A 144,179-nucleotide genomic window follows, 5' to 3' on the forward strand; every position below is an offset into this window, starting at 1 on the left:
GCTGTCGGATTTTTAGTCTTCTCTGAGTTTTTTTGTTTTTTTCAATTTAAGCAATTAGTATTTTAAAGAACATGTAAAGGTCCATCAATACTTGACATAACAAACTTTTATGTAAAATGTGCCAAAACAAGGCCTTAAAGACGCATTTTGGAGAGGAGAAAATGATGTTGTCAAAAACTACACAAGAATGTTTTTTGTGCACTTTATTGTAGTCTTTAAAAACTTTGAGACTTTGATCGTAGAAAAAAGAATTTCGACCCAAGAAAATCATCAAAAATCAGAAACACACACAAACAAAATAATAACTTTCTCAAAACTAGATGGTGATTCGTTTAGAATTTGTATTCAGATGATTCGTCGTTTAGTTAAAAAAAATCATTTAAAACAAAAACAAAAATGTCAAATTCTCATAAGGAACAAGTAAACTAATATATTTCTTAACTAAACGAAGAGTCATTTGAAAACAAATTCTAAACGAATCATCATATACTTTTGAGAAGTTATTATTGTATTTGCAACTACTACTACCATTTTTACGGTTTTTTTTTTAAATATTAAATCATTGGGTTCTACTGCATCAAAAAGTAGTCAAACTTGTCAGAATTGGTAAAAACGCAGGTCATTACTTTGTCGATACGGTAACGTTTTTATTGTTTCACAATCAAACGCACATCAATGCAAATTTGACATTGATTTGCCGATTTTATGCAAATTTGCAGAATGGCTGCATTGTCTCTATTGTATGAACAATAGAAAATATACACACTCTTATGCTAAAATGTGCAATCCGGGCGTAAAATGTAACCGTTATTATTTCATGTATAATCTTGGACAATTTAAATCGCTCCTTTCATCAGAGCGCATTTAAAATTGTCTACAAAAAATGATGTACTCGGTCGTACTCGGTAAATGCCATTATATTTCAAAATAAAAGCATCAATTGTGAGTAAAATGAGTGGTTCGGTTTTTGTGAATGTAATGAATTGGTCAGTATTCATTGTAAAGTCAGCGAAATCCAAACAATAAGCTTATAAAGTGCATTGTTCAATTGTGAAAACCGAAAAGGGGGTAGAATGAAAATATTCGCGTCAATTGTGTGGCATTCCAAAATGTTGTGTTGTTTGTTCGAATTTATTCAAGATTTATTCAAATTAAATGTTTGCATTTCTGAAAAGAAAAATGACTAAATTCTAAAATAAACAAATCCCATCTCATTATCATCCCCATCGTGGAAAATTCTTAACGCACTCCTTTTCATCAAGAGTTTAATTAAATTAAGATATTACAATTGCAAAAAGAGTTTGAAGTGGCTGAGTTTGGTGTGTGTGTGTGTGTCTAAAACAACCCCCAAAATCCGAATATTACCCGTGTTCTCTCGTTGTGCCTTTCAAATGGCACAATCGCAGTAGTCTGCACCTTTGCGTATTCAATGATGATACTGTTCACTTGTATTCAGACGTACAACTAATGTCGCACACATACACATACATAGCTAAACTCTCACACCTCTTTCATTCTTTATACATACACGCAAAGGTGCAGACTTCTGCGTCCGTGCCATTTCAAAGGCACATAGAGAAAACACGGGTATGTGCTGTTGTAAATGAATGATTCTTAAGTTTGGCGAGTGCCGAATTATGAAGTGATTAGCATGAAGCATTGAGCATAAAATACACAAATCATTGAATAGATTTATTTATTCATTGCATTGTGAATTGTAGCAGAGTGGCTGCTATTTTGTCTGGTTACGTGTGGTGTGCATAGTTTAGGTCGTTGCACAACGAATCGTTTTAATGCCATTATAGATTTTTGCACAAAAACAAACGGAACAATTTCACACAGTGTTTTGTTCAGATAACGGCACCAATTCCCGTCGTTCCATTTGAATAAGGAGTTATTGTTATAATAATAATAATGATATGGTGGTGTTGGCTTGGCTGTATGAATATAAGTGAAAAACATTAGTGCGGTGCAAACAAATACGCATACACACTCCTCTCTCACACACACAAATATACCAAAAAATACCGAAAAAGATTAATAATATCATTATTATTATAATACAAACGATAATGCCAAATAATGTTTTTTTGCCCATACGCTAAGGTGACTGTGCATCGTCATCATCATCACCATCAAATCACAGTGAAATAGGCGGCACATTCAATTGTCACTAGTATCAGTCAGCCGGTGGAGGTATGAGCCTCTTTTTGTTACCCACCACCATATTATCCAATTGATTTGAAACGGGCCTGCTGTACAATGATGTGCTCCACTCTCCGAATTGTCTAAAATGATGCACGAGTAACGATGTGATGATACTGTGTGCAATGTTCATTCGACGTAATATATTACAACCTAAGTAGTTTTTATTGCCTATTTTGTGGTTTCAATGCTTGTGTTTTCAATAAATGGAACCTATTTGTGACAATACAAATATTCTAATTTGCCGCTTTCGTTCTTTCACACACCCGATACTCCACAAAATGTTCATTATACACACCACCGAATGACATTGCTTGATACGACCGACACTGAAAGTCTGGTGTCATTCCAACAGATATGAAGTTGAAAATAAGCTACAATGATTTAGATACAACTGACGCCAGTGTAAAAGTCTCTTTCTATCTCTCGGTATAGAGATATATATCTCGCCTCATTCACTGTACCCTCTTGCCATTTTAACAAATAACATATAGCTCCAATTTCCGGAGCGCGCATAACATTTGCATTAAACTCAATTTATGACATAAGACTTGGCATTGAGGTCGCACGACAACATTTTAATGCGCTATTCACTCATATATATACACACACAAATAATATCTGTGCAAAATGGATATTACATTGGCCGCATTGCACTGCCCATAGTTTCTTTCATGTTTTCATTTGCGTTTGAATTCATTGTAGCGCACAACGATTATTTCCCGAACACTTTTGAAATGTTTAAACATTTACAACACACAATTTCAACAAAGGATGTCGTACTTTTGGCCAATTTACGGATATTGGATTCTTATATTGTAATCATGATTGCAATAAAAATGTCAAACCACAAATTACAATAACATAAAATGAAAATACAATTTAATTCGGAGATATTTTAATTAGCTTTTATAGGAGAGCAATCAACAAAGGATAAGAAAAACAAGCTCACAAATGAATCATTTTTCGCTTTTTCGATTTACGACTACCGACAAATATATGCAAGAGACTGAAGGAATTTCAAGAAATAAAATTTATAATTGCCTTGTTCTTCACCAAGATGTCCAATAGATGTACTGAAGGTGGTGGTGTTATTGAATATATATTGAAAATGTTTCTAATGTTTTAAGTGCAGCGTTTTATGGATAATAGAGTCGTAAATGCACAAACTATCATAAAGTTTGTGTTTAAAGTTCATAAAACTCTATAGGTTATACTCTTATATCAATTTGACGCACAAGGATAACACCGGTATGTATCCGTCCAGATGTGCAACCGCATCCGTGGATCTACAGAATGTACTATGAGAACTGTAATTACCACCATCAAAATTAAACATTTTCAATTCTTTCATTTTTTTATGCCTTCAACAAATTCTTTACTATTTCTAAGCAATTTATTATTTTTGTTAATCAATTTTATCGAATCTTCAAGCATATTTTTCGAATAAAGTGTCCTGTTACCAACAAAAAAATCTGCTCCCAAAAGTTATATGAATACGCGAATAGCATAACTTATTATATTGCTAGAATGCAATAAGAATTCAAAACAAGTAATTGTACGTAATTCATTCAAGAAATTCTTTATTATACAACTCCCAATAAAATGAATTTCACTTTTTTTCAACTTGCAGAATTTGCATTGTCTGTAAGATAGATTATCAGCACTTTAGATAAAATGTAAACCCACTAGAAAATGTCGTTGAATTCTCAATTAAAAGTATGAAATGAAGATTTTTTTATTAAAATATTTTTTATACATATCAACAAAAATCGTCATTTTTCCAAGCAAAAATAGTGTCATAGTTTTTTTTTACATTTCAGACATAAAAATTAAATATACAACGGGTCTTTCTCGAATTTGGCAATTTGCATTTCATGTTTTTGTCGCCTTTTGTACTTGGATGCAATAAACTAGCCGAGAGGATTGCTCTCACGACCTTGGCGTTCTTAGCACGACGCTACTACCACTAAGCTTATCGGCCCACGAATTAATATCAGACAAATGATGAAAACATGCATTTGCACAGAACTATAGTCATATATCATGATATACTGCATACGGCAGTCGGTTCTATATCAAACAATTTTATAAATTACAAGTAAAATAATAAAATAAAATTCAAACAGAACAAGATTTTAATTCTTTAAACAAAACACGAAAATCTGATGCAATATATATGCAATTTCATACTTTTGAGCAGTATAAAACTACTCTAAACACCATGTGAGCTTTCGATGGAGACTCCCAGAATTTTTTTTCAAGTTGTTCACCAAAGTCTTCTGAGCATAAGATATGATGGTAAATAGCTTGAGAAATATTGAACAAATTAAAAATAATAATATATATATGAAACTATATCGTGTGCATAATAAATGGAAGTGAGTTTCAACCAAATTTGGAAAGTGTATAAATCATTTCATAATAGTAATCTACTCTCCTTAACTAATACTTCAAACATCAAAATGTTAAATTAATGAATTTATGATAATGTTCGATGTTTTTTCCACGATTGATTGTCACCTTGGCAAGAATGAAAACGGTTGGAGTTCGTGATAATTATTTCCAAAAGAAGTGGCGCCTAATCAAGATCAGTTAATTAATAGTCACAATTTGATATCTTATGAGTGCTGATCACTCGATGCGTGCTATCATTGCGTGGGTGGCGATAGCACCATATCAAACAAAAAAAAAAACCAAATGTATCACAAACAGTGTCGAACAGCGCATCATCTTCATATATAAAAACATTTAAAATGGATTTAATCGAAACCACCTTGTGATATTCATATATCATTATCCAGACATCCGGTGCACCGACGCTTTAACGAACGAATAACTTAACATGGTATAAGCTTTCGAATCGAATGATTAGTACAGCCAAGCGATTCGTTCGACCACAAAAATTGTTGAGTTTAGTTAAATTAAATACATACATTTGCCCAAGCAGTGACACATTCGCCCGTAATTGCTTAAATGTATTCGTCTTAAGTGAACCGACGCCAAAAAATTGTGCTGTGTTTTTCTGTCTTTGAAGGCATGGAAGTTTTTTTTTTATTTGATTATTATTTTGGTACGTATTCAAGAATTGACACACTGGAATTTAATTTAATTAGTTTTCCGCTTCGTGAGTATATCAAAAAAGAGTTTCGAATGATGTGGCATTAATCAAACAGACATTTTCAACAACAAAACCACCTCCGTGTCGAACATAAAATGGCAAAGAAGAGGCAATAATTTGATATTTGGATACGTTTTCTTCTACGTTGAACAGAACCGAAAACATTAGTATTTGTTCTTGTCGTTTGGCACCTTTACAATTTTAAATTCGGTGGTTGCCCATGAATCATTCAGAACAACGAGATTTTTTCATTCAGACACACGAAAATGATGAACAAAACATCGCAGGTAAATGTGCGGTTGGATAAAATTACACCACACTAATGGTTCAATACGAATGATTACCATTTGACTGATTATAGTCAGCGAAAGAAATTCACAAATTATACCTTCATAATTTCTTCTAATTTGCGTGAGCTTGCAACAAACCCACACATACACATGGAATAAAACACACAACAAATTCGACGAAAAAAGAAACATAATTCTTTTTTTTATTAAAAGTATGAAATCAGCGTTACAGACCAAGTCCTCATGTAATTGACGAACATTTTATTCGACAGAAGAAAAAAATACGCACGCACACGATACATTTTGGAATCGGGCGAAGAATAGAGAGGAGACAAATCAAATCAAATTATCTAAATAAAACCAAATAATTTACTCACACTGAGAAATTTCTCTTATGATGTTTTTTTTTCACAAAAATATTTTGAAGCCCTTTTTTCGTACAACATTTTTGTACAGCGAAAGATAGACAGAAAATATTTTTGCTACCAACAATTTGTAGGATTTGAACCAAAAGCGAATTTTATTTTGAGAATTTTGTAGAATTTACAAAAATGTTTTACATTTGTTAAATTTTTAAATAACTTAATTTAAGTAAAAAAGATTTTAAACTGGGAATACAGTAGGATCTTCCGGAATCGTCTCTGAGTAAAAAAAAATGGCTCAAAATATGTTAGATATGATAATATTTGTATTGTAGTATCATAGGTGCGCAGACTTCGATGTCTTATCGAAGAGAGATGTATTGATCAGCAAAAAATCCTAGCCAAAAAAAAGTTCGCCAAAAAATCATAGCAAGTAAAAAAAAGTTCACATATACGCAAATTTGAAACCCTCATCCTCTCTATAATTACGAGTAATGTTACGAATGAACAAATACGATTTTTATTTTTATTTTTAATCTGGATGAGCTAACCAACACTACTGCAACGATTAAATTTTCAAATCAACATATACAACCGAAGTAATGCTAGCGTATCGTCAATTATCATTTCGGAATTCAAATTATCAATATTTAAAAAAAAAAACACAAAAGAAACAACAAGCAAGTTTTTTCTTAAAATTGCTCAACATTCTGGAAAGAGCCAAGATGGTTAAATTTTTTATCCACTCATGTAATGTATTTAGGGCTCGAATTTGTTTTATTATTTTGTATCAAGGTCGTTTCTTCGCCAAAGGTGGTTTATTGATTAAACTAAATAAATAAATAAAGTTTTAAATTATAAATACGAAAAAAGACGAAATTAATGATAGCACAAAATTGATAAAAAAGCTACATTTATCGACCAACGTTCTTTATCATTTAAATCTATATTTCGTTGTAATTTCTATTTGAATCTATTTATGTAAAGCAAAATGTATTTAATCAAAATATGTCAAATCTCTATTTGTTGTATAATACATTTTTCTGGATTGCTTGCTTTGTGTAGCGACGAAGTTGCCAAATTGTATGGAAAGTCATATAACAAAACAAGCAAAACGAAAAACACTTCTAATAAATCTCAAAGCAAATGTTGTAAATCATTGCCATAATTTGTCATCTGCAACATAATCGTCAAAAGTTTTAATTTGTTTCTCTCACTTTCGTCATTTTTCTTGCGGGCTGCCTCCGATTAACTAATAAAAATTATAAAAAAATAAAATACACTCATCTCGAAATCCAAATAAGTATTCCATTTTTCTGCTCGAGATTTTTCACGTGTTATTTATCAGCGTTGAGCGTCGTTTCAAGTGCAGAAAGTATGAAATCGGTCGCAATGATTTCATATGGATGGCAGATCATTCACCGAAAAATGAGCAACGCAATCCAAATTATCTCTCTATTTATTTCTGTCTGTCGTTCGGATGAAATCGAAATTCGAGAAATCGACAAAAATTTGCTTTCCATTTAATTATCATTTCATAATATAAAAATATAAATGCAATATGACGTTAAAACGCATCAGATTCCAATCTAACTGATTACTTGTGATTATTTCAAATTTCACTTTTTCCATCAATTTATTACGCATTTATCACTGAAGCAATTCACATAAATCACATGTTCCATTCGAAATTCGTTCAATTCGAATTTTTGTACGATTTCAAGGTAGGTTCAATCGATTGTGGCAGTCATCATTCGAAAGAGTGAAATAGTGAAACATCCTCAAACGTTCTACTTCAATACGTATCAAAGTAATTTCGAAGCATACAAGCCTATCAACACCTACGATCGTTCTTAGAACATTTTCGACTCTTTTTTTTCGTTCAACGAAAGAAAAACTTCGGCATAAACGAATTGTTATGCATTCAGTTAACGTTAAATTAATTGCAAAATAATCAACTTGTTCAACAACAATAGTATTTGCTCATTACCAATTTCAATCTCGCAAAGAAAAAGTGTTTCGACAACATTTCACGCATTAAACACACAACGAAAATCGCTTTTGTCTCTCTTATAATTTGACAAACTAATTTTCGGGCTCAAGAATCTGAACATGAGTGAATCGAAGAGTGTGTGTGTGTGTGTGTACAACAAAATGTGCGCCACACTTGGTTGCCTTTTGATAGATCTTCAACCGTGCGTCGATGGTATGTATGTGTGTCAGCATATTTCTCTTCTTCTTCTTCTTTTTCTCTTCATTTTGAGCAGAAAATTGCTTAAATTTTGCTGTTACGATTTACGACTGGCCGAACACATCAACCTCGCTCACGAATTTATGGTTCAAAATTGTTCTAACGATCATAAAATGTGCATAGCAGTGAGATATGAGTTAAACTATTTCTGGATGAAAATTGTACGGTTTGTTTTAATTGCTTCGTTAAGCGTAAGTGGCCGACTAAGATTGATTTTGTTTTAGTTAAATGAGTGGTGACACAATACTCATTTTCATATTAGAATCAATTACTTAGAATTCAGTATGAATTTGAAATGAATAGATTTTTATGTGGTTAAATCAATGCTTTCAATCTCTACTCTTCTCTAAATTGAGGTATTTTTTTTCATTATAAGTCTAAAGTTCACCCAAATGAAATCGTCAATGAAATTTTTACATTTTCACCAAATGGAAAATATTTAGATTGAATTGCGTAGTGATTTTGTTCGAGACATTAAGAAAAAACGACTTCACGAATAACATTTGTTATGAAAATGAATGACATAATTTTACTTATTTTCCATTAAAACGAGTGATTATTATTACAAAAATATCATAATTTTGTATGTATTCTCTCTCTTTATCCCTCCCGCATTTTCTTTTTAAATATTGAGCTAAAAAGCAGTTGAAAAGAGTCTTTTCAGCTTAAAGTACATGTCGTTGTGTGTACTCTGTGCGCTCCGACTGAAAACAAGAAGATATATATTCATAATGAATTTTTCATGCATCGATGCATATTTAACGAAGCCGTACCTTTCAAATGCCGAAAAATATTCGTTGTTCATCAAAGTCAGCGGGACGATCATTATAAATCTTAACATTTGATGTTTTACTCTTTGATTTCATTTTACACTGTTGGCATTGATGCGTATGAATTGTGGGTGTGCGAGTTGCAGCTATTGAAATAATCATGTGCCATTTCCATTTTGATAAAAAAAAAAATGAAAATTCAGTAATTCTGAATAAATGCGAAAACGAACGGTGCAGAAATCATCTGATTTTAAAAGGGTTCGCACAAAAGAAACAAACTTTTCCAAATATGCATCGAAATGTTGACTGTTCTTTTTGCTGTTACTTGGACAGTTTACTATAGATGAGTTACTGCAATCATTAATGCATGACCCAGCAATTATAATAAAGGTCAAGGATCTTTTCTAGTTGTTTCCTTTGCTTTCTCTCTTCCTCTCTTTCTCTCTCTCTCTCTACATCTATCTCTGTCGATCCTCACTAATTTATACTCTTTGGAAATATACACGATGAGGATCATGAACATCGAAATGAACTTGCATTTTAAAATTCATAAATCGTGAACAAAAAAGTGCGTTGGACGCTTCTTGGTTTCTCCAATTTGAATTTTATGATTGTTAACTATATACGCTATAGCGGCACATTTAACGACACGTAAAATTTCATGAGTGAGAAAAGCGACTAAGAAGAGTGTTTATATGTTTACAAGCAATCGCAAGAATCGTCCGTCACATTCGGATCGCGGTCGGAGCACCAAAGTAAAGAAGAAAATCGCTTGAGCGGAACCGTTAAAAGGAAACGAATTACATGTATGTATAATTCACTTGAGTCATTTAGCCAATGTTCTTACTTGCATATCAACTATTTTCGTGCTTTTCTTCTTTTTTTCCTCGCTCATTCACATCGACATTGTTGTTGCTTCTTTCCCTTTCATTTTTTTCTGTTACTCTTTCTATCTGCTGCTTTTTTTGACAAGTTTTCAATTTTTCGAACACATTTCATATTCAAAGTGCGTACGATCAACAAAATGTAGCTAAAAAAAAAACCATTAATGAAATGAATTAATCATAGTATATTGCTATTAGCAACGAAACTTGGTCGAGATTGGGAGGAAAAAAACGATAACTCAGAATATTTCGGAGACAATATTATAATTATAATTAATTAATATCAAGTTTTTAGTATAAAAACAGCGAAAATATCTCAAGTTTTCGAGAATATCTTTTAGTTCGACATCTTAAATCATTTTAACAGTTGGAGCAGTAATTAAATTTGGACACAAAAAAATGAGAAAAATAAAATAAAAATTGAGATCATCGAAAATTAGTTCAAAACGAATAATTCAACGACGGGGAGCAATTTCGATCCATGGAGAGAGCGAAAGAGAGAGAGAGAGAGAGAGAGAGAGAGAGAGAGAGAGAAAGATGGAGACAGCGCAAGAGAGAAGATAACAGTGTTCCAAAACTAGCCACTATAATGTAAATGATGAGCATTTCGGTATGCGGTTCACCTTTCCATCGATCGTGGGTGTTTGTGGCGAATGTAATTTATTAAAAATTAAAAACGAAACAAAAACAGAAAAAGACTTTTAATTATTATGATTTTTTGTTCTCTGTTTCATTCGCGTTCGTTCGGCAAGTGTTTTTTGACTTCTTCTTCTTCATCACCATCGTACTTCTTTTACATTCGGTATCATTTGCCATGTAAAACAGTGGAAAGGCATAAATATGAACATCAGCCACCGCTCGTTGTATAGCAATAAGGCAATGGCACAACACATAAATAAACAAAGCGAATCTAAATGCCAAACGTATAGAAGGCACTTTTGCCTCACATCCGGTTCACACGCACTAAATATTTATTTGTTGTTGTACATTAACGTTGTTGCTATTTTAGTGAGCAAAAGAGCGAGCAAGAGTTAGGGAGAGGGAGAGAGAGAGTGATAGAAGAAGAAGATGTGTTATACTATTGCGCGATTGTACAACGCACATATGTATACATGCATGTTTTAACTATTACCTTGCCGATGTATTTCTTTTGCTGCTGCTGTTGCCACTACTACTACTTTTTTATTATTATTTTTTTTTTCATCGGTAACCTCAAGCCGATGGATTGAAAAAAAAAACACCAACCTGAAAAAATAACAACACATAGAATTAACGTTTCTTGGATTTAATTTACACACGGTTCATATTTTATGCCAACGATACCAACAGATTGGCGCACTCTACTCAATGAGAGAGTGCAACTACGATTTTTATTCTAATTTTTGCTATGTGCAATCATACTTTTGCACACTTTTTCATCTTTCTTTTGTCAGCTTTTCGCTTTATTTTTCGTTTGCAGATATGTGCGGTTTCTATTGCACATTTTGTCATTAATTCCATCGCCGTCGATGGCATGTCTTCATACAATTCAATCATATTAATTACACTTTACAACAACGTATAGATAAATCGTTGCGGTTTTTAACGCTTTTTATAGGTTTTTTATTCATCAACAAATCTGACGAGAGTACTTTTCATCATCATCACCACAATACTAGTCGTTTTAAAGCCATAAATACGGTTAAACTCTTCTGGGGCCATCATTTAAACAGCTCTTTCTTTAAATTCAAATTAGATGAATCCAATTTAAATGAGCTTTTTATTCAAAAAAAGAAATCCATGAGTTCAGTTTTATCTTCTTCAAAGATTAGTCTTTGTTTAATTTGGACAGCAATAAATATAAATTTGCTAATCAATTCAAAATTATGTCTTTTACAGCAGAATGAAAAGGTTTTAAATTATATACAATAAAACAAATAACACTCAACTAAATCAAAAATCGCATTTTAACGAAAAAAAATGTCCCGATGTAAGTACTTTTTCAAATTATAGATACTTTGTATAAAATATTCTGATATTCTAAACGTTTCGGCTTTTAAAAAAAAGTGGGCTCATTAGAAAAAAAGCAGATAATTATAGATTTACATTTTTAAAATTTTACAGTTTTAGCTAAAGCCGACTGAGATTGAAGTTGTTTTAAGTTGATTTGGCTGATTTTTCATTCAATCCTAGTATAAAAAAATATAACTTCATTCAACTTCAATCGCAGTTGACTGTGTAGACGACTTCAGTTAACAAAATTCGATTTCAGTCGATTTCAGCTAAACAGTCAGTCACTTTTTTTTCACACGGGATTCTGGTTTGATCAATGCATCCCATAGAAAATTAGTGATTGAAGAAGTATGAAAAGCAATAAATATGCTTATAGCCATTTATTTTATTGACTATTACTCAGACATTATATTGGGATATTTTCAGACAGCTGATTCGGCTCAGAGAGCTTATGTCAGGCGCTGAAATGGAATATAAGCAATAGAAGTGACTGTTATAGTGATGAACGCAATGTAATGCAATTTTTATAACAATCACATAAACTGTTTTCACTCCATTTCAGCCTAACGATTTTTTACCCCTTTCGTTCGAATCAAAAGGTGCCTTGTCGGATTTTATTTCTCTTTGGTATTTTTTTTGTCCAATGCCATAAGTCGAACATTTCGGTGCCATTTTTTAGTTATACTGCCGCAACACTGTTACTATGATTTGGAAATAATGTATGTGCCTACAATGTGTTTGTCTAATCCACAAAAATATCCAATTATACTCAGAGAAAAATTATCGGTTGTTTTGAATCGGTTAAAATCCCAGCGGAATGATTTTTTGGTTTAAATTAACCTAAAAATCGGATGAGACTTTGAGAATTTTAATGAGATTTGAATCTGTATTTCAAATCTGTAATCGATGAAGGAGTGCGAAAATGTCCTTATTTTCGCGATATTTCCATCGGAAATGCGAGAAAAATTGATCCGAAGATTTCACTCAGTTGTAACACGCATTCATGTTGATCACATCGTCGCGTGAAAAAAAGAGACTTCATTTTGCTATCACCGAATACAGACTTGAAATAGAGATCTCATTAAAATTCTCAAATTTTAAGTCTCATCCGATTTTTTGGTTAATTTAAGCCTAAAAACCATTTCGCTGGGATTTTAATCGATTCAAAACAACCGATCATTTTTTGGTGAGTAGCAAATTTGTAATAAGTAATGGAAAAAAAAATCCAGAGAGAAACAAAATCTGACGATCCTACGAAATTCAAATGTACCTAAAGGAAATGTGATTAATTTATGCAATGCATATATCTAAAGTTTCTTATTTTAACACTAAAGGTGGAACTCAAAAATGGAGCGAAAGAGAACCTTTTCAAATATTAAAAAAAAAGGTATCTTAATAATTCCATATGAAATTTTGAATAACTTGTGGATATTCTAACATGATAAAAATGTGTGAATAATAGAAAATGCAAAAGTTTCGGACGGTCAAGATATAGGAAATAACGAACTTCAGATTTTCCTCAAATGATTCATTCGAAATTGCGGTTAAAATATGTTGGTTGGCTGGCATTCGAGTGCGCGAGCCTGAATTAAAAGGTGTGGTGTGACTAGTGGCTGCTTTCGACGGCATTCTGCTGTCACTGTACATATTCATGTAGATCTGTGATTCGATGTTATTCACATTAACATTGAGTTATTTAAGCCGTTGTTGCTGCTGTTGCTCACAGTTAGTGTTTGATTCTCCCTCTCTTGTATCGGTTGTGTGCGCTCGCCTGAGCCACTCTCACCACATTTTTTTATTTGCACAACTACGACGACAATGTCGGCTTTGTGTATTCGTATTGGCGATGAATCAATCGAATTGAAACAAGAAACGAAATAAAAATAAAAAAAAGAAGAGCAAGAACGCTTATCGATGATGAAAACAGCTTCGAATGTCCATTTAAAGTCGCAAAATAACACCGATGCGCCTGTTTGTGGAAAAGAGATACACACACGAGACAAATATAGTGAAATCGCACAATTATACAAATACTGTCTCACATTTGAACCGATTTAATTTGTTGTTGTATTTGTATTTACATTTTGCGATCGTGTGATCATCTGCTTTGTGTGTATGACTGTTATCTCTCCCTCCTTTTCATCGGTCTTCCCTTATAGATAAAAAACATGCTGAGGTGCTGGTATATATGCACAAAAAACGCGATATTTAATTGAATAGTGACGATTTTGCGCATACACCTGTGTACAATATCAATTTTTATTAGAATGGGATGCAAATCATGAAAACAATCCGAATCTATCATGTGCTCGTACAGTTGAGTCATACTATCATCGGATGCTATCAAAAACAAATTTGTTTTCTATTTACACCTTTATTTCAGTGTTTCAAATCGGAATTTCATCATATTGTTTATGAAACTGTTCGCGTTCCTTGTGCTATAAGCTCAATTGCTGCAAACTATTTATAGTTGTTTGTATTTTTTGCGTTTTGTTTTTTGTCGCGCACTTCACAGCACTCAATATGGGAATAATTGAAAGAGTTATTGTACCTTCTGATCAACAGATCACACGAAGAGTGCTCAAGACACTGAGAGCACTGTCATCTGTACAGTGTACAATGTACATAATAACTCACACAAACTTCCACCGTTTGTGCACAGCCACACGCACACACACAGACACACACACATACAAATACAATTAAATGAATTTGGTTTGAGCAGTGGCAGCGCAGCGTGCATATCGCGTTGTCGCGCTCTTTAACTATGTACCCGTGTGTGTTGCACATGTAATCGAGCGAAACAGACAAGAAAACACACAAACGGTGAAGAGTGAATACGATACGATGAATGACGAGGTGTATGCGCGTGTGAACGCGCCAAAACGAGACACAATAATATCCAACAATGTGAACTAGCGTAAAGAGTACCAAACGAATGTGACTCTTGCTTCTCTTGTACACACTCACCGTGTCGAGTGAGTGAGAATTTCAGGCGCGTTTCACCTTACGAACATTTTTGAACCGTTTCTTCAGTCACTTAATGATAATCAGTTAAGTTAAACGTATTTTCCATTCCCCGTTTAGTGTTTTCTGGTTATTTGCCGTTTTATCTATTTTCATACAGTTTTCATTTAAATAAATAAATTCGTTTGGCCGTTTCGTGATCAACTGTTGTTTTTTTTTCGTACTCTTTACATTTTTTTGCAAAAGTTTTTCCTTTTTCGCGGCAGTCTATTTATTTTGGATATAAAAAGTGCCAAATTTCTATGCCCATAGGAGAGGAAATTAAGGGCTTGCAAAATTTCCACGATAACCAAGAGACAGAGATCCTGCATGGAAATTTCATGCTAATGTGTTGGATTTGATTTTTGAAAACATAAAACAAAAAGTGCGCTGCATTTAATAAAGAAACTAAACAATTATCGCAAAATTTTTAAACTTTTTTTGTCCACCATCCGTTCCACATAGCGAAAATATAGAGAACAGGCTGCTCGCATAATAACGCGAATAACTCATATTATAAAGGTGATTGATCAAGAAAGTAACAAGAAAAAAAAATCGAAAAGTGTTTACTTCCCGTGTGATCATGTGTCCGCGCTGGTGCAAAGCAACGCATGAATATGATTCGATATAATTGTTGAATTGATATTTTCAAATTAAGCGATCATTTTTTTTTTTCATCATTCCATTGGAGTTCGATTCGTAGCCATACATATCGGCCGGCACGTTTTTGTTTCATGTGCCCTGCGTACTTTATTTTTGCTCTATCTCTCTTATTGTCAGCGATCACAGCAGTGAACAGAACAGAGCAATCAACAAACGTTATCAACAGAAAACGCTAGTTTACTTGAACATCTTCAACTATGATAGACCTAAACAGACAGCCAAAAACATCATGTGATTAAGATTATAACTGTAATATCAATCGTATGTTCAGATCTCTCGATTTCGATTAAGCACTGACTCGCGTTTGGTGGTGATTCGTTTATATTATTCATTCGAAATTGATGTTTTTATTTTTTTATTTTATCGAAACGAATTTGTGAAAACTTAACAAAAGAAATGTGAATGTGGATAAGATTAAGAATTTTCACATTTTATGAACTTATTTATAAAGTAAATTAAAAAAATTACATCACACGGGGGGCAACAAAAGACAAAAGGGTGACTTAACTATTGTGTACCTACAATTTTGTGCATCAAAAACACGAACAATTTAACATTTGATCAACACTTGTGAATTCATTTAGAAGAAAAAAAAAAAAACACTTTTTTGTTTATACATTAGTGCGTGGTGAAAAGCAACAATTAAATTTGGTACCATGGATTCGGATACTGAGAAACACGACGGTTACAATGCATACAGGTTGGTGTTTATTAACATTCAATTTTTTTTAATCCATACTTTGTTTGTCGCTCACACACATATGAGGGTTGCATCTCCTTTTTATTGGTGAAATACACAACACAATAAATGGAAGTACGGTTTTATTCTTCTTTCTTTCTGTTTCAATCCTAAGCATGTGTATGTCGTGTGTGAAGTTACAAATGATAGTATAAAATGTTCCGTTTTTTTTTTCGCATTCACACGATCAACGATACTGATGATATAAGGAAAGAAAAGAAAATAGATGGAAACTCACTGAAGCATATCGACCACCAATTTCAGAGGAAGTGCATGGGATTGTGTCGATATACCTGTTGCACGGAGCGTTCAAGGGTTCACTGTCCATTTGTTACATTTATGTAAAATACCCATTTTTAGAAATGAAGAAGGTGTTTTTCGCCTGCGGGCTTCATATAAAAAACTCTCCGCAGTTTTTAAGACGGGTTTTCTTTAGATTTGAATGAACCACGGAACTACATTATTTTGAATTAGATTAATTCCATATCTTTCTTGCAAAACTGAAAAAAAAAATTATGGGATAAAAAAATAAATAAAGATAAACATATTCCAAGCAAAACTCTCTTCATAAGAAAGATTAAAAAAGTTGGGAAAAAACAAACTCTTTTCACTCCAAATCCTTGTTCACTCGGCAAAGCAACAGGTGGAGTCAATTCAATACTCGACATGATCAGTGCGCATGTACCGACGGCATTTACAACGCAATAAAAGATCCGGAATAACTAAAGTAGATTCAAGAAGTTTTTTCATTTGGAAAAAATACATTTCATCGAAAATTCAACAATAGAAAACATTTCAATGATCATTTTATGGTTCAATTTCATGGTTTTATGGTTCAATCGCATTCATTTGTGTAAATTGTATAATCAACCAGATTGCTTAGTCAAAAATATAGAAAATGTCAATAAATATTGGAGTATTCAAAGCATTTATATAGGTGAAACACATGATATTTGAAAACGGCAAGCTCAATTTTCAAAAGAATGTTTATTATCAACTTTATATGTGATGTGTCAACCAAATTTTAAGTCATTTTAATATCAAACAAGCTACAAAAATATCTCAAAATATGCGAATATTTGTTCAATATTGATCGATGTATCGGTTAAAATATAGGCGAATATAGGAGATGGCTTGAAAACATCTGATGTCTTCTAGCCACTATAAGAGATCTGGTCACTTTTTCTCTAGAAATATAAAATAGGCGAATCGGTTGTAAAATTAAACTGAATAAATGTAACTCATGGTGCGCAACACATATTGTGAGATGAGACAGACACACAAACACAGCAAAAAGAAGAGTGCAAAATAACAATTCGATTCGATTTCTCGGTAGCGAATTCGTTTGTTTATCGATTGATCAATATGCATGCGATAAATACGTTTTAAATGCATAAATATATAAACTTATATGTATTCCATCGTGGTCGCAATTCTGAGGTAGAAACAAGCGTAGCAAAGAAAAAAAAATCGAACAAACTTTTTAAATTCAATAAATCAACGTGAAATGTGACACATATCCTTCACATAACATCAGTCGTTGTGTTGCTTTTTTGTGAGTGCTGCTTATTCACGGTATTCTTGCCAACCTTTTTTTTCATTCGCAAAATTTATTCTTGTGGATTTTATTAGGCTTTTTTTGTTGTTAGTTTTTTTTTTTGTGATCCAAATATCGATGCGAACGATCGATTTGACTCCTTTTTTCCCGTGCCCGTACAAAATTGCATCAATCAAATGGTCAATTCGTTTTTTTCTCGATTCGTTTGTTATTTGATATGGTTTTTTTTCTCTCTCGTTTATTTGGCCAGACCGAAAAATTGATTTTTCTGGGAATACACAAGATTTATGTGCCGTGCATTTTGGCAAGAAAAAACTGCAATCAAAGAAAAAAAGTGGACACACACAACAAACAATCTAGATCAAAATCGTATGATGCGTTTAAATGTGTCATATATTAGAATGCATATTGGAATTAACATTCTTAGCGTTCATTTTTTTACTCGATTTTATTCATAAATCTCGTCCTAAGAAATGTAAACTTGGTTAAATGTAAACTTGTAAACTCTATATTTGTTTTAGACAGTAAATGATGGATAGAACATTTTTGTAATTTATCAAATTCTGTTTGTTTTGCTACCGATGATTTATTGAAGTGCGCTTTTACGTAGAGATTTTGAACACACACATAAAAAAAGGTCAACGTTGAGTCAACTACACAAACGACGTTAAATGGCTTGTGAAAAAGAGCCCTTTTAAAAGACACCGTTCAATTATTTTTCAGTTCGCAAATGAAATCGTTTGATTTCAATATTATTTGATATGACGATATTTTTACGATACGTTTTATTATGAGAATAAATTATATATTTTTTTAAATCAAAACTAATGCAATTTCTTATTATTTTTGAACGTTTAATATCCAAATTCGATAAAATAAAAGCCGAAGAATTCCCGGTGGAGAAATCCCATGGAAGTGTTAAACACACTGTGACAATAAAATAGTTTTAAAAAAATTATTTTCTTCTTCTCTTTTTGTTGTTGTTTATATGATATTCGGATATATTGAGCATGGCGCACACTCATGTTGTGCCAAGTACATAATCAAAGTTCATGTTTAATATTCTGATTTAGCAATTCAAATTAACCGAAAAGTATGAGGCGCGCGCAGCGACTGCGAGTTGTGTGTGTTGAGTTTTTTTTTCGTCCATCCGTTCGTTCTACTGCTCGTTCGATTCAGATTGAAATCTTTGCTATGATGTTTTTCCTTAATAAGTAAAATTAAATGAAAATTTCTTTAAAACAAATGTTATGAATCTTCAAAAAGGAAACCAACATCAAAAATATACATGTTTATTTGTATCATAAAAAATCACAAATGTTTTGTAAAGAAAAATCATGTTCACATTCGTGACCATCAAAGAAAGGTGACTCGGTTCAACAGATAGTTCACAAAGTGCTAATTAGATTTGGCAAAATGATTCAAGTGTGTTGACACAAACGATGCGAGCGCGACACTTACGAAATTTGACGATGAAGTTCATAATATTATTCAAACTACACACGAACACAAAAAAAAAATACATTTCCGATCGCTATAAATGTTTCCGTTTCAATGAAACAAACAAACAAACGAAAATAACAAATACTCAATATTAACACCACAGAGCCGAGTAAAGTGAACGTAGAATAGAAAAAGAAGAAGAATAAGAAAAATGAATATACAATAAAAATGTGCATACGTCCAGTACAATATGGAAGTTGTCAGAATTGTTGTGGTGCGCTTCAATTGAAAACAGCGTGGCGTTTTGTGCATAATATGCAAATACATGATCAGACGAACCGAACCGATCACGATCTTCGATATAGTTGGATGACGTGCAGTTATTTTGATGGTCAAAAAGTGCTAAATACATAATAAATATATAGATAATTAAACATCCAACTGACAGAAATTGACTGCGGTAAATCGTAAAAGAGAGTGTGTGACAGAGGAGAAACGGAACGCCTTAAGTTGTTGTTTTCTTTTTCACAGTGGCAAATAGCCAAAAATGATTAATTCATCATTTTCCCATAAAGTGGTAAGACCGCCCGCCAGTTCAAATCTGTCAATATTTCACGGTCCACATAAATGACTTGTGTGATTTAACTCTTCTCATGTCGATAATTGATCCAACAACAACAGCAAAAAACAATGCGCCCATTTCCTCTTACCACAACTCTTCTTAACTAATTCAACCTTTCTTTTCTCTCCTCATATTGACTATTTTATTTTTATTGTCGGTTTGTTTGTGTTTATTTTCGTTCGATCAATGAAATGAAATTATGCTGAAAATAACAAGAAGAAATAATATAAAATTCGTATAGAAAAGTGATTGAACCTTTGTAATGCGTTTATTTTTCGGTTGTGTGTATGTGAATTTTATTTTTATCCGTTTTCTGTTTTGGCGTTTATTTTTGGTTTTTGGTTGCGAAGCGAAAAAAAACCCGAAAAGAATTATGTGTGTGCGTTTAACCCTAAATATTGGCCTAAGACTCAACAGCACACCGTATAATTTTATATTCATTCGTTGTCTTTGACGTTTAAGTGTCGAATTCGCGGTTCAATATTTTTTTTTTTTGTATGAGTCTCTTGTTTTGATTACACACTCACCAAAAACAGAGACGACTTTAATAATAATTTTATGTTTTCTTCAGTTGTCTTTTCTTTATATTTTGCTTTTGGTTAACTGTAAATAAATTTATGCGTAATTCGTTTCACATCTATACATACATGCTCGATGAGAAACCCAACCCAAAATTCAAAATCGTTCGATGATCATGTCTTTTTCTGGACGAATTTAGTTTTTTTTTCTTTAAATTATAATTATGACACACTGATGTATAAGATCGTGGATCACCCACAAAATAAAAGATTCAATTCAAATGTGATAACTCAATTTTTATTCACTTCGTTGGAAGCAGACAAATGAATCGATTCAATTCCAAGGTGAAAAATGAATCGTTTAAAACAAAATTACAATTTATTTATTCGCAAATTTGTGCAAAATTAATACATCAAGTAAAAAAGAGAAAAAAGTGTCTAGAAAACTCTGGGAATAACTTCAATCGAAAATAATCTAAAACCTATTTAAAAAAAAAAAACAATTTTTCAAGCAAAAAACTAACTTCACCGAAAATTGAATTTTTAATCTGAAAAGGGAGATGTGCGTTTATGAAGAACCAATTAAACTTACCGATTTTGGTTGCACTAAACGATAAATAGTTTGAGATCTAAATTAAAGTTCGATTCAAAAAGTGCTCATGCTTCTGTATGACAGAAATAAAATGATTGTGTTTCCTTGGTTTTGTTCACTCTGTGCTCATTGAGATGATACAAACTGATTGAGTGATTTTCAATTTTATATTTAATCTGGATGTGTGTTATAAAAAAAAATCAAAAGAGAAATAGGTGCAGCTCGTATTTCGTGTAACATCATTTGCTTGTATTGAATACATCCCATTTGCATCTGTTGCTTCATCAGAACGCAATAGCGAGAGAGCATCTTTTCGTACAATTGATTGAACAAATTGAATCAGAATGACAAATGAGCGATTTGTCAACATCAATCGATGAAAATAAAAAAAGAAGAGGCAACAATAATTATGTATGTTGTTGGATCGGCCATAGTTGACAATCAAATCTATGTATATTTACATCCAGCTGACGGCAACCAATTAAATCGACACCGAAAAATTTCCATTATGATGTAAATATGTCCACATATCCGTATGTATCGGTGTGTACGTTAACCTATTGACACATTAATTGCAATCTATTTCTTGTTGTTCGCTTTTTTTGTTTATTCCTTTGTTTGTCGTTCTTGTTGTGTGTGTTTTTTTCTCTGTCGCATTGTCCTCCATGTACACAATGACATCAAATCCAAACCAACTTCGATTTGGCGAGCATTTGTATTGGTTCAACGCGGATGTCAATTGTATCCAGACGGAACAGGTTCAGCGAATTCGATTCAAATGATTCAGAACAATTGACAATATATATGCCAAAACAAACATTACACGCGAATCTCGTATTCAACGGATGAAAAATAGCACAAAATTGTGTTACGAAGAACAATGCGTAGGATTTTCTCATTAAATAGATCACAAATTTGTTGCATCCAAAATAGGAATGAATTTGATGGAAATGTATTCAGAAAGAGAGAGAAAGAGAACACAGTATGACAATCGATTAAGGAAATGCATTTTTTTTATTCGATAATATACCCTTTTCACTTCTGTGGGGCTGTATAGTTCTTTGTGTTTAATTGAGAAATCGATTGTCACGTGGCCATGTGCTTCCGACACCAATACGAGAATATTCTAATAATTATTTATTGAAATTATTCTGTGGAATATTAAACGCAACTGATTGGCTCTATAATCATTGCAATATTGGCAAATGACAAATATCATACACGAACAGACGAAGAAAAAAAAAACTAACAGCGCACAAGACAGAAAAAAAGCAGGCAGAAACACGCAAAACAGCACACATGAAAGAAAAGAAATCGTCATCGCGACACGACTTAATTGCGGTACAATATGCAATCTGTTACGACACATTCCTACTATCACATTGGCGAAAATTAAATTTATTAAATTAATTTAAATGGTTGTCGCTAGTTGTGTTGCTGGCGTGCGCATTTTCATTCAATATGCAAATTTGTGGCACTGTGAAACGGTTGGTGTCGCAAATCGGTGCTTTTCGGTTGGTGTTCTTATTTTTTTCACACATCATTTGTCAGTGCGTGCAAATATGCATCCATATATGAAAGTTTGCAACAGTTGCGAAACAAAAAATCGGAAAAAAAACACAACTGCTGATTAAAGATAGTTTCAAAGATACAAATTATAAAACCATCGATTAGAATCAGTTGAAAGTGGTGGCGATAATGAGAGAGGGAGAGTTTATCTCGAAGCGAACCAATGTAAATGTCTCACAGTAAAAATATCAACATAAAGCGCGTAATTTTTTTTCTTTCTACATCTAATGTGATGCAATGACAATAAACACGATATAATTAGTTTATTTGGAGAGTGAAACAGTACGATTGCAAACAACGTGCTCACTCACAATGCGCACACACATCAACGTAATTGCATTGCGCCTGACAACCGAATGACAATGAAAACATAATTAAATTCGATGCATGTGACACGAAATGGCATTCGTTTGTTTATATTCCAATGCGAATGAAAAAAAAAACGATTAAACAGCATACATGAACTGAACTAAGGTAAAAAAATATATATGATCGATTCCCTACGACAAAACATCGATCAACTTCTGCACCAAGAGAAAGATGTAGTGGGAGAAAGATTGGCGCGCGATCATTATAAAAAACACTCAACCGCAACTATATGTTAGAAATTCTTACTGATCTCACATTTTCAAATCAAATAATGACCATTTAACATGGCTGATGCTTTTGCACCAGCGCTTAGCACACAACTTACAACTCACAATAGCAATTAGTGTCGTATTTGCACGCGAACGCAAAAAAACGCTGAGAAAACAACTGAATCAAGAAGTAAATGATTCAAATGTGTTTTGTTTCGATTGGATGGAGGGGAGGAAATTTCTCATCGAGCACAAGCTAAAATGTCGTCTTTAAGTCAACACATTAGTCGTTTAACCGTTTTCAATGCTAATCGTTGCACTGATGAATTAGTCGAAGCACCCACGACGAAAACGAACAAAAATAAATAAATTCAAATGCGAAGTAACGAGACAACAAAACAAATAAATAAGCATTAGCAAATCTTTTCATTCACAATAGAGAGAAGAGCATGCAACCGAAGAGCAACAACAAAAAAATTACAACAAGCTCATAGCAATGTTAAAATGATCCAGAGAATGTACGGTAGTGAGTCCGTAATATTGAGTTGTAATGATTGTTTCACAGGGAAATGAACTGAGTAACAATCAAGCACTCTTTCACATACACACACGCACACACTACAGTCATACTCACATAAGGAAAATATTGAGTAATACTGAAGCATGGAGAGTGCACAAACGAACCACATCAACGATGAAACCAAAAAGCAGAAAAAATATATAAAATCAAATAATTTATTCGGCTATTAACACCTACGCCGATTTTTCCGACACAGACAAATTCTTATTTATGATCAAGCAAAACAGCAACAACTGTATGCGAACATACACCGTTCGTTCTACCAAGGACTATATCAAAAGTGGCAAAATTAAAAAAAAAAAAAGATTAACAAAGAAAAAGAACTCATCAATTTTGTCGTGTTTTCTTCTTCTTTCACCTTTTAATCCAACACTTCTCTTCTTCATCTGCAACACACACACACACACTCGATTATAAATTCAACGTATTATGTATAATTTCAAATGTTGACTTCTTTCTTCTTTACCTTTAATCGTCGATTCAATCGTTCGGGCGAAGATTCTTGAAGTCGCATTTTCTGTACATTTTCAATTCAAAGTAATTAGAATTCGTCATAGACAGTGATTTTGTCAGTTGCATTCACTTCCTTTTGGAAACGAATTCCGGTGGAAGAATCACAAGCGACGAAACCCACTGATTCTGCTTGCATGGCTGCTGTTACTGTCCGAACAAAATGAAAATAATTACCGATTTATTATTCAATCATATCAGTATTCAATTGCATTTTGAGACGGCGATCATGTAGCAACATCATAATTGCCAGACACTTGAATGATGGAAGGACACCGTAGCATCGAAAAACGATGTTGATTCGCATTTGATATATAGGCGATTTCATTATTACTCATCGTTAGACTTTCTCATCAGATTTACAGTGTCTATCACTTTTAGCGGCACACCATTTTGCACAAAGGGGCTAAACGATCGTAAATCAAACGAAACTGTACGGCGTCAATTACAGAATAAACAACGACAACAGCAACACAATGTACATACCAAAGCTTGAATCAGCGAACGACAGACAGAGACGACGAAAGCTTATAACAAATCGTTTGAATCTGATACGAGGTCGATGTGATGAAATGTAATTTTTACATACAGTTTGACTTTTTACTATACGAATCGAATAGTCGTTTGCATTTGGATTTACGAATATAGTAAACAACTGGACAGACACTCGAGGTAGAAATACACAGACACTAACACACTTCATATGAAGAATAATTACAGTGGCAATCACAAATGAACCAACCGACATTCCAAATTTAGAAAATTGTCACACTTATCGAAATATCATGTAACACCAATTTCAAACTGCATTTGACAACTAAAATTGAACACTACATTAATGAGAGAAACAAATCACATGTCATTTTGCGTGATTTTTTCGGAGGATGAATTATGTACGGTGTTGTGCTGGAGATTTTCATATATACTTTTTTTTCTTCAAATTCACTATTGCCGACGTTTTTCTTTTTTTCTTAACATTCTCCTTTACATTTTGAAAGTTTTAAGTTAGTAGCAGTTTTTCATCATTTACTAAGTGTCTTTTCATACGGATTCGTTTTTCTTTTGGAGAAGCTTCTTTCAGTTGTCGAAATATGAAAGCAAAAAAAAAATCCCAAAAGATCCATGATTACGGTTTAAAAAATTCAGGTCATTGGTGGAAATGACGTACAAAATATCTATAGTTTTGTCATTTTCCTCCATATTCACGTCGAACACTAGCAGATTTTTTTTTGAATTTTATAGCATTTTCATTAAAGCAAAAAAAAAATCGTTTCTCTTTGTTTGTTTCAATATTTCGAAAACGCATATATTTTTTGCAACTTTTCACGACCTTTCAAAGTCCATAAAATTGTTTATAACAAAAGTGTTAATTTTCCCATATATGTATATCATTTTATGACGATTTGATGTTGTGTGTGATAATCGCAGAAAATTTTATAGATTTCGGACGGTTGAAAATCTCTAGCATTGGAAAAACTGGTTAAAGATCAGTGATATTCTCATTTTATGATTGAAACTGGCATTTATTTGTTCATTCAACATTTTTGATATCAAGCTGAAAATTTTTCGGTTCTTTTATAATTTGATTGAACAAACAACAAAAAAAAAATGTTTTGCGGAAAAAGATCGAGTAGTTTCTTGTCATTCCATGTCAATATTTCGCAAACGCTTGTAAAACATGCGTTATTCGGCACACTGTTTCATCTTTAATTTTCTTGTGTGTAAACTTGATCGGCTCGAGAGTGGACAAATTGAGTAAAACGTAACAACGTCGGGAATGTCTTATAATGATACGGTTTGAATGTGACAGATGCCCCGAGAGACCATCATGACAACAAAATAAAATTGAGTGTGTTAACACGAAAACTTCAAAAGCGATCTTTCGAAAGATCAAATCGAATCGTCAAAAACTATATATAATGAAAAAGAAAAACGGCACAAACGGCATGATTCAAATTCTGATAGAACGTTAACAGCAGATAAAAGACCCATCCAGATCACGTTGTCATATAGCTGCAGATGACATTCCAGCGTGACATAATTTTTATGAGTTGTCCCGTCGGTTTTTGTACCATTTTACGATTGAAAATGAACAAATCCAGAAAAAAATACGCCACGTACTCACGGTAAAAACATATAAAATTACTCACGCATACGCAGACTGTGTGGTATGATAGGATAGCACAGGGTAGTTTGATGGCAGATATTGAGTTGGCGCAAACATGACAATGACATTCTCAATGGAAATAACGATGGTCTTCATCAGGAACCTTCCGTGTGTTCAAAGACTTCATACATATTCAAAACGGCACATGGGATGAAGTAATTTTTCAAAGTTCATTATTGCAGTATTCATTATTTTTTCATCTTTTTGGCGAACGAGAGATGGAAAGAGGAAGATAGAGGAGAGAGAGAGAGAATAGAATCATCGGCAACAAAGTCGCACTTTGGTCAACCGGTGTCGTGCAACAGAGTCCGTTTTCCATTTAATAAAAGGCCATCAACAAGATCATAATGCACTGCTAATTGTGTGCGCACACAAGATTCATAGATTAAGAATGCTTATGTACGCGCCGATCTTTTTCTCCATAATTTGAAATGAAAAACGGTGTGAGCACGGCGCTCTGGCTTAATTGCCGACGAAAGTTCAGATATCAATACACTAATACACGCATATACGGAAACACAACGCCACAATGAGCAATATACTGCCAGCTTTTTGGTCATTAGGCTTAATGTGAAACGAGCACTACTACGAAAAACAAACAAGTTGTATTTTTATCTCATTTGACGCTCAAACGGCCAGTGTGGAAGTACCCTTGTCCAATTGGCCAATTTATACCGTTTCATAGAGATCATTCAAAGCTATCATCTGTGTGAATCACTTTTTTCTACCTCCGAAAAACGCGACTTCAGAAATCGACAATTTTCTACTCCTAAAAAGTGCCTTTTTGGGATAGTGAATGGCAGAGAATTTATGAAGAAAATTAAATAAAACGTCTCAAGTGTTTGTCAAGCCCTATCGAATGTTGAAAACCTCGGGACAGACATCTTTCCACCAATGTTTAATGAAATCAGCTACGTTTCACATTAAGCAAGGTAATCGTTGCGCTATTGCCGATGTGCACGATGGTCTTAAGATCTCAGCACATGTTTTGAGTTAAATACATTTCTTTTTTCTTCTGCTGTGTATTTTATTCTCTATATGTTATCGCTTATTTCGGTTGTGCTCGTGCATGAAAGACAGAACAGATTTGCTCCCGTTCTGTGTACGTGCGCGATTAACCTTTTATTTTGTCACGAAAAAAAATGAAACGATTTCAAGAGAAAACATTTCGAAGAAATAAACGTAAATCAGTACTGAACCACTTCAGGCAAATCCAGAAGCACAACGAATGCGTGCAGCCAACAATAAAAAAAAAAAAAAAATCCCGAAACAGCAACTAAAAACGGTAAATTCGTCAAATTATTTTAAATTGAAATTTAGTTTTGCTTGGAGAGCGCGCGCTCAGAAGCAACAAAAGAAATATGATAAAGTTCATGAAGATGGCAAGTAGAACATCGCATGGAATGCGCTATACAAATTGCTATTGGATGCCATTTTCACATGGGTTTATTGGTTGATATAGTTCTTTTTTTGCATTTTTCAATGAAACGATTGGAGAAAGGCAAAGGGTTTAATGGCAGCAAGTGAATGTTGGCTGATTAATCTTGAGCCTTTTATTTCAAAATTCATGAACAAAAGGCTCAAATCTAATCGCACACGATACACGTAACACGATGAAGTAACCAATGAAGATAAAACCGTAAAAAATGTACAAATGCGAGTGAAGAAGAAGAAGAAAAATAGCTCTAAAGCAAATTAATTGAAATGAACGATGGTCGGAATAAATGCAAAATTTGCTGTTGAAATTTGTATATTGCCGCTCAGTTCTCTCTCTCTCTCCATCTTTGCTTCTGAATTTTTTTTCGCCTTCATGTGCTCCCTTTTTTCACGTTTTCCGTTTACCTTCAACATTCAATCTATCTTGAAATGCAATTGCTCTATTGTTGTTCTCTTCGTTTATCTCTCTCTCTCGCTCTCTTTCATTCATTTCTTGCGCTTCTTTTATGGCTACAATCGAGCTAATCGCTTTTAAACTTTGACTTTAACTCTCGTTCGCCTTATCTGTCATCATCAATCATTTCTCTTACGAAATAATTCTGTTTCGCTTCGATAGTTCGCATGCTACTGGCAAAGCGCACAAATAAAAGAAGAAGAAAAAACACACGAATAAATGTATAAGTATGTATGAAACAACTTGCACTCATCTCATTGCACGGATCACAGAACCGACCGGTAAATGCCGAATAAAAAGCCTATTAAGTAGCAACGGCATGAAGCAATGAATCGCGCATGCAAACCTCCGCTGAAATAAATCAATGAAATGCGAAAAAAAAACTCACAGAGCTACAACAACCCGTGAAGAGAGATGGGGAGAGAGAGAGGGAGAGATAGAAGAACATTGGCGCGTAGACACTTCGATTCTCTTTCTCTTGCTCTCTTACTCTCGAACACCAACACTTGGCCCGCTTTTATTGCTCTTCCCTCTGTTCCGGCTGTCTTACCGCTTCACATTGAAACATATGTAAATTGACTTCTCGATATGAGATGGACTTGAATGATATTTACGGCTTAAATATGAAAACAGGAAACATCATGTTGATGGCTTTCGCGGACAACCGAACAATTCACGCGGCTCTCTGTCAATCTACAAAACCACATCACATACACACATTACACCAAATACATTTAAGACTCTTGCATATCGAAGCAACCGATCTTCTCTCTCTGTGTCTCTCTGAACTGTTTATTTTCATTTTTCTTTCTGAATCCGTTATGGCCTTGTGCGTGATCTAGTGCAAAAACGTCCCAAAATATATTGCTCAAAACGACTGGCGCTTCTTACTTTAAACATTGGACACATGAATTATCATTTCAATCTAAATCATGTGCTACGCACACAAAAATGGTAAAAATCATCAGTATCATTTGCCGGAGAAAGTACACTGCTCCTCAATAAATTGGCAACCGTAAATAAATTTCATTGAAATTGAATATTTTCGACTATTTACTTTCACAGCTGTGCTAGCACTTCGAAACCCATACATATTTTTTAAATAAAAGTTTGCCATTATAGCCGAAGCAATAACATATCCCTTGCTGATTTGCAGATAAAACAAGAATCATATGATTATCGAAGCATTTGTTCGGGTACATTCAAACATGTTTCACATTTCCTGAAAGTAAATGCTTTTGCACAAAAACTTTTCCACTTTCAATGCAATATTGTTGAATTTTCCAAAAATTAAAATCCATTTTATGTAAAATTCTGATATAAAAAGTAGCGTGATCGAGTGTGTTTCAAGGTTACACTGCATGAGTAGCAAAATGTGAAGATTTCGTTGAATGTTGAAATGATCGTGCATTGAATGCGATGAAAACGAGACGTCGCAACAATGAATTGTCGTAATATTCTAAGTATAGAACGTGGTTATGTGTGCTAAAGAAAAGAAAATTATTTTCGCATTTGAACGCATGTTTGTTGCATCAAATGTAGACAATGTATACTGAATGCATATGGATTGTATAACAATAAGCAGAGTTCAAAGCCATTTTTCACAAATGCAACGTGGAACAACAAGTGGCTTACTTCTACACTTCCAGTGATGCTATTTTCATCTATTCTAGCGATGTATGCCTCTCCTTTTCGCTCTGCATATTGCCGTTTTAGCTGTAGTTGTATCTTGTGTTGATTTTTGTTTATTTTCAAGTTATGTTCGACTGTCGATAGCTTGTCTGTTCGTTAAATACATTGTGATAAATAAACAAAGTCATTATGTACTTGCAAACGGTATATATATATGGATGGTTTGGTCCGATTTTTCCTTTAGTTGTTACCGTCCATATGTCTCGCTCTTGCACACATCGCGTCATCTTTCGCCATTGTATGTGCTCGTGCGCGCAATTGTTCGAAACCAAAAAAAACGCCGGCAATATAACATACGTTCAAAAACGAGAGAGAGAAAGAGAGAGAGAGACTGTTAAAATGACAACAAACCAAACTGAACAATAAAATTAACTTATTGTTAACCTTGAATTCAAAAGCACACATGCACACTCGATTCGCCTTTGTTCTTGAATTGTGCTCAAATCGAATTACAAGTGATAGAGAGTGAGAGATAGAAAGATAAATTGTATATAAAAACGAATAAAACACCATCGATGCCGAAAGTGATGTGTTTGATTGTTTTGTATTTGTTTCGTTTCTTGCGTTATGATCAATGTCATTCGAATATTTTGCATATGGAAATGATCAATTTACCGATTTTATTTGCATTCTATGTCATTTCGTCGTGTGTCTCGCAGTGTATATAATATTTTAGATGCGAAATACACTGCAATTAGGAAAATAGTTTGTCTGTCTGACAGACATTACGCATTACCTAACATTATATACGTTGTTGTCGATTGTTTTCGAAGATCAATACGAATAAAAAAAAACTATATATATGCCTCTAATTTGCATTTTTCGGTCGTCTACTTCTACATTATTTCACACTGTGAAATGGTTGGATGCAATGAATAAGATTTACATTTCCCAAATCGCAACATCATTTTCGCACACAATGAACGAAAAATGATGTAAACCAAAAAATTGTTTAATCTAAATAATTGTTCAATTTTAAAGTGGTTTGCCGCTTTTACTTTTTTTTCCAGATTCATTATGATGAGTGTTTTAACAAAATCTCTCTTTCTTCAACATGTGCATTTATGTAATTTAATGTAATTTTCTATTGGATTTGTCATATATCAAATTGCTCCGAATGAAAACAGAAAAAATGGCAATTAGGTGCAATAAATGTTGTTTGCTTTTCGAAATATTGAAAATAAAATAGAAAAATGTCGTTTGCATGCTGTTTAAGTGTGATTTTTCGTGGTTGGTTGACATAATTTTTTTTTTATCTTTCACTTTCTTAACGCTTCATGGTGCTTAAATTTTTAAGTGATTTAAGCTGAAAATCACGCGCGATCACTGATCCGACGGATGAGACACACCATACATTTGAAGCGAAAAAAAAGTAAACGTCGTTTGTTAAAAATAATAAAGTGTCAAGAAGGGGAGAATGTACTGTTTTAAAAACTCAAAACTCCGACGCAACCAAAGTTGCCAATATGAATAAGCAGCAAATGATTTACTAATTTCCGTTTTAGCGCCAGGCTTCTTGTGTTTGCACCGCATTTAAATGAATCGCTTGATAAAAAAGAAAGCCATTATAAAAAAAAAACGTTGTAATCGAATTTCGTGCAAACCTTGTATGGTTCGTTTTGTTTGTGCTATTTGCGCATGTTTTGTGTCAGTTGATGTCTTTCGTTTTGAACGTTTACAACAATGTTGTAAAAAAATGAACCATCCGAATGATTTTAATGCCATGAAAATCACAAACCACATTTTGAAAATAGACACTTAATGCCACTGTTTGCACTGGCTGTTTGTTTTTTATCTCTCTCTTGTTCTGCATCTAAAAAAACCACACATAAAAACAATAACAACTCTGCAGAAAAAAACTGAATTGAAATAATGTTTTGAGTATGAAACGTTTTTTTGCTCACTGAGTGGAAAATTCCAAATCTTGTTGATTTGTTTTTCATTCGAACATTTATTTCCACATATGTATGTGTGTGCTTTACTCGCTCTCTTTCCATCTCTTCTTCAATTAAATTCAATTTCTCGGCCAAAACTGTCAGTGTTTGTGTGTGGCGAATTACAATTTATAATAACAATGTTTAATAATGATGTGTTTTAATAATAAAGTGGTAATATGGTAATATTGATGTGTTTGGACCGGCAAACCACATATATTCACCACTTTTTATTTAGTTCTTTTGTTTTTTTCAACTTTACACAATCTCGCGCATATACCATAGCGCTCGCTTAGGAAGCTTAGCCAAGCACGAAAAGAAAATTACAGAACGTTACACCGAACTGGAAAAATACACGCATTTACCGTATACGATGATGACCTCTCGGGGTGTGCGTGCGTGCTAGAGATAGCACATTATTATGGGCGTTTTGTTAATTGATATCATAATTATAACATTTGATACACTTTGATGATTATGGAAATTTCATATTTAAAGACAGAATATGGAATTAAAAACAAAAATTATATTATATTTGCCGTTTTGCATCGCTTTCATGCTATGTGCTATACAAATTATAGACATTTTATCATATCTCTATTGGCATCACATTTATTCGGTAATTCTTTCAAATACCACACAAGAACTAAGTAACCTGAACGAAACAAATTTACACGTGAAGAAAAAAATTCGAGAAAAAAACATCTTGCAATTTGGAGAAAAAAAAATGGTTATGCACATAAATACATTTAAAATGAATTGGTTCCATATTTTGCATACATATGTTTTTTTCTTTACACAACTAAGAAATGAACCACAAATTTGATTTTTTTAGAAATCCTTTAATTTTTTTAGTCCAAAGTGAAAGGTCGGAAACTTTTGATTGTCGAAAGATTTTTTCACATTGCAAATCAGAACTTTTCCATCTTTCGATATTTTAATTACATTCAAAATATTCGAACCGTTGATGACAAAATTATTCGATAAAAAATGCGGTTGCATTCTTGCATAAATGCAAGCAAAAACACGCCATTCCCTTTTTTTTCTTATTGATTATTTGGAAGATTGAGATTGACAAAAAGAAATTCGCCATAAATGTAATGCAAATCAAAGTTTAAAATTCAAGCTACGCAAAACGATAATTCCAAGACAACAATTTACGATACGATTTTTGCACATTCAAAAAATGTACATAAAATTTATAAAATGTTCATTCAAATGTTAATTAAATCGTTGGCTTAGGTAATAGTCAATTGTGAGAGAAAGAAAAAAAGAAAAAAAGGAAAAAAATATACAACAAAATATGATCAGTAGTTCCTATTCGATGTGAAAAGAATGTGTTTTTAAAATGGTTGGCAAGTGACATAGAGAGAGAGAGAGAGAGAGAGAGAGAGAGAGAGAAATAGATTGTGTTATGCTGCGACTTAAGTTTTAAGCGAAATATGTGTAATGGCAATAAATTGGAAAGTGTTCTTACATTGTGTGTTCTTAAAGGGAAATGTGTTTTTCAAATAGTTGCACACGAATTGAAAAGAGAAAAGGTATGGTTGACAAGGCTCACTGCAATGATCACTTTTTTCGTTGTGCTCGTTTTGGTTGTGGACTTTTTTTCGTATGTTTCTTGATTTTGTTCGCGGTATTATGTCCAATCGAATGTTAATTTCGATTGATCTTCCTGCATGGTTCACCAGTGTTATACTGTAACATCGAAAATATAATGCAATATGTATGTGTGTTGCGGTGCTGTGCTGTGCCACAATATGGCATTATTCAAGAGAGTTCACGTAATGTGAATTGCAATAATAACAAACGCTGGTCGAGAGAGCTGGTGAGAGTGCGAGAGAGTGCAAGAGAGAGAGATAAATAGATTGAAACGAGGGACACCAAAGAATAAATTGTCGTATGCGAACAAGACTCATTAAAATGGAAATGGTTGGATAAAGAGTGCTTCGATTGCGCACACTATTTTTCCAATCGTTTTGAAATGCGGTGCAAAATATTGATCGTTGAGCGTGTGCAAGTTCAAAAACAGCAGCACCAACCAGCAGCAGTTTTGATCAAACGACACAATTTTCCGCGCAATTTGGCGACCACAACGAGCAGTGCATGTGAACTGAAATTGGCTGAAAATTAATGCGCGCCCGAGAGAGAGAGAGAGATAAATAAGAAAAAGAAGAACCACGAAGCGAAAGAGAAGAAAAAAAACGAGCAGCAACAAAACGAGTATAAATAAATAAATAAAAGAAGATGGAACGGCCGTAAATCGCGCATCGAATGCAAAATCGTTTGATATCCCTTTTTCGTTGTTTCTTCATTTCTCTGTCTCTCTCAAATCGAAACTGAAATGGATATAACTGGATACATTTTCGAGCCTTTATTATTCTCGGTGTGTATATATTCTGATTGTCCTGTTTATTTTTGTAAAGTGTCTTTCACATATTGTCGATGCACCGTACCATTGTTAGTATATATGGTGTATAGTTTTGTACCGTTTTGCAAAACGTTTTGCGATCTCATTCTCGCTCATTTTCGGCGCATTTCGCCATTTCGACTTTTTGCTTTTTTGAACGAACGAATGAACGAACGCGTGTACGGGGACAATATACATGAAATAGAGTCTCTCTTGTTTATTGATCGAAATATGTACCGAATTGGTTCAGAGAAAAGCACAAACAATGTATATATGGTCGTTGTCGTTGATGTTTTCTGTGTGTAAGGCACCGACACATCGCGACTTTGACTCGGGTGGTGAATTATCGTTTGCTTGACTTCACGTCTATTCACTTTTCGCGATTCGGTGTTTTTCTTTAGAACATTTTTCTACTGTTATTGACGACTGGTTACATTTACTCCTTGCTTTTTGTTCCAATGCACGATATATTTACCGACCTGGTAAAGTTGCCTTCTCGTTTTCATTCCCATTCGTCTTGTTCTTCACCATCATCGTCGTCGTCGTCGTCGTCGTCTTTTCCTTTTTTCTCGTTTTACCTTCTTTTGCTTGCCGAATTCAATTTGTGCGATAGCTGCTAGTTACTTTTTCGCTGTTGTTCAAAACGGCTGAAGTCAGTATTTTCTGGTTGGATAACGCGTGAACTCTAACTGCCATCCTTTTTTATTTATTGCAATTTATTTGGGTTCATTTTGGCTTCTTATTATTTTCTGTCCCTTCATATGCCACTATATGCCATTGCATTTGTTTTGAATTCATGTGAGTCTCCGCATGTTTAATTCTTTTACATCTGAACCTTATTGGAATATTTTGGAATTCTAACAAATCTGCAAAAGGTCTTAGTCTTTTGACCGACAATTTAAATGATAAAAAAAACACCTTTAAACCGCTATTGAAATAGACAAAAAAACTTTTAATCAAAATCCTATCGAAATTGGTAACCAATGAAAATTTACTCGATTTTAGGCAACTAATATAAATATAAACATGAGATATTCGAACAAAAATGAGCAAACAATCTTTTTTAAACAACAACAAACATTTTATGAGTTCCGACAAAAGGCGATGACCAAAAATGTCAAAACTATTTTGACCATAAATAAAGTTTATTGCGAACAAAAAAATCTTTAAAATGGTCAACTCCACCAAATTATCAAATTTGGCATTGGCGATAGATTAAAACAAAACAACCTAATTTAAACCACACGAATTCTTGGTAGACAATTGCGTGATCTCGACTGTTATAGTCAAATTAAATTCAAACTTGACTATAATCGTCCGTCTTTATTTTGCAATCATTTTTTTTTATTTGTATAAATGTCATGTTCATTGTGTCATATGTTTACTGGTATTCTCTGCCATAATTCTTTCTATTCACCTTAGATTTTTCATTGTTAATGCATATTTCGATATCGGATCAGTATATTGATGTGACATTTCCGGTGCTACTGTAGACGTAAAATCCACTCAAATTCAGTTTAGTTTATCGGTGTGTCTTTCAGTCGATGAGAGGTGATAATGTATTTCATGATTTGCATTACATTTGCTAATTTTTCGCCGTTGATTTTGCTTATCAATTCAGAAGAGAGCAATTAACAATTTATAGACAATGTGATATATACGTCACGATCAGTAAGTCTGCGATAAATGTCGTTAATTATTTTCTCTTTCCTTTTTTCCCCTCATTTTATTATTGTGTAAGAATATGAGAATCTTAAGAAATTGATTTGCACGGGCCTTCAAACTGAGCTGAGTCGGCCGACCAATTCATTATGTTGATTGTAGCCGTTATCAACAATTTGGATGGGAATGTGCTCGCCGTGCAAACAGCCAACGAGATCAATTTCTTTATCATTTTGAGGATTAAATGTGCGGCATGTTACCGCGGCTAACCAAGTGAGAAAGAGTGTGATTATGGTTGCTTATATGTTGTTGGTAAAACATTGGTAGAGCAATTGTCATGTCTATGTTCTTTTCTGGTTAATCGTCTGTTTTGCTCTTTTCACTGATGCGGTGCGGATTTTGTGCGGATCGGTTTGTTTGTGGCATGTTTGGGCTGTGGGTTATGCAATAAACAAGCAAAAAAAAAATTAACGATAATTTATGTTGACCGAAGCACACAGCAAGATCGGCATATGGGCAGTTGGCTTTTGATGTGAATTTTTCGGATAACAAACGATCGTGCGCGGTCAAAGGCAGCAGCAAACGGCATGGAAATATGCACATAGACGATGCGAAATATTGTTTCACAGTAATGTAAAGCAGAAACACAAATCGAATGAAACAGAGAGAAAAAAACGCGCACCGAATGAGAGCCAAAGATTAGGAGACGTAACGTAAGTCAAAATATTCCTTCGACACAGGAATGGAAGGGTCGAGTGTGAGATTCAAATTTCTAGATTATTCATGCGTACAAGACGGGAAAAAAAAACAATTCGCTTCGTAGTATTTTATTTTTCGATTTTGTTTCTCTCTTACGAATGCACCTTTATGATTCTTTATCTGTTTCGTTTGGTTGTTTAACTGTGCGAACAGAAGTGGAAGCGCGCATATTCTCTTTCATTTCATTTTGAAATCATATTACGAAAAATGCATGGAATCTATCTCTTTTTCACTCACATTATGATTGCAAATGCGCAGACAGGCGCGCGCACGCTCATATCGTATTAGTCTCAACTATAATTTGTATTTGTTTGCATAGTAAATCGTGGCATGTATTATCGCCGATTACAAACGCCGAGCAAAAGAGAGAAGAGAGAGAGAGAATTTACTCTGCTGGCCGATTGCATACACCGCCTAGATCCGTTGAATTTTACGCTGTACATTATCGAGAAAAGCCAGAGATGAAAAAAAATCGGGCCGCATGGTTTTTTGCCATTTTTTTTCTCTACTGCTTTTGCTGTTTCGAATAAGAAGTTGTGAAGTTATTGCCATTTTTGCCCATTTTTATTTCATTTCAATTTGATTGTGTATTTTTCTGCGTTTGTTTTACATATTCGCCAATCGATTGGCAATTCATTTGCTTGTAATGTCGTTCATTCGTTCGTTTTGTGTTTGAAGCCAATGCTTCTATGTGCTGCCACAAAATCACAAAATGCGCACACGACTAGCCAGCCACTCTTCGATCACTGACTATTTTTGCGCGTTTTTGTTGTTGCTGTCGTTGGTGTGTGTCTGTTTTTTTTTTGCTTCGCATTTTATTTCATTCTTTTTCTTATGGCAGCCAAGTTGTGTGCAGTTTGCTTTCTCTTGTCATTGATTGCCAATAACATTTGTTTTTAATGTGTTCTTTTCTTTAAATGCTCCATGTGTGTGTGTGTGTCTCATTTCAACCATCGACCGATTGCGAATTGCGGCATTCTTTTCATATGGAAATCGATTTAAGTAAACAATGACAATATCGGTATCAAGCAAAACAAGCTTACCGAAACGAAAAACCAAATCCCGACTCTGTGCCATGTTTTAAAGCGTAAAAATCAAAGAAAGAGGTAGAAAGATAGCAATAGAACAAGATCGGATAGAGAGAGAGTGAGAGACTAACCAGTCAAGAGGTAGAATGAAAAAGAAAGAATGAGAGAGAAAAAAATTATTCAGCTGTCAAACTACATAATATTCAAATGACTACCACAATATTTATTACGGTAAACAAAAACCCTGTGAGTTCACAGCGCGCGACAATGCTGTGTAGTGCAAAGAATTTTTGCCGTATGTATGTCTCTCTTTGCCGATTCAGACGTAGTTTTCTTGTGTCGAATCTATTTTATCTACAGATGCATGCGTACATGCCGAACCATTCTTGTTTTTTGAGTTTTGTCGGTTGAATTGTCGTTCGTTGCTAATTGTCAATGTTCTATACATGTGCATTCGGTTTTCCTGCACACTTTAAATTTTGTGACGTTCTTTTTCGTTTTTCGTCAAATGATTTTATTGATATTATTATTTGTGGGAGTAAGTCTACACAGTAGAATGTTTAATTTGACTTGTTCAATTTGCAGTAGCCAAGTTTTTCCGTTTATCTATCGTTTTTTTTTATGTGTATAGAGACTGTTAAAAATGATAGTCTTTTAAAATGTTTTGACAAGTGCGATTTGTTTTGCATGGATTCCAATTGAAGCGCTACTTGTCACATTTTATCTCTCTCTATTTATGACCTTTCCGCATACTTCAAACAGTTTCGATTGCATTGGCAACGTAAAAACGTGATCTGTTAATTTTTATTTTGTGTATTTTCTAAGTTGCAATCCAATGTCGCCAATTATTTCTAGTTATAATAAAAAAGACCAAAAAATCTTGAGGTTTAGCATAGATTTTTTACTTCGGTTTGTCATTTATACTATTCTGTTTGAAAAGATTTCTTTGTGTGGTGTATGTTCGGCTCCTTTGTTTATGAATCACGTGTAATAACCACGGAATTATTCTTATCTCATACACGGTATTAGCTTAACACGCTTCTGTGTATGTAACAAAATATACGATGAACGGCCCGCATAAACTCACTGCTGCGTACACAAATCGAACGGGGATCATGGTCAAATATTTATGATTTTTATTTTTGACTAAAGATGTGCAAAAAACAATGTTTGTTCATGTTTTTTCTCTCTTTATCTCTCCCTCTCTCGAATGCATGCCTTTAACCTTTTGTACTCAACGAACTTTGAAGCGTACTCGAAATTTGCTGACGATGACTAGAGAGAGCTATCATGGGAAATCATTTCACTAAAGAGTATTTTTTAAGTGAAAAGAATTTATTTCGAAGAACAACATTATTTCGCCAGAGTAAATAGTTCAAGAAATTTCATAAACGACGAAAATAAATGTAAAATGGCTAAAGTTGAAATTCAACCGAGAAAAAAATCTCAGAGAATTAAACAAAACTGAATATTGTCAAATAATAACTTGGTTCATTCGTCTGAAGTCCGGCAAAGATGCCGAAAGCATAAACATGTCTTTATTTGCCGAAAACAAGAAGCTAAAAAAATCCAAAATATGTTTTCATTTCTAGCGATTAGAGGAAAGTTTGAAAGTGTGGTCTAGTCCATTGCGAATGCAAAAGATCTTTAGATCTTCATGTACGTGACAATAAAATAAAACTGGTCTTTGTTTTAATAACAGTACAAATAGCTACATTTCCAAAGATGAATAAAATAAAAAGAATTCCAGATGAAAATAAATAAGAACAAGTAGCTACTGGGCTCTTATCATGAGAAAATTCAAAAGGAATGAGTTTGCGGCTGAGTGCGAAAAAAAATACAACTAAGAGCGAGCGAGATAAAAAGAAGAAAGTCTTGGAATAATTTTAAGCACGTGTTTGTCATCATCATATGTGAAATGAAAAAGATACACGACAACAACCGAACCAACAAAAAAAAAAACCAGAATTATTTCGTCAATCGAAAAAGCGTGACCTGACAAGATGAAATATTTATATACCGATGTTCTTCCGAAAAAAGAGCGCGTTTCATTGCTCTCAAACGTGATAATAATATGATAAACGGGTTTTTATCGCAGTCTTTCACGTGAAGAAGACAACAAAAACAAAAAAACTCGAGCCAACTTAATTTTATAGCTTAAAAAACGCAGAAGTAGTTAGTCTGTGAAAATGTGGTTCATATCAGATAAACGGCTTGTATTTCAATGTGATAAGCGCAATGAGATATTTTTTTTCTGTCTCTCTCTCCTTTATTATGATAAAGTCAACGCATATACGTCAGACGTTCCGTTTTTTCATATTTACTTTTCTGCTGTCGTTTTGTCTCTTCACGTCTTTCTCTCGCACTCGCTCACTCAATCGCTCGGCTTAATTCCGAGTGTGCCCTTTTTCGTTGTGTGGAACAACTATTGTACAGATCCCCAGAATGAAAAAAACACACCGCGAGAAAGAGAAAAAGAAGAAGAAACTGTACGTTCCAAGTACAATGTTTATTTTCTCATTTTCAACCCGTCAGATTTGTTATGTTTATGCAGTTATTACTTATATATCAACTACCGTATGTGTGTGTGTGTGTGTGAATTTTTATCAAACTCATTTCGTGCCTCTGTTGCTCTTTTTATTTCTGTTGTTGCCAGTCTGACGTTTGTGGGTCGTAACACGATTTTTTTTTCCATTTAATGGGCCTTTCTCATTCTAATTTTTCCATCTTTTATCTCTTTGATGATTAAACGGAATTTAAAAACAAAAATAGACCAAATCTTATATAGTTAGTGCTAAAATTTAAAATGTTGATAAAAAAATCCAACTATTTTTCCGCGAAAATTTTACAGTTCGCCACATCATCAAATGTATCCAATGTTAATGAATCCGCCACATAGTCCAATGGTTGCTGGGGCATCGCAGAGCTCAATGTTATCATCATCACCATTAATGACATCCAATTCACCGATGATGTCAAATAATTCACCCCTAATGCAATATTCACCGTATTCGGATGTCCTACCAACCACAATACTCCCACCACTCGGGCCAAACGCAAACAGTAATCAGGTCGACGATTCCGTTTCGTGGGGATATCCAATGAACTCAGCATTTTCTAGCGAATTTTGTAGTAATTATGGTATGTATACAGTACAGACGATATTATTTTTATTAACGAATTTGATTAAATCAGAAACATTTCATTGCTGCTGACCAAATTGCCACTGGATTTAAAAATAATTCAGAAATTCAAAATAACTATTAAAGGTTTTTTAACCAGAAGTATTGGATACTAATTACTTTTTGAAATTACAGAAATTTAGAAAATTCAAGTGACAATTTAAAAAATAACTATTGTAATATTATGGAAAAAAAATTGTGAGTTAGATATTGTGACGTTAAGCTATTAAAGAAAAATGTACAATTCCCATTTTGGATTCGAGACATTTTAAATTTCATTTTAATCAGTTTAATTACAAAATTGCAAAAAAAGATAACAATGAAATCATCGAATCGAAAAGTACAAAGAAAAAATTATTTACAAGTTCATTCGATACGTTATTGAAAAACAATTTTAAACCCAGAATTGGGATCTAATTAAGTCGAATGGAGGATAATAAAACAAAATTAGTTCAATTTTATTCCAAATGTGATCATATTTCAAGTATTTTTGGATATTTAAAATTGCAAAGTCATGTATCAAGTTATAATTGCGAAATTCTGAGGTTAAACCGACTGTCAAATATAAGAAATAATATCAAAAATTAGATTTGTTCAATGTTTGTATCAAAATTAATCAATTTGTTCATCCATTAGCTACGATTGTAATGAATGTAAATGAGCTGCAATCGAAAACAAATGAATATTCAATTTTTCGTATCTATGTTATAGGAATGTTGCCAAGACAAGCGTATCAAAGTAATACAGGCAGTAGTGGTGGTGGTTCGTCCAGTGGAAAAATGAGTGCGGCAAATGCATTGAAAAGTGCAAAAGAAGCACGTATTCGTCGTCCAATGAATGCGTTTATGGTGTGGGCCAAAGTCGAGCGAAAAAAATTGGCCGACGAAAATCCTGACTTACACAATGCTGACTTGAGTAAAATGCTAGGTAAGTCTATTTAATGTGTTTTTTTTTTTAAATTCTTTTGTTCTCTCTCTTGTCATCTGTTTTAAATGAAATTTGAATTATTCGAAAGCCATATTGCGTTCCAAAATTTCCCGTCAAAATTTATTCGGCAATATTTGAGCACACCGTTCATTTTTTGTTCTTGTTTCTGCTTCTCTTGTATCAAGTAAAACAATAAACAAACAGTACTTTAGTCATATTCGAAATTGGTACTCGATGAGTGTGCGCTCGTGTGTGTTGCAAACCGAATTCTACCTATCAAGAGGCTCAAATAGAACAGCTATTTTTAGAGAAATGTTATCAGTTTAAGACGCAAATTAAGAAAAAATGTATATTTTTGTTTATTTATTTGTTTGCATTGTAAACTTATGAATGAGTTTGTTTCGTACTAGACGGGTGAAGGTAGGAAAATAAAACGAAAAAATATGATCATCATCGCACATAGACCCAGAGTTGTCTCCATGGTATTTGTATGGAATGAATTTTATACTGAAACATTGGGAACTAATACTGAATATGGAGACTCGCTTTAAAATCACAAAAAAAAAATGAAAAAAATGATGGTTTGATACTCGCTTAAATCGACCGTTTACATTTAATCATATTATATGATTGATGCTGACGCATGTTTGCACTGTATTTTGTATCTCGCCAAATTGTCTATCGTTAAGAAAAATGCTGCATTCGGAAATTTATACACGCATCCTTACGCCTTAAATTAAATGTGCGCACTACACTCGTAAATTATCACGCATTTCAGAAACTAAGTGATCTATAAAAGTAAAGAAAGATAGATAAATAATCAAATGACTCAATACACTTTGTTTGCACACTGTTACTATTTCTCTCTCTATATGTGTCTCTACCTCTTCCTCTTCGGTGGTCTAAATTTCAGTAGAAATTTCTTATCTCAAGTTATATAATTGGTTGCGTCAAGCGGCCAAAAGTTGGATCAGTGCAGTGTGTGAAGAATGAAAACAGATAGAGATGCGGAAAGACGTCAAAATGTGTTCATACGTTCAATGTTGTTGGTTTTTTTTTTTCTGAATGAGTAAAGTACTTAACGTACGATAACACATCACATTACATCACATGAACATGAACTGATATGATGAACATAAAAATTCGTCTGGTGTCTGTGACGATGATGACTGATATTGTGGTGCGTTATATTATCAACAGCGCTTTTTATCAGTCGCGTTATATTGATTACAAAGTAAAAAAAATCTAACTATTGTGATCATTCACCTGTGAGTGACAAGAATATCTCGAAAACGTTATCGATCGGCCACCAATTACGAAATTACAAGAAAATCTTTCTACATGGCATATCTTGGACAAATAAATCACATCGCCGGAAAATTGAACATATTCTAACATTTCAAATAAACAACACGAATTTCTTTGGAAATAACAAAAAATAAATAAGTAAACAAGACACTAACTCAATGACTGATACTTTTTATTTCAATTGTTGTTCGATGGAAACGAAACATTTTTTTTTTAATCGAATAAAATCTAAAGTTATTGACTATGTATTAAGCCGAAGCGGATCATAGCACTGTGATGATATTCAGATATGATTACAAATTGAACACTCAATTACGAAGCGTCCAATTTGCATAATAATGCTTGGACATGAGGTGAAATTGAGGTCGATCATTCACAACATCTTCATATTTCTCTCTCTCTCTCTTCGATTTGCTATTCGCTCAAGTAGCATTTGAAAATGTCTTAAAATAGCCCAAGCAAATTATACCAATAAAGATTTTTTTTTTTAAAAAGGGAGTCCAATGTAAATGTGTTAATTAACATTAGCCTCGATAATAACGAGAAGAAATCCATTTTATGAAACCAAAAAAAAAAAAGAGAAACCGGACCAAAAGCGAAAACAAATTGAGACACAGCGTAAAATGAAACCAAATCCCACGTCTAAAATGTGCTCATCTGTGCACATTAAAACGAAATTTATTCATTCGTTGTTTTTTGTGTGGATATTTTTTTATTTTCTCTTTATTTCACATTGGTTACGATACGCGCGAATTGAACAAAAAAAGAGACTTTTTTTAAATCTTTATTTTCATTGGCTCACCGTCCATCCCATCATCATCATTTTGCGCTGTCCAATACGAATTGTCCACATCGACCTGCTTTATAGTTCTTGCTGTTGTCATCTTCGTCGTCGTCGTTGCTTATTCCCTTCTATATAAAAAAAAAATAATGAAAGAAAAGCGCGAGAAGAAAATTACTAAAACACGATAACTACATTACTGCTCATTAAGGTGCGTTCGAAGCAACATTGAAATTAATATGAACCATACACGCATCTCATCAAACATGATTGTCGAAGTCATTGACGTCATTTTGTGTTTGTCTCATTTCAGTCGATCCATTAGAAATTTGAAAAACAAAAAAAAACGCGGTTTGTACAAAATGTATTACATATATTCACACGGCAACGACAAACAAATTAAATGCGAAAAGGAATCATAGCATATCGTTAAATGGACATCATAATGATTGGAAATGATGCATTAAAGATGAGCGAGCGCACACATCTCGTATTATTTCTTCAAGTGTTGAAGTCAATTCTTCGTTCGATTTGTTCATATTCTCTTTAAGTTGTCGTTTCCCAATATACTTCATTTTGATGCGCGCGCAATGGTCAGTGGAACTGTACCTCAGCGTTTTTACACGAAGAAAAGAAAGACACATACAGAGATATAGAGAAAGAGAGATCTAAACGTGCACTCACGCGTATACTTATATCTCCCCCTCTTAATCTTTCACCGATCTTGATTCACCGTACACACCTATATACGATTTACACTGATGCCAACCGATAACTTTTGATGATCTCTCCACATACGCATCACAGATAAATTATATGAAACTGGACACGCACACACATCCATATCCAAACACGAATGGTCCATGTGAAACGGTGCGTAAACAAGATACAGTGTGATTGGACAGAGCTCTGTATTGTAGCCGTTTACTTCTTTTTCGTCTGTTTCGCTTTTTCGACCAAGACACACATTTTAATTATGCTCGTGTATTGATAATTTTGAAATTTAACCATCATGGACGACCAATAGAAATCACGTTCTATTAGTGAATGATATATTTCCATTCGAAAATAGGTTGATCCAGACAGAGAAAATCAAAACCATTTTACTTGAAACATCAGAGTGGTCATTTGCTGACATGCCCTGAAAATCTATGATTTTAATTCGAATCAATTTTGCGAAAATTGAATATCGTGAGCCATTTAATCGCAATAATAACAAACAATATTATTTTATCTTGCTGTCTCTATCGATGTGATGCAAACTGTAGCCACAATTACGAATGAATAATCCAAGCACAATATTACGCTGAGTAATGTAGTACAATTTTCGTTATTTTTTTCAATATGTTCATTTCTTATCTCGCTTTTTCGGTTTCGGTTCATTGCATCTTATTTACGAGATCAAAATGTGCTATGTATTCGTAAATCTGTATATTCATGCACTACTGCTGATCTCTAATAAGCACTCGTTCGCACAAAATTCAACCGAAATACTGACATAGTGGAGTGTGTGTAGTTTTTGTTACGTATTCGATTTTTGATGAATAAGCGAAAAAAAAAACACGGCAAAACAAGGCAACCAAAATTACATGTGTATATATTAAATTTGAAGTCAATGCGAAAATCTAAAACTAAAGACAAAAGCAAAATGAAAAAAAAATCGCAGTCAAAACCTGTTAAATAGCAAGCGTATTAAAAGTGAGCGAGAATACGAGCACACATAGCGCTCATACATAAACGTGTATGGATCCCGTACACCATGTATATGGTTGCATGATTTTTTTCTTCTTCTTCTTTACATTTGATTTTGCCCGTGAGTTTGTGCTTCTCGCGGCGTTTGCCCGTTTGTGTTGTTGAGTGGCTCGGTGTGTGTTTTATATTTTTTTTATATTCATTTGAGAGGAAATACGAAGATCACCGCCCACAATCACGACCATTGGTTGTGCGCATTTACATGTGTATCATTTGTTGATATACGATTTTAAATCCGTTCAATTTCATCTATAATACACAATATATTGTATCGTTCAATACACAAAAATAATTCATTTGGTATTTTTTTTCGAATTTGTCATTAAATTTTTGTTTTCAATCGATGAGAAAAGTGAATTTCCATTGATTAAAAATTCGGATGATGTAAAACATTCGGAGAATTTTTCGTGCCAATTATTATGAATTCGAAGAAAATATTAACATTAATTCATTGTATTGAGAATTTGTTCGAAAATATTCGAAAATTGCTGAAAATGTTCGGCAGTTTACTTAGTTATTCGTTTAGTAAATCTATCTATACGCATTCTATGCATGTTGATAGAGAAAAAAATGTTTTGGAAATTGGAAGCACTCGAACTTAACACGATCATTGCATTAAGAACGATCAAATGTGAGTAAAAACGGCTTATTTTGAAAGCGATATAGAGAGAAATGTTGTGTCCAACACTTAACAGTGTCACTTTCGATGGTATAGTCGGACACAATGAGAATTTAAAAACACAAAAAAGAAATAATGTAGTCATGCAATGTTGAAATACGTTTTAACGAATTGTTATTGTTGTTATTGTGGGGCAGGAAATGACGATCCCTTCTTACACAGTTTGATGACGTTTTATGTGTTTGTGTGTAGCTATAAAAGACGTTGAGAATGAAAAAAACGTATATATACGCGCTCGAAACTCAGCTGAGCGAAACGTCAAAATGTTAATTGCTAAATTCAACTAATAAAATTGCTAGAGGAATCACATGAACTTTCGTTCTACTTATTTTAAATTTCTTCTTCGTGTTTTTTTTTTATTTTATTTTATTTTCAAATTATAAGAATTGAACATCAACTATCTTCGTTTGACACATTGGCCAAAGGAACATTTTTGCTCTTGAAAAATGCAAAACACACCAACAAAATTGTGTTTTCTCTGTTCTTTTTGTGTACGGTTTATTTGGTGATTGTCACTGGCTATGCATTCACTGAGACACTCCTTATACACTATTACTCAACCGTAACGAATTACTTTTGACGCCGAACAACAACCAAATCAAGAAAGAAGAAAGCAAATTACATATATTTTAAGACTTCAATTTCCGTATGCCCGTATCATTGGTCTTCAGTCAACAGATACTTTGAGCATTAATGTTTGAAGAGTATAAATTAAAGTGTGTATTTTGTAAACGAAGAAAAAAGTCGGTCTTAGTGAAGTCCAAATCATTAGTTTGAAGTGAGTGAGCATTCAAATCAAAATGAACATTAAAAAGAAACCGCTCACATTTCGAATTGACTTGACAGCAAATATATTTTTATATATCAATGTAAGAAAAATTTGCATTTTTTCGATCATTGCACGATTTATGAAAACATTTTGCCAACAGAAACTTTTCCGCGCGGCTATTAATGGATACAGATTTTAAATTTGATGTATTCGACGATATAAAATGGCAACGATGCAAAAATGACAAATTCCTGAAAATATGTTGACAATAATTTGCGTTCATTCCTTGTGTATCGTGTATATGAGACGGTATTTGTTTTTATTTTGGCATGAACTCGAAACGACAATGTCAAAATTATGCAAATCACTTTACTAAAAATGTTCATCACGAATCCTTTTAAATTTGTTCAATGCGATTTCACGACAACCAACAACGGAAAAAAATGAAACCAGCACATCAAAAAAGGCAACAATTTTTGCTCCGACTCATTTCAATTCATCAATTGCCTCGAAAAGGAAAGAGGTAGGAAATATATACTCTTGTAATTATAGTTGAACATTAATGTTTTGGTAACATTTAGAGATTGGGTCCGCCTTCACAAAAATGGCACCATTAAAACAACAACAGCCAAAGAATATATATATATGAAAAAAACGAGCCATACATTAACAATCGGTTGCCACTTCGAATGAGTGAAACTAGTTGTTGTAATCGCAATGAAAAATAAGACGAAAAACAACAGCATCACATTCAAAAATGATGAGTTTATCAAATTGATGAATCTAAGCGCTTTGTTTGTGTTGTTTTTATGATTTGCATATTTTGATAAAGTTCGTTTTTTTTTCTGTCGATTTTATGGTAATGTGCTGCGTTTTGTGAATTGCTAGTGTGCAAATTTGCTATTAATAACTTTTATGCACAAATCAGATTACAATAAAGTGCTCTTCACGATGTGCACTTCTATCTATCTCGTTCATTTCATTCACATCGATCAACGGAACAGACAGTGTTTTGTTTCGCTCTCTCATCAGTGGCGGCTCTCAAAATGCCTTTCATAATTCTGACCCAAATACATTTGGGAATGCTTTGTTTACATTTCAATCACTTTGTGGTATTTAAATGAAAAAAAAAAACTGAATATTTTTTTTTTCATTACAAGAAAATGTTTTTGTTGTTTTTTCGTCTTCGCTTCAGTTTTGCACTTTGTAATCAATAAAAATATTATGGAGCAAATATTTTTGTTGTTATGATTTTACGAAGCAAAAAGCAAATTGCATTTCACTTCTATCGTCTCGTTCAATTGATGGAGAAATCGTTTGTTTTGCAGACGGTACAAAAAATAAGAAGAACATTTCCAACAAAACAACGGAATGGGAACGATGTGACGATTGTAATGGGAACAAAATCATTAATATGCACATTGCACAACTGAAATGCAATTAAAAAACTGATATTAAATGGATTCGCGATTAAGCAACCAAGCCTTGCACTTTACACCAATTCGAATCTCGTTCGCTTACGCTTTTCGTCTCTGTTCTATGGACTGTTTTGTTGGTGTTTTTCAAACGATTCGTCTAATGGTTGCGAATACCGTAACTCATCGTCACATTTCATATTTATGGGTTCTAATGTACATTAAAAATACGGAATAGATTGAAAAATAGATGAAATGAACAAGTGCAATGAAGCGAGCACATTCAAACGGAATTATGTACACTTTACGATTTTACACGGATAAGCACACTTTAGCCACAACTCCAAGTTGAATGGAAACGCTTTTTTGTCGCGCTCGTCATTGTCGTTACGCTATTCTAATTAATGCTCGTAATTACAAACGATTTTAACAATTTTAAATTCCACATTCGAATTATTGAAATTAGTGAAAATCTTTAAGTTTGCCATGGATCATTTTTTTCTTTCGTACAATTTTATAATTTTTACCAAAAAAAAAATTAAGCTAAATATTTGTTGTGATTAATGATTTCCCCATACAAATCTTGTATGCCTTATCATATATGACCTCTTACCAAAGCTAACTCCTTCATTTTTGAACATTTTTTAAAATTTTTATCCACTTCACTCCCTTATATAAAACAAAAACTGTCCATATCAATTGAATAACAGCATTAATTAACCATGATTATTTATGTTTCCGAAAAAAAAGAAGCAAAAGAAAAGAAACTGTTTTCCATTGGAAAAAGTGATTGATGTTTCAACCGGTGGCACTGGTCCACCTGAATGTTGGAACATTTTCCCACATCGAAGTCAAAATAATGATATTTGCCGGATGAAATTTACAGCAAATGGTATCTGGCATTCGAGTTACCATCCACAATCCCATTAAGATAAAATAAAGTATACTATTATGTGATGTCAATGATGTATCTGTAGGTGAGAGCGAGAGAGACGGGGGAGAGGGAGCTGTGTGAAAATGTGATGCGAATCATATGTATATTCATTCAACTGCCAATGAAGTCATTTAAATGGTTAATTTTGTTGCTTTCTCGCCATTAAAAAAGACATGTGGTCAATTCAAATGTCGTCGTCTTATTCGTTGTTGTTGATTCATCGATAGATATCGGTCTCTATTCACCCAATAGATTCATGTTTATGCGTTGCGAGTAAATGCATCAAATCGCAGTCTCATTGGCCAAGATATCAAGTCAAACTTGCCTAATATATGCGATTTCACACTCGCAATTTCGTCAAATGTGTCGTCGTCTTCGTTGTTGTTGTTTTTTTGTTTCCGTAGTGGAAAAGTGGAACATTTCATTGAGGAAGAGTTCAAATTGAGAAACACAAACACACTGAAAAGCAGAGAAAGGTAGCTCAATTTTAATTGCTCTGTTTTTTTCCACTCTCCGTTGAAGCAAAAACGAAGCAGAAGAGAAAATCAACTTCTTTCCGTATTCCATAATGATAGATTTTAAATTGTGTTAATTATACCTGCCAACTGAAATAAATGGTTCATCGCAACAACTGCTGACAACGCGCACCAGATAGAAATATATAAATAAAAGAACGTAAGATAGTAAAACCATATCGACCGAGAAATCGCTCACACACACACACACACACACACACACATTGAGTAATATTCTCATGTAATTTATGCTCTTCGTGTTAATTGGATGGAATTAGTGATACACATATACAATGATTAATTGCGGACGAAAATGAAAAAAAAAAGTGGACGATTCGATGGATTGCAATGATTTGGCAACTTCATTCAATAGGACAATGAACCACATACATTAGGTTGGGGTGGAGTGTTGTGGTGAAGAAAAAAAAGAAGAAGAGAAATTTACCTTTAATGGAGTTACAGAAAATTCCATGAAGGAATTCTTTTTTAATATGTAAAACGATATAAAAAAAATGTATGAAAATCTAAAAAATAGATTGGATTTTAATCCACAATCATTTTCTATGGCCAACTTCAGCAAAATATTTTAAAAGTAAGCTGAAATGTCTCTGAAAAGTCAGTTGCAAAATTTCTCAATATTTGTAATGAATTAGATTTGTGTTTTTATTTCAAATTTAATCGTTTTAATCTTTAATCAAGTTTTTCTTTAATGTCTCAGTTTTTTTGGTTTGTTTTGTTGCCCAACATTGGCCCATTGCTGGTTTCTGTTTATTTCTTCGTTGTTGTTTTTTTTTTGCATTGAGCCAGATGAGATGAAAACTCTTTGAAAGAGAAACGATGGCATGTTGCAAGCATATTTTATACGAGTATCGTATGTGAGTGTGTGTGTGTCTCGCTCTCTTTTAGCGTGTTATAATGAAATGTATCGTAAAAATTCTGGCTAACTAATTTGTGCTATTTCATTAGCATTTCAAGTTGTGATTGTGTGCTTATGATTGTAGTTGTGCGTGCGTGCATGTGTGTTGCGGGGGGGGACGACGACTATGCAAGCACAATCGTTAAATACCCCGACACAAACATACACGCAACAAGTTAATGATAATGATAATAACAAAAAAAAAAAAAAAGAATCTGTATAAGATCTGGATTGTGGGAGACTTTTTTTGTGTTGCGTTGCTGTTGTTATTCGTTCGTTATTATGGCTTAAAGTGCTGTTGTTGGATGTGGGAAAATTTGAATCAAGTCATTCACTGTGTTTTTGTTGATTTCTTCTACATATAGATAGACATACAAACCAAGCAAATGCAATATTATACACCGTGCACATATCTAAATATTCACTGCTGCGGTTGTTGTTTTTTTTTTCTATTTCTACATATGTGTGTGCGCGCGCGCTCACGCGGTTTGCTTGCTATAGTCGCCTGTTGTCAGCTTGTTGTTGTAATTTTTTTTAACACAATAGGGACTATGAAATATTATTATCTTCGTAATATATATTAGTGATTTCTGTTGTTGTTGTTGTTTTTTAAAATTTTAATTCTGTTGTACTGCTTGTTTTTCATTGCTCTTGTTTTCTTTTCGAGAGTACTGGTATTTTTATTTTTTCTTCTTTCTGTGCACTGGATTTAATATTCGAACAACACACTTTGGATGCGTTTGAGCTTCAGGGTTTTTTTTTATTAACTGTACATGTGTACATGCATCAACATTAAAATGCTAGACCGCAGAAAATTAATGTTAGATTTATGTTTTTTCTTTCTCTTCAACTGTTTTTGCACATTATTTACATCCTAGTGAAAAATGCAGCTGAATCTCAAAAGAAATGGCAAAGAAAATACCTACGCACACTAGCGGGCCGCATCAAAATATCGGTGATGATATTTGACAAAAAAAGAAGCGTACATTGTAAGCGAGCAAAAGAGTGCGCGTGATCGGTGGCTGAACTACTTATCATTTGAATTTGCCACGATGAATATGTAATGGCATTTTATCCTCTGTATATTAGCCAAATTGCATGCGATGTGCGTGAGCTTCGCGAAAGAGAGAGAGAAAATATACATGGAATCGACACAAATCATGCAACTTATACACTACTTGCGACGCGCTCGGTTGTGTTTTTTTTTCTTCGGTTGCATGCACGCTCATTGGCCCGACCGGGAACATGGATTTAAATTAAAACCAATAACAGCACTTAAGAACAATCGCGCGCCGCAAACCAATTCACTCCAAAAACCAACTTTATTTATTCTACGTGTTTCTTGCACGTTCGAAATAGCATCAATTTTACTCTATGTGTACAATTTTGTATGTAGCAATAGTATACGTTGTTTTTTTTGTCTCTCCTTCAATGGAAACGGTTCTCCAATTCTTTTTCGACCATTTCGATTCATTCTGCCAATAAACTTCTCCCACTGCAGGAAATTCAAATCACCTCTGCAGGAGGTTACATTCAACCTCGACACACTTCCAAATCAAGTCGATTCTTTGAAATTCGTTGACTTTTTTGAAATGAAATAATAGAATCTTTGTTTTAAATCGAATTTCCAACTTTGAAAAAGCGTAAGAATTGTAATTGATCGTGAGAAATTGTAATTGTCATTTGTAATTAACGACTGACCAAAAATGCAATAATTTTGAAAGCAAGCACAACGAAACAACAATCAAAATACAAAAAATTCCCTCGCTTGGATAATAAAAAAATCGTTCGGATTTCGTTTAAAAAACAAAACGAAGGAAAATGATTCAACGCAGAAAAAAAGACTCAACCTTATTATTTATTCGATTGTGAAGAATGACAAATCAATTAAGTGCGATTGATTTATCGATTTGACAAGCCAAAGAATGTGTCATATGAGAGAGAGCACACCCGAAATGGAACGATTCGAAAATGTCGCTTTTGAAAAAAAATTAATTTTTATTTTTCGAATCAGATGGAATGTTCAATGGATCTTTCTTTTATTCTAACATAAAAAAACCCAAGACTCCAAGCGACAAACCCATTCAAATTCCAAATGTGATAACGATCGTTTGATTCATTTCCAAAAATGAATTTTTATCGGTTTTCGTTTGAAAAGTTGGTGTAATGTTTTGATTTGTGAAATGACATTGTTTTTGGCATAAAATATTGGTCTATCGATTGATTTAAAACGCACGCGCACACGTTCGATGACACCACACTTTAATTTCGTCGCCGTATGTATTTGTACATAATTTATTATTGATGCGCAATGTGACGAAATCGAAACAGAAATGTTTGAAAATATCAAGCTTAGTAGCAATGTTCGTCACCTGGTTTGACTTCATCTTCGTAATATCCGTATGATTATCGCGTATACACATAATAAAATTCAATGCACGTATCATGCAATGTCGCATTAATGAATCGATCTTCCGGAATAGAGCGTGCTTTCGTGCGGCTGCTTAATTTTTTTTTTTTGTTTTTTCTCCATTCATTTTGGAAATGATGTGAGCATGCTATGTGCTAACAGAGATATGTTTGTGTTTGTACGTTGTTCGTCAAATATCGTTTACTATACGCGGAAGGCAATTTTGACAGTCCGAAAGGGTCATGATCTCAAACGAAAGATTGAAAACACAAAATACATTAACGAATTTGGTTGCTGAAATCGAGTGCTCAAAATTAGTAATGAGTTGCACAACACGTGACTTCAAATTGCCACGAAACAGTGGCTATGAAATAACAAGCATTAAAAAAAAGAAGGTGAAGAAGAAAAGAAGGTACTTGAGTACGTTTTTCTTTATATTTGTCGCTTCTTGAAAATTGTAATCAAGAGCCGCGTTAACTCACTATTTGTGCATGTACCATACGCGCTCGTGCCTTATTCTGATTCATCGTACACTTCGGGCCATAAAAGCGGCAGAAAAAAATATATGTATGAAATAAAACCCACCCATGGAAAATGAAGACCAAATTAATATTTCAATTGAAAAAAGTGCATGCAAGACAAGGCGCAAACGAAAAGTGTCAGAGCAGAAACAATCGAAAATGATATGGTAATGCAATGATATGCAACCACAAAAGAGAGCGAACAAGCAAAATGCAATGACAAAATAAGAAGCACGGGCCAAAAAATCTTTCATAAACTTCACCGATACGGTACACCATAAACACATACACACTCGGTACACTCATGTGCGCGCACGCTCATGTCTCTATAGTGTGCGCACACACGCTTACACGTATTTGATTACGATTTTGTTCACTCCGTTTTATCCCCCCGAGTTTACAAGCTCATAATTTCACATTAGGTAGCGGAATGGATATGATAATCATATATCATCATAAAATGTGCATGTTTCTATCCACATCAGGTTTGAATTTTATTGCGTTCTTCGCACACAAATATGTGATTTACAATTGCTGTTGTTGTTTTCTTTATTTTTTTTTTTATTTTTTCTTGGCTCGAATGACAGTGTGTGTTCGGTGAATGGTTCAACGAGTTCATTCCGAAACGTTCAGATAATCGAATTAAATTTTGAGTTTGCATTCGTTTCATTGCAATAAATCAAACGACAATATAACTGACTGCTAATGAGCAGAAGCGCAAACAAATGAGGTGCGAAGTACACAACTCTCTTTTGGTGTGCGATTCGCCGAACAGTAGTTGAACGGACAATCAATTAAGATGCTTAATCAACACCACATATACTAAATCGTTGGTTTGCACGAACTTTGCACATTCTCTCATCCACTCACTAAATCGCGATCGAACACACACACATACACATACACACCAATTACGTTTCAACATGATTGTTTAGCATAATCAACCATGATACCGGTGTATGCTCGCCTCCGAGCACGTGAGAAATGTATTCGCCATGAATCGAATTAGTGATTAAGCCTTGTTGCAAGACCGTGAAACAGAGATATTGTACAAGATTATTTACGAAAATGAAGATCGAACATGAACTGATGACAACCTTTTGACATTCTAGCGGTGGTTTAGCTGGTCATTTTCTCTCTCATGCCACAGCGTGCATATAATCCGTTAGCAAAATATCATCCAAACCAAACGCACACAAAACCAAATAATAAATATGATCAAGAGAAAGAAATGAAAAAGACCGTCGTTCGATGACGACGAAAATAAATAACACAGCACAAAAGGAATGAAAGAGCAAAGATTGCATATATAATGCGAATATTGTGTATTCGAATGGGTTAAGTTTGGCTTGTGCCTTACCGTTTGTGTCTGTCTTCAATGAATGAGTATTTTCTTGTTAATGTGTTAACTTATGTTCTTCGGACGATTTAAGTGGCTAAAAAGTGTGCTTTTTTCAACAGACGTGCAATGATTCGTGGCACACGATCCATTCAAATACATACAAATTTACATTGAGACAAAATATACATTTTTAAAAAAAAGAGAAAGAACCAGCACCAACAAGAAATGTAAGTCGTGTGAATTTAATGTAAATCGACAGACATTTTTCAGCCCATACCCAACAGCCGATTTTGCTCTCATTCATGCTTTCACAATGGGGTAATCGTGTTCTCTCTTTTTTTCATATAAAACTACTGTCCGAAGACTCTAGTGGCAAATAATGGACTTTAATGCCAAAATACTACTTTGGAAAAGTTAATTAATTGCCCAACAAGGGATATTTTTCTATGGAAAATGCCATTTTTTTTTATTTGACTGATTTAAAGTGCTCGCCACTCATTCGAATTGGAATTGATTTGTACGAGACATTTTATAGAAACCTTCTCATTGTGTGCTGTCCAAACCAAAAGAGAAGATTTTTTTACATACGCAGCGCTTAAACGGTGTTTTTTATTGAAGCAAAAGTTTTTCCATGAGACAAAATATGTTGTTCTTTTTTCATCGAAAAACTCGATTGTTTATATATGAAGATAACATTCAATGTCGATGTTTGAAACTTTCTTCAAAACGATTGTAAATCTACGAGTTCCACATTTATGAATTTGCGGGCACAAAAGAATTAAGAAGTAAACAACGATGATCGCTGTTGATGGCCTCAAAAATAAAAAAAGTTAAATGCATATGATACGTTGTATTACGTTGGCCGAAATAATTAAAGAAAACAAAAACACATACACAAAAGAAGGAAAAATGGCGCAGTCGAAGAAAAAGTAGAATTACGGAATAGTGGAAATGATGAGAATTGGATCATACATAGCATAAAACAGAAGCGATAATACGAAGGAAAAATAAAAACAGCAATCAAAAAAAAAATACCGTTTAGAGTGAAACAATTCATTTTTGTGTGTATGTGCGGCGCTCAATCTGTTTATGCCATTTGGTTTTTTTTCTCTTCAGTTTGCCTTTGATCATATGCAATAGCGATATGGTGATTACAATATTTTTTATGTTTTTTTTTAAATATATTTTCACATAAAGTGGCTCATACTGTCCATCCTGCGAAACGGAAAATTGTTTGCACATTTTTGTTGTTGTTGTCTACATGGTAATTTTGTAATTCATTTGAAATGTGACCGAAGTGGCAGTTTGTCTTCGATGTCGGTAAAACAAAGGCAACGTTGTCATTGCCTTTATTATGGGACAATTTATCACAACATGCATTTAGTCAAAAACAAAACAACTGCAACAAATCTATTTACCCAAAAATAATCACAGATTGTTAAAAGTACATGAAATGCATAACTTCATTCACCATGGAAAACTTGAAAAAAAAAAACCTTTTACACATTTGATATCTAGATAATATGTGCACAATTCTATATTTATTGTGCACGAAAAAAAATGTACGTGAAAAAAAGCATTTTCAGATTTATTGCTGCCATTCATTGCTACGTTCAAAGGTAAAAGCAAATATGGCAAAAGAGAGAGAGGGGGGAGGTAACACGACAGAATGACGAATATGCATAAATATAGTTCGCAATGCAGGTTTTAAATTGCATAATTAACAGCCCAGATGGAAGTGAAAAAAATACACACATTCGGAAAAACTGAAGCTTTGTATTGGCCAGCGCCAAAAATATGGCAAATGAACATTGAAACACATACACACAGCTAAAAAGACCAATATTAGAAAAAAAGGTTAGGAAGAAACTAGCGATTTCCTCTTTAAGATAGGCATACTTCTAATGAATTCATGAGCAATGCACGCTGGCTTTTCCATGTTGGCAAAGCATTTTGAAATGAGTTTTGCATCAAAATAAAGCAATGTTGCCAAATTTTCTAACAACCAATTGTTGTTAAATTGAGCTATTAACACATCTATTAAAGTAAACCTTGGAAATGAGATGAAAACATGTTGTTTCAAATATATTTTTGGTAAAAACCCTTTCATATTTGTTCAGGGCTAACCCCGCATGTGGTTTCGACTTTAAAGCCGCTATTCGACAATGTTTTGGGCGAAATGGAAAATTTAATGAGCATATATCGTATTGAAACAACAAGAATTATACATAGTCAGATAAATTGACTTCTTTGTTGCTGCAGAAATAACAACCGAAATAATAAATAAAGTAGAAATACAAAAAAGCCAAACAGGGCACACACACACACTAACCCGAACTAAATTTGTAATTAAAAGAAAGAAGAAAGAAAAATAAAACAGCGACAGCAGCAACCCACAATATCGAAGTAAATACATACGCAAAATCAACTCCACATACAAAATTTGAAGGTACAAAAAGAAAAAAAAACACACACAGAAAATAAAAAGAAACACACAACATACATTTTTAGATTATTAACCGAAGAGTCTCTTCAAATCGTTTCGGTTACGCTCTACTGACTTTTCCGTGAGAATTTTCTTAAACGCTGGGAAAATTGTTTGTTATAAATTTTTATAGATATCTGTATGTGTGGCTGTGTGTGTGTGTTTGTGTTCGTGTATTTGTATGTTTGTTGACTTATCTACTTGCAACGGTGTATTGCTATTTGTGGCGATTGTGACTTCGGGAATGTTGTGTGTTGCTTCGCATTATTATAGCTCTTGGTGTTTCGTATTTAATTTTGTTTTTCTGTTCCGAAATGTATGCCCTTTTTTCTTACTTCATTTTATCGCGTGTTACAGTGTTCTGTCGCGTTTATTAGGGTGGATCGATTACACTTGTTTCGGTTCTGTGATAGGCAGGTAACATTTTTGACGCAGTGACTACCGTTTCCTTTGGCATTTCTTGATATTTTTGAGATCGAATTCAAATCAAAAATAAGAAATTCAATTACTGTTTGAAAAAACACAATTTTTGTCAATTCAAAATCTAAAATTCCATTGAAAGGTAAAAACCGTCGATCTACTCTAATGAAATATGCCGTGTTATTCCTTTTTACATGTATGCATATATAAAATACACATGCTATTTATTAAATCGTACTGAATACATATATTAAAAGCATTCACCATGTTTACGTATCCATTAATTCGAAGGAAAAGATTGAAAAGCAAATGAAATGAAACTGAAATAGAAAACACGAAAAATGTGTAGCAACAAATAGTAGAAAAAAAAAAAATGTAATGGGAAGCTGGTGTTTGACCGAAAAAAAAAGAGTTGTAATACGCAGCAGCAATAGCATACTACACACATTGGATAGAGTTCATGCGCAATTTTACGTAAATGACTTTGATGCTTGCTCAAGTAAAAAGTTCAAAACAACAATTTTCCATAAAATGGAATATCACTCATTTGCTCATTAGAATTTCTCCATCGCTTGAATTGATAATATTTTGAATTAATGAATGTTGCGTAAAAATCGAAGGGCGAGTGTGCTCAAGATCGAATCTGATAATGTTACGGTTTTTAGCAATCACAATTAACTGTTTTGAAGATATATACTTGATTTTTATATTTTTTGAAGAATTATTTTTTATTTTTGAAATTTGGTGTCCATTGCAAACTACAATTTAAAAAATATGTATTTTTCCACTTTTTAAACTCTTGAAGAGTTCATTTCAGGATCTTTGCGATAAATCGTGACAGTCACATTGCCATAAACTGCGATGAGTATTTGGAATTCAGTAGAGACTTTTTTTGGTAACAAAATGTATATCGAAAATCTTATACCACACTCGACCTTCGGTAAAATCGATGTGATTCCAATGTTTTTTTTTCTTCTCGATCTTAAAAAAAGAATTGAAGTGCTAATTCCCATTCGTTGAAGCGAAATCCACGGGGGATGATTCACTGCTATCTTTATGACGATGGTTTTCATGATGCACCAAAATGGCATTTTAGAAAGTTTAACAATCTAAAGATGAGTATGTGGTTACAAATGAAGGCTCCCTATCTCTCTCAATCTAGATAAGTATTTTCACGAGCCGCTCCAATTAAAATTCTGCATGCAATGCACCTGGAAATGAGCGAGATGCAAAAAGCATATATTTTTTTAATGAAAGACAAGCGCACACCTACACACACACACACAAGGGCTCCGCCGTGCCACACGAAATCACTACGAACAATTTTTACTTATCATATGTAATTAATATCTAATTATATGTTGTCTCAATCATTCAGCTCTCGAAAACGAAAGACCCCAAAAACTTTTTTTTCGCTTCAAACTTAACGAATATGATGTATGTGCGTGGCATAGCGACACGACTTATATTTGTTGCATTTATTATTATTATTATGATTTCGAAAAAAAAAATCGTTTCGTTACTGCTATTTTTCGTTGAGTCATTTTCATCATATATAATAATTGTTTGTGTGTGCACAATTTGTGGGCTGTATATGTGCTTGGTTTATATAATGTGGTAGCTTAACAGTCTGTCATTAAAATTCGTTTAAGATCTTAGTTTCTAATTTGCGTTCAGTATCTCCATATCTCTTTTTCCGTTTCCCTCTCTTTGTCTTCTCATTTCAGTCCATATATAATCCAATCGTATATCGTTTCTCTCCCTCTCTGTTTCATTCTAATTTTAGTTATTATCGGACATCCAACTGAAATGTACGATAGAAACGACAGAGACAGAGAAAAAAATGCTCCACAGAATATTTGCTTAATCATTCGAATTAAACTTCAAACAGTTGCTTTTTTTATCAACGCCTTCTCCAACTATTATTCATTATGCACTGGATTGTGGAAAATGTTTAAGCTTTTTCAACAGTTTCTTTCAAATTAAAGTAAAGGAAACTTTTTATAGCACCGTAACAAAAAATACGAACTAACTCAAATGAGATCATACTGTCATTTACATGACATTTGCTAGCACATGATTACTGTAGGAATGTTTAAGGCAATATTTCTTTAAAATCTCCAAACACACACACCATGTTCAAACCGAAAAGAATCATTAATAATTACAATTGATTCCCAGCAGCTTTGTCGATTAGTAAATGCAAATTCAAATCAAGTTCAAATGAAATGTGTACTTTAATGTAAGTTGTGATTACGAATTCATTTGAATAAATTGAATCTATCGCGGGTAATAGAAATTCCGGATTGAAAGATTAGAAGAAATGCGCCGCAAGTGTGTATCAATTCAAATCAAGTCACCTGATGTTGTTCTCTAGCTCGTTTTTTATGCGCGCGCACAAACATACACATACACATCTTGTTTGTTGTCATTTATTTATTTATTTTGTAAATGTGCAATCGAAACGAAATGCGACTGAAGTAACGAAATCTATCAAAATTTATTCCAAACGTGAAGCACAATTTAATTACGTTTGTAAATCAATCTGTCGTTGGACACATAAAAATGTCTATGCATGGTGCATGCCACACATTTATTGATATATTTGTACGCATCGGGCGCAATTGCAAAGCGTTTTTGTTGTTGTTATTGTTAGTTTTTATTTCGTTCTGTTCTGTATGGTTGTTTCGTTCTGTTATGGTTGCGGAGCAGAAACAAAAAAGTAAACTATTGAATATTGAGCGAGCTCGTGCTCAAAGAAGAAGACACTTGAAAAGAATGTACCGAAGAACAAAACAATCAAATTTTTCGATCGATGCACGCACGTACACGAAAAAAAAACCGATATGTATAAATCGACGATGCATTGATGCAAAAAGCTCGACATAGTTCCTATTAAATGAGTAAAACGAAAGAAAAAAAAAACATTATCCGATCGCTGCAAAATCCAGGAGACGATACAACGCAGTGGATAAACATGTAAAACTTTTCGATATACACATTGTGAGAAGGCCGCTGTGTGCACTGTTGTCGTTTGTTGTATTGAATGTCCAATAGAGTTGAGATTGAATGCAAGTTATTTATTTATTGCTTGAAGTTGGATTTAGAGCAAAAAGAAAACAATCAAACATTCAATCGGCCACTGATGCAATGCTAAATACCCCGACCCAGCACAGAATCAAAGCACAGTTGAAGATTTATCGTGAACATTTATTTGTTTTGATTACAATTTGCGTACGCCTGATTTGGTTCTCTTTTTATTTCGTTCCGTATTATCTCCTTGGCGGATTTTCTTCGCTTTGCTTTTGATCACCGGCAATTTTCAATAATGACGCGCTTTCGTTTTAATTCCACTGAATTTGAGTCATCTTTTGCATGCACGTGCCGAAAAAGTTCGTATGCGTAATGCGCGACTCTCTTTTCTCCGTTGTCCTATGTGGCGACAATATTATATTTTCAATTTCAAAGACAAAAAGAGAAAGAATCAACTTTACCGTATCATTTTTTTTTACTTTTTTTGCCTTCAAATGACGACCACAATAATACGCGTCGCCCAAAATTACGAGAGAAGAAAAAAACAGTCGTGAAATTTTCATGATTAATGTGCTTGTTATGTCGTACGCAGTTGTATCGAATGTAAACAAATACGAATATTATATGAACAATTACATTGGAATTCGAATTTTTATTGAGCGGCGCGTGCGTTTATGCGATCTGAATTTTATATGAATTTATTACACATGAAGCATGTCGATAGCACACCAAAATGCCAAATGTACTTCACGGTGTTCTATTGAGATTGAAATTTTTTTTTTTTTTTGTATGTTTGTTCGTTTCTGTTCGTTAAAGTTGCAAATCGGCATCGTCATTTTATCCAAAAAAAAGTGCTATGACACACGCAATATGGTTTTCACTGAAAGTGTTATTATTCATAGATTTTAAAATCGAATTCATTTATTGTGTTAATTCCAGGAAAGAAATGGCGTTCATTAACACCACAAGATCGTCGCCCATACGTTGAAGAAGCCGAACGACTTCGTGTTATCCACATGACCGAACACCCGAATTACAAATATCGACCACGTCGTCGAAAGCACACAAAGTCCAGAACTGGCTCAAGTGGTTCTAATCCGGTGGCCATCAACAATCAATCATCTTCACAGAATGTAAGTCAACGAATCAAAATAATATTGATTTCATATGAAATTTACCATGTTTAAAAGAAAAAGTTTCTATTGCCCATCATATTTTGGCATTTAAGTAATATTGTTTAAAAAATTTGTGAATGTGTTTTAAATGTGCTTTGATGTTGTTTTAGAATCTCTCTGATCATGCGTCTCCCGACTTTGGGGATCACATGAGTGGTGTCGATCGAATGAGTCCATACAATTCGCAAATGTATTATAGTACAAATAATGCAATGCACACACCCGAATCCAGCCCAAATCCACACAGTCCTGATCCGTCACAGGTTGTAGCGCCAAATTCGCGTAATCGCAAATTGAATGCAGTTAATGGCAATGGTAATACGGGTAATATATCGCGAGGTAGTAGTAAACATCAGGACGATGTAAACGCTGTCACATCATCATTACCAACACCAGAAATGAGCCCAATGGAATTGGAAAAGGAGAATTATGGCAATAGTTTGTCGAATGACAAGCAAAAAATCTCCTTCATGGATTACAATGGGCACATCAAATCGGAAAAATCGGGTGCATCGACACCAACCTCATACGTATACAACAGTAATACAGGGAACAACAATCGAAATATGAACACATTCGATATGGATTCCATTGAACATCACATCATCAAACGAGAGTATAACAGTTATGGCAGTGGAAACAACAATCAATTGAACAATAGCAGTGGCAACGCCACCGACAACAAAACACAATCAAATAATTCACGATCATATCGGTAAGAGATCATTGATCATTTAATCGATTTTACCTTTATTATTATTAGTTGTACAATTATTAAATTTAAGTCAATCACCTTAACATATTGTGCATTTTAATTTGATGTTATTGTATTGTAAAATGAGTCCTGCGATGCATTTTTATTGCATCGATTTTCAACTTAATTGATTTTTATATGCGGTATTTTTTTTTTGCTTTGCCACAAAAAGATCGTTTCAATATTCAAAGAAATTTAATTTACTTCTCACAATTTATTGAATCGATATACTTCAACAACAAAAAATCTCTTTAAAACGCAATATTTTTTTATCCATTTTAGAATTTACGATAGCACTGGAATGTCATCGGTGGGTGGCTTAACACCAAATAGCAGTAGTGAGAAGCGAAATTCATCGGCAACATCAACGCTATCATCGTCACTATCATCGTCAACAACAATTGCAGCCGGCAAAGGAATGTATGTAACATGTAGCAATCGTGGCATTCTTGATCAGGGAAATATAGTGCGTGGAACATACTTTCCACCGCTGGCAACATCACAAGATCATCAAAATTTGGGCACCGTTTCGACACCATCACAAACTGTATCCACGTCATCCATGTCAAATTTGAGCTATACTCCAAACCATCATCTTGATCACGTAACAAATAGTGCATTGCACATTGTCAATAATAATCGTATGAATTCGGTAAATCAATCATCAAATAGCATTAAAGAAAATAATAATGTTATAATAGAAACATCATCACAAAATGGTTTGACCATTGATGCATATGGAAATTATGATTCGATAACGGTAACAGCACCGATGCCAACGTATGTATCGTCACCATTTACAACTGTGCAGTACAAAGATTATGTAAATTATCATCAAACGCAATCGCCAACATCAAACATAAGCAGCGCCACTGTCGTACAAAGTATTCATCCTCAGCATATGGTCGACGAAGTTGATTCACGTGAATTTGAAAAATACTTTAAATATCCAGACACAAATCATAATTTCAATGAGTACGATTCGAATAGCGCGTATCATGGTCATCCCCATCCAAATTCAATATATCATAATCATCAATTGGCCACAAATCAACTACCACCACACGTTCTATCGTCGCCACATCATCCGGCAACGATAGCACCACAGGAATACTATCATTTATATTATCATCCAAATACAAATGTACCGCCGGGCTCAACAACCACCACAACAGTAACAACAGGTAAACTAAACCAATTTACCAATTTAATTGCATACAAACCACATCATCTGATGAAATAGAGTGAAAAATATTGACCGAATTTTTAAGATTACTATTGAACATTTTCAATTGCAGCTAATTTAGCGAATAATTGTTTGTCTACAATTCCATTGTCATCGTCGTCGACATCATCATCGTCACAAGCGCCAACACAAACCGTGCTAAGCGGCACCGAAATTTACGTTCAAAATGATGCGATGAAAGAGGACGAGTTCAGCAATATTTTGGCTGGCGTTCGAAAAACATGCTACAGCAACTGAGGGACACTGATCCCACGAAAATTGTAAGGAATCTTTTTCATTCCCTTCTGCTTCTTCTTCTTTAACTGCAAATTATTTTCCATGGCTTTCGAAAACAGTAAAAATAAAATACTCACGAGTATATGAGTCATATAAATCAGTTATTACTATCAAAAATAAAATAAAATATATATTTATTCAAACACCGCGCACGAAAAAAATGTCAAAAACAAAAATTTTTAATGTAGAATATCGTTATTAATGTTTTCATGACAATTTTTGGCGAATAATATTTTTTCAAAATGCATAGAACAAATAGAACAATATGATAAAGTTAAAAAGCCCATAAAAAAGTGACATTTGATAAATTCTAAATGGAAAATGTTTTACTGAAATTACTAACATTCATTACGTCCACTCATTTTAGATCGGTAACAAAACAAAAACTGTATCCGTTTGCTTTTATTCGATGAAAGAAAGAAAATGATCAAATTTTCAAAATATTTCCATAACAATAAAAGTTTTTACTTTAATATTTTCCTAAGTTAAAAAAAACATAAAAAATGCACTTCATTATGCGAAAATGAAAATTTAAAAAAAAATCCAGCTGGAAACAAACAAACAATTGAAGCCTGCATATCGTATTTGCAGAAAGAAGACAATCATTTGCGACGTCAACAAAATTCAGTACATTGTTATGTTTAAATTAAGAAATCTAATACGTGAAAAATAGTGGTATCATTTCAATTATTTATGTTCTTTTCAATACTGTTATCATTGAAATAAAAAATTTATATATATATATATATAAAATTAGCTATTAAGAAATGTTTGGCATTAAAAGTATAATCGCACTATTGTATAGAAATTTTCCACAGAAATGGAAATGTACTTATTATTGAAATTAGCACGTTTGCCTCGTTGTTGGAATTATATAAATATATTTTTTTAGATGTTAGAATGAAACCGACCACTGTAATGATAATTCTTCATTTATCTCTATGATTTTTTTGTCTCCTTTTTTCCTTTGTAAATGTAAACACATATTTACGCACAAATTAAACCTAATTTTTATGTGTAATGTATTTTTTTTTGTTTAGTTGTCGATATCGATCCGATGCATAAATCTCTAGTTTTTAGATAGCATTTTTCAGCACACATAAAAAAGCAACATTCATACTGTTTAAGTTAAAAACAAAAAAAAATAAATAAAAATCTTATAGAGATAATAAAATGGACAATCTCAACACAAAAAAAATCAAGTATTTGTCGTTTGTTTTTTATGTTCTTTTTCGTTTTTTTTTCACCTGTAGAAATAATTTCTTGTGTTTTAGTCCAACAGGAAGAAAATAATCAAATAATCAAATGTGTCTGTACGTACGTGGCTTTATGCAAAAAGAAAGTAACAACTGATGGAATTTCAGATTTGTTGGCGCAATGAAAGAACAAAACAACAACATTGGTTGAAATGGAGAGAAAGAGAAAAAAAACTGATTTCAAACCGAGATGGGCCCACTGTTGCAAAGAAAGGAGAGTATTTATGTGCACATGAATTCCTTGCGGGCCAATATTAAAACAAAGATGTAACCCTTGATCGATAAATCGCCAAAGTTGTGCGCTTATGTGCATAACACGCGCGCACAAATAAAATTTAAACAAATCAAATCTAACATTGGTACGATAGATGTAAAAAAATGATAAGACGTACGCAGAAAGAAAGAGAGAGAGGGAGAGAGAGAGAGAGAGGAAGAGTGTGTGTGTGTCTGTCTACAACTAGGATTATGACGGCACATGAAGCACACACAAACAGATAGATAGCGAGAGCGATTTCAACGACGTATAAAACCAAAATCATGATTTTGAGTTGGGGCCGTTTGCATACGGGCAACTTTAATATAAACAAAACAAATACTAAAAATACCGATAAAAGAAAAACCATCGGCGGCATCAAGATGCTTCCCGGCTCCGGTGTGTTCATGCAACACACATATATACAGATATATTGAATTTAAAAGTACATATCTCTTGAAAGGGAGTGAAAAAAACAAAATATTTTGTACAAGAGAAAAGTAAAGCACAGGCGTGCAATGCAAATAGTATTTACAAAACGAATCAGCTAACGAACAAAACCAAAAATGATCCGCGCGAATTCGATATGTTGCAAACTCTCTTTCTCTCTCGTCTTTTCGCGTACATTTGTTGATTCTAGACACAGATTGTTTGTGCTGTAGGTAAAAGAGAATATGCAACATTTGTTGACTCTTCTGCAAAATAAATACACTTTTTGGTCGTCGCTCATCGTTCACTTGCTGCCTTTTCACGGATTTTCTTTCTCTTTCGCTCCCTTTTATCGACCCATTTCTTGTTCTCTCTCTCTCTCTCTCTTCCTCTCGTCGTCCCTTCATTTCGGCATTCATTCCGTTAATATTATTATTAGTAATAATAAAAAGCATAATTATATTTTATGAATGCATCTTTATAAGAAAATAAGGCGTGTCCAATTAACATTTATCAAAATAATACGAACATTAGCAACGAAACCACCCAATCAAAATAATAATAATGAAAGAAAAAAATTGGTAAAGGAAAAAAGTCGCGCGCTGTATTTATAATAAAAAAAAACATATCTCAAGAACATATGCAATATACAAAATAACAGCGAAAAAAAACACGAGTAATCCGCCTCCACACGATTGACTGATAGCAAACTGACTGTGCGCACATTCACAACATATTCGGACACTTTTTTTCTCTTGATTTTGTTTACCCGTGTTGTATTCCCGTAAACATTTAAGATGAGAGAAAGAGAGAGAGTGAAATGAAACGTGTTACTCCACACACAAATTGCATGTATACATTTGCATCAGCATCATTTGTTCCTTCGCCGTATTTGTTGTTATTTTTTTTTTGTGGCTGCTCATGTTCGACTGTCTGTTTGACTGTTTTTCCACGTCTCTCTTTCTCAAAAAAGAAAAAAAAGGGAAAAACAATATTCACTTTGCAACTTTGCAATTGTCTTTATGAGTTAAAAATCCAGCACTAACTCTGATCGATACAAACATGATACCTTTCATCTCTCATCAATTTTGACTGTATCAATTGACTTCATCTAAATAAATTCATTTGGCGCACACCGTACATACGTATCTCATATATTAGTTGGCCTCACAATGATAGTCATTTTACAGAACATAATATCTTACGTACACATTTTCACAAAATTTCACATCACTTCGAACTCCAGCGATGTTTCAATTATGGCATATGGTTTTTGGTGAGTTTACAGGAAGTTTATTGCAGATTTTCGACATTTTGATTTAAGGCGATTTTATTTTAAGATTACAAAAGATGGAAAAGTTCACAGAAAATTGAATAAAAAAAACGAGTCAAAAGGTTATTCGAATCAAATTGATTGTTGTTTTTCTTTCGTTTTCGAACAAATTAATGCTTAATTTTAATTTCTTAAATTATTAATACTCATAATTTTTTTTTTTTAATTGAATGACAATTTTTGGAAACGACTCCCTCTTTTGTATGGTCATTGATGATATTGTTTTCGTTGGCGAAATGTGTTTCTTATGCGTGCGATTTGATGGTGATGCATTCTTCCGATTGCATTCAATTTCCCATGCTTAATTAATTACGGATTACAAGTTTATTCTTGTTCTTTTTTTCGAAACGCCACTTTGCGTTAAACAAATCGCCACTTTGTACAGATCAAATGGCCGAACTTGTTGTGGTTTTCTTTAAATGTAAATGTGTGTTCAGTTAAATTCGGTCATCACAAAAGCAAAAGACGAGACATGAAAATGGTAAATGCTGTGAATCGTCGCTTGTTTTTTTTTTTTACAAGCTCAATAGCCGGTACGAAAGATCATCGTCGCTACATTTGTCCCTTTTGCATATGCATATTTTTGTGTGGCATTTTTTTCGGTTCGCATTTTTATTAACGTTTTAGGCTGTGAACCAAATTGGCGATTAAGAAGATGTTCCAAACATACGTAAAATGCACGTCGAACACATTCAGCTAATTATTATTGATTTCTTTCGGTTGATAAAACGATAAATTTGCGTGCCGATGAAACAAGCCGATAACCTCAGGTACCTTGGTTACCTTGCTCAACTTCTCTCTTTTTTCCAATATATATTTTGTTTTGTTTCTTCTTTGATCGGATTCGGCAAAATGAACTCGGCTCGAGCCCTGCGAGATCTATGATATCACCAAATTGAACAATTTTATCGAAATTTTTATTGCTTGTTTACATTGTCCGATGATTGAATATTTAATATTTAAAACAGTTGGTTGGTCTATCGCATTTGCATTTGTTCTGTGAATAAGTACATGTACTGCAGTTATTTTAATTTAAGCAAAAGTGTTTTATTCAAATCTCGAAAATAAAAAATTTCTTAAAATATTCACCTTCGATTTCAAGAAATTTATTAATTTTTTTTAAATTACCAAGAAAAAAAATTGTTAAAAGTTTGACAAAAAAGCAAACCAATATATTTATGCATTTATTAAAAATTACGAATTGAGTAGCACGGAAATGCAAAACGACCAGTTTGCGCGGTTTGCGAAAAACGAGAATTCGTCAGAAGTATCGTCCAGTAAAATACACCGGGCCATCACAGCACGGAAAAGAATCAAGCAATAACAACAACGAAAAAAAAGTCGAGAAGACAAATAAATAAGCGCGGTCTGTAAGTCGTTCGCGTGGCATCGACGGGTAGAAAAATGCTCAATTCCCAGAAGTCGAAAAGAAAAATCCTTAATTATAAAATATATATACAAAAAAAAGAGTACGCAGGCTCGAAAAGAGCTGTCGCTAGTAATTCTTTTTCGATTTTGTTGCGTTACTTCGTCGTTTTTTATGTTTGCTGCTTTACTTTTTATTTATGCATTTTGTTTTGTTTTGTTTTATTTTTATTTTTTTCTTCAGCGAACTGTGTATGCGGTCTCGTTCTTTTTAGTATTTGATATTAAAATACAAACAAAAAAAAAGTCTATGCACACGTAAACATTCTCTCGGTCGTACATAAAATCTGTCACAAAATCGTATCCAAATACATGCGGAACAGGAGGAAGAATGAAAAACATACATCGAAGAAGTGAGCATCGCCGAGCTGAAAATAAAAAAATAAAATCGGAGCAACAAAACCGTGCAATATAACAACAGCAGCATCAATAAGCAGAAGCCAACTCAAAGTCGATCGCAAAGTCTACGAAATACAACCAAAAAGAATAGCTCGCGCACATTTGTTCCGTTGAAATGGATCGTTGCGCTTTGAAAATGTCGCATAAGTCCTTTTTGCCCTGAAAAATCGGCAAACATGCAACATATACTTGCACACAAAATTCGCTTCCATATCAGACGAATAATAAATGATATGGCTCTTCTGGACGGTGATACATTTTCGCGATGTGGCATCATATGAATGGCCAGAAACCAGAAGCTTCTTCTTCTCTTTTTTGAATGCGCGCAACATGTTGAGACCGGGACACCGACAAACCGATCAACCGATGCAAGTTTTTCGATGAAATTGGGGATAAAACCATTGGATTATTGGTGTGCAGAATGTTATTGGCAATGTGACATCTCCACAGACACACACACACATGTCCAATGTCCATATCGACTTGTGCATATTCAAAGTGCAGCCAATATATGTGTTTTATGTCGAAAACAAAATCCATATTACAAAATATTCCTAGCATAAAAGATAGAAAGAGAATAAACCAATGCCCTTTTACATACGAACCGCCGCCGCAGTAGCAACAACAACAGCATTAACAGGGACAACATAAAGATATGTGATGCAATGTGTTTTGTGCCATGCATTCAGAATGTTGCTGGTAGTGCGATCTCTGCACAGATTTAAATTTATTTAGATGAGACCGCGCGCTTGACTGTGGTTTTTCTTCTTCTTTTTCTTTTTATTGCGTTTTTTTCCTTGTTCGTCGTTTTTCTCTCTTTCTCCGTATTTTGTAAGTTTTTTTTTCTTCTGTCGCATATTTATTTATTTTCACATTATTTTTTGCGATGCGATGAGATTTGGATTAAGAGTTTGTCGGTAAAAAATTGTATGTCTATCCATTTGTTGTGTCCATCTTCACAATTCAAAAGCCAAACGAAATTAAAGATGATTCCAACGCATACTGGAATTTAATATGTAGATATATACACTTTTTTTAAAAAATAAATAGAAAAAGTAAAAATATTACCCAGAGCAAAAGCAATTGACCAAAAGTAATAGCAGAAATATTGGCATGTTCCCGAACTTACGCTTATTTGTTTACTCGTCATTTGATTGAAAAAAATTTCAGGGCAAGTTTTCTACCGACTAATTAAGAGCGAAAAATTAAAACATCTCTTAAAATTGAGAATAAAAATGTGTAAGATGGACACACTTTTTGCTGAACTATCGTTTCAACTTTTAAATATTTTATAACATAAATTGAAAAGAAAAAACGTTGAAATATTCTCACCACTTCAAATGTCTTGCGGCATATATATATTTAAAATATGACTCAACAAAACTCCTATTTCTTTGGCGTACTTCGACGTAAACTTTTTTCATTGCATATATTCAATTGAGAATGGCTTGAAAAGGAAAAAATAATATTTAGACACAAATCCAGCAGATTATGTTTTCGGATTTGCATAATTTGTTTGGATATTTTAAATGGTTGCGGATGCTTTGAACCTACTTGAACACCACTCAATTCGCCTTTGATTTGTCGTGACCATTCTTTTGTCACAATATTTCTTTTCATGTTTCTATGAATTGCCCTAAAAATACTATATGTGGCTACTTCATTGACACACAAATATTGACAACACAGTTTTTGAACAAAAAAAACCAAAGCCATTCTCATGTCTCATATAAAAATTATCTTCAATGGAAGTCAGAGTGATGAAACCTGGTGAATTAAACTCTTTTTCAAAATGTACAGAAAGTGAGATTGGTTCAATAAATAGATTTCACCAAACGGCCATTGAATTCTCATTTAGAACGTATATTAGTGCTGCAATCATGAAGTGATAATAAGCAAATCGTGCTCGTGCTAAAAAAAACCATTCGCAATATAATTAGATGTTTTCGAAAATAGACAGTGGTCGCGTACTTCCGTAGTGCAAGTAGCAACAGCCTTGTCACTATAAATCATCATAAATGGATTTTCGTTGGATCGTTGTTCATATATGTGGACCGCGAGTGAGACACAGAGAGAGAAAAAAGGTGCAAAACGGTGATCGTTCGCATTGGAATCGTTTCATTTTAATACACGCACGATCTATTAACTGTTCGGCGAATTAGAGACAAGTCGATTGTGTGTATATGCAATGTCATTCAAATATATTTATGTTATGCCGGCATGGTATAAAAGACGTTGTCGCACTTGAATATTTCATTCGGTGTAATCGAGCGAGAGAGTCGTGTATGTATGTACCGGCTGATCGAAACTACAAAAAAGAAGAAAAAAATACCAGCAGAAAATCACAGAGAAAAGGCAGATAAGGAACAATTCAAATACTGTGGCAATGTAATCAAATTAAAGTGCATAAATAAATAAAATGTAACGTTCAATGGTTCAGCGAAAGAACGATACAATGTATTGTAAATGGCGAAGACAAAACGAGATGCAGCGAAGCATTGCCAACACACTTTAAAAAAATATATATATATGTATGATGACAATATAAAATCTGAAGCAAAAGAAGAGAGTGTACTTCAACGGTGGCGGCGGCGGCCCCGAGAGAAAGAGGCGAAAAACCGTACATATCGTTCCAGGTACACACAACAATTTTATATGTTTGATCATTACCAACTACTGGTTACACGAAACTATCATCTCGCTCACTCTCTTTCTGTCGCAGATTTTCTGCATTTTTGCACTACAGTGTGTGTGTGTGCATCGCGCAATCCGCATTGTATATACCCCAGTCGGTTTTTTTTATCGAATCAATTCGCTTTTCCTTTTTACATATTTTATGGTTGTTTTGTTTTGTTTAATTTCTTGTTTATTTGCTGTCGTTATCGATGTTGTCGTTGTCTTTTCATGATTATTTTTGCTCTCTATGCCGCTCTCATGTTTAAGCTATGGAAATTCAGACTGATATAGGCTTCGGATATAGCTATTATTTATTACCAGTTTACACACGCATAGTGTACGGCATCGGGCATATGAAACACCAAACGAATTGGATTGAAAATTAGATGATGTTAATGTCTTCCTCTTCAGAATATGATACACATTGTTGGTTTTGCAATCATATTTAGATACTATTTCTACCAGATATAACAACTATTATACTTCAAAAGAGAGCTTCCGAAGTTCAACAGATTTCTTTCTCTATCGAAGCATCTCAAAAGTTCTGCACTTTCAAAATTCAAAAAATGTTCTGCCAATTTGTAAAGGGAGTTGCTTTCAAACCAAATTTCACCGATTCAATCTCAAAAACTGTAGCAAAAATAGTAATGATCCAAAAATAAAGGAGAAAAAATGTAATGCACCATATTTGCTTTTTTAGAAAACTTAAATAATTTTTATGTTTTTTTTTTTTATTCAAATTATTTCATGTTTTAATGGATAAGAAATTTTAGTATTTTTGTTTCCTCTTTATAAAACCCAAAAAATTATTTCTGTAACGAATGTGTATGTCATTTTAAACTGACTTTATTTTGACATGTCAAATTAATTTTTATCGAAAACATCATTCCATTTGATCAAATGATTGAGATTAAGATAAAGATTTCTTCATATGCTATCAAAATTCAAAGCATTTAATTATTAGTACTTTCGTGTTTTTTTTTTTTTTTGAATAAACTGTTCGGAGCAGTAGTGTCCAGATTTATGCACTTGTATGAAAATAGCAATTTTTCTATCTGAGGAAATCCACATTTCAAATATTTATTCGAACTTTCGGAGTGGATCCACATTCATGAATAGAAAATGTTGTTTCCCAAAAGGAACAAAACCATTTTGAAAGGTCATTTCAACATTTGGCTCAATCACGGCCAATTGATTATACTATTTTTTTCTTAAAATTAAGGTACAATCTCAAATTATGTACTGAATTCTTGAATAAACAAAAAAAAAACAACTAACAAATAATTCTATTTTCCTAAATCCTAAATTTAGTATATAAATGAGGAGAAATTTGTGTTACAAATAAAAAATATAACCGATATATCATTGATTTTATGAAAAAAGGGATTGAAATTTGAAAAAAAAGGAATTCTCTTTTAGCTTTACATAATTTAAATTTCTTCAATGTTTTGATCTGTAAAAAAGCAAATAAATCCATTTTGCCTGTTTTTCACTTAATTAAGTTATTTTCCGTAATCAATTCCTACATATGATTCTGTGGCATTTCAAGTGCTAAAAAATTAAAAAAAAAAAAAAACAGAAAAATTCGATGGCTTTGTTGAGTTGAGTTCATTCACACTTGAGCTAAAAAATTCTTGATTAATTTATCACAATTTCAACCACATTTCTGTGCGATTTTATATGAACATTTTGTAGACATTTCGAATCGATCAATAATCGTCCAATCCATTAATCGAGTAAAAAGTTCCATTGATTTGGATTGAAATTGAAATCGAATAATTCAGAGTATTCATCATCATCATCAAATGGATCGTCACCGTAACTATCATAATCATCCCAATTCTCAAAATCCGAATCTAAATGATAAAAATAACATAAAAATATTTTAAATTCGGAAAAAGATTCGTTTTTGTTGTGATTTGCAAAAGCAGTGAATTGAATATCCTTACCATCGTCATCGTCGTCATCTGAATCAATATCGGATAAATCTTCGCCAAAGATGTCATAAAGTAAAAAGTCATTGGACCGGACAATTTGAATGTGTTGCTTGTGTTCTTCATAGATTTCGGGTGTTACTCTGGATTGCATTTTGCATAGGCTGAGTGTGAGCCGTGTGCCGCGTTCTTTGAAAACGGTTGCCAAACTTTGGAAGAATTTATCATCGATTTCAACACTGGAATTATTAATGTGTAATGTTTTTAATTTTTTGGCTAATGTAGCAAAATGAACAACGCCACTGGAATTGAGCGTTTGACATTTTGAAATATGGAAATCATTGAGTTGGGGTAAATTTTTCGCCAATTCGGCAAGAAAACGATTATGCACGCTGGGCATCGAACACAATTTAAGCGACGTTAGCTTTTTACACTTGGCAATTGCATCGATAAGACCGTCATTCAGTAAACCATCAGATAAATGTAATACTTCGATTTTTCCCTTAGCAGCCAGTCCTTCAATGAACGTTGATACCGAATACATGCTACAATTTAACTGTAATTCACGCAAATTCTCCAATCGCAACAATGCCATGATATTTTTACAAAAATTTTGGAAGTAATCCACTTCAATGGTGAGCGCTTCCAATTCTGGTAAATTTGTTGCGATTCTCGGGAATATCTCGTCAAATATACATCCTCCGCAATGAATGATTTTCACCGATTTTAGTTGTCGATTTAGTTTGAAGAATGTGTTCAAGTGTCGCATTTCGATGTCTGAATTCATAATTAGTGTGATTGATTCAAGATTTGGAAACTGAATGGCCAAACATGATCCCGTCAAATTTGAGTCTGATTGAATAGTCAGCTTTTTTAGCTGATTACATTGAAGAAATACACGTCGAATGTTGTCGTTTAATTCACACAAACTAAGTGACAGCTCTTCTAAATTCGAGAAAAATGTGTTGTTGATGCGGTAAAGACTCTCCTGTTGTTTTTTCAAAAAAAAAAAAAAAAAAATATTGAATTAGTTGAATTTGTCTATGAATTGAATCACGTTTTTATTTCTTCAATAAATAATCTATTTATGTATATGTCAATTGAATGGCGAAATTGTCAATATTTAAAAAAATACCCATAAGTGCCAAAATGTCGAAATAAACATGTGATTAGCTTTGATCTAAAGACCCAACAATTATAACGCAGTAAATCAATAATAACACCAAACACCTTATATTTTCGGCTTCGCAGTCGGTCAAACATCGATCATGTGACATCAATCTTACTCTTCGTATACAACGAGAGACGTGATTTTATTTTATCGAAGGAATGCAACAAAACATTACGACACGTGATATAGTGCGATTCAAGTCACAAGCCATTTAAATTTTATAAAAAAAAATCTTTAGGCCAAGCATATTACATTTTTTCGTGCTGATGCAACTAAACATTGTTTAATGAAAACTCAGCGATTTAGCTACATACCTTAATGATAAATCCAGTCAGCGAGAGTGATTCCAATCCGGTGCACGTACGAATAATCGAGTCGAGAACACGGTATCGATTTTCTTGTTTGAAAGACAAAGCGGCAACCTGTAGCTTTCGAATCTGTGGTCCATATCCAATGAATAAATTTCGTATTTGTAACAAAGTAAGTTGACTCGTACCAACATTCGAGTATCCCGGTAAATTTGTCATGGTTAAATTAATGGCGGTATGCTTTTTTCGGAATACATCACCGGCCACTTTTTGAAATCGCAAACACGTTTGATCCACGGCACTCAGATCGATACAGTTCAACATATTGAAAATGTCATACAAACAATCATCATTCAAATCAAGAACTTGTACTAATTTCGGATCAACTCCAGTTTCAGATCCATTATCATCATCAACTGCATTTTCATCGTTATTTTGTGTGGCCATATCCTGTTGCGTTGTGATCGGTTGATGCCAACTATCCGCTACGGACACTTTGATTCGAAATCCGCATACATAAGGATGTTGATTTTTTAGAGCGGCCGCTGCACTGTGCACACTTTTGTACTGAATAAATCCATAGCAATAGCTTAACTTCAGATGCAATGTGAATGAGTCGATCGCACCAAACATCATGAAATGTTTTTTCAATGACATTTTGGTGATCTATATTCAAAAAATAATAATGGAGGAATACACGAAGAGACAAAGAGACAATGAAAAATACGATAAAACTTGACAAAAACAACTAAATAAACAACTTTTTTGAATTAGAACGCAATTAAATAAAATATATTGATCGTGTGCTAGTGTTATTTTTATAATTTTTACCATTTGACATGTATCACTAGCCATATGACCATACAAATGGTGCTCAGAATTGAATCTTCTGCAATCTTTCAAAAATTATTGAAATTTGTTTACATTCAGAAACGAACCACACACCACGAACAACAACAACAACAAATGGCAGATTGATATTCATTCAAAATGTAGGTCGAACTTACTTCGGCTGAAGGCACGCTAAAATACAATTTGCGAACAGGAATGGCATCTTCGGTGTAGACAATGTCACGACATGGTCGTAATCTTTGATTCTTTGGTGATGTGTAAAATTCCGATGCATTATGTGATCCGCCAAATTTTCGCTTTCCAAAATGTTGTTGCATGCGATGCATATTTGCGTTTGATTTTTTATAGCCTTTCTCGTACTTTGCTTAATACAAAAAAAATTACAGCTCACAATCACGTTCCTTTTTATTCAAATTTTTCAAAACAATACGGAAAATAAGGCGTGAACAAACTACAAGAAGAAACAAAAAATAATTATGCTTCACTTCTCAATCGTTTTAAACTTTTTGTTGAAATTGTTGTACGTTTTAAGGTAAAAGCCGTTTTTTGCCTGCAGCTGTAGAAATTCACTTCATAGCTATTTTCTAGTTCTGCTTCTTTTACTTCGTGCACAAAAACCACATAAACACGTACGATGTGATGATTGTTTTGATGATTTAAGCAACTATGCACTGCTTATTTTGTCGTTGTGTGCGTATTTTGACTTTTATTACAGCCTTTCCGAACTAAGAGTAATGTCAGTATGAATTATACACAAAATGCGTAGATTTTTGCGCTTGATTTGTTAAATCAACACCAACAAGGCTGTGAACGGAACGAAAAACAGCAACAATTGCAATTTACAATAAATAACCGAATGTCCACAATATTCCATCGATTTTTGTAACTTGCAATGGAAAATTGCTGCTAAATTTGCTTTATTTTTTTTATATAATCGTAATCGTCGATTCGTCTTTGTGTATAAGAAGTGAGTGTAGTTTTTGCTGTCTTTCCATGTGTGCATTGGGCTATGTGCATGAAAGGGCCTTCTTCTTATTTCTTGTCTGTGCCTGTCAAAACATGAATGTATGTTGTATGTTCATTCGTTTTGGGTACGGTTCACATACTTAATGTACCGCAGTAGTTTATCGAGCTTTGAACGCACTTTGAGCGCATTTTCACAATACTTTTTGAATTGTTTTCTTTTTTTCTTCCTATTTCGATCCATTAGGGAAAATAACACAATTTTTATATTGATGGAAATGTTGGTATTTATTATCAGAAAATGTCATACTCGCAGCCTCTTGCGGCAATAAATACAAAAAAATATGTCTTCAATCTTTTTTTTTTTTCATTTTCAATAAATATGTTTTGTTAAAAAAATGTGTCTTATTTTGAAATAATTTAAATCTCTTAAATTATCCAAGAAAAATTAGTCGTTAATATTGTTATAAATAAATAGTCATTCAAAATATCATTGAAAAACGGCGGTTACGTTTCGGTGTACGGTTGCTGCGCCGTACTTTGTCGTCGTCACTTCGATTTGGTACATTTTCATCATTCGGTTCATCGTCATCAACAATCATAGCCGTATTTTCCTGCAATGCTTCATTGAATGTCATTTTCGGTAGAATCATTTGCTTAATTACTTCGGTCGGCTTATTTGTAACGATAAGGAGATCCGATCTAAGTTGAATATTACACATTGGCGCTTCCAATGGAATTTTACTACTCAACGCGCTAATATCATCTTCGGTGAATCCAAAGAAGTCATCTTCTTCTTGAAATTCGGGTGCAACGTAATAAAATTCTGAAAATAAATCATATTTCTCTAATGAATCGCGATTTAAAAAAAAAAAAGAAAAAACCTTTTAATACCTTTTCGTCTATTTTCTTTGGGTTCTTCGAGTGAAAGTTCGCAGTGTTTTGTATACCTAATTTTAACATATTGTCCTGGTTGCTTTCTTTCGATGCAACTGTATTTCTTCAATTTAACCATCGTCCAATTTAATTGACTAAAATAAGAGTGAAAGAACAATGATCAATATGACGAATTAAAACATCTATAAATGAGCAATTTTTTGATATGAAGGAGATAATCCACTCACCTGAAAAATGCATGCTTTTTCACGGCTTCATATCCATCATGACCGGCTCCTAATTGGATAGAAAAATAAATGTTATTCAGATGAAAAACTAAGTTTTAGAGTTGAAAAGCATACCCAATCGTTGTGCAGGATTTTTGATTAACAATTGTTGGATAAAATCCATTACGCTCTTCGCATTTGGACCAAGGTAACTCAATTTTTTTAGATAAGGTGATTCATTTTTAATGCGACTACGATGTGTTTGATCGTCGATTCTCTTACTTGACGACAAAAACGGTGAATGGCCCACTAATAATTCGAATGCCACAATACCCAATGACCACCAGTCAACTTCGAAGCTATGACCGTTATCGCTTAACATTTCTGTGGGGTGAAAAAAGATCGAGAACAATGATTGATACACATGCTTTAATGATGCAATTCGTTTTTTTTTGTGTTTAAAAATGATAATTACCGGGAGCAAAATATGCCAAAGTGCCAGCTTCGCCTTGTAGCCGCTCGTTTTTGTTAATTTTTTGTGCCAAACCAAAATCGGTTAGTAAAATATGACCATCACCAGCGATTAGAACATTTTCCAGCTTTAAATCACGATATACGATACGATAACGATGTAGGTACTCAATGGCCAATATAATTTCCGCACAACAAACTTTCATTTCTTTTAATGTCAATACGCCCGCTTGTAGGTGGTTAAATAAATTACCATCTAATATGTAATCCATAACAAAATGATATGCATGACGTGTTTTGCTTGCATACTTCAATTGAATGAAGAATGGAACATCATGCACCAATTTGAGCGTCTATCGATAGAAATTGTTATCATTCAGTGACAGCGACAACGAAAACAAACATTAGAAAGAAACAAATTATGTAAAAATATTGTCTATTCGTCGATTGAATCGAAAGTGAATTTTATTCTATTGGCTAATGTCATAAGAAAATTTGGTTATCTTACTCTGAATTCATTACGACAAATTCTATGCTGATGTGAGTAGTCGAATTTCGGATCTGGAGTAATGGTCTTGACTGCATATAACAATCCATCATCTATACCCCCATTTTTACATGCCAAATGGATACAACCGAAATCTGTATAAAGAAATGATTTATTGAAAATATTGATATGTGAATTTGAAATGACATACAATGTGCTCATTTCACACGGTACATCGGTTTATTGCTGTGTGCGCATACAATCTGTTGAGTTATATATATTGTATGTGTAATGAAATCATGAAATCTTTTCGACTTATGGTGAAATAAAATCACAATCGAGAATGTCATTGTTTAAAATTAAATTTTTTACTTACTGCCCGCATCAATAAGACTTAATATGGTCAGCGAATTTCTTGAATTATTCGACATCGTTATGAAAATTCTTTGTGCACTTTGCACTTTGTTGATTGTTTTGAAATTGCAGTTTGCCGGGCTGCAATACGATTTATGCTATTTGTTTTTCACCAGTTATGTGTTTTTTTTTTATATTAATGGACGAAATAATATACGAGAGTGCATCATTCACAGACAATGAATGCTTTTATTCAAATCTATACAACAAAAATGCTCAACATATTTCTTAAACGTTTACTAATGGTTTCTGTCGAAGTTAACGGCACTGTTTTAATGATATGAGTTTAGCACCAAAAATCATCCAGAGTATTGTCATTGTGAATGGATGCATTCAAAACTCATTCGTATGCGACATTGAACGCATCCATTTTGCTCGTTTGCTGACTGAAGAGTCGAGAACTGTCATACAAAATTTGCGGATTTAGCGCTGTTTTATTATTGTTTTTGTGTGCTATATCATAAAGTGTTGCTGTATCGTTAGTTTTCCATGTTGTGTTGATTGTACCAAACATCATTAGTGAATTTGCGTCCAGTCGTTTGTTATTTTTCAAATTAAAGAGGCCATTGTTTTCCAAACATTGCTTATTATATTGACATTCATTTATCGGATGCCGAAATTATTTGTGGAAAAATAAAATAAATACGCGTTAAAATACCAACAACACACCGACCAGGGCCGAGAATAATAATATTTCACACAATGAGCAAAGAATTGCATGCGACAAAATGTCGTGCGTGTATGTTTCCATTGAATACGGCTACAAATATTGTGCCCATATTCAAAGAATACAAATCCAGCACGATGTTGGCGCACATGATAGCCGAAACCATTCACATTTTGGTATGTATAGATTATTTTTATAATGAAAAATATATTTCGTTGCAAATTGATTTATTTTGAAATTGGATTTTTGGCGTGGTAAATAAAAGAATATCTATATATATATATATATAATATTGATGATTTATACTTGATTGTGTACTTTGTAGCCGGAGCCAAACGATAATTTGGGTGGTAATGTGTGTAAACTGTGCGCCGAAAAGATATATGCGTTCTACGAATTTCGTTTGTCGTACTTAGAATCGGAGAAAAAACTTCGTGAAATGTTATTGAAATACGAAACGAACCAAAGACTGACGGCATCATATTCTGATTCGGTGTCCAGCATGAGTATGAATGAAGACGATGACAATAGTAGCGCACAACCAAAATTCGAAATTTCCGAACCTGGAGGCATACTCGATAATTTAGAATGCCGTGATTGTGGGCGACGTTTTGAACGTGAACTTGAGCTTCGAATTCATTCGCATATACATCGTCACATTGAAACACCGTCACAGAACAATGATTCACAAAATGGTTTCGACGACCAATTTTTGATCGCCAATATTAAAAGTGAACCCGTAGAATATGTGTTTGATCCAATGGATTGGCCAGATACGACACAAAGTGATGCCGATAATTCGTCACTGCAAGCCGATGACGATTTGAGATGGAAGTGTACGATTTGTCAAAAACGATTTTTGCGTCGGGCACATTTGCGTGCCCATCGACGACAACATGCACTCGAACGGTCCGATACGGCACCGAAACCAACCAGCACCAATACGAACGCCAATATAAGCGGTATTGCGGTTACTGCAACCACTAGCAGTGCCACTACCACTCCCACCACCGCAACCGTCATCAGTGAGAAAAAAAATAAACTGAAAGAAGAGAAAAAAATCATTCCAGCACAACAAAAGCATGAAAAAACCAACGTAAATCTGTTGAAAAAAAAATTCAATTTGAATGTTACGGCCGACGCCCAACATGAACGATGGCAATGTAAAAAATGCTTCTCAACATTCCGTACCCGCCGTTTATTACGCGATCATAATGTTGTTCATCGAAATTTGCATCAATCATTTACATTGCTCGATTTAGATGCAAACTTCTTAACCGGCACATCTGGCACCGATGCATCGATCATTCATTTTGATGCCGATTCGGATGATGCTGTCGCTGCTGCAACAGCGGCCGCCGTTGCCATGGATGTGGAACGATTAAAAAGTTCACCAGCCAAAAAATTACAAACCAATACACCACCAAAATCGCATTCAACGCCAGTAGTAAAGCACAGCAGTAGTGGCAGCAACACGAGTGAATCACGATGGAAGTGCCCAAAGTGCCGGAAAGTATTCGATACGCCAAAAGCGTTGCGTAAACATAAATTAGCCAACCATACGTTCGAAATCAAATTGAATCTCAAATCAAAGAATTTTATCAGCGATAAGAAAAGTGTTAGTTTCAGTGATTTGATGTCCAAAAAAAAGAAATTGGAAGTGCGTTCACAATTCACTGAACGAGATTGGCCATGTAATAGCTGTGGTCAGGTATTCAATCGCCGCAACTTATTACGCGAACATCGGCGCACGGTGCATATGCTCAAACCAACGGTCGGCGTATCAATATCAATGAAACAGGAAGAAATGGAAGATTTTGTGGCCGAAGAATACGCAGTTGCCGATTAAAATGGCACGCATCTACATAACGACAACCAGAAACACATAAACAAGCAAACATATACATACACCGAATATACACTCTTTTTAAAAATTACGTTTTGACTCAGATTGTAATATTTGCATATATATGCATTGAACCAACCATTTTATTTTGAGCTCATTTTTTTTCGTTTTCATTTCGAACCCTTTATAGCTTCTATACGAATTTAATGACATTTTATTCTCTCTCTCTATTTCTTTTTTATTATTTTTTTTTAAAGATTTTTTTTCGTTATATTAATTTTTTGCATTGAGTTTTAGGTCACAGTATTGATTAAACGTGTTTGATGAATTTCCAATGTGTAGACAAATATTTTCATTCTCATTTTTTTTTTTAAATAAAGAAATAAAATAAAACAAATATGAGTTTAATTTTTTTAATCATTTTTATATTGTTTTTTTTTTTGTCTCTTTTACATAGAAAATATGACTTCATTTTGGTGCACGAAAATTTGTGTTCGCACCCAAGAGAATGAAAAATATAAAAAAACTACAATCGAATTGGCTGTTTTGATTCAGTTAGAGCCGTGATTTGGTACAACGAGTTCTTTAAATGGGATAAAATCAACAACTTATATCGATGCAATTGTTTATTTTGCTTGGAATCTCCTTGTGTTTGTATTTTTCTCGTTAATTAATACAAAACATTTTTTGTTGCATTTCAATTTTAATTCGAGTTTTGTTTATGTACTTTTTAACATGGCAATCGTCGTTTATATTTGAACTTTATTTTTTTATTGCTGTAAATTTATTCAAATCGAATTCACATTCATTAACTTGGACAACAATTCTCAACAAAATATACTCTTTTAACACAAACTCAAAGAAAGTTTCCCATTTACACCTCATCTATAATCTAAAATGGAAAAATTGAGAACAATTTACTTCAGTTTTTTGACATTTTCATTTTGGATTCTGTGTTGCATCGTAGCGCACGATGGATTCGAAATAATCCAATCAACGGTACTTATATCATTTGTTAGGTATATCAGTTACAAGGTAAAAATTGTATAAATCATTTTTAAAATAGGAATCTGTATCGCTCACTCGCTTTTTATCGAACAAAAGTGTTTTTTTCTTCTCTCTCTCTCTCCCTTTTTTAATAAAGAGAAAACGATTATTACATTTATATGAATTGTGTATGTTGTGAATTGATGAAAAAATGAGGATTTTCTTTAGAATTATCGTTTTCCATCATCTTAAACGTCTACAGTAATTATATATGAATTAGAAAAAAGAATTTGTAAAAAACATTATAGTCTCTCGATTGTTGAAACACTAGATTTGAGTGCTGAATCGTGGCTTCGGCAAATCACCAAAAATTGCTTCGCCATGTACACTCTGTGCTAAAGCTTTTATACTGGCAGCGATATCAACATTATCTTGTCGATCAGGATACTAAAATAGAAGAATTTTAATGACGATTAAATAAAATGGAAAATAAAAGTACAAAAAACAATAGAAATTAAAATGAAAATTCACTATTTCAACATTTTGGTGAAAGGTGAGTTTTCTAAAGTCAATTTCTACCATTGGCCTTTTTATATCTACCTCTTCGTAGTCGTCTTCGTTGCGTTGATTGAAAATCGGCACAGCCATCGGAAGACTTTGTGCAACATACATTTTTGAACTGGTTTTTCGTGCAGTCGGCGTAATTTTTATTCCGCTATTCCGACTAACATACGAATCTTCTGTAATATCAAAATGTAACAATAAGTTTTTGTTGCAAATTTTTTCATTAAAACAAAAAATCCATTCAGTTCATACCATACTCTTCATCATCATCAACAACTTCATCATCGGATTGTGTCATATGTGGCATTTTACTATCACGTGTATCTAAGCCATCCATATCGAAGAAAATATCATCGTCAGCATTTGAGTTTCGTTGAGATACTTTGTCTGGTGTGGAATGTTTGATCTTTTCTGCCTGTAAAAACAATTACACAAATTCGATAAGAATGTAATGTTGAAATCAACGCACATTTCATATGTACGTCATATGATCGAAATAAAACTGTCGATAAACGACTATGATACGGCTACGTACGTGTTTTTTAGTGACTATATTTTGATTGGGGTTGTTGAGTAACAAAAATGATTGGGGTTGTTGTTTGAAATTCGGACTATTGCCAATGCTCATTGGCGTACTATCTGGGGTGACTGGCGGCGTCAGATCTGACAACAACTTTGAATTTGCACTTAAATTACCCATCAATGTTGTATCATTGCTTGATTCATTATTACCAATATTATTAATGCCTTTAATTGACATATCGTCTTCAATTGCCCTGTAAAAATAAACAAACATAAGAATTAATACATTCAAATGACTTTTTTTTAATTCCATCTTTCACGCTCATACACATGATTTAAAAAAAAATGTATTTCACTTCAAATATTTACACCAGACACATATATTTTCAAAGGAATGTTTTCATGCATCATACATTTGGAATTTTGTTAGCACAACCTTGTGTATAGCTCACGAAAAAAAAAACAACAACGCGTAAGAACATTCACCACCAAATGTATTCTAAGATGAAAAATATTGAAAAGAAAAAAAACTCACCGTAAAATGTCTTGATAGTCTTGTTCGGCTTTTTCTCGAAATGCTCGTAGAGTGGCCATTTGTTGTTTAGTATATAGATCGATACGGTCTTCGGTGGCTTCCGTTTCGGATTGAATAATATTCTTTAGATATTGCCTCAGTTGTTTTGTTCGATTATTGCCGTTATTTTCATGCTTATTTTTGATATTGTTTGTTGCATCAATCATTTCAACATCGGTTGACTTCGGATTTAGTAAAATATTAAATGACTTAGAAAAGAATTTTTGCGTTTTAATTATGTTGATTTTCTCTTGGTTAGTCTGAAATTTAGAGAGAAACAAATAAATCGGTATTATTTTGTTGTTGTTTATTTTCGAAATGAGACGATTAGGTAAAGGTCGAAATGGCATTTAGCCAAAATGACAACAGCAACAAATAATTACCCATAACGATGGATTGATTAGCGTTTTTGCCGAATCATTGGCCTGGGCGTGAGTGATTGTTTTGCAATGACGGCAGGTGTGCACATTCCAATTTTCAATCAACGCAACACTTATCAAATTTTTGTGTTGAATTGCTGGTGCAATCAAAGATGCAGTGGATAGTTTGGCCTATAGAAATGAGAAAAAAATCAAAATCAAATCATAATGTTTTATCAATTTTAAAGAATCAAGCAATTCAATATTAAACAAAGAGACCATTTTTTTAATGAACCCCATTTATACGTTTGTTTACGCTATAAACGGAGAGATATTTTTTTATACACTCACACGATAAGAAAATAGATTTCGAAACGATGAACAAGATTTTATCGATGTTCAAAAAGTTTAAGCAACCGAAAAAAGGAAGTCAACAAGAACGAATATAGCAATAAACAATTTCGGCCATTGAATAAAACGCAACCACGCTTTGTTTGGCCATACACTTCGATCGCTGCAATTATCATAATCACACCGTGCTGCGATTCGCACGAAAGAGATAAAAAAAAAGTTTCCCGTGCAGTAAATATAATAATACGAGATGTAGCATCTTACTATTTAATATGTCTGGATTATTTGTTCTTTTATCATTCTTGAGTGTGTCTATGTGGTTCCCTTGTCATCACTGTCTTGCTTTCTCTCTTTCTCTTTTTTTTCTTATTGAAAATATTGTTGAACATCTTTTATATTTTTTCTAACAATAATTTCTTCAAGAAAAGAAGCGAGCATAAGATCTTGCACGACTGAAACGAGAAGAAATGTATTTACTTCTTGTTTTTTTTTCTTACACGATCGTCACATTGCAGTTGCTTTGTAGGCGTTACGTTAATCGTTTATACACATCACGCGTTCATGACATAGAATTAATATATCTTGGCTCGGTTGGTTGTTGTTTTTTTTTGTAATATTTACTGTATGTGTTCATATTGTGTGGCTTTGCATGGCTCTTTCTCTCTCTCTCTCATTCTAGTCACTTGGCGCAAATAAACTCCCCGTGTATAAAATATTAGATTTTTTTTCCTTCGTTTCTCAACCAATTAGAACGGTGCTTGGTAAAGTGCTCACATATTTTATTAGAATTTATTAAAATGCATTTTATGATATAAAATCATATTAGCAAACGGATCGTTGAAACCATTCGTATTCTTTGCGTGAATGTATGAATAGATTATTTTTTTTTCATTGTGAAAAGTAGCCGAAGAATGACTGTAGTTTTTATTTGTTTTATTATTAATATTATTTTTTTGTTCATCCAGCATTAGCAACAAAACGAAGTGCAAACAAAAAATGTTGCATGCGAAAGCAATTGAAAACTGTAATCAACTGCAGAATATTTTACACGAGCATCGCCGCACGTAGTAATAAAATGAATTCGAAAAAGATGATTGTACAATAAACTACAAGCAGACGATGAAAATAGTGCATAGATGATTAGTTCAAATCGCGTCATCTCTTTCCTAGTTATTGCCATGTTTGCTCCAGGACGTGCGTAATAGAACCACTGAAGAAACAGAAAAAAAATAATGCAATTCCAAGCACTGGAGCACTCTATTTCAATTAGCCGTCACCACTGGCGTTTAAATCTCTATAAGAAGTAAGTGAATAAGAAAGAAAATGAAAGAAACAAACAAACATGAAACTCATCAGGTTATTAAAACAAATGATTTTGATTGTGCGAACGACGACGACAAAGCGACAGAAAAAAAAACAGTGCACACACGGTTGCATCATAATACCGAGCATTGCCACTAAACGAATGTATTTATCAAAATAAGTACAATTTTTGCAGTTGTTGTAATCACATTCACACAATCTACACACACGATGCGCGGGTGCATAAGCGCTAGCTAGCAAATCGATTCGCAGTAAGCACATATAGGAGAACGAAAATGGTCAGCCAATTGAGCCGCCAACACCAGGAACATGAACAACAACCATAAATAATTGATTATATCACATCATTATATATATGTATACATATAATAACAACACCTAATAGCTATAATCGTAATATCGTATTTATGGTATGTATAGAGTATATTTACCGTGCGGAAAAATTGCAATTGATTGCTATCGAGATTTTCGGCCGTGGAACACGGTATGTAAGGTGGTTGCTCTTCATGATTGTCCTCTAAATTATCGCGTTGATTGACCGATGGTGATGATGACGATGAAATGGTGTTTGCATTCGGCGATGCATAATTGGATATCGATACTGCTACTGGCAAATTATTGGCCGTCGATTTAAGCGTAATGTTCAGGCACTTGCACGCGATCAGCATTTTGTTGTTTATCGTTCACTCTGTGTGGCTTTTTTCTGTCTATCTTTCTTTCGTTCCTTTTTGGTTTTGTTCTCTCTCTCTCTCTTTCTCTCTGTTTCACTCACTTAAATTTTCGATGCGATGTGTGTCAGTTTAATTTGAATAGTTCTTATTTTCCACCGAAACAATTCTCTCTTCTATCTCGCAATTTCAAAATAAATGAAATTAAAGAAATAACTAAATTGTTGTCTCTTTTTTTTTGTATTCTCTTGCGATCGTCCAAACCGAATGTTTTCTTCCGTCACACTTCGTTCAACAAACAATAATTCGACTTGAATTTTTATGGCTGCTGTTCACTCACATTCAACCAGTTGTTGCCGCACAAAAGCCAAACTAAAAACCAAAAATGAAAAAGAAGAGGATAAATGAAACAAACGCCACAAAATAAAAGCCGATTGTTTTGATAATCATTTCGTTTATTTACGATGGCCTAAGTCAAATAAAAATTGAACTAAAGCTTGCGCGTTTTCAGTTTGTTTATTATTTTCGGCAAAATTGATAAAATGCCGATAAATACAAAAAAAAAAACGATTTTTTTTTAATGACAGTAATGAATGAAACCGATTCATTGATCCTGCCAAGAAAAAAATCCTTCAACACACTAATGGCATTTACCGAAAATATAAAACTTCAACGAATGCCGATGGTAAAACACACAATTTTGAAAAAATCTACTTATAATATTAATATTTTTTGTTAGTTTCTACATTTACACAAGCTAAATTTGTTGTAGTGACTACTTTATATTTTTGTTGAATTATATATAGCGTACACTTCGGTAGACTTTTGTATATACATATATATGTATGTTTTATGAAATGTACAACAAAAACGACTGTTTGCTCTGTCAAAGCAGCACGTATGTTGTGTCCCATTCTCAATATGTTCAAAACACATACATTTACAATGCATCACGTCACACACATAGAGATGAGAAAAAATAACAACAACAACAACTAACTCTCAATGCAAATACCTATATTCAAATAAAACGCGTTATATTTTATACAAGCGGCTGTTTCGACACGCACACATATGTATCGTTCAGCTGTGCTGGGCAATTCTATATGTATATTGTACCTATATTGCTACTGTTGCTTTTTATTTATTATTTTTATTCGCGTACACATATCATATAATTCTTCTTTTTTTGTGGTATATCTTGATTTTTTTTTAGTTTTGAGCCGAAACACATTGCCCATTCGCTTAAGTGAGAGATAGGAAGACACGAATAAAAAAAATCTATGTATACGAACAGACAAATTTAATATATAATTTATTTTTGTTATAAATTGCGCACGTTAAAAGTACTTCCATCACCAACGAATTGTTCATTATGATTGGACCGAAGATGAAGTTTTTCTATATTTCTCGCTCTTTTGCCCTCTCATACCCTATCGGCTTTGATGGTCCTACTGGCAATCGAAATAAAGTGAACATAGCGATAATTTGAACAGCGGCTTGATTTGGTCAAAATTGCCGAGTAATTGCCTATTGTCAGATTAAACATCAGAATCTACCTTCATGAAAAAAAAAATTCCATTTGATTTCATGAATAACCTAGGTAACTTTGAACACGACATTGAAAAATCAACAATCAAATTGAATATTCTATCTATGGTAAGTTGAAATTCATAAAAGGGGTATTCTCTCCATTGTTCTTCAGCTATACAAAATCACACGTACATTGCACACTAAAAACTGTGCACAAATACACATTGACATTCAATATCGCACATGTTCTTTGCGCCTCATAACAATCGCTTCAAAAACATAAATGGTACATTTGAGGAAACAATGATTGAAAATGACTGTCGACTCGTTCACGTTTGCAAAAGTGTTATTGAAATCTATTTCTCCCTCATTTCAACAACAACAACAAAATTAACAGAAATCAAATCACCATACCAATCCAATTAGTTGCACAACATACACACTCGACTGTGACTTTTTGTTGTTTATTATTATTTTATTAGTCTTGTTGTTTCCTTAATTCGAATGCAAATTTTTGATTTAAAGAAAAGAGATAGAGAGAGAGAAAAAAACAACAAATTTAATCAATTCACAAGCGTAAAATCGTGACCAATGCATTTTGAGAGCACTTTTTTGTGAGCCATGCAATCAATGATTCTAGCTCATAATAAATCTATCTTCATCTAAAATATTTTGTGTTGGTGTTACATATACAATATTTTTGTTTTTTTGTTTTTCAGTAAAACTATATAAGTCACTCAATTGAGTGTCAGTTGCACATAACAACTTTTTTTTCGTCTTCTCTATCACAAACTTCTATGCGTCTGTATTTTTTTTTCAAGTGACTACACATTCTCATTCTCACGTATATTTGTACGTTAAGAGATAGTGCAAAGAGAATTGTTGCACAAAAATTCTCTCAAACAACATCAGAATTTTGAAATCGTTCCAACACCATCACACACGTTTGAATGCCGATTTTGTGATCGACAATAATTTTGTTTATTCATGATTGTTTCAGAGTTAGATAAACGAAATAACGACACAAGAAAAATAAATGCCGAACTGATGTGATCCCTCTATATTGCTGATATTAACACAGATATATTAATGAACTGACTATATTAACTATTTCAAGTCAAGTTGATTTGTTTATCTGATTTTCTATTTAATCTTTTTTTTTTCTTTTTTAAATAGAAATTTTTCTAATGAAATAAGCCTATGCCAACAAAATATTACCAATCAAATCGAAAATTTTCTATTTAAAAAAAATCACTTTTTGATGCCAATTTTTTTCTATCTTTTCTTTTAATAAAATCTTACTTCGATACCAAAAGCGACATACCTATGTTATAAGTAGTGTACAACAAAAACGACTGTTTAAGCTACTGTCAAAATGCGCTCGTGTATTGCGTCGCACACAATTCCGGGCTCCTTTTTTACACACTCATATACACAAGCTCACTCTACCATCTATTGTGAACCATATGAGAAAAGACTTTATACATATATACGCACACAAACACACACACACACACACACACACCAATTCAAATGCGCAGATACATGTATGAACGCTTCAGCTGTGCTGTTACTGTGTTAATATATACACGGACCGCAGTTGTTGTTTTTTTGGATATATTATTTGCCGATTAATTACCATTTCTTTAAGACCGAACTCCGGGATGTGACCAGAGAAATTACTTTATATTTTATACTTAAATTTGTTTCGTTGTTTTTATAAGTTCTCTGCTCCACTATACTACTTTTGCTTCAATCGTATTGTATTATAGTTTTATTTTTAAATCATTATTTCATCGTTTCTCTTCACATAGTAATTTTTTCTTCTCTGATATCTCAACTTCAACATTTTGCGAGAAAAAAAAAACCTTTAAACGAACGCATTAACTCATCTTCGCATTGATTTTTTTTTTGTATTTCGGATTCAATTGAATCAATGACCAAGTACGACAGCCATACACAGAAGCGAAGAAAAGAAGAAAAAAAGAAATCAAGAACAGTTATTGCAAAGTCAATTTGACCCGCGTTGACTATACAACCAACAAATCGCTTCAATTTCATCGCGTTTCTTCAACTCACACTCTTATAAGCTTTCCAATTCTTTTCACATCTTTAATATCGTCTCGCGTTTTGTATACGGTTTACGGGTTCGGTGATTATTTTCAACACAAAAATATTTTTACTTTAATTTATATTTATTTATTCAAATTTGTGTTTCTCTTTCGATGAACGGTAAAATTTATTGTCATTATTCGCACAACAATAACAACACCAAAACCTTTTAAATAGCAAACTTTTATGGCCCAATCATGGAATGACGGTTTATTACAGGCTTAATTTTTTTTATCATAAGTACATTTTTCGTCTATTTTCTTTTATCAATTCATGATAAAATTGCAGATTCGTTACTTTTTTTTTAATTGGATTAAAACAAAAGCAAAAAGATTTTTTGTTTTGTTTTTGGCGAAATTTAACTGTGAAATAGGCCTTTGGATGCACACTTTAATTGAGTAGTTTAATAATTGCCATTCCAATGGATTTCAGTCTCAATTAAATTTCTTTACGAAAAGAAAATATAATGAATTTCGCACGCCCTATTCCATCTGCCGTCAATGATGAGCCGTATTGAAAATTATTATTCTTATTCATATTGAGGCCATCATTCAAAATGATTTCATACCAAGAAATTGCATGCTATTCGATGGCCGTACAAATTCACACTCAATGTATGTACGTCAGTTACAATAGCCATGTGAAAAGCAACAAAAAAAACGAAATATTCTTTGAATTTCATGTTTATGCACTTTGATTGCGAAATGGTCATAAAAGCGAAATGGATTTTATTACACCGATAGTATTATACGGCTAAGTGAAATGCATTACAGAACAAAAAAAAAAACATAAGAACACGAATTTGCTTGGAAATTACCTCATTGCAAATTGCTGATGTGAACATTTAGGTATTATTATTATTATTATTCATTTCATAAAATATGAAATTAAAAGTTTTTCTTTCAAATCAGCAGAAAAAGTTGAATTTTAAGTATTCAATTAGTACAACAGATTGAATTTAACAAAAAAAAATCAATTTCTTCAATTTAAAATTTAATTTTTGGGTATGAAATTTCAATTTATTCCAAATCGTGATTTATTTTGAAATTTATTTGTGTGCCGCATTATTTTTTCTTATTTAATACAGAAAATTGGTGAAAAGAAGAATTCATTGGCCATTTTCTTTGATTTTAAAAATTTAAAATGAAGGTGAATGTGAATATGAATCGGGCAACAAGTGATAGAAATGAAAGTGTTGCCCGTATATGTTTTGTATGTATGTGTATTTTGCTTGCGCACGCCATCTAAGTTGTTAAAAGTGGAATGTGTGACAAAATATATTTCATTGACATTTCATAAGTTCGTATAAAGTGAAGAATGCCTTGTATCAGCACATTTCCATTGAATTTCACAATGTTCATAAAATAAAACATTGTTTAAGCGCCGAACCATATTCGATCTATATTCGAAATTGATAATAAAATAGTGAGCAAAGCTGCCAAAGAGAAATAACATTCGCTGAATAAATTGCAAGTTGCATTTGTAATGTGTCCATTTTTTTCTTTGAAGTATACAAAGGCCATAAAAATAAAATTGGATTATGTGTATTCAAATGCGAATATCGAATAAATTTTTAATTTTGAATTTCTTTAGTTTTTGAATTTAATTTCAAAATTACGTTTATTTTTTTTTTTTTGGTTCGTGCAATTTTACATAGTTAACTTTGATTTTTTTTTTTTTTAATTTGTGTTTAGCACCAATTTTTGTTTTTGTTGGTTTTTCAAAATCGTATCACATGCATCGAATGTTTAGAGACGTAGAATTTTACATTTGTTTTTACAACATACGGAGGTCATTCAAGTAGTTTAGTTGCCTTTTTGAAAAGTGTAAAAAGTGTGCACGCGTACTCAACAATAACAACCACACATTGAATATTATTGGCACGATCGATACGCTTGTTGCATGTTTCAACGATTATATTCCAGTATCGGTTAAGTTCATGTGCAAGCAATCAATTGAATTTTGATATGGTGAGTGGTGTGTATTCGATCTACAAAAATTATGGGCATTTCATGCGATTTTGAAGCTGGAAGTATGGAAAGCGAGATTAAACCCACATATAACAAAGAATTTATAAAATTCAATGGTCAACATGTACTGGATGCAATACCAGCCAAAACGGCAACAACAATTTCAACAAATGATACAACAAAAACCGATCCAATTGCAAATATTCCATCGATTAATTCCACCATCGATGATTCAAAATCAACGGACGAGATTATCAATCTTACATCACCGGTTTCACAAGAGGTTTGTTTGTTCACACACAGCGTCACAATTCAATAAAACGTCTGCAAAAATGGTAATCAAAATTTTAACAATATCCAATCCAGCCCGAAACAATTGTCATCATTGACGATGGAGAACGTGAAGAAGGTGAAATCATTAATTCGGACGAAGATTTTGAATATGAAGCCATTTCATCTGAAGAGGAAGTCTCTCTGCGACAGAAAATCGAAGCACTCGAAGCGAAAAATCGTGAATTGGAAAAAATTGCATCAATTTCCGCTCGAGGAGGCATTGACTATGGTGAGTTTGAGCTCAATAGATTGAGAAAAAAAGAAGTAACAAATGTATGCCAAAGTTAAATAACATAATTATGTAAATATGATAACGTAATCAATTCCTTCAGTGAATTTTAATTTATTCAAACAAAAAAAAAACGACTATGACACGAATTTGTTGATTACTTTCTCCAGTTTCTATTGTATTGCATTTTTTCGACGTGAAATTTAAATTATGATGCGATTTTTTAATATGAAATCAAATGTACGTGGAAATATACTCGGTCGACTACAACATTTTTTTTTAATTTCATCGTCTCAACACCTCTCAATTCGTTAAATCAAATGAACAAAAAATCACTTAAATTTTTTTGTTGAAATTTTTCCTCCCGCTCAAAAATCAATAGGATATCGACGGTCGCCAAATTACTACAAATCACCAACAATCATTCGTTCAAATCATACAAAATCAAATGCATCATTGTCTTCCGCTTCAAATTATAAAACACTTTCATTGTCACATGTTGAAAACATATCATCGGATGAGGCACAAGTCGTTAATATTGAAAATGAATTATCGAGTGTGTTTGACAGCAGCAAATATGGTGGTCGATCGCATCGAACAAAAAAGGAAAAACGTCAAAGTCGTCGCAAACAACGTTCCGTTGTGAATGAAAAAGAACGATGTATAGCACATGGTAAGCGTCGTTGCACCGATGCCGAGTGTTATCCAATCGATGTAATAATTGGCCGAAAAAAACGTACAAGCCACAAATACGAAGATCGCAAAACGGCCCGTGGAAAATACTCAAGCGATTCAGAAGATGAATTATTACGAAATCGCGAAGAATTAAAAATGGCATTGAATATCATAGAACCGTCGAATCGTTCAGTAAATTCGAGTACATTATCACATAAATTGTCCGCAATACAAAATCATGTTACATTGGACGATGGCAAAAAAACCATATCAGCATCATCAAGTAAACATCGAAAGCGAAAAACTATACGAAGTCCCGAACGCCGAAAACGAACACGATCACGAGAAACTATGCCATCAAAACGTAAACGAATCGAACGAGACCGAATTGATTCATCACGAACGAAAATTCCACCAAATCAAGATAATAACAATGAGAATGATATTCAAATCGAAGAGGATGAAGTGATGTCATTGGAAGAACAAGAGCTACGTTTAATCGCATTGAAATCGGCCGTTTTGAAAAAACATGAAGCCAGAAAGCGAAAACAATTGGCAACTCAATTGATTGAACAAGTTGTTCGACCGTATTCACCAACCGATAGTGTGGTTTTGGTGGCCGATGAAACTGGTGAACAATGTAGCAATGATTGCATCGATTCAGATAATAATAATATGGATATTAGTCCAATTAGCTCGCCGGGTAATCAGTATCAACCAATGGACATGGATTTGGCCAGCAGCAATGAGAATTCAAAGAGTCCCATTTTTAGCTATGAAAAACCACAACAATTTCCACCGTATGAACAATTCATTGATTGGGGCACGGTTCATATTCCAGTGCCAATTAATCCAAGCAATCCAACATACATGGACATTGATTCGGCCACTGCAGCATTAAATCAACCATTTGACATCCAATCACAATCTGCATTTTCATCAATTTTCGATACAATACCAAACGAAGCAGTGACGATTGAAAATCGAATACCAACACCGTTTCAATCGGATTCAAAAGAGAATAATGCTGTCAATGCGGATAATGAGGAAGAATTACGTGCCCAATTGATTGAACAAATGCGTAGCACAAATACGCCCAGTTCAAATGGTACGATTGATGCGATCGGAAAAAATGTGACAAAAGAAAATAGTAATGATGATTCGTTAGAAGAGGATTGTCTACGAAGTCTATTGCTTTCGTCCAAGGGTAAAAAATCGGCCATTTTGAAGGAATCAACAAATGATTCAACTGTAACGAAAACGTTACCCAAAACTGATAAAATTCCATCCAATCAAGATAAATGCGATGATATGCCAAAGTTAGCACTTAACCTTCGCGAAGCACTTAAACGACTGAAAAATAATCAGCAAAATAAATTGGCAGCTGCAGCGGCAGCAGCAGCAACGGCGTCTGCGACGACAATGACTACAACGACAACAGTTGTTCCAGCGACGGACCCAGTTAAGTCGGCCAGCGTTCAGTTGGGTTCAAAACAAAGCGAACAAGTCGACGACAAACTGATGCAAAACTGTGATCACAATGAAATTCAAAAGACTGCTGTAAATAATCAACTCGATAAAAATGAAAACGATGCACGCAATTCCAAAATTGTAATTGAAACACCGGCTGTTGTGCCATTAAAATCACTTCAAAATATTACGCCCGTTCAAAATGCTGAAGAAACGGTATCTACGATGCCTAGTGATATTGTTCAAAAAATTGATAAATTGGCTGTACCGCAAGTGGATAAAAGTGATGCGAAAAAGATGAACGTAGTTATAGCGATACCGACAAAAGTAGCTCGACCAACAAAAGAAATTTTAACAAAAATCGTTGAGCCTGGCCCAGTGACAAAACAAAATGTAGTCACAAAACCAAAGGCAAAACCAAAACCCATTGAACAACCATTAAGTTTGGCCACATCCGTATTAACAAAAATACCGCCAACAATAAATACGACAACGAATTTAAATAAAATCGAGTCAATCAGAAAGTCAACGGCGTCACCGATTATTACAAACTGGACGGCAAAACCGGTGAAAAAACTTATCATATCTCTACAAGACGATTCATCTACCGATGACACGGATTATGATGATAAATCGACTAATAAACAGACTGATAACGACTCGACATCACAATCAAATGACGTGAATAACGCATTCCAATCTCGACTTGATCATTACTTGCAAATTTTCCGAGAAAGCACCACCACCAAGCAAGAAACCAAGCCATCAGTCAAGTTACCAGCATCTCCAAATAATGAAACAGTCGAAAAAACTACAAATTCTACCCCAAAAACACAGGTAAAAGGTCTTTTAATAACTAAAAAAGAATAAAATAAATAATTTAAGAAAATTTAATTTATTTCTGTTTGATTCATTTGGATTACACAGAATGTCGAACCACCAAAAGCGGTTGCTCTTTTGCCATTGTCAAGCCAAATGGAGTATCATCGTTTGCAGAATCGTATAAAATTGTTGGAAAAACAAAAGGATCAAAAATCACGAAAACGACAAACGTCTATAACAAGCGTGAACGTACCAACGAGTAAACCGGAATCGAATTTCCCGAGTTTGACAGTTGTTGTTCAAAATGACAATCGCTTTATTCAAACAAATAAAACATCGGAATTGGAAGATGTTACAAAATCACCGGTTGAAGTGATCAAAATACCAACGGTGATCAAAGTATCAACAACTAAAACTCCAACAGTCACTTCGCTGGCGAAAAAGGTATTGGTGAAAAATGCAATGGCACAAGCAACAGATGCCAATGCCAAAATATCAACAGTAAAAAGTGCTGCAACAACATCAACGACTCCAATGCAAATAGCTACACCACCAGAGCAAACGGTTGCATCTACTTCTGCTGATATTGTTCTCACCACCCAATCAAAACCAGTTCCATCGACTGGCAATACAATTACTAAAAAGGCGCCCACTATGACGGCCACTACTTTAGCCAACTATGTCGTTCGATACAAAAATTACGGGTATGCATTTATTTCTATTATTAAACACTTTTTAGTCAACAGAAATCCGAAAAAAGACGGTAATATTTTTGATGTCTTATCCAGGGAACAATATTTAAACGGTCTTACAAAATTACATCGATTGACATGTCGGACGCATCTTGAAACGAGAAAACAACAAAAACTCGAAGATGTTTTAGATAATCTGAGGCGACAAACAATACTTGTTGAAAAAAAATTAACACAACAAAAAACAGTGACCAAAAGTTTCTATCCATCTATAGCGGCCACGGAGAAGGCAATCACAGCGGATCGTTCAATGATGTTGAAATTGGAAAGTCTCTGCAATCGTGTCGGAAACATTGTCAATGGACCAGATTACAAGTAAGTTTAGAGTGCAAATGATGAAAAGAAATGAAATTAAAACCAAATTCTGAGCGAATTCTATTAAATCCAAGTCCTTGAAATGATAATTTGAGACAAGTATTGGATAATTTATTTTTCATTTTTTTCTAATTAAATTTAAAAAAAAAAGTTGTACATTTTTGCTAATATTATAAATCTATGGTACAGAATTCAGTGTGAAAAAGCAGCCGAAATTAAAGAAAAACTAAAGCAAATCGCTCTTGAAAAAAATAAAATGAAATTATTGGGACAAAAGATGCCTGAAACACAACCTGTCAAACAACCGACCAAATTATCCGAATTAGCAAAAAAAGAAGTCGCAACGAAAAAAGTGATTGAAAATGCTTCAATACCATCACTGCAAAGCAGTAATCCGGTACAGAAAAAAGAAGACACTGTAAAAACATCAAAACCAACTATGGCTACAAGTTCGCCAGCAAAATTTGATGACAACAAAATCAATGTGTCACTTAATTCTAACGTTGAAAAAAATAAAGAAATCGAAATTATATGCGAACCAATTAGCTTAGACACTCAAGTTACTCAGAAAATAGAACACGTTGAAATGGAAGTGGATGTGGTGAGTGGATTTTATCATTTTGATGACATTCTATCCATCTTTTTTGAAAAAATTTATTTTGATGAAGCGCTTTTTCTAATTATTTTAATTTCTTTATTTTCCAAATATCAAGGTATCAAAAAGTGATGAAAAAACGTGTCAACCTGAGAGTGAAACCGAAACAAAAATTGAAAATCCCAAAGAAAATGTAGAAATAATGAGAAATGAACCAGAACAAAAAGAACAAGAGAAAGAAGTCGACCAGAATGAACCGGAATTACAATTTAACCAAAACAATGAATGCGAAACGGTCGAAGCCGATGAGCAACCGTCATCACCAGATAATCTTACAGTTACTTACATCTTCTTATTTTTACGTTTTTGTTAAATATTTTTGCAATTACTTTTTTCCAGAACAGAGGATAAATAATCCTACTAACCTGAATTCAAATAGCAAAAAAAAAATTCAACTGTTTTTTTGGTGATTACATTTCTGCTTCTGATAATCGCAGGCACCGATCATGATGATGGAAGTAAATGTGACGGACAGTGAAGCAATTTGTGGCAAATACGATTCACCATTGGACCATATGCAAAATTGTACAAACGCGAAGGAGGAGCTGAGGTGTGTATCGTGTCATAAGTTGATCGTCGGTCGAAAAAAAAGTGGAACCATGGTTCATGATGTGTATTTCTTTTTTTAAAATTATGTTTTGCGATTTAGTGTTGCCGATCGGAATGCGATAGTGTGTCCATACGATTTGATGGGGAGATGTGAGGATAAACAATGCGAATACAAGCATTTGTCGGTGTAAATAAACAGGTTTCTATACTCAATTTCAACTGAATGAGCTTAATGTGTTTGAGTCTATTTGCAAAATAGAATTTTGTTGTGCTTTGATTATTATTAAAAAAAAGACCATCTCGTTTTCTATCGCGATAAACATATAAAATGGGACATATCTTTAAAACAAAGATTTCGTTGTCAAAATTTTAAACGAAAAAATTTCATCCATTAAATGGAGCACATCATTTTCTATCTTCGCAGATAATTTCGATTAGGAGGTGAAACACTGCGGGAATTGAGACGATTTTTTTATGTACACAATATGTCTCTTGCATGGACACGGATTTCTATAAAAGGAAAACAATACCATCGAATTATACAAGAGATGCATGAATTTATAAGTACCATTCAATTTGGTATATCAAACGAGGCGACCAAAAAAGTAATTTTATTTAAACAATGTTTTGCTCGCGAGTTTAAAGACCGCGTCGCATACATGTACAGTGCTCATAGTGTTTGAGCACTGTAAAATGAAAATAAAACGGGTAAGTGACATTCACATTTCCAAAATAAAAAACAAAAAAAAAACAAAAAAAAAAAATATTTAACCCCAGTCTGGAGCCATCAACTATTTAAACAAAATAAAACAAAGAAAGTACAAATCTAAAAAAGAAAACTATTATACTAAATGCAAAAACTAAAAATGAAAATTCGTTAAAAGTGATTCATTCAGATGGAATTCGAACGATTCAGAACATTTAAACAGTGTTCGTATCAAAATCGTCACCACAATATCCATCTCAACTCAATTCTTCATCACATTGACATGATTTTTGCTGAAATGAGTTTAAAATCATTCATAAATAATAGCATATAGTGTATTCGATTCAGTTCTTTCGGTCATCATTTACAGTGCTAATAAATAAATGCTTATTCCAATTTTTTAAAACTTTGAATTCGGCTATTTGATATACATATATTTAATGAAAACATCGACACATCGCCGTAGTGCAATGTTCTGTTGGTTTTTATTTTCATTTTGTTTTGGATTTTCTTCATTTTTTCATTTTATTTTTATGAATTACGAGAAATTTGTTGAACATTTTACACCCATTACGAATAACGAATGTAAACATTTTTTTATAAAGAAAAAAAAGAAGAAATATTTTGAAATAAAAAATAAATTTATTCGATTTTAAAATTGGACTTGTACATTTATTTCACTTATTTTTCAGCTGATCAAAAATATAATTTGTATATTTGTAAGTATAAATAAAAACGTATCAGAAATTTATTTGTCAGGAAATTATTGTCGAATAACCAAATTCCAATAGAACATAGCTTCTGACCAGTGTCCAAATCCACTTTTTTTGGTTTTCACTTTTGACACAAACGAAGAATAGGCTTTTCGAAAATTCCTTTTGTTTGCCAGGGTTTTGAGCGGAAAAGTGTGTCGAAATGCTTTTTTGAGTTGATTTTAGAGGGACAAAGTGAGGACCTTTTTTGGTCTTTATTTTTCAGTAATTTGTAACATTTTAGAACTGAATGTCCGAGAATGAAAGAGAGACTTCTATTCACAACTTATTGAAATGTAACACCGCCATACAAAATATTCTAACAGTCAGCACTTTTTGTATGGTGGTGTTACATTTCAATAAGTTGTGAATAGAAGTCTCTCTTTCATTCTCGGGCAATCAATTATTAAAGCTCTTTTTGCTTGTCATATAGCAAAATATATAAAACAATTTGTCTGAAAAATGAGACATTTTCAAATTGATAATATAATTATATAATATTTTAGGTAAAAATCAAGAATTGTCCAAAAAAACGAAATATAAATTTGTTTTGAAATAAAACGCATCAATCTCCATCGTATCTCTGTTTTTATTGGCATTATCAAATTCCTCAATAATAGTTCGTATTGTGAAATGAATCGTAATTTAATTTATGGTGAAATTTTTTTATTATTATTTTTGTATTATAAAATCGTGAGTTCGATTTATAAATTGTTTAGTTATTTTTTTGTTGTTTATGCAATAAACCGGCTTGTGTGTCTGCTACTTGTTTCATGCCTTCTTGAACAATTTGTAAATTGGATTTCCATGCGCGCAATAGATCATGTAATTGCATCCATTGTGGTTTGCCAAATGTTCGATGCATCGTGCTGGAAATGTGTACTTTGCGTGCCTTTTGATCCATACGAGCGCGCACCAATTTCGTCTTTAATACTTCAATAATAAATGGTTCGACTTCATCTTCGTTAATTTGCAGTTCCTTTTGTAATTGTTCGAATGTCAATTCCGGATTGCTTTCGGCCAATTGCATGAATGACAATAATCGCATTTTCTTCATATTTTGTTCATGGTTGAGCCCTTGCGAATTCACAAATTCCTTGTGATTTTGATAAAATTGAATATAGGCGGCTAAATTTTCTGATACAAACACCGACAATAGATCATGGATAAGTTCACCTTCGAGAAAACGAACCGGCTTTAGTGACAACAATGGATCCAATAAAAATGTATTTGGATCGGCCAAAGCGGTAACAATGCATTTCATTGCATCTTCACGTGCAACGGATGCATTTTCAGCGGTATAAGTGCCCAACAATTCAATCATCACTTTAGCGGCCAATTCGCTGTTTGTATCCTTAAGCACATCGTGCAACAGACGATACAATTTTTGCATTTGTTCATTCGATGGTGGACATTGAACAAATTGAGATTTCAATTGATCAACACCAGTGAACACTTCGCGTACTTGATCGCATTGCTTGGCCACCTGCACCAAATGATAGTAAACATGATAGCGAAGTGGAGATGTTAGTTCCAAGTGATTGAACAAACGCCACAAACTGTTTGACAAAGAACAAAAGAGAAATAGAAATATATTTAATTCAATGCAAACGGCCAATGTTAAAACCAAAAAATAAAAACAATTTCGATACATACGATTGGAGGCACACTTTGATCAATGGAAGTTCGGTTGCTTTTGTTAGCTTTTCGCAGAATGCCAACACAATATTTTCACCACGCTCCAATGAAATCTGAAAATTAACAATTCAACATTATTTGTGTTGTTTTTTGCCATTCATTTGGAATTTAATGTAAAGGAAGGGAAAAAAGGGACACAACTCACCGAAACCATGATTGAGACGATGCTGTTCATTATGCCATCGATATCGGCTGGATCGCCGTCTTTGAAGCAAACATCACATACTCCAATGATTTTGTGTAAATCATCTTCAATGCCTTTATTGGATTTTTCTTCCGAAATTTCGGCTCCCAAACTCTTGAAGAATCGTCGCAACTCTTGTGCCTGGAATTCAAGTAAATTGAAAATAAATCAAATTGAGTTTCGTGATTTTTATGAATTGAGGTTATACACAGCATTAAGTAGTCTGCATTTTTTGTTATAGTATTTTATTTACCTGATCTTCGAATGTAAGATCTATAAATACGGCTGGACCATGCATTTTGGCTGATTTAAATGAATTTCAGAACCGATGCTCACAAATAAAATGGAATTTTTTCACTTTGTATTGTGTGTTTTGTATTTGTATTCAGCGTGCAAATCTTGTCGAATGTAACACACCAAAAACACGTAGCACTCTATCTAAAATGCGGTGAGTTGAATTGTCTTGATGAAATGTCATTAGTACACACGCACACACAAACATTTTACATACATTTTGAAATGTGCCGCTGCGCTGGTATAGCAGTGCAAACGTGCACCATCATTTCATTTTGTTTGATTGAATTGAGTTTAAGAAAAAAGACAAAAATAATTTCAAATAAAATTCAAAAAGAAAATATTTTTATTTGCAAAATAGAAAAATGTCGACTATATTATTCCCATAAATTGAATAATTTTTTTTATAAATTCTATGAAAATCACGCGTGACACAGTTTAATTTGCATGTGACGCCATCTTTTGGATTTATTTTACATTGCGCCATGCCCACAGAGAATACGAATGACACCGCGTGTGAATCATTCGCAATTCCAGTAAGAGATTTTGAATGGGATGATGCAAAGTGACAGCCGACTTACAAATCCATTGTTCGATTCAGTTGTATATTTACATCGTGCCATCCGCGAACGATTTCTTTTATAGTTGATTAATACACAAGCATTTCACAAAAGGTAGACAAAATTGTTTACATTGTGCGTTTGGACAAAGACTACGTACATTTGTTCGCCAACATTAATTTAACATAAGCGATTTTCAGCGTTGAAAAAGATGTCAAAACGAAGTCAACCAACGTGGCAAGCACCGACACCATCACAAAATGAACCAAAATTACGGTTGTTCAACAGTTTGACCCGGCAAAAAGAGGTGTTCATACCAGCAAATGGTAATAATGTAACATGGTACAGCTGTGGACCAACCGTTTACGATGCATCACATATGGGTCATGCAAGGTAAATTATAAATCGAATACAATGTTTATGAATGTATTTTTCTTCATAAACTTAATTGCAGATCATACATTTCATTTGATATTCTACGTCGTGTGCTGAACAATTACTTCGGATATAATGTGCTTTATGTGATGAATATCACTGATATCGATGACAAAATTATCAAACGTGCTCGTCAAAATTGGCTTTATGAACGTTATGTTGAAGCATCGGCTAACCTTGAGCAAATTCTCGAAGATCACAAACAAGTATTAGATCAATTGAATGATGTCATTGCAAAGAACACCGACCCGGATAAGAAAATAATGCTCGCTCGTACGTTAAATCAGTAAGTAAATAATGAAAAGAATACAATGAAACTCTCATTGAAAATAATTCATGTTTTTGTTTGACATCAATTTTTTTTATTATGTTTCACATTCTTTTGTGACTCGCCCGAATTTGGTCATGTGTTTTTTTTTAATACTTTTTCACAATCAAAATATAAGTCTCGTCTGGTTGTAGAAAGCTGTAAAGTAATACATGTTTGGATTTCAGAATCACCGAGGCAAATGTAGTTCTGCAAGAAGCCGTAAAATCCGGCGATGCCAAAGCGATTGAAACGGCCCGTACGAATTTCCTTCAACAATCCAAAGATGCATTGTCCGACTGGTTGGACAAGAAATATGGTTCAACAGTCACCGAAAATTCAATTTTTGAATCACTGCCAAGATTCTGGGAAAATGAATTCCATAAAGACATGAATGCATTGAACGTAAATAGAAAATGATCAAATCACGATTTCAATCAATTGCAAAAATTGTAATGATATAAAAATGATTTTGTTTCATGTTTTAGATTTTGCCACCAGATGTTTTAACGCGAGTTAGTGAATATGTTCCTCAAATTGTTGTATTTATTGAAAAGATTATTTCCAATGGATTGGCGTATGAATCGAACGGTTCGGTTTACTTTGATGTTTCAAAATTTGATGCGGCCGAACATCATCATTATGCAAAATTGGTGCCAGAAGCTTATGGCGATACAAAATCATTGCAAGAAGGTGAAGGTGATTTATGCATATCAGAGGATCGTTTGAGTGAAAAACGATCACCAAATGATTTTGCACTGTGGAAGACAAGTAAACCAGGTGAACCGTGGTGGACAAGCCCATGGGGTAACGGCAGACCTGGTTGGCACATCGAATGCTCGGTTATGGCATCCGATATTTGCGGTGATACATTGGACATTCATACGGGCGGTGTCGATTTGAAATTTCCACATCACGACAACGAATTGGCACAAAGTGAAGTGAGAATTAAAACTTTCTCTGAACAAAAGATTCATCCATACTTATTGAGAAAAAAAAAATCTACTTTCAGGCTTACTTCGACAATGCATCGTGGGTGAATTACTTCTTGCACACCGGTCACTTGACCATATCCGGATGTAAGATGTCAAAATCATTGAAAAATTTCATCACCATTCAACAAGCACTGACCAAGAATTCGGCTTGTGACCTTCGTTTAGTATTTCTACTTCATTCATGGAAAGATACACTTGACTATTCGGATAATACGATGGAAATGGCTACTCAGTACAAGAAATTTTTAAATGTTCGTATTTTTTTATCAACGATTTTTCAAATTTTCGATTCAACTTCATCAAATGATATGTTTTTCTTTTGGTAGGAATTCTTTTTGAATGTAAAAGATCTGTTGCGCCGATCGCAAAACGATGAGAAGCCTGATAGCATATTTCAATTGTGGACAAAAGTATCGAATGACTTACAAATTAAGTTTAACGATGCCAAAAAATCGATTCATTTAGCGTTGTGCGACAATATTGACACACGTACCGTTTTGGATGTGATTCGTGATTTGATTGGTCTTTGTAATGTATACATTCGAGATAATAGCTCGGTTGCCGGATCATTGAATATTCTATTGCTGAAACGAATCGCCACATATGTCACAGATATTTTACATATTTTTGGTGTTGTCACAGGACCACGTGGTGGTATCGGATTTCCTGTCGATTCGGGAAAATCGGGAGATGTAAGTGCTTTAAAGATATTGAATTTGGTTTCGTTAATAGTTCGTGTTTAATGTTTTCATTGTTCTTTGTATTTATTTTCAGACCGAGGAGACAGTTATGCCATATCTCAGTGCGTTGGCCGAGTTCCGTAATTCAGTGCGTGAAGTGGCTCGTAGTCAAAAATGTACGGAAATTTTGAACATATGCGATGCTCTGCGTGATGATATTTTGCCTAATTTGGGTGTTCGATTGGAGGATCGGGAAGGTGCAGCCGCTTCAATAAAATTAGTTGATCGCGATACACTACTGAAAGAACGTGATGAAAAGAAAAAGGCCGAAGCCGAAAAGCAGGCTCTGAAAGAGAAAAAACGCCAAGAAGCTGCTGCTGCTGCGGCCGCACTTGAAACCCAACGTAAAATCAATCCCAAGGAAATGTTTCTCAATGAAACCGACAAGTATTCAGCATTCGATGAACGCGGAATACCAACGTTAGATGTAAAAGGTGAAAAGATTAGCAAAGGTCTCACTAAAAAATTGGAAAAATTACAAATTGTCCAAGAGAAAAAATATAACGAATATATTGCATCTCAGAATAATGGCTCATAGGTGACCTTTTTTGGTGATATTTTCACATGAACAAACTGGCTTTTGTACGCTTTTCTTTATGATTTTGTTTTTAAAAACTGCATTTGCATCGAAAATAAATTAACACGCTGGAAAAATTAACTAGGTTTTGCATTTTTATTATGAAACGGTTATAAAACAATGACAAATAGAAATAGAATTCAACTCTTTTTTTAAATTAGTTGCATTAATGGTGATTTTTTCATATTTGATCAAAGGTAAGTTTTTTGTCAGAAGTCTACACTGATTGAATTGAGTAATTTCTTTAGGAAATTCAAGTTAACCTAAATGTTGATTGTGTAAGGATTTCATAAAATACGCAAGTAAGATATAAAATTGAGTCATTTTGAGAATTGGGCTCCACAGGTGGATATTAAGTAACCCAAATGGATCTTTCGTTTTACAAATAATTAACGAAAGTAATGAAAACGATTCTAATACGGTAATAACACATATGTGTAACGTAATTGAATGTGTATAACTGTAATTTCTATTTTTTTTTTTGTTTTTTTTCTTTTTTTTTTCAAATTAATCGCGACATTTGTTGATGTCTGGTTAAATCGGTTGTTTTTCCGTTGTGAATGTGTTGAAAATGGAATGAAATTCGTTTGAATTTTAAATCAAAAGAATAAGCCGGAAAAAGTGCACGCACTCATTTACGCTGAGCCACTTTTCGTTTTCTTCCAAAACATCGACTGAATCCCATTGTTCGTCCCCATAGGTGTGAAATACAAAGTCCAATTTGCGTTGTTCTTTGCGTCTTTTCATAATATGCAGCATGTTCTCGTAAGTATTCAGTGAAAATACGAAATTTGGCATATTTACTTCCAAATATTCGAGTCGTTTGGCTTGACGCAGCATTGCTGTGAGTCCTTCGGGTGTAACAATATTACAAGACGAAATGAAAAATTTCATCAGTTGCTTCAATTCGGAGCCTAAGCGCAGAATGTTCTCGTTGTTCAAACGGTCCAATGAAAGATTCTATGGAAATAAAATTTTAAAAAACATGTTTGTTCTCATTCATTCCTTGATGCCGTGCAATATTCTCGATCCTTTCAACTCACCTTGATGCTTTGCATTTGACAAATTTGTTCGATTGTTCCATTGTCCAATGGGCAGTTGTGCAGTTCTAAATGTTCAATTGCAACGTTGTTTGCGACCAAACCATGAACGATTTGAAATGCCGAATGTCCGAACAAATCAAAATTGAATGTTGTTAAATTTTGCATTGCACTGAACTGAGGCATTTGCTGATCGAATTGTGTTTCCGACACAATAGTATTGCCATTGAGCCGCAACGTTTTGAGATTTGACAATTTGCTGATCGCAGCAAATACCGTCATCGGTACATCATGGCATCCAGTTATCGACAATTCGCATAGAACTTTGGCCGTTCTGATGAAAGCAAGCAGTGGACGATAGATTTGTTTGAATCCACTCGAACTGTAAAAAACTACATCGTCCAAATGTAAAACTTGAAGACTTTCCTTACACGCATTGAGAGTGCAATCAAAAAGTATGCAAGTATCAAGTGTCAACGTTTCCAACGATGCGAATCGCTCTTTGGCTTTATTCATCATATCTGATTCTATGCGGAATCCTTTCAATGTGAGGTCAACCAAGTTTTGGCGACAGTACCGAACAATCCACGTTAGCAACTTTTTCGATTTTCCAAGTGTGCAGTTGCAATGAAGACTTGTATGACAAGAATTTGAATGCACGATTTGGAGTGTTGACGTTTGACCACCAAAATTTTTCAGCAATCGTTTGATGGCATTCATTCCTTGTGATGTTTTCAAATCCAATCGTTTATATTTCAACCGGAATGCATACCGTGCCATTGCTTGAAGGCGTTTGCATGTTTCGGCCATATTACACAATTGTGTTGGGCACATGTTTTGGAGAATGTGTAACAAACAGTCATCGTTTAAATCCAATAGATTCAAATTCATTTGAGTTGGTTCGGCACTTTTGGCTGCGTATTTTTCATTGTTTCGGTTGCGAAGCATATAACGCGTTTGACGTGGTCGCTGAGTTGGTGGTTCATTTTGTGTTTTACTACGACGCGCTCGCTTTGCTGGCAACGGTTCGTCCTTCATATTTTCGACTTTTGTCGACACACGAGTTCTGTGAAAATGTATAAAATGATTCAACACCATTTTTTTTGTGGGCTCTCAAATTGAATGTATCGATAAACTTTACCGCTTACGAAGTTTCATTTTGCTATCCAATTTTGAATTTTTTCGTTAAAAAATCGGCCAATTTTGTGGTAATGTGATATCAAATCAAATTATGGCGAATGACAATCCTATTGATGTTGATTTTGATTCAGATTAATTTTGTGATTCAAATGACAATACAGAATTAACAACGTTTACTTTAATCATTTTGAAATTCAGAGCAAAAAAATATGGCGGCAAAAATGCGCATCACATACACAAATAAAAACAACTTAAAGAAAATTACCTTTGACTATTCAAAATGTCGATTGATAACTTGATATTTTAGAAATCCGTGTATTTTTCTCTTGAACAAACAATTTTCAATCAAATTTCTTTTCCTTAAATTATTAACAATTCGTCGAATTCAATGAATTTTGCACATTTTCTGACAATGACTGTGTGACAAAACTTGTTGTTGCTTGCTCCGTTGCGGTTAATTATGAATTTCAAAATGTCAAGCGTATACAAATGAAAAAAGCAAGCCAAAAGTTCATACTAATGAACGCTGCACACATAACGATCTCCTGTTGAAACAAATACATTTACATATACACCAGTGGACATTTGAGTGGTGTTTTTTTGTTTGTTTATTTTATAGATGGTTTGTTTGTCTTTGCATCGATTTACATCTCTACATCTATAGATGTAACCAGAGTATTGCTCAGCGCTGCTGCCATCCACAGAATATTAAAATATCTTGCTGAGAATGCGTCGTCCGTCGCATGCGAACGTACGTAGCAGTTTATACATCACAGCGAACAAGAATGAATCCATTGTTCTCTTCACGATTTGGTGATTCAAAACATTGAAACGATTGAATAGAGAACAATGCATGTATTGTTGTTCGCTGTGATGTATAAACTGCTACGTACCTTCGCATGCGACGGACGACGCATTCTCAGCAAGATATTTTAATATGCTCTGGATGGCAGCAGCGCTGAGCAATACTCTGGATGTAACATTCACAAAATCATTCTCTTATTGTGTGTATTTCTTTTAAGCGCCAAAAATGTAATTTCATCACAAAATGGGTGACAGCAACTCTTTGGGACAATGATGAGACCAAATCATGTTTGATTCTCTGTCATTTTGAAGGAAATAAAATGAGAGCAACAAAGTGGAGGGAACGCACGATTTTTTTTTCCAGGATTTCATGGTTAACATTATTGGCGCAATTTTTTTTGTTCTTTTTAGAAGAAGTATGCCTCACTTGAATTTTTGAAAGTAACAAATAACTCATTGATTAACATTTGAAATACAGCGTTACAATAAAGTTTGTTTCGACAGTGAAATTTTCAGCACTGGATCATTAGTGTCAGCAAAGAAAAAATTGAATCCATCTTGATTGATTGGTGCTGTTGATTATTTTCTCTGAAATTGTAATTTGCATAAGAAATTCAAACAATTAATACTCAGAAATAAAAACGCAGCGTTTCCCAATTGACGTCGTACATAGGAAAAGTTTTGATGGCATTTCCCAACCATAATTTATTGGTTGATTGTTATATATTCTACGTTCAATCAGACTAAACTTCTTCCAATCGCATACCAAACCTTCTTACTTTACACGATTTGCAATTCAATAAAATGTTCAAATCCGATGGAAAACGATTTTTCAATTTTGAAGTAAATATATTTCCCTTATGCGATGCACTTGTTTTGCCATCGACCATTACCAAAAAAAAACATCTGTAGATTACAGCAAGGCAAGGATTTGTTAGCGATTGCTTTGACTTAATTTTTGACAATTGTAACGATAGCGTTTTGTTGCATCAATTTAAAATTAATGCCACAGATGTAATTTATTGAGCGCAAACTCTATTTTCTTCGCTTGTTTTGCACTGAAAATGATTATTCAATTAAATTGAATACTGCGCAAGAGATGTATTATTTAACGCTTCATTTAATTTAAGATGGTGTGCTTGTGCCGTTGTGTTCATTAATCCAAAAACATTTGAAAAGGTGTATGTGTTTGCCTTTAATTTCAAATTGTCTCTAACTGGATCGGCTGCGTTTGTTTACCGATAATGTTGATCGAAAGTACAACTGCATAATACGAATAAAGAAAACGAATAAATTCTCTTTCAAGTCCCTTTAAATGCAAAGACACAGAGGCACACTCTCATTTATAATTTATTCCAAAATCAACAACGAATGTTAGTTAGTCTTCTCTCTTTTTTTCTTTCTAAATTGAAACTCGCTACGCATTTAAAAAAAATGTTACCCTTATAAAAAATTGACTCAACGATACAGATTAGGCACACGAGAGTGAGAGGTTTTCAAAATAGGAAATGAAAAACACTCGCTGTAAGAAAGAATCGGGTTGAATTACATTATGAGTGGGTACTGAAATAAAAAAAAAATGTGGGTACTGAAAATCTGTATCGGATGCATGGGATGATGAAAATAAAAAATAAAGAGAATATGCAAATGAGGCATCGCAGTATGATTTCGCATACACTCACATAACTTTAACGGCTGTTACTTCAATTGGAATCACATGCAACATGACAAACATGATTTTGTTAAAATTTCGACTCGGAATGATGTTTATAATGAGCTTGTATTGTGATGCTTACACAATGATATCTATTCCGCAGGTACGGCGTTCATACATCGCACCCAATATTCGGTGTCTAATTAGCACCACAAACATGCAATTCAAATTGAAATGAATGAATGGAACAGAAAATTTCATTTTTTTTTTCTTTTTTGAAATAAATGAAATTTGAGCGAAGAAGGCGTCCCTTCATAAAAAAACTGCAGGAAAAATTAACCAAACAAAAATATGGAAGTGAGATAAGTTTATTGCGAATGATGTTGCTTATGCAAACTTGCATTTATTTGCATTGAATGGTGAATCACGATTCGTGATCAAAATACTATTTGCATATCGAGAGAATCATATGAGATGTGAAAATCTGGTTGCATTACTGATTACGCTATGCGTTGGCAACGGATTTTCGCTCATTTTTCATATTCATAAACGCAATTTTGACAAAATTCTCGAACGCTCATTATTCCAAAATGAATGTTGCTTTTTTTTCGTGAATAGAGTCGAAGCAATGGAGCGCACGTGCTTAATTTCATAAAGGGTAACATTATTTATACCATCATATTCTAATCAGAGCTCGAGCGACTATGCCAACGGTGTGGTTATAAGATAAAAAAAAAATCAAATCGAAACAAAAAAAGAGAGCGAGAAAAAAATGTTAGGGGTAAAAATGCATTTTACTACCATCATGATACATATGGGTTTGACTCTGTTTAAGACTTGGCTTACATACGGATGAAACCAAACAAAAAACGCGCTCCCTGTTGAATTCATTTGCCGCAGTAAATTAGCGGTAGTGAGGAAAAACCGTCATTTACTTTTTATACACATCTGACTCCGTGTGTTGTAAGTGTATGCGTTCGTGGATTCGTTCAGCCAAAAGGATCAAATCTTTCATTGTTTCGATCTTGATTCAAATTGCAATTTTATGCTTGAAATTAAAAACGACGGTCTAATACCATCTATCTGCACTTGCTGCTCAGTCTGGTGTTCGCGAGGGTAATCGAAATTTAAATCGCTGATATTTATTTTGGAAAATACTTCACGCCAAACAAATCTACACATTCACTTGCAACGGTGCTTCCATTTATTCTTGTTTCATTCTTTTCACATTGCTTCACGATATTTTACAACATTCTGTTCGAGAGAGAGAGAGAGAGAGAGAGAGAGAGAGAGAGAGAGAAATCACGTTCAACTCTATTTAAATGCTTTTACTGTACATTACTGTTGATGTTCATCATGTTGATGAATTTCCAAATATTAATCTTTTTGCAACATCATCTTGCGATATAGAAACGAAGGGTATCATCTAAGAAAAATTAAATGTGGAATTGTAAGTAAATTGTAACTTAGTTTAATCATTTGGTCATTTTTGTGCTTATTGTGAGCGTTCAATTGATCATCGATGGATAAATTTGGTTTGAATCAGTTAAGCATACTTCCCTAAAAATATTTGTTGATTTGTTTGCAAAAAAAAAATGTCCCAATTTTCAATTGAAAATTGATGAAATCACCCATAATATTTTAAATGAAAAGGTAAACTAATCAAAATGATCATCTAATTTCAGAAATTTGTTATTCTTTGTTACTTTCCATGCATTCGGCTCAAAATATTGACAAAATTAATCATTCAAATGATTTATTTGCGATTCGTTGACTTCGTTAAAAAAGAAATCCGTTGGATTTGGATCAAAATTATTTTTTTGTGTATTGTGGTTTGTTTAATGCGATTGTCGCTTCTTTGTTTATTGTACGACGTCTTTTCGCTTTGTGTCGATATTCATGATTCTGATGCCCGCCAAATCATAGGTCGGTATCTATGCTTCTCTCACTTTTTGTGATTATTGTTAACCTGCTGCTGTTTTTTTCTTTATCTGCATAATGATCACATGTATTTGCATGTGTTTAAACTGTTCGTTGTGTGCCCGAGTTTGCTGAGGCAGCATGAACCAAAAAAATAATGAAATGCAAGGAGCAATGGCCGATTCGGTTGAGGAAATTAAAAAAAAATCCATTTTTCGTTTATGTTTCGTAAGAAATTACGCCTTATGCGAATGGTTTTTGATTGGTCGCTTTCATTCATTTTTCCATTTTGTGCGGTTTTTAAGACACTTCAGACTACACACAGCATCTAAAAACTTTCCGCAACGAACAATTTTGTTTCAACAAATAAAATGATAAAAATCAACAAAACTTTGCGAACCACAAAATCAAGCAAACAAAAAAAGAGAAGGAGAAAAGAAAATGGCATTCTTATTAACAATTATGATGGTATTCGCTATTCAATGTAGAGAAATTCGTTTAGTCAAATTAGAAAATCGCTGCATAAGTATACAAACAAAAAATTCAGACATCAGAAAGGAATGAAATGCTAAATTAAGAATCAACCGAATTTCGACCACGGCAAATCGAAATGATAAAACATTCGACGAATGGCATTTTTTCGTTCGCAATATGCGCATTCTTTCATACTAAATTATGATACCGTACATTTTTCAACAGTTGTTGTGGTCGTATTTCAGTGTTTGCCAAATTTGCAATACAATTTTGAATTACAAATCGTTTTGATGCGATTGTTACAATGTGTCCAATCTCATAATTTTACCACGCCTATAAACAAGTATACAGCGTTTTAACAGCAGCCCCACGGTTGTAACCGGATTCCTGAGCTTTTTCCAATGAATCACTGTTTTTGATAATTTTTCAACGATTCAAGGGGATGGCGATTCGGTTTAACACTTTTTTATATCAAAGCTGTGTTTTGACGCTGTTTGAGTGTTCAAAGTAGTTATGTGCAAAAACAAAAATTATGCTGCTTGCCCTTTTGAAGAGCGCCGTTATGTTATCGTAGAAAAATGTGAACGAAAATTTGAATGGCTATCATCTTGATTCCAATGTTATTAAGAAAATTACTTCAAAATCATTCGAATTGAAATGATAAAATATTTTCATTTGGTCGTACACCCCTTGGCATTCTAGCATTAACCATTCAAAATCGGTTTGGGCCCGATTGTGTGTGCTGTTCGTATTTTTCGCGAATGGATACTTGAGAAGAGCAAAAGGACTAAAAACGAGCACAAATTCAGCATCGGCAAACATGTTAATGAAAATCGCATTGAATTTTGTATGGTTGTTGTTGTGTGTATGTTTTTTTTAAGTTCTTTTTTCATTCCTTCTGGCCTTTTGATTTCTTCTGATCAAATTAAATATTTAAATTGTTTGAATGCAAACAAAACGGTCGGAAATTGGAGCAAACAACCAAATTTAATGAATGGCAAATTGTAGAATTGGAAAACAAGGGATTTTACTTATGTTTTTTTTTGTGTTCTTCTTTCATTCCAATTTCGGCCAACAATGGAATTGGTCATGTTTTGTGTTGGCAAATTGAATGAATCGCGTTCGACTGACGAGCAAATCAAATTAATGCGAGAGAGGAATCCAATCAAATTCGCAATGGCTAGGTGATGGCTGCGAACGAATCAGTTTTCGTTTTTCTTTTTTTTTTTTTAAAGAGATGAGTCGATGGAACTTGACACAAAATCGATTTATTGTTCAATTGTAATTCGAAAATGAAAGTATTTAAGTGGCGGCCCAGCCAGGACTTTGTATTCAACAAAATTAAAATGGACAAATTCAATCAAAATGCTTCGCGAAAAAATGTTTTTTCCGGCTCCAACAATTTTAAAGTTGAATCTTCTAGGCTCAAATTCATGAAGGATGGAGGAAAAATATTGTCGCATCAGCAAAACCAAATTGTATTTCGATTGCAATTAGTTTAATTGATGAAATTATCAGTAATTTGATGTGATCGATTGTGATTGGTAGGAATTTGCAGTAAAATAACACATCCGTACATCTTGCATCCGTATGAGGAACGGCTCATTAAAAACGAAAGAAACACTATTTTGACCAGAAATAGACAGATAGAAAGTTTCTTAATATTGTAATAGTATAAATATAAATTTTTCAGTTCAAAAGTTAAAATCCAAAATTCGATAAAATCCGTAAAACAAATTATTTTCAAAAAATGATCTTACTTAAATACATTCAAGCTGATTATTCATTTAACATAAAATACTATGAAAAGCCAAATTCTGTGATTGAAGCTTTCAATATCGAACGCTTTCCATTTTCTTCCCTCCCCAATCATCTGCGTCTATTTGACCTTTTTCTATTTCATCTGAATTCGAGTTTTTTTTTTTGTCGTTCTCCCCGTTTTTTGTTTTTTTTTTTGTATTTCAATGCAGAAGAGTGAGAGAGGGGTTGTGTTTTTTTTATATAAATGAGCGCCCACGAGATAGATATTCGTTTAGAGCGGCAAGTGGATAGTCAGAGCAATGGAATGATTATAAAAAAAGAAGAAATTAGGGGCCGCTAAATTAATTTGCTTCTTAAGAAGGCCTCTATACATTTTACAAAAGGGAACAGAAACGAAAAAAGAAAAAGAGAGAAAGTGAATGTTGCCGCGAGTATTACACACAAACACAACGATGCCGATGATGAAGAATGAATACGTGCATATAAAATTACATGGCCATGTTGAAAAAAAGAGCGGCGAAGGTAAAATGGAAAGCATCTCTTTCCTCTTTTTATTTTCTCTCGCCGATGATTTTTCAAACCATTTCGCGTATACGCACATTTTGATATGTTCCATTGTATTGGGCGCACAATGGCTCGCTATATAACAGGATATATCAATTTTGCTTTACCCTGCTTTTGTCTTCGACAGTATTTTTTTTTGTTGTTGCTTGTATCGCTTTTCGCGAGACCTCACAAAGTAACTGCAAATGCGAAGGAAAAAAATAGAAATAAAAAGTCAAGTCCAAACCCATTCTTTAATCGAGAAAAAAGCCTTGGTTGTCTCGTATTTTCATCGATACATGAAATTTCAATATTTCTAGGTTTTCATGCGATTAAATTATTTTATTATTAATTCGACACGAGTAATGGAAGAGTATGCACTTTAAAATCGAAAAAAAAGTATTTTTTTTTTAATTAAGAAACGTTGCGAATTGAAGCACTTGTTTTAGAAATATTCTTACAGAGACCAAACCAAAATCGCATGATGAACATGGACAGTGAATTTAAATTGGCCAATTTTTATCGTTTGCCAAACTATGAAAAGAAGTGGGCGCTTTTGTTTGGGATTCGTTTAATTTTCTTTGAAGATGTAAAATAAAAAGAAAGAAAGAAGGCGCACATAAAATAAACCTTTATCAAATCATTTTTGTTTAGGGGATTACCTCATTTTGGAATAGGCAATCGCCTCATCTTAGCTTTAATGGCTCCACTCAGAGGTGTCTATTGCTTGTTCGCTTTTGTTATGAAACACGTTCGCTGTCGAAGAAGATAACACGCCGAATGAGCTCGTCCGATGGAATCTATATTATTTTTTCTTCTTCTTCTTCCCCTTCTCTATCTTTGTTTTTATATTCATCGTCATTTGAATTCAAAACAATTTTAGTATATGGATATAAAATGCTGCGCCTGATGAATGATGAGAATCGTTTTGCGTATAAATTTCTTTCTATCACTCTCTCTCTCTCTCTCTCTCTCTCTCTCTCTCTCTGTGTGTGTGTGTGTGTGTGTCTAATGTCTCTTCTTACCTCTGTTTGATGTTGATCGCACGTAATGCGCACACACACCATTGCCCATTCAATGATGACGATGGCGAAGAGTTTTTTGTACGTAAACGATTAATTTAACTTTTCATCGAAACGAGCGAAAGTGTTTGCGGAACTCGTTTTATTTGGTTCCGCATGTTCGTTTGTTGCCCGCTTTTTTCTGGCCTCCTATTTTTTTGGCATCGTCGCTTTCTATCTTGCTCCCGCCGAATTTCTAGTCCGCTATTTACTTTAATATTCTAATACGTTCACGCACTTTGCATACGCATCTTACCATTCCAATCGACTTTTTCCATTAAAATATAAAAATAGCAGCAATAACAAAACTCGTTAGCGACAGAGGAAAATAAGAAAAAAATACGGCAAGAGTGAACGAACGAACAAGCACACGCGCACACATACACAAAAGGGAAAGGAAACAAATGGCCATCGAGAATAAAGTCGAGGAATGGATGGATGAAAAAAGGGTGGCCGTTCATTCGTTCATTTTAATGGAAGTTCTTTTTTTTTATTTTCTACTTTCTGCTCTCGTTTTTTTGTTAGTGTTTACATATTTCTCTGAAAGTGTGCTGGCAGCCCCATTTGAAGATTTCTACACGATGATTTGACGACCAAAGGAATTGGACAAAGTGGGTGGACATCGCGAATGAGTCCAATTCATATATACAGACATGGACCACTTGACGTATCACTTTGCGACACAAACTCACAATCTCATTAACGAAAGTGAAAAGTTTTTGAATAACAACGTTTCACCAAACATACACTAAATATAAGCTTATAGTGAGAAATATTATTCAAAGATCAGAATGAGAGAGAGTGAGAGAGAAATGGGATATTTGTCGAAATTTCATTAAAAAATACAATATGCGTTTGACAAGAAACTAGCATTCTGTATGAAATCATGCAAAACATTCATTTGCACATTTTTTTATACAAACTTATTCCACAGCAAAAAGAAAACCATTTCCGTAGCTCACACTCTTTTTTTCCCTTGATTTGTTTGACGCTCGCATTTTTCGTATTTTATGGAACAAAAAAAAAGAAAAGATATTTTTTTCTCGTCGCCTTTTTCATTTTATTTTTCTTTTTCACTGAGTTTTTCGCCCATTTGAAGTGGCTCGTTGAATGAGTAATGTAAAAGTATTAAATATAAAGAAGTTTCAATGTAAATGACCGTGTGTTCAAGCACAAAGTGAGTAACTTGATAGGCTTGGACATGCATCTCTATGCCATTTATCGCGTACTTTTTTCTTTTCTTTTTTGGCTGATGGTGTGAGCGCATTAGAACTTTTCTTCCATTACTTTTCACTTTTATCGTTCTCAATTTTAACCATGTCTCCGTTTGTTTTTGTTTCATAATTTTGTTTCATTGTGTGTACGAGCGCGTACTTTTTTTAAGTTGTAGTCGTCATTGTGAAATGAATGGCTTTACCCTCAGGATACCTTTTAAGTAGAAATAGCATTCTATGCTGTGGCAACAATGTAATCGCATGAATTTTAAAGTATCAACAACTTTTGCAACAACATTGCGTTCGCTTATTAAGTGATATCACACGGCACCAAAAAAAAAACACGGTGTAAAGAAAAGAGCAGCAGCAACGAATATAAAGGTGTAAATGTATTGTTGGCATCAGTAAATAAATAGCGAAAAAAGAAACCGTATTCCAACGCCATATTGATGGCAAAAATTTCGTCGACTAACAAAAGTGATAGCATTTTTCTTCTTTTTCTTCTCATTTTATTCAGTGCATGAAGATTAACGAATGGCTCTCGATGGTATTTAAGTTAGCGGGCATAAGCAATTTAATCGGTATAAAAATGAATGCTTGTTGGCAACTGAAAGCCGATCCAAGGGGCTGAGCGATAGAACAAAAATGTCCATCTAATAAATGAAAGCACAACGCGATAAAAACCGCAACGGATAAAGCATGTTCAGTTTGTATATGAAAAGTGGTTGAGTGAAAATTAAAATGAATTTTAGTTGTTCCGACCAAACATATGGGATCGGGCACATGATTGTTCATCCACTTCAATATCTCTCTTCCTCTCTTGATTTCGTTTCTTGGTGTTGTTTTCCTTTCTTCGAACATTCATATCAAATTGATGCAATTTTGATGAAAACTTAAATTACAGCCGTGCGCACTCCCATTCTTTTCTTTTGATTCAGCTGAGCCGAATGATGAAAAAAAAAAGTATAATATTTTAAACGCCACGGCCACATTATCACCATGCTCGTTTTAAACTAAAAGCGGACGAATGTGAGCGCAGCGCGTATGACAGTGTAGCGATATGATGCCCGTTATTGTATATGATCCATTATAATTTATTGAATAATAAATTATCCAAAAATATTCACTTGCTAACCTTAACGGCGATGAAGATTGAGAAAGACAAACAAACATTTTTGGTAAATATCTGTATGGGCTTACACAAATTTAATGGTTAAGGATTTTTCATGATATGTAGTTTGCCCAGCCCTCTCCGCCACCAAAAATATCATGATTTAATGATAAATGCTCCATTTTAACAGATGATGAAAACAACGTCGCCACGATAATACAATACATGCCGTGGAAATCAGTCAAATCGATTGTAATACACACCCTCGATGGCTAATTGCTTTTTCTTTCCAGACGCAATTTATGCGATGGCTAATTACTAATATCGAGCCAAAAGGAAAAAGATGGGCGAAAAAACTATGCTGCTCAATGATTTTTTTTTTTCTGTTTTTTTTTTTTGCTGGCGTTCCGTTTATTTCCGTTGAAACTATGAAAAATTTATGACACGTTTTCTTTGTTTCGTCGATTGCTTCCCTCCGTCGGAGAAATTTTCATGTCGTTTTTTTTTAACTTTTACATCGAATGCTGAATATCAATGGGCAAAATGCTAAAATGAAAAATGATTGAAAAGCCAACGATTTAAATGAGTAAAAACATTTTAATGTTTAAGGGTCTTTTTGATATTTGTCGTTGTGAACGCATTCCAATCATCACAACACCAACCGAACAAGAGAAATATTCATAATAATGGGGAAAAAAAATCCTAAATGAATAGAAACATATTTCAGTGGATGCGATAGAAAAAAATGTCGCCTGTTTAACGTATTGTGCGCCAGTGCGCACGTCATTCTATTTTTTAAAAAAATTCAACAACAATTAGTTATAGACGCCTATGTTCATAGATGTATTAATTCGATGTTTGTCAGCGTAACCAATGCCGGAGATGAGATTTTTTCTATCGGCGTTCTTCGGTTACGTTATCGAGCCATTTTAAATTGGTTGCCATTGGAAATTCAAAAAGAATGATATCGTCCACCAAAAGACCTTAGACTTATTTTTAACAGTTTTCTTTTCCTCGGCCATCGTTGCGTGCACACAGTAAAAAGATTATTAAAAAGAAAACACCAAACATACTTTCAAGTGATGAAATTAAATCAGCTTTTGATGAATTAAAAAGTCGTGAGACCAATGTTGTACCATTACCGGTTCCAAAAATTCCATCATCGACACATCACTTCGGCTAATTGAACTAATAATGCCAAACGCAAAAGTTTTAAAGCTTCCAACAGTTTTTATTCTCCATATTTGTGTTCATGAACGAAATTATGTAATCGCATAGAGTGCTTTTTCCATTGAAAGAATCAACCATAATTAGGGTAAAACTTTGAAGAAACTTTCAATCATAAGAAGCCATCGTCATTCCACTGCCGTTGCCGTTGTGGTTTTTTTTATGTATAAATTCATTAACCAAAGCGGAAAATCATTTTATTCAATATAATTTTAATGTAATTTATGACTTATAGGAGAATGAAGTAAGTAAAAATGGGTACGAAAAAAATGGCCACAATATAAATGGAAGCACTAAACATTTCAATTCAATTATGCGTTTCAGCAACCGTTATCTAGCGAATATTTTATCGTGAAATAGATTAAGCAAAATAGAAAAGTCTAATCAATCGTAAAATTACATCACGGCATACATTTTCTTTTTTACATCAACTGGACTTTACTTGATTGGATTTTATAAAAGTTTGCTATTTATATTTGTAAGGATTTAATCATAGTTCTTCGTTTTGGATTCTGAAATTCGGAATTACCATAGTACATATTGTTATTTTTTTGTGGCATCGAAAGTTGACTATAGATGCAAAAGATGAAATACTTACCAGTTATGAACTATATTATGGTTACCATAGACACTCAAATCTTTTCTTACTTTTGCCATAAAAATTAAAAACAAAATTTAAATTTGATAACACAGTACTCGTAACCTTTATTTTAGAAGCACCGAAAGTAAAATTAAATAATTGCTGAATAATTTTTTTAAATTGAAAAATTAATCAGAGCTAATTTTCATGAAAAAATCACACTAGTCTTTTTTCGATTTTAAATTTGAAGTATTGAAGCACTTACGCACTATATAAACCCATAAATAGACAATCGGTAATAAAATGACTGCAATTGTAGCATACACATCAAAAGAATAGTATGTAAATGCCGACATATTTACCGAATGTGATTTCATAAGAGGTGCTCCATGCATTGCGGCTACATATTCAGTCCACCAAATAGCAGTTTTCAAAGGCGACATTGGTCGATTTCGATATGAATATGAAACTGTTTTGGCATTTTGTTGTGCATCTGTGCCTAGTGCTTCAGCAATGGCTGCTTTTACCGATTTTTCTGTTATATCTTCATACTGAACAATGAAGCCCATTCCACGTGCTTTTACAGCCATCGAATTATGAAATTGGTCACCATACATTGGAGTCAACACAGCAGGCACACCACAATAGGCGGCTTCACTACTTCCCATCAAACCGCCATGGCTTACAAAAAAATTTGGAATTTTAAATGGTGTTGCGAATATAAATCATATATTAATACATACCTGACAAAAACACGTACATTTGGATGACCTGAAAAAAGAAATGATGAAAAATCTCTAAAACGAATAATCCATGTGAGTAAATCTCTGAATAACTAACATAAAATGTCTTTTTGTGGCATCCATTTTCGAATGAGTACATTCGATGGTTGATTTGCCAGTGTTTCATTTTCGAATTTCCATAAAACCTTTTGTTTGAATGAACCAAACGCTTTCAGGAGATGATTACGTTTGTCTTCGGGTAAAGTGGCAGCTCGAATCAATGATCCCCAACTAACATAAATCACACCATCTTCGGCTGAATTTAGAAACGATTCTAACTCGGGATCTAACGGCTTTGGTTCTGTAATGTGGATACCGCCAATTTCGATAATCGACGGTGGATTCGGTCTGGATCCTTCAAGGGAATAGTGTGTATTTAGAAACATTAAACTTGTTTCTTTCACCAATTCACTTAAATGTGGCATATTTTCATCTCGCAAATATTTTCGAGTAAGTGTATCGATTTGTCTTAAGCTGATATAGCTAAAAACATACAACAAATGGAATATTTTTTTTTGCACCGATGGATTTCTATATTGAAATACTTACTGATACCAAATCTTGTATAGATTCATATAGAAAAAGTTCAATAAACGTTCAGTATAAGTCATATTGTCCGTAGAACCCAAAGGTTGTGCAGTTATATATGATAAAATCCATGGTATACCTATTTGGATAGAGAAAGAGACAAAATTACATAATAGAATTGAGCATTTTTGTATCGAATTTCACGCTCATATAGTGACATACCAAATCGGTCATAGTGCCAAGGCATCAAAACACAACTACTCAAGCCGATAACAGGTGCTTTTAGTTTCCTTTTTTTTAGAAAATCATTTATAAACAGATATTTTAATTGTTTTTATATAATATTCATTTTTTATACACAAGATGTTATCGAATTGCATATAAATCGCTCTCCCAACTCCTATCAAGAAGATTAAAAATATAATGTGAACACTTATCCATCAGAAGTCGTTTAACTAAAGTTATATCCCCTCAAACGTCCGAGCAATTGATATACAGACTGGACTTTTCTACAGAAATGCATGATTTATAGAAAAGTACAATTCCATAACATCCTGTACATATGATGATTTTTTTTTAAATTTGATAATTTAAAACGCACCATGCCAAACCCATCATGCAGTCACTATTAAACTGTTCAACAAGTAGCACATCAAATTTTACATTTGTATTAATTAGATTTTGCACATCGGTCGAATTCAATGTCAACTCACAAGCTTCATAGCCCCATTGGGCTAATTTTTCAAATTCTAAGAATGGTTGATAAAATGGACGATACGAGAACCACTAGAAATGAATTTAATTCAGTTGTTATAGATTAACTTCGAACATTTTGGGAATAAATTTTACCTGTAAATCAACAGAATCGGTCAGGGAATCGGCACCATTCAACGTCAAATCTTTATAGTTTGGTGGTGCATTTTTGTCGGGAAAATGACTAAGAACGGTAACATCATGGCCAGCATCGGCCAAGCCTCGCATAATCGGATGGAAAAAGTGAAAATGGCTCAAACCGGGATGTGGAAACAGACCAAGTATCTTCAGTGAGTGTGTTGAATTTATTAAAAACGTGAGAATCAATGAAAATCGGAATACTTTCGACATCATTTCGACTGAACGTTTATCTGTAAAATATATGATTGAAAATTATTCCATCAAAATCGAATCGCCAAACTTTTTTCACTATTTTTTTTTTAATTAGTCAATTGAGTTTCATACTGAGCACCGCTAGTTAAGTTATAAAGTTGTCATTGCTGGAATGACTATGCAATAAAACCTATTGTTATCGGTTTTAATTAAGTTTTGACCCAAAAAAAATCAATTATTTACATAGTTCATTGTTATTTCAAGACGAAATCATTCAAAAATTCTAATTTAAAGTTTGACGTATAGCGTTCATCAACAAAAATAGATACTCGCTTTTTTCACTTGGTTCTATGTATTCATTTGATTGCATGATCAATACGTTGCGCAAAGCATTGCGATCGTGCAATCAAGATTCGTTTCAGAATACGCAACGGTGAGCGGCAGCGAACATAACCGGTGAAAGTATGCGAAGTAATTAATCGTGGAATGCACTTCAAATATACTGTATTTCTTTACTTCTTTATTTGATATTTTTATTAATTCTTTAGAAAACACTATGTGGTTTTCTTTGAAAATGAAAGAAAATTATCAAAAATTCTCATCCGGTGCGTGAAAAATATATTTACTTACTGAATCGAAATAATAAATATGCGATAGTCTATGTACAGATGTACACGTCTTATACCAACAAATAGAAACGTCAAACTAACTCATTCGTATGTTTCGTTGTCTACTGAAATAAATCACGTGCGTTACGCAGATCGCTAGCTACTACTTTCCGATTGCTCGTTTTCGAGATAAGAGTACTCTGCGGGTGAGTTTAAAATTTAAAATACCGCATCCACTCTATTTATATCGTTAACATGCCGTTGAGTTTTCTTTACTTGTCACTGGATTTGTTTAAGTTTTGCGAACATATAAAGCGAATTAACCAGTGCTCGGAAATTTAATTCGAGATTTGGCTATATTTTATGGTTTTTGTACTGTGACTGTCACAATTTTGTATGGTCCTCCAAATTAAAATTACGATAATTTTAGGTCGCATCTGAACGCATTTCGACCTGTATGATGTTTTCGAAATTATTTTTTATAGAAAAAAAAATCATGAGAAAATCATGATATCAACCTGTCTAAAAATTTAATGAATGGCATGAATGACGTCAATTGATTACGATCATTTACTATGCACGTGAACATTAAAAAAATATTTGATTCCTCGAATCAATTCAGTACAGTTTGAATTACCGGCGGTGTCACATATTTTTGTCTGGGTGCTTCCTAAGTGCTTTTTTGCGTTGGTTTTGATATCGTTCACTTTCCTGCACTTGAGATCCATCTTTAAATCGTCATTTGAATTTGCGAACTGTGATTATTTTATGATTTAAACAGATGGGTATTTTCAATGAATCTTTTATGGACTTGGAAAATGGAAATCTGTGCATTCAAGTTGGTATACATTGTACATATGTAGGCTAAATGGCATCAGCTCATCAAATTTTGTTTATCACAGTTATTTTCTGCTTGTTTTTTTTGTCTTCTTTTGAGCAACAAATCATTTTGTTTTTCTCATGAAACATGTTGCCACCGGTATGAGTATTCAGACGCTTCGATTAAGCAGAAAAAAAAAAAACGAAGACTCCACTTTGTAAATGTTTATGTTTTGTGCCTTCCCTTACGGACAATTTAATAAGCTTTTCGTTTCCATTTTTTTTAGCGAAAATGAATTACAATTGTACATTTGGGCTGTCTCCAAATCTTAAAACATTTTAAGGTGTATCATTATTAAATAATAGATGACTTTAAACATTTTGTACGATTTAAATTAAAACAAAATGGAAATTATCTTACCAATTCGGGCAATTTAGACGATTTTTGTTCATTGTTCTTTGTGTTTCAGAGGGAATTATGAGTGGCGAAAAATCAAAACAGTATACGTTTAGCAGCGCTTACAATGCTTATCATGACATGGTCAATGTTTATTGCTTAAGACGTTTGTTTATTCGAAAATAAAACAATTTGCTTTTATTTTGTTCTATTTTATTTACTTTATTTTCGTTCTTTTTTTTTCAATTTTCATTTGGCCAAATGTGTCTCAAACAGACGTTTAGCTCACCTTAATTCAAATCGGTGTACGATTTCTGTTGGAATTTCAGAAAAAGATGCTTTCGAAGAGTCGCCGAGAATCATTCGTTCAACCGAGAAAAATGTTCAAATTGCACCAACAGTAAAAAAAATGAAACTAAGTGCGATCCCTTAAAAGCATTTCCATTTGTAAATGAGCTATACTTGCAAGAGAGAGAGAGAGAGAGAGCGAGCGAGCAAGAGGGGGAGGGAAGGAGAGAAGAAACGAAATAAAATCCGCGTTCAGCCTGAAGCATGTTTAAGAACGCAGCACAGTTATATAACAAATTTGGAATAAACATCAAATTGGAAATTAATTGGGGATCGTCGAAATCATCATGAATTATATGCTCGCATTTCTTTGAGCTTAAATCTTTTTTTTTGCACTAATGACAACGGTTTTGAATAATCTCACAATGTAAGACTCACATTAAACCATCAAAAGTTTTATCTACGCTCCACATTTTGCGCTATTTTTGACTAACAAAGTTTGCACACGAACATTAGAATTAGAAATGAATTCTTCAAACATTTTCTATTGCTCGAAGTACTTCGTGTTAATTTTTATGCTATATCTTCATTCGGTGAATATTTCTTGTACAAACGATTTTCGTGCTCCTTCATTTATACTATTCAATTGTGAAATGCTTTTGTACACATATGTGAACAGACAGGGACAGAAATGTTCAAAAATTGGTGCAAAGTATTGAATTTTGTGAAGGGGTTACCAAACTTTTCTTAAATTTTTCAAAAATTTAATGGCAAAATTGGATGCTCAAAGAGTAGTTCCCACTTCACCTTGTCTGTTTACTTATGTTTGTATATGTACGACTTTCTTTTTCTGGAAACAACAATACCGCCATCGAAGAATGTCATTTGTGAAAATCTTACTAGAGGTTCTTACTAGAGATAATCTTTCTCCTTCTGACATCAACATCAATTAAAGCAAAACAATTTTGCCTATAGCAAAAAATATGTGACAAAATTTCTTATACCATATAAAAGGCATTGATTCCGTCATATGCATGTGTGGCATACGAAACGAAAAATGATGATGACAAAAAAAACCTCCGAATCACATAATATAAATGTCTCACAAATCGTGGTTGACTTTTTCGTTTTATATGTAACAATAAATAATATTCGCATACGTGCAGATTCTTAAACAATGTAAAGATGCCAGAGCGAAAGAATTTATGTTCTGTATGTATACAAAACCGTGTGAGTTACACACATGTTTATCGTCAGCAAAACAGCTGATTGAGCATGTGAGTATGTGAGCCGGCAAATTCTGTTTTGGTTTTACTTTCTATGTTGTTGTTGTTATTGGACTATCGTTGCGCTCGCAGTTGTATACATCCCTTTTTTTGCCATCATGTATGTGGAATATGTTTCCGCGTGGGTAACTGCTTTTTTCTCCGTCGCTTTGCGATGCATGTCTGTATGGTTTTTTTTTCGGTGTCTTTCATATGCATATCCAAGTAATACATTACTTTCACAGACACAATTTTTTACATTGACTGGCAGCTGAACGGTTCTTTTTCGTCGAAACTTTTTCTCGCTCTCTGCACAACAACAGCACGTTTTTTTCTACAGTGAAGGGTTAATGTTCTTATGGGTGACATTTTTTTCTCATCTTACCGAGGAAAAAAAAACAAACTGCATTCGTTTCAATAGAGCCGCAGAGCGCATGGAATATTTGATTTAAATGAATTGTGACATTATGATTTGTTAGATATAGAGTTTCAACGGAAGATTCATTGAAAGCGATTTATCGAGGTAAGAGCGAACGAATGACGCACAAATGGATAAGAAGAAAAAAAAACGTTCTCAACTCAGATAAACTCTGTCGCTCGACCGCACGTGTTATACATGAAAAAAAATCTTAAAGTACCGTTTATTCTTTAGCCGATTTAATATTCGAATAAATTTTTTTCAAACCATTTAAATTCGTTCTTTTTTTTCTCGCTGTAGACTCACTTTGATACCGTAATTAGATATTGATTGTGTGCATCAAAGCTTTAAATGACTGAGTCAACAGGGTCTTTTTTGGATGCATTTAAAATGACTTTGTCATAGCTAGCACGTGACTATTTTTTTGACCGAAGTTGATTCGATCTTATGTAGAGAGATTGCAAACAAATGGAATCATCCTTTTAAAAGTCATAAAATGGAAAACTCAATATTGATTGTTATTACGATGATGAAAATTGGATAGAGTTCATTGGCAAAAAAAAATGTCTTTGTCTAAGAGAGACTTGATTTCCTGTTGTGAAATAATGTCGCCGTAAAAAGGCGTTATGGAAATTGATATCACAACAAAGCTTTGTGTATTTTGAAATATCTAATTAGTTTATAGTCTACCGTTTTTGCTGCTGGTTATTGTAATGGCATTTTTGTTTTGATGTGACTTGAGTTTCCGGTTTCCATCTTCTTCTTTTTTAAATTTTGTTTACATTTGAAAATTGGCGCCCCGTCCATCAGCGTAATCTTACCTGAAGACAAAAATGATAAAAAAATAAAACAAATTGACTTAAGTGTGTGTGTTTGTGTGTTCTTGAGATACAATGACAAAGGCGCACTTCACTTATATCGCCACACAGTCCACCGTTCTATTTTATGTCGTAAGTAGAGAAAAGAAGCATCTCCGTCTTGTAATTCGGCGTGAAGTGATTTTGTCGTTGTTGTTTTTTTTTTCTTCACCAGCAGCCAATCAATTTATGTGCAGGCTTTTGTTTCATTCCATACGATTTCCGTTGTATCACATTGCATTGAATAAGGGAGCAAACAATTTTTTAATTAAAAAATTGATAAAGGAAATGAGTTTTGCGGAATAATTACATTCATTCTATTTAGACAAGGAATTTTTCATTGTTTTTTTTTTTTATTTTCATGAAACGATATGTGATGGGGCTGGAGAAAAAAATGTAAGCCCGAATATTTTGGATGGAATTGAATAAGAATGAAGAATGACAACGTGTTTGTTAAATGATTTTTTGTTTATAAAACATACAGATTCAGTGTCTTGATATTTTATTTGATTGTTCTTTTGACATTTTTGTTCATTCAATTTGGTGTTGCGCAATTGTACGATTAAAGGTGCCCGTCTTTCGTCGTGGCCAGTTTCATCCCACCCACGCGTACCGAGAAAAAAAAACACGTTGAAAATAGTTTAACAAAGGCATTCAACGAAAGAGAAATAAATTGAGCTCATCTTTTGTTTATGCTGATTTCGCATCGCTTTTCGCTCACTAACTTGCCTCAAAAACCAGCAATGAAATCGCAGAAAAAACTCACAAATAAAAGGAAACCGAAGCATAACGACAGAAAACAAAACGTTAAACAAAACATGAAAACATAAAAGAAAAGGAAAAGGAAAGAAAATTGAATCAAGAGCCAGTGAAAGAAAGATAGGAAGATCAGGCATTGGAATAAGAAAGAGAACATCATCGTCATCGTGGTCGTCGACGGAAAATAAAATTTATTCATATATTATATAATACATCTCTTCGTTTCTTAATATTAAATGGGGAAAGAAAAATATTTATGTAGCAAAATGTAAAAGAGGCTGGTGTTGTGTGCCACCTTTCAATTTTATTATACCTTTAATTTATTTTATTTTTTTTCGGCGCTTTGAATTCGGACTCGGTATTCGCTCATTCAACTGTTTTTGGTTTCTGGCCTATTTTCTTCATTTGCTATTCTTCAACGAACAATTTGTTGTTATTTTTCATTGCGAACTGGATAAATTTCTATAGCACAGCAAAAATAAAAAAAAACAGCAAAGAAAAAAATATATAAAAAGCTTCCGTAACATCTCAATTTTTTTGTGTGAGAGAATCGTCAAAGTGCTGGCTAGAAAAAAACAACCTTTGTATGTATGCGTATTCAGCATTTAATCTTATACTCATTTCATTCGGTGTGTTGGACCCCCTTTTCTCCAAATTACTCGCATTTTCATTTCTATTTTCATTTTGATGAACAAGAATAACAGCAACGACAGCAGCAGCAGCAACGATTCGCATTGTACACCCATGCAAACACTTTTACATAAATCCATTAATTTTGACGATGCTCGATAGCGCGCGACCAGGCCACACCGTCGGCACAGGGAAAACAACTGAAATTAGACTAAATGAAATGAAATATATAACAACAACAACGGCCGAACGAGGAAGAGAAAAAAAAGCATTTATATCGTTGGACATCAATGGAAAAATACTGCTGGCGTTGAGTAGGCTGTGGCAAAGCAAGAGGTGAAATGTCATCTTTCAAAATGACGATGAAAGCAATGGATTCTATTTTCCGAAACGAAGAGTCATTTGATTCGGTTTACTTCGTTTCCGTCTTACATACATCATATACATTGGAATTTCCGTTTTCGAAAGTTTTTTTTTTCCTCTTGTGTACACTGTACTCATTTATTTATTTTCCCAAACGTTTATCTCGGCGAAAAAGCGCGTATATTTTTTTTTCCTCTCTCTCGCTCTTCAGAAAATGACAGTGACAGTGACGCTTGGCCCAGTGTCACACAAAAACGAACCATCTCTTTCCGCCTCCCCCATTCCGTCGCTACCATTCCAAGTATACAGAAAATGTAATAATTCTCTGTAAGATTACTTAGCTTCTTTCGGTGTTTCGATCTATGCGTACGTGCGTACACAATGCTAATCGCTTTTAGTGCTCGCGAAATCGATGAATCCCATCGAATCTATTTTTCTTTCGAATTGTGGATAATTCGGAAGGGGACCCGAATGCCATTCGCTAATTTTTGTACGTGCAAAGTGAATCAAAAAGAGGTGAAGAGTATCGCTCTCCTTCACAATTTCGGCTACAAACACACAGTTGCTTGCGTATGATACACCGTCGCCATTTCACAAACGCTCTCATTACTTAGAACACTCGCTTTAAAATCTACATAGCTCATCCATTTAAAAAAAAAAAGAGAAAGCGAGAGAGAATGTAAGAGATATCAAGAGAGAAAGAGAGAAATCACGCGCGTTTTAATGACATGCGATAGGCATAGCGAAGCACAAGTAATAAACATGCAAAAACGAAGTGGAAAAGAGTTGCTATAGAAACTCAAGCACACAATTGAGACTAAAGAGCATTGTATATGTATATGTGTGTGATTCCTTTGGGAGGACGGTGCTATCGCATCTAATGTTTCGAGATTCAGTGTTGTTTCTTTTATGATTTGCGTTCGGTGCGCGCGAATAATGACGACGATGATGATGAATGAATGAGCAAAATGGATAAACCATTCCATCTCTTTCGTACTGCTATTGATAAAGCAACGCTCATGAATCCATACTTGTTCCTTTATATATTTTTTTCGTTACTTCACTCATTTACGGCGAGTTTTAGCGTCGAACAATTTTTCTCTTCAAGAAAAGAGGGAAATGTAACATAAAGCTTGAAATACAAATGAGAATGTGTCTTGCTTCTGGCGAATCAATTCTCTTCTGCAATGGTGAATTAATTGCCTGACATCGTGTTTTATGTGCTCGCGAAATCAATTCACGACCATTCTAATCACACCATAATTATTCAATTAAAAGTGGCATACACATAAAGTGCCAACTGATCGCAATGGTTTCGATTGATTTTTTTTTTACTTACCATAAATCACACCTGATAAGACCATTTTACACCAATACCATTAAATCAAACTTAATGGAAATCGGTGAAAGAAAATTGAACGAAATGCAGTGTAAACGAATGAAAATATCACTTTTCAATGCAAAACGTTATTTTCCATTTTATCCTTTTGCGAACCTTTTGAGCAACGTTTTTTTTGTCGATGTTGATAAATTGAATTTTAATAGCTCTTGATTTAGCTTCATTTTGTGCAGGTAGACAAGTAGACAAGAGAAATGAAAACAATAATAAAAGACTTACCATTTTTTTTCGCAATACCAGATTACTTGAAATATAGGCCTATTATTGGATATGAATTTGAGTTGATTTAAAGGTCAAACATTGAATTTCTTTTTTCTGGTTTAATTCGATGAAAAGTTTTGGAGCGTCGTGTGTTTTTTTTGCGGCTTCGACTGGCAGCTTGCTTTTGCCAACGAAAATCATTCATTTTTCCGAATGAAAATGTAAATGAAAACGATTGTTTTTCGTTCCTATATTGGGTAAACGAGAATACTTTATCCGTTTTTAACATACATTTTAAGTGCAGCATTTGTGCCGTACTCTTTTTGTGTAATTCATTATTCCATGTGCTTAAATTCGCATCGAGATAACAATTTGTGCAGATTTATGTGAAGCAGAAAAAAAAGAGTTGTTGAGTATGTGTGTTCAGTATACTGTTATGTTACCATTTGATTCATTATGGAACGTCTCGAATGTGAATGTGTGCGTGTGTGTGCAATGTACACAGAATATATACATTTTGAATTTTTTTTGTTGATGGTTTATCTTTACTTTTCCGCAGAGTGTGATATCGGCATCACTCATTTAAATCCAGTTTCATCTATGCCAATCTTATGGTTTCACATTTCCTTATCCCTTTGAGTGTTGAGCACCACTCATACTCTTTCAGTTTTCTCTCTCTCTCTCTCTCGCTATCTCTCGCTGTCGCACAAAAGATGTGCCGGGAAATGTTTATCATGTGTACAGTGCATATGTCTTAATCTAATATATTGTATGATCTGTATCGTATTTTGTGAATCCGTCTATCTTCCGAATTATTCCCGATGATTATGTGTGTACTTTGTATGTAGATCGGTTCACGTGCTTTCTGTTTTCTTTTTCTCTCTTCTCACTCATGCTCTCTCTTCGTCTCTCACTCAACTAAATGAGTGTGTTGTCGTTTGTTATTTTCGGTAATGTGTCGTCTGTGTGAAAATTCGCTCGCGCGCGCACATTAAATTATAAAGTATAAAAACAACGATACAACAACACATGCACACAATCGTCTCCGAAAGAAAAACGAAACTCACAAAGTTCGTATACACAAGAGAAGAAAGGCACGAAAAAAATGCGCGATTTTTTTTTTGCCCTTCGTTTTGCATATAGATTTTTTTGTAAGTGTGTGTATTTTGCCGGTGTTTTTGTATGTCGCTTTTTTGTACGTTTCGGCTCATGCAACCCGATGAATTTAACCAGAATGTGTTAGTGAGAGACATTTGATGTGCACGAAGCTTAATATTGACTGTATATTTATGGTTTGATGCCGTTTGCATTTGCTGCACAGAATATGTAAATGTGATGCTTTTCATTTTCATTCGGCGTACTCAATCTGTCTCACTTTGGCTCGCAGCCAGTATATTTAAAAATTAAAATCCGGAGCACCGTTAACAAACGTCTCTACTGCGGTTGCTGCTGTTACAATTTCAATGATAGAACGAGAGTATGGATCAATATTAACTCTTTTTATATGTTATATATTTATGTTGCTTGTCTGTGTCGTTCGCATCATTTCTCTTTCTCATTCAGTTGCATGGCATCTTTGTTTTTGAGCCCGTTTTAACATAATCATCATCATCGTCGTCATCATCAATGTGTGTATTCGATGGAATATTTTAAAGCCGACTCGTTTATTTTGTTTCGACGTTGGTGAATCAAGCAACGTGAAAAGAGAAATTACAAACTTCGGGTATAAATTGTATGTAGATTCACCCGTTCCATCTGTAATCATAAAATATATGAAAAACATGATGCATTGATGATGAATCCGACGGTTTTTTTTTTATTCATCGCAACGTTCCGCGTTTTTTATATCTGGATTTTAAAATATGCGAGGGGTGTCGTTTTTTTCGACTCACTCACATGAATATTTTGCTATTTGTATATTGTACGACATATAAGCGAGTGTGCCGATGAGTATTTTTTTTTTGCTTTTCGTTACCCTCACAATATGCAGTGAGCACAGTGCCACGATACACATTTTTTCTCTTCGTTAAGTTTTATCCTTTCGCTCTCTTATTAAATTTACTCAACCCTTTTGAAATTCACATAAAAAAAATTTAAAGATTTTTTTTGTTCCTACCATTTGAAATTCGGATTCACACAGGGTGAACAAGAAGATTTATTCGAAGTTTTTGCATTTGATTGGACTTTTTCATTTAATTAAAAAAAGAACTTATTTTATCATGAAAAAATATGCTTGGCGGAAATATGCTTATTCGCATTTTTGAATTGTTTCGTTGAAATTCAAGAACGAAAATATATCGTCAAGTATACAAAAGAAATTCATTCGGAAAATATTTAATTTTTTTTTTGTAATTTTATTTACGTAATATTCTGAAAAAATCATTACTTCTTCCTTTTTGATTCACTCTGTGGCATTCATGTTATCCTTTTTCGTCTTCTTTTTTTTTCAAATTGAATTTTTAATGTAATCACACATCATGCCATGAACACATATGCGACATTTTATGGAACGTGCACAATTTTAATCATCATTATTCAAAATAAGCAAATGAATGTGAACGCATCGAGTGTAACTCTTTGTTTGCTGAATCGCTGTGTGAGCTGATGATATGGCAAACAGTGTTTTTTTTCTTCTAATCTATCTATCTCGTTTTCATTTTCATTGTGTACCAAGATAGTGTTGCATATCATCGTACACAAATCAAACTGCAAAGACAGCGAGTGTGCGTTTGAGTGAGTGAGAGAAAATAAAAAAAATGAAAAGTTTCATGCATATAAATTTTTGGTACATTTTATATGTGACGTTAGCAACGTAAGTCCGCCAGTCAATTTACATCGATGCATTTGTTCGCATAAAAGGCTTGATACCGATGATACCTTTTCAAAACCTTTTCGAATATACTCTACAATTCTACATACAATTAAAAAAACGACCCTACACATTTTTTTCATCTCATTCACGACTCGGATGAAAAAAATAAATAAAACGCATAATAGAAGTGCATATGCGAACGGGTAAAATTTGTATTTCACTTGCTATGCTAAGTATTTTTGTGCATTCGCATACAATAGAATTGTAAAAAAAACTAAAGGGTTAGTCGCGTGCTCAGTATAAACGTACATCGGCAATAGCATCAACAAAAAAAAAATCGTGAATGGTAAAAAAATCGTATCCTGGGGGTAACGTTTTTTTCTTCATTCAAATACGTTCATCTCTATGCGGATTTCTCTGCCTTCCGATCAACAAAATTTTTCGTCTGAACACACGACTCTTTATTGGAAAGTATCGGGCAATTTAAAATGTAGCTGCATGCGACAGACGCCGCAACGCACATTTTCAAAATCATTGAATTCACGTGGTGATTTTCCATTGAACTTTAAATCGCTCGTTACACATTGCGTTTGATATATTAGCTTGAAAGTGATTTCTGCTTTTTCTTTTGTTATTTGGATGAAGAAAGTGAAAAATCAAATTGACTGTACGATTGCCTTGTGAAATCAATCTTTCAAAATTTCAGTCCAAATGTGCCATTTTGCAAATTAAATTGAGAGTGGGTCGAGAGAGCACTGTAAATGACATGTATGCTGTGTGTGGATCACATCTTTGGGTTCACATTTCTTTTGGTTCAATTAATTCGATCGAATTCTGTCTATGCACCGTCTAAGAGTGCCGAATGAAATGAAACTCGTTTCGATTAATCGTTTTGTGAGTTTTTCGCCTCTTCTACTGCTTTAAATGTTCATTCCGTCCATTTCGTTTTTTTTTTTCTTGCTGAAAAAGGGTTTACACTAAATGGATTACATGTTTAAAAACAATCGTAAATGCGTATGTTTTTGGCTGGATTTTTTTTCGTCACTTAAAATCTATTTGTCTTTTTTTACGAACGAATCCGGAGAACGGATTGTATTTTTTCTCATTTGAAATGCGTTTTTTTGTCTTTGTTTTAATGAGTTTTTTTTTACTCCTTGAGCCGAATCGGTGTAATAGACTTCGTTAGGGAATGTAGTATTTTGGGGTCGGTTCTATTGATTTACAGCAGCTGGAGTTTGTTTTTACTGTAGACGAAAAAAAAACCCGTTGTACATAGACAAAAATTGCAACATTTGTTTGTCAAGTGATTCGCTTTAACGGCTTCTGTGTCACTGACAAACCATTATTTATGGGCTTAACATTACGTTGCAGTTGCGCATTATGCCCAAAGTCAATAGCAGTGTTTTTGTGTTTTTTTCTCGTTACTTCACAAGAAAATGTCCTAATTAGATTAACAAAACAATGCGGGAAGGGCTTAATTCATTTGAGTGTTGAACGCGATCCGATTGCGAAAGAAATAAGTATATACAGGGAACAAAAATTTTGTCGGTTGAAGAAAAAAAAATATTGAATAAAATTATGAGAGAACACAATAGAAAAATTGAAGAGTTTACAATCACCTCTAATAAAAAATGGCAATATTCAGATTGATTGATTTTTTGTATAGCAAGAGATACTAAAAATTTGAATAACAAAACTCCTAATTTCGCCAAAAGTTATTAATTAACACTTGATTGTACGAATTGAAAAATAAAAGGATCTTACATCCCTAAGACTAACTTTCCTGCAAACGTGTGCATAAGACGCACAGATACAAGATGTACCTTTATGTTAAAACAAAATAGATAGGATTTTCATCAAAATATCGAAAGATAAACAGAAAAAAATAGAAAAGCGATCAGAAAGCGATAGAATAAAAAAAAATATATAAATGGAGTCTTCACCTTAAATAGAAAAAAAATGTGTAAGTTTATTGGACAGAAGCAATTGCTGTGGTTACGAATTTTCCAAATTATGATTGCAATCGAAGCGAATAAATAAACTTTGATTAATTAGATTTACCGTCCCACGTGCTCACAACATCACATCGCATTACATCAAATGAAAATATTAAACCATTGTATCCTCGATAGCTGTGAGCCGATTTCACGTTATTTTCTATTTCTTGTGCGTAAATCGGTTGTACATCGAATCGCAAATTTGTAGCGAAGCAAATATTTTTGGCATTCGAGTGAATTTTTTTATGATGGCAAAAACAAGGACGGTATTTGTGTTTGTTTTCTCTTTTTTTTTCGTTTGTGAAGAAAGAAAAATCCAAGAATATCGGAACATCTATTCAGCAAAATTCGTGCGAATAGCAGAACAAAATTTGACAAGGGGTTTATGACTGACTGACATACACACCACTACACGAGTCACTTCATACACAACGCATACAAAATATATGGCCGTAGAGCGAGTCACGAGTCAATCATTAATGTCCATTTCAAATGTCATCAACGTTTAATCGAAGACATATAATTTTTCTAGCATCCAAAGAAATCGAATTAATTCTCTTAAAAATTGCCACTGTGTCAAAGCAATTAATGTTCAAATTTCTTTCAGTTTGATAATTAAAAAGTGCGAACGAATTATTAGCTTATTTATAGAACCTACGCACTGTGCTAGGTTTTGGGATCGGCAAGTTATGAGCAAATGTCTTATAAAAATACTTTTCACTCATGCATGGACATAAAGATAAAAATGTTATCATAAAAAATGATTGGATATCTTCACTCTTCCGGTATTAGCACCTAAATTAACATACGATTGGGCGGTTTCCATGAAGCATTTTAATAAATATGGAAATTGTGACAAATTCATTTTCTGTTCGATTTTTGATTCACGGTTTTTTTAGTTGATTCATATAATATGGCATATGTTTTGTATAGGTATCCGATGTCCGGGCAAAAATTTGAAGGAATATTTATTTTCATAGCTTGATATAGCTAATATTTCACGATTTTCGATTACATATTCTTCAATTTCAGCGACACTTTCTGTTTTAATAAGAGATAAACTAGTTCGGCAGCCAAATCCCATTCCTCGCAAAATTCTCAAATCACATTTTTATTAAAAAATAATAATTAAAAAATAAAATATGTATTTACTATTTGTGTCAACAAATTGTTATGATTTGAAATTCGCGTAAAACCTGTCATTGAGACTTTTTACTGACTCGAAAATCATATCCCATATAGACTCTTATTGATTAGTATAATTTACACAAAGACGGGTTATAGTGCCACTTTTTTGGGGAAAAAAATTATCAAACACGTTAGATGGCGTTAGTTTAAATGTAAATTTCTATGTGGTGCTGCCCTACACCAAAAATTACTGAACTATAGAGTAAGGTACTATTGTAATTTACACGAGACTCGTGTGATTCACATATGTCATAAGCCCCTTGAAATTTGATCATTTGCGATTGCGTTATTTACGGATTTTACTGTACTGATTTATAATTCTTTAAATCATGTATATATAAATAAGATTATTGTGAAGAGGCAAAATCTTTAATTAGCTCACGTGAGTGTATCGTCAACAATTTAAATCAGACAATTGCAAAAACGTTCATTATTCAACATACTCGCAAAACATCTGATGTTGATCCGTGATAAATATGCACTTATCAGGCTCTTGTTTGTTGGGGCGGAGGAGTGCACCTTAAACACGGATTATATCGCTTTGGTTTTCATCTTCAGACATAATTGAATGACCAGCTATTTTTAAATAGCGTGTGTTGAGTCTTGCTTTTTGAATTCCGTTACTTCACATGATAATGACGGATTTACTTTCATTTTCTTCCACATTTTATAATATCGTTAGAATTTCTGTGTTTCCTTTCATCGTTTGTGTGTTTCAGCTTCGACGATCTGAAATTCATTTGATTGGCAATTAAAAGTTTTGCAATTTAAAGTTTACGATTCGAGTTGGGATGCCGTGCACTTGACATGTAACGCCGCATCGCAACCATTTGAAACCACTGATTCTTTTTTTATTCGTATGCCAATTTCTTCCATCAATTTCCAAGGCAATGAAATTGGTTTTGGCTACCAAAAATAGAGTTATTGATTTGTTTTTATAAAAAATATTCATAACGAAAAATAAAAAGATTTGCGACCAGTAATCAGAAATTGAAAGTTGCCCATTTTCAAAAGAAAAGGCATTCAATGAGCACTGCTAGATGTAATGAGCAATGATTTGGGTAGTGAATCTTGTAGTCTTTTGAAAATCATTCCTTTGAAAAGGAAAATACACACACACACACACACAAAGAGGTGCTGAAACCCGTAGGTGGAGTTTAATAAAAAAGATATAAAATGATTTTTTTTTATTTTTTATGATTATGATTTGCATGTCGGGTGGTAAAAAAAAATGAGAAAATGCTTTTGTGCGATGTGTTTGGTTTTTGAACAGTTGAAATCACCTTCATTACGGGCGCTTTAAAAGACTGTAAAAAGAGTGCACTTATTTTTTAACATCAAAAGCATCTTTTTCTGACGTTTTCGTTTCCATTCGCTGTTTTTTTTCCCGCTCTTTGTGCATGTATGTGTTTTCTTCATTTGCACTGAAGGTAGAAGCTTTTGTTAGTTAGCGACGAATGATCCAATCGGAAGGAGAAAGTGCGAGTGAGCAAGAAATAAAAAAAATTACATTGAGAGAAAGATAGTATAACAGGCATACAGGAGTTGTATGTGATTATTATCGTGTTGTGTGTTTATGATTTTTATTTCTGTTGATTTGCTCGAGTGTCTTTCAGGAGAAAAGAATCAGCATGAAATGCAAAATGCGCTTGATGCTCACATAAAATGATGATAATAATATAATACACGTTTTCACTGGAAAATGAAAGCATAAAATTAATATGACATGACTGCTAGATTCTCCATCTCTTTCTCCATCTTGGCTCATAATTTGCTAGAAAAGCCATTGCTGCTGTTTCTGCTACTGATCATGATTTTTTGGCGACTCGCGAAATGTGTAATGTAGCACAACAAATCACTTTGTGAGTGATTTTTTCATCTGTTTTTACTTGTGCATTTTACTGTGATGTGAAAAGCATTCGTCATTTTCTATCGAGTTATGAATTTGGATGAGAATATACGGGTGTGGGTATGTGTGAACGAGAATGAGTGGCGAAAAATTCATGCAAAATGTTGTCACCGTGTGTCTTAAAACACAAGCGTCAAGACTAAATGAATCAAGTAAAAGCGCTTGAATGAACAACCGAAATTGAAGTGAACACAACTCAAGAAAATGACGATAATGACGATGACTGAGAGTGAAAAGTGAGACACATGAAACAGCGAAGATTATCAAACTAAGACAGCAAAAAAAAATAACGGAAAGATGGCGAGCAAGCAGTGTCGAAGCACACGAAAGGAAGGGAGACTTCGAGACCATTAGAGATCCATTAGCCAGTTGATGTGTTTCATGTAAAAACATCAGCACAACTGTTCGATGCCATTCTTTTATTGCAATAATAAACACACATACTATGCACGTAAATACCGTTTGACACACAGTGAATCCGCTCGCTTTGCTTGCCTGTTATAGCTTATTTCAATCGCAAGCGCGAGTGAGCTCATTCGCTAAATGTGCGAGATGATCCATTTGTCGTTCAGCTTTAAGAAAGACCAAGTAAGATAGGAAAAAATATATAGAGAGAATGTCGCGAACACGCGAGAGTAAAATCATCAAAATGAATATTTAATAAATAAATAAAGCGAAAACTCAGACAAGAAGCACACTACAACATCGTCAAGCTTAAATGGAGCTCCTTTCACTAATATATAGATATATATATTTTCCAGTGCAATGCTAACATGTAATGCGATAAATGGCGTTGAAAAGCCAAAAATCGCTCCAAAGTAAGCGAGCGTCAAACAAACAGCACGCGTGTTGCTAGCTGTCCGTAAGCCAACAATTTCCAATCAAACGCTTGTTTTTCATTCAATCAACAATTCGATGGATTAAATCTACTACAACTAATGTATACAATAAAACTTTTAAAAAATCTTGGTTTCGTTTTTTTTGGACAAGATAAACACTTGAAAAAATCGGTTCTATCTTATTGGGTTTTTTTTTTGTAATCAATCCTTTTCAAATTATGTTCGATTATGAAGTATAATATATATTATCTTGTAGAATGCAGTCAAATCGATAAAAAAATGATATATCGGCCGATGCTTAGATTAAAGAGCAACCAACAAAAAAGCAGAATGAAACGAAATTGAAACTTTTTTCTTGGCAAATTCGCGTATTTTATACAACTGATCAACGGCGAACATATTAGGTGTACCATCAAGCTGGAAATTTCTTTTTTAAGCAACGAAGAGCGACGAAGAGTCAGTCATACTATATAATGAAGGTTCCATCAACTCACTCCTCGTCCAATACAAAGTTGTACATAGAGTCTTCGTTCACATTTAAGGGACACACACGCGCTTTTGCACATATACAAAGGTCGCTTGGTTTTATCTCCTTTCGCAGAAATGGTCAAAGAATCGAATGAAAAAATAAATGAATCAAAGAAAACTTTACCTCTTTTGAATATATGAGAAGAAAAATGAAAAAATAAGCTATAAGTATCGCTAAAGTATTTTTTTGTTCCTTCTTTCATTTGTGTAATTTATAAAAATATATAACGAATTTATAGAACTTGTCCACTTTGAAGAACTATGTTCAGATGTATTGTACATGCGTTTAAGAGTAGCATCTCTGCGAGCGCACAACGTAAAACAACAAATTTTCAGACTTTAGCATCATCATCAACAACAACACTTTTTTCATTGGTTTTTTTTAGTCGAATCCAAAAAAATTACATTGAAATATTGTTGTTGAACAAGATTCCGTCTATTTTAATTGTAACTAATTGAGTCACCTCAAGTGGCTGAAGATTCTTAATGGTGCTGAATTAAAGTAGAAAAGCTTATTGCATTAATGGTAAAAATGTGCCGATATAAATTTTAAGTGACGCTTCTGGTATATAGAAGTGACACAAAATTGAATGTTTCAGAATAAAAACTCAACTTCATAACTCACCTCCTGCTCACACTTTTGGAAAATCCTTCAGGAGAGAGCAAGAGGTGAAATGCGAAGTTGAGTTTTTATTCTGACACATTCAATTCATGTGTATGTTGTGAATGCGTCACTTGTGTGACTGTTGTAATTTCGTTTTGTTATTGTGTATATTTTTAAATTGTTCTTTTTTCAGTAATTAAAATAAATCTCAAAGTGTTGAGTTTCGATTATAATGGATTTCTTTAGATTGACGTCGCTAACTCTTTTTTGTTCGGCTGAGAATGAAACAAGTAACAATAGTTTGGCTAAAACAATAGAGTGAGAAAATGAAATGAAATAAATAAATGAGAAATGGTGTCTATTGTGGAGTGCGAGAGAGTTTATGCGATACCCAATGTTGCAACCCTTGAAAAGAATATAATGACAGAAAAGAAAGAAATTTACCGAATAAGAATTCGTCTTCGTTTTTTAACTCACATAAAGACAAGCGAGAAAGGAAAATGAGCGGGCAAATGAAGAGCATGAAAATCCAGGCAAGCGAAAAGAGATCAGAGAAAAGTAAAAAAGGAACCTTTGAGTGAACTGAAAGAGAAGTGAAAGCCTTTTTGACGGGTGCGAGCGTCTCCCGCGAAAGAGAGATGAAATAATGGCCACGACAAGGAAAAATAAAAACAAACACACACACACATAGATATATATATATATAAATACAATGAGCAGAAAGCCCGTACATAATAGAATGAGCGCTCGCTATAGCGAACAAACTGAGCTGAACTGTGCTGAACTAAGTGGTTGAGTTAAAAGAAACTGAGAGAGAGAGAGAGAGAGAGAGAGAGAGAAAGCGAGAAGAAAAGGGGCAAAATTGATGATATTCAAATGAATACTTAGTGCCATGGTTCGCATTCGCAATAGCGAATCGAGCTGCTCACGAAACCCCATATTTTTAATTTTTATGTATTAAATGTACATTTTCGACGCGTCGCATCTCTTTCTCGCCCTCTTTTCACTTGTGGCCCTTTTTCTAGTCTCATTTACTTTTAACTAACATTTTTATGCAAAGTACGGTTTTTCTTCGTCGAGCTATGAAGAATACCGAATCTATACCGTTCGCTTGTTCGCTTTATTTACTCATTTTGCTCTTCGTTTTTTGTTTTGCTTTGCGTTTTTCCTCCGACTCGTTCGAGTGCTTCTTTTCTCGTTTCGTTTGGGCTAACATTTATTTTGGTTGCTTTTCATCAGCCAACAACGAAATCAACGTACGTTTCGTTCCTCTTTTCTTTTCAGTTAAGTGTATTTGTTTTATGCAATGCACAAAAACGAAATGAAAAGATGCAAAGCAACTAGGAATTCAAGCACGAAACTCTTGTTACTCTTTTCATTTTTTGTCTTCATCTTATTTATTTCGTCACTTGGGTAAAATCGAAAATCAGCGAGTGAAAAAGAAGAATGCGTATAATAAAGCTGCTTTCATTGTTGCTGTTACAGCATTTTTAAATGATTCGTACCTCTATTGTGTGTGTATCTATGAAAAAGTGAAAGTGTTCCGTTTTTTTATCATCGAATGGTCGCACTTATATCGAAAAAGCCCATTCGCAATGCCATCAAAATTAACTGAAATGGAACCAAAGGGGAGAGTAAGAAAAAAATCGATTTCGAAAAAAAAAAAGATCACAAGCTGAAAATCGAAACTAAAGAGCTAACGAAAAAAACCAATGTACGAAAAACTTGGAAAGTATGAGAGCGCATAATAAAATCGCAACTTCTTCATTTTCACAATCGTCTATAATATCAATGCCATATAAATATAAATTACGAAACATTGTTTGAAAGGATACAGGTATATACGCGCAAACACACACACACACACATACGAACAAAAAGAAAGCGTGCCAAGCTGGTTGTATGGACTCCTATATACATCGACGAAAACACCGGCGGTCGCGAATCTAAAGGTGATGTGTATTGCGTATAAATAAATTGCTGTTGGATAGCGAGTAGAGCAGCATCGGCACTGGTCTTTCGCTATTTTCATTAGGCCTGTGCGCTAAAACGGTAACCGTTGATTCGTGCTCCTCGGTCTCCCTCTTTTCATCCGTTCACTATCTCTTTTTTTATCCTCCTCCCTCTATCGCTCACAAACTCAATTTTTTTTCTGTGCACCTCACCGGTGCCTATCTGATGTTTTTTAGATCTATTTTTCTTTTTAATGGCCCTTTCATTTAATGAGTAATGCACAGCGCAAAGTATAGGGTTTTTTTCATCTTCGTTCGACAGAGTAAGTGGCGAGTGTATTGCGAAAATTGCTGTGTACAAGAGGCACAAACACGGCAACAAAACCAAAAATAAAATTTAAAAAAATGAGCACTTCGGACCAAACGCGAAACGAAATCGAAAGGGACATTATCAACTCGAAGCTTATGTATACACACACATCCACACATACAATTACACGGACAATTCGCGATGCACACATTTAAAATACACAGCATGCTGTATGTGTCGCCTCCATCTTTACTCATCTCGTAATGTGAAAACAAAATTAAAATGATATGGTGCGGGTGGTGGCAATCGCTTGTACTCATTCGCTCATTCACTCGGTTCTTGTATGCTTTGTTTTGGTGAGTGAACGCGATTTCTTTTTATGTTTCTTCGACAGTGAGCATTTTCTTTCATAAAGAAACTTGCTTTCGCGTACACTTTAGCCAAAATAATAGAGCTGGCGCGAGCACGAGTGCGTTT

At 33.7% G+C, this 144,179-nt stretch overlaps 10 protein-coding genes across 20 annotated transcripts; 4 read left to right on the top strand and 6 right to left on the bottom strand.

Annotated features, from left to right (window-relative positions):
• Window positions 1–14,994: 14,994 nt before the first annotated feature.
• Window positions 14,995–65,037, top strand: LOC116345380 (putative transcription factor SOX-15). Of its 4 annotated transcripts, none has more exons than XM_031774681.1 (7): window positions 14,995–16,244; window positions 40,648–40,937; window positions 41,690–41,905; window positions 62,125–62,318; window positions 62,471–63,075; window positions 63,397–64,298; window positions 64,413–65,036. In XM_031774681.1, exons 1-7 carry the CDS (start codon window positions 16,201–16,203, stop codon window positions 64,595–64,597), a joined length of 2,436 nt encoding a protein of 811 aa, XP_031630541.1. In that variant the 5' UTR covers window positions 14,995–16,200; the 3' UTR covers window positions 64,598–65,036. The 4 variants fall into 4 exon arrangements, with proteins under 4 accessions (XP_031630541.1, XP_031630542.1, XP_031630540.1 ...); XM_031774682.1 differs by lacking the exon at window positions 14,995–16,244 and adding an exon at window positions 38,287–38,334; XM_031774680.1 differs by lacking the exon at window positions 14,995–16,244 and adding an exon at window positions 38,584–38,705 and having other exon boundaries at window positions 64,413–65,037.
• An 8,344-nt stretch (window positions 65,038–73,381) lies between these two features.
• On the bottom strand, window positions 73,382–77,673 carry LOC116345337. Of its 2 annotated transcripts, XM_031774606.1 has the most exons (5): window positions 77,197–77,673; window positions 76,828–77,123; window positions 75,827–76,486; window positions 74,357–75,329; window positions 73,382–74,263 (listed from the first exon to the last, which is right to left on the bottom strand). In XM_031774606.1, exons 2-5 carry the CDS (start codon window positions 76,996–76,998, stop codon window positions 74,136–74,138), a joined length of 1,932 nt encoding a protein of 643 aa, XP_031630466.1. In that variant the 5' UTR covers window positions 76,999–77,123; window positions 77,197–77,673; the 3' UTR covers window positions 73,382–74,135. The 2 variants fall into 2 exon arrangements, with proteins under 2 accessions (XP_031630466.1, XP_031630467.1); XM_031774607.1 differs by having other exon boundaries at window positions 76,828–77,673.
• A 265-nt stretch (window positions 77,674–77,938) lies between these two features.
• On the bottom strand, window positions 77,939–80,380 carry LOC116345221 (ribosomal protein S6 kinase alpha-4-like). Its single transcript, XM_031774418.1, has 7 exons — window positions 80,073–80,380; window positions 79,718–79,851; window positions 79,214–79,562; window positions 78,874–79,122; window positions 78,760–78,808; window positions 78,530–78,666; window positions 77,939–78,461 (listed from the first exon to the last, which is right to left on the bottom strand). The coding sequence occupies exons 1-7, from the start codon at window positions 80,125–80,127 to the stop codon at window positions 78,118–78,120; spliced, it is 1,317 nt and encodes a 438-aa protein (XP_031630278.1). The 5' UTR covers window positions 80,128–80,380; the 3' UTR covers window positions 77,939–78,117.
• Window positions 80,381–80,555: 175 nt separating this feature from the next.
• Window positions 80,556–82,861, top strand: LOC116345387 (zinc finger protein 91-like). The gene is made up of 2 exons (XM_031774694.1): window positions 80,556–80,953; window positions 81,103–82,861. Exons 1-2 carry the CDS (start codon window positions 80,813–80,815, stop codon window positions 82,624–82,626), a joined length of 1,665 nt encoding a protein of 554 aa, XP_031630554.1. The 5' UTR covers window positions 80,556–80,812; the 3' UTR covers window positions 82,627–82,861.
• Window positions 82,862–83,064: 203 nt separating this feature from the next.
• LOC116345393 lies at window positions 83,065–90,942 on the bottom strand. Of its 3 annotated transcripts, none has more exons than XM_031774703.1 (8): window positions 90,829–90,942; window positions 87,735–88,343; window positions 85,654–85,821; window positions 85,232–85,530; window positions 84,710–84,950; window positions 84,427–84,589; window positions 84,211–84,350; window positions 83,065–84,057 (listed from the first exon to the last, which is right to left on the bottom strand). In XM_031774703.1, exons 2-8 carry the CDS (start codon window positions 87,969–87,971, stop codon window positions 83,938–83,940), a joined length of 1,368 nt encoding a protein of 455 aa, XP_031630563.1. In that variant the 5' UTR covers window positions 87,972–88,343; window positions 90,829–90,942; the 3' UTR covers window positions 83,065–83,937. The 3 variants fall into 3 exon arrangements, with proteins under 3 accessions (XP_031630563.1, XP_031630565.1, XP_031630564.1); XM_031774705.1 differs by lacking the exon at window positions 90,829–90,942 and adding an exon at window positions 90,723–90,821; XM_031774704.1 differs by lacking the exon at window positions 90,829–90,942 and adding an exon at window positions 88,626–88,735.
• Window positions 90,943–92,901: 1,959 nt separating this feature from the next.
• On the top strand, window positions 92,902–100,162 carry LOC116345385. The gene is made up of 11 exons (XM_031774690.1): window positions 92,902–93,098; window positions 93,311–93,869; window positions 93,953–94,148; window positions 94,531–97,130; window positions 97,221–97,819; window positions 97,904–98,182; window positions 98,372–98,783; window positions 98,896–99,114; window positions 99,275–99,387; window positions 99,487–99,585; window positions 99,811–100,162. The coding sequence occupies exons 2-10, from the start codon at window positions 93,618–93,620 to the stop codon at window positions 99,575–99,577; spliced, it is 4,761 nt and encodes a 1,586-aa protein (XP_031630550.1). The 5' UTR covers window positions 92,902–93,098; window positions 93,311–93,617; the 3' UTR covers window positions 99,578–99,585; window positions 99,811–100,162.
• A 1,251-nt stretch (window positions 100,163–101,413) lies between these two features.
• Window positions 101,414–103,189, bottom strand: LOC116345394 (eukaryotic translation initiation factor 3 subunit M). Its single transcript, XM_031774706.1, has 4 exons — window positions 102,980–103,189; window positions 102,688–102,867; window positions 102,501–102,595; window positions 101,414–102,403 (listed from the first exon to the last, which is right to left on the bottom strand). The coding sequence occupies exons 1-4, from the start codon at window positions 103,022–103,024 to the stop codon at window positions 101,560–101,562; spliced, it is 1,164 nt and encodes a 387-aa protein (XP_031630566.1). The 5' UTR covers window positions 103,025–103,189; the 3' UTR covers window positions 101,414–101,559.
• A 375-nt stretch (window positions 103,190–103,564) lies between these two features.
• Window positions 103,565–106,718, top strand: LOC116345386 (cysteine--tRNA ligase, cytoplasmic). 2 transcript variants are annotated; one of them, XM_031774693.1, is made up of 8 exons: window positions 103,565–103,694; window positions 103,781–103,973; window positions 104,035–104,301; window positions 104,511–104,727; window positions 104,811–105,263; window positions 105,335–105,568; window positions 105,644–106,009; window positions 106,092–106,718. In XM_031774693.1, exons 2-8 carry the CDS (start codon window positions 103,792–103,794, stop codon window positions 106,593–106,595), a joined length of 2,223 nt encoding a protein of 740 aa, XP_031630553.1. In that variant the 5' UTR covers window positions 103,565–103,694; window positions 103,781–103,791; the 3' UTR covers window positions 106,596–106,718. The 2 variants fall into 2 exon arrangements, with proteins under 2 accessions (XP_031630553.1, XP_031630551.1); XM_031774691.1 differs by having other exon boundaries at window positions 103,565–103,973.
• Window positions 106,719–106,773: 55 nt separating this feature from the next.
• Window positions 106,774–109,271, bottom strand: LOC116345392. Its single transcript, XM_031774702.1, has 4 exons — window positions 109,080–109,271; window positions 108,816–108,921; window positions 107,678–108,740; window positions 106,774–107,594 (listed from the first exon to the last, which is right to left on the bottom strand). The coding sequence occupies exons 2-4, from the start codon at window positions 108,830–108,832 to the stop codon at window positions 107,229–107,231; spliced, it is 1,446 nt and encodes a 481-aa protein (XP_031630562.1). The 5' UTR covers window positions 108,833–108,921; window positions 109,080–109,271; the 3' UTR covers window positions 106,774–107,228.
• An 11,992-nt stretch (window positions 109,272–121,263) lies between these two features.
• LOC116345389 (UDP-glucuronosyltransferase 1-3-like) lies at window positions 121,264–124,297 on the bottom strand. 4 transcript variants are annotated; one of them, XM_031774697.1, is made up of 8 exons: window positions 124,190–124,297; window positions 123,323–123,597; window positions 123,075–123,259; window positions 122,696–122,763; window positions 122,495–122,612; window positions 122,004–122,428; window positions 121,907–121,934; window positions 121,264–121,844 (listed from the first exon to the last, which is right to left on the bottom strand). In XM_031774697.1, the coding sequence occupies exons 2-8, from the start codon at window positions 123,578–123,580 to the stop codon at window positions 121,385–121,387; spliced, it is 1,542 nt and encodes a 513-aa protein (XP_031630557.1). In that variant the 5' UTR covers window positions 123,581–123,597; window positions 124,190–124,297; the 3' UTR covers window positions 121,264–121,384. The 4 variants fall into 4 exon arrangements, with proteins under 4 accessions (XP_031630557.1, XP_031630556.1, XP_031630558.1 ...); XM_031774696.1 differs by lacking the exon at window positions 124,190–124,297 and adding an exon at window positions 123,893–124,038; XM_031774698.1 differs by lacking the exon at window positions 124,190–124,297 and adding an exon at window positions 123,803–123,846.
• Window positions 124,298–144,179: the final 19,882 nt, after the last annotated feature.

Source organism: Contarinia nasturtii, unplaced genomic scaffold (assembly GCF_009176525.2).
Source record: "Contarinia nasturtii isolate CC-2019 unplaced genomic scaffold, AAFC_CNas_1.1 Cnas_scaffold_1240, whole genome shotgun sequence".
Taxonomy (NCBI): Eukaryota; Metazoa; Arthropoda; class Insecta; order Diptera; family Cecidomyiidae; genus Contarinia; species Contarinia nasturtii.

Bases quoted from the DNA above. Each gene is read 5' to 3' on its own strand.
- LOC116345386 (XM_031774691.1), top strand. From the start codon at position 103,792: ATGTCAAAACGAAGTCAACCAACGTGGCAAGCACCGACACCATCACAA. The intron at 105,569-105,643 runs GTTCGTATTTTT...TTCTTTTGGTAG, and splicing joins AGTACAAGAAATTTTTAAAT to GAATTCTTTTTGAATGTAAA. The intron at 106,010-106,091 runs GTAAGTGCTTTA...ATTTATTTTCAG, and splicing joins ATTCGGGAAAATCGGGAGAT to ACCGAGGAGACAGTTATGCC.
- LOC116345380 (XM_031774680.1), top strand. From the start codon at position 38,632: ATGTCGCCAATTATTTCTAGTTATAATAAAAAAGACCAAAAAATCTTG. The intron at 41,906-62,124 runs GTAAGTCTATTT...TGTTAATTCCAG, and splicing joins TGACTTGAGTAAAATGCTAG to GAAAGAAATGGCGTTCATTA. The intron at 64,299-64,412 runs GTAAACTAAACC...TTTCAATTGCAG, and splicing joins CACCACAACAGTAACAACAG to CTAATTTAGCGAATAATTGT.
- LOC116345337 (XM_031774606.1), bottom strand. From the start codon at position 76,998: ATGCATCGCATGCAACAACATTTTGGAAAGCGAAAATTTGGCGGATCA. The intron at 76,487-76,827 runs GTAAGTTCGACC...TTTTGAATATAG, and splicing joins TTAGCGTGCCTTCAGCCGAA to ATCACCAAAATGTCATTGAA. The intron at 75,330-75,826 runs GTATGTAGCTAA...AAAAAACAACAG, and splicing joins TGACTGGATTTATCATTAAG to GAGAGTCTTTACCGCATCAA.
- LOC116345385 (XM_031774690.1), top strand. From the start codon at position 93,618: ATGGGCATTTCATGCGATTTTGAAGCTGGAAGTATGGAAAGCGAGATT. The intron at 97,131-97,220 runs GTAAAAGGTCTT...TGGATTACACAG, and splicing joins ATTCTACCCCAAAAACACAG to AATGTCGAACCACCAAAAGC. The intron at 98,784-98,895 runs GTGAGTGGATTT...CCAAATATCAAG, and splicing joins TTGAAATGGAAGTGGATGTG to GTATCAAAAAGTGATGAAAA.
- LOC116345392 (XM_031774702.1), bottom strand. The intron at 107,595-107,677 runs GTGAGTTGAAAG...TTATTTCCATAG, and splicing joins GTCAAATGCAAAGCATCAAG to AATCTTTCATTGGACCGTTT.
- LOC116345394 (XM_031774706.1), bottom strand. From the start codon at position 103,024: ATGCATGGTCCAGCCGTATTTATAGATCTTACATTCGAAGATCAG. The intron at 102,596-102,687 runs GTGAGTTGTGTC...GTTAATTTTCAG, and splicing joins TCGTCTCAATCATGGTTTCG to ATTTCATTGGAGCGTGGTGA. The intron at 102,404-102,500 runs GTATGTATCGAA...TTTGTCAAACAG, and splicing joins ATCAAAGTGTGCCTCCAATC to TTTGTGGCGTTTGTTCAATC.
- LOC116345393 (XM_031774703.1), bottom strand. From the start codon at position 87,971: ATGCTGATCGCGTGCAAGTGCCTGAACATTACGCTTAAATCGACGGCC. The intron at 85,822-87,734 runs GTAAATATACTC...TCATTTCTATAG, and splicing joins AATTGCAATTTTTCCGCACG to GCCAAACTATCCACTGCATC. The intron at 84,351-84,426 runs GTATGAACTGAA...TTGATATTACAG, and splicing joins TGATGATGATGAAGAGTATG to AAGATTCGTATGTTAGTCGG.
- LOC116345221 (XM_031774418.1), bottom strand. From the start codon at position 80,127: ATGTCGAATAATTCAAGAAATTCGCTGACCATATTAAGTCTTATTGAT. The intron at 79,123-79,213 runs GTAATTATCATT...TTCACCCCACAG, and splicing joins TTTGGCATATTTTGCTCCCG to AAATGTTAAGCGATAACGGT. The intron at 78,809-78,873 runs GTATGCTTTTCA...CTATCCAATTAG, and splicing joins AAATCCTGCACAACGATTGG to GAGCCGGTCATGATGGATAT.
- LOC116345389 (XM_031774696.1), bottom strand. From the start codon at position 123,929: ATGCAATCAAATGAATACATAGAACCAAGTGAAAAAA. The intron at 123,260-123,322 runs GTAAAATTTATT...ATTCATTTCTAG, and splicing joins CCGATTCTGTTGATTTACAG to TGGTTCTCGTATCGTCCATT. The intron at 122,764-123,074 runs GTGCGTTTTAAA...TCTAAAAAAAAG, and splicing joins TGCATGATGGGTTTGGCATG to GAAACTAAAAGCACCTGTTA.
- LOC116345387 (XM_031774694.1), top strand. From the start codon at position 80,813: ATGAGCAAAGAATTGCATGCGACAAAATGTCGTGCGTGTATGTTTCCA. The intron at 80,954-81,102 runs GTATGTATAGAT...TGTACTTTGTAG, and splicing joins CCGAAACCATTCACATTTTG to CCGGAGCCAAACGATAATTT.